Source organism: Emys orbicularis, chromosome 2, assembly GCF_028017835.1.
Source record: "Emys orbicularis isolate rEmyOrb1 chromosome 2, rEmyOrb1.hap1, whole genome shotgun sequence".
NCBI classification, from domain to species: Eukaryota; Metazoa; Chordata; order Testudines; family Emydidae; genus Emys; species Emys orbicularis.
The window spans coordinates 279,083,321-279,216,404 of record NC_088684.1 but is presented as its reverse complement, the minus strand read 5'-3'; the positions used below and the strand labels follow the sequence as shown (position 1 = coordinate 279,216,404).

Sequence of the window (133,084 nt, the reverse complement as noted above, 5' to 3'; positions counted from 1 at the left end):
ATCTCTTATACCCAATAGAGAGAAATCGGTGAACAATGCAATCAACCCCAGGCTGTTCACCATGTGCTACGCATTATTCAACATTAGGCACATGGCACCTTATACTGCCTTTTTGCCTTGCTTGCAAAGAACGACATTAAGTCAGCCTTCTGCCTTTTCCCAGGCCACCCAGATGACTGCGACCTCTTTCATGATCAGCTTTATGTGGACAGAACAATGCCCATGGGCTGTGCTATTTCATGGGCAACCTTTGAAAAAATTCAGCACAAGGCTAGACTGAGCAGTCAGGCGGTGTGCAGGATGCCAACAGGTGACACACTATCTGGACAATTTTCTGTTTTCAGGCAGGATGAGTGTAAGGGGCTCCTTTGGGTTTTTCAGGAGCTGATGGGCAAATTGTGTATTCCCCTAGCTGATGAAAAAACGGAGGGACCTGAAAACACATTTATGTACCTAGGTACGGAGCACAACACAGTCCAGGGGCAATCCCACCTAAGTTGGGACAAATTCATGGCGCTAAAAATACATATGGTTGTTAGAGTCAGCAGGACCAAAAACATTTGTCTAAGGGATCTCCAATCCCTGTTGGACAACTTGAACATTATATGGAAAGTCATAGCCTCCGGGCATGCCTTTTGTGAGCAGTTTGCTACTGCTACTATTGAGATATGGGCCCACACCACTTTATGAAGGTCACTACAGAGATGAAGGAAGACCTGGCACTGATTCCTCACTCACTGTAACAGGGTGTCTGTATGGAGGGATGTTTACATGATCAAGGCTGACCTGCAAGTCCATTCAGGTGCAGCAAGCAGGATAGATTTTGGCTTGTATTTCAGGGAGCACTGGTGTGCCCATGAGTGGCCCCAGGAATGGAGGGAGTCTGGAGTTTTGAAAGACATCACGTTCCTGGATTTCTTCCCCATTCTGGTCACTATTCAGGATGGGGAGTTAAAGGACAAGAGGATGAGGTTTTGGTGCAACAATCAAGCGGTTAGTCACTTGGTGAACTTTCAGTCCGCTAAATCTGCCAGGATAATGAGGTTTGTGAGGACTTTCGTTCTCCATTTTCGCCAATGCAACATTCATTTCACTGACAAGCACGTACCTGGGCTTACCAAAGGCATAACTGATGTTCTCTCTCAACAGCCAGTCGACAGATTCAGAGCACTATCATCAGAGGTCACAGAGGTACCAAACCAGATGCTGGCAGCCCTATGAAATCTTGGTTGCTAGAAGCAATATCCACAGCCAAGGGATCATTGCACCATGCATCTGTTTGGCCTACATGATGGCGTTTGAGGCATTCCAACCATTCAGCGGGCTGAGAGTCTCCCCAGGGCCCGTATCTCCAAAACCTGGCAGTTCATGATCTCACTACATAGGCAATGGCTGGCACCACCGACAACAGCTAACAAGTTAGCTGTGGTGTCCTTTGACTGCGGGTCTGTAGGTCATCTGGACCCCTGTAGGGGATTCATGGCCCATAGGATGCTGGAAGGTGGGCACAGGCTGCTGGGACACGGAGCAATGTCAGGAAACCAGTGACCTTGCAGGTACTAAGGCAATCAGTTGAGGTTCTTCCTCGCATCTGCCATTCAGGGGTGGGCGGGTGTGAAGTTGTACTCTTCAAGGAAGCCTTTCTGTTGGCTTTCTTTGGGGCCTTTCAGGTCAGTTAGCTGGGGCCTTCAGCCAACAGAGACTCTTCAGGGCGGGCTCCCAAACTACATGACGTGCAGTGGGAAGGTGATTCTCTATAGCTCAAAGTCCACAGGTCAAAAACAGATCAAAGGCGGTTCAGCGAGGCTGTTGTTCTGCACCGTTCTGGTAAGATGAACCTGCATCTGTACAGGAACTGCAGACATATGTGGCTCGATGCCAACCCAGCGAGGGGGGGGTCCCCTGTTTCTACACAGTGACCATTTTTTCCTAACCAAATTCCAGTTTGTGGGAGTCTTTCAGAAACAGCTCTTACTCTTGAGCTTGCCACCAGGAGAGCATGCCTCCCACTCTTTCTGTACAGGGGCCTCAACAGTGGCTACCCAGTTGGGCATGGGTGAGTCAGAGGTCCAGGCTATCGGACACTGGCAATCCAGGGTCTGTAATTCCTACGGCAGGTGTCTGAGGGGAAGGTAATGCAGGTGGTGGGCTGTAAGCACCACAGGTTTTAATCATGTCTGCTTCCTCCCCCATGTCGATCATAAAGAATATATTGCAGCACACACAGTCGAGAATAGGGATTTGAGAGCACAGCATTGTGCACTGGGCTTACAAGAGAGCACGTAATTTGGAGAGAGGCTCACAGGTGGACATTGGAAGGGATGCGATTCTGTATTGGCATGGCAGACAGGGCATATCCTGGGACCAGCTCATGCCCTTCTTGCATGGGCTGGCACCCTGGGAGGATACGCCTGACATCATCATTATCCACCTAGGGAAGAACAACCTGGGAATGTGCTCCAACCTCAAACTGATTTTGAAGGTTAAGCAGGATATTGGACTGCTGGTGAACACAGTTCCCAGTGTGGGGATAGTACTGTTGGAGATGTTGGCCCGCAAGGTTTGGCCGACTGCAGTACACCCACAAAAAGATGGCCTACAGGAAGGACCATAGAAAGTAGAAACATGGCTGCAGTCCCAAGGTAGCTCTATTATCAGACATGGTCACGAAGCTCAGAGTATGGCTGAGCTTTATCTAAAGGAAGGAGTGCATCTCTCTGATATAAGTGCAATATGTTCCTAGATGATCTCGGTATTGCGCTGGCCAAACTTCTAGGTAGCCCATGCAGGGTGGGATGGAAGCAGCCCAACTGATGCTGGTGCCTCCTTGTGGCAGGTGCCCCATGCAGGAACGCCACTGATTTAGGCTCCAGATCCAAAAAGGTGACATAGTGGGCATCCCAAGGGCATCTCTTTATGAGATGGGAGTATCATATCTAAGCCCTGCAGCAAACAAACTGGAGCAGGAGCACTACCCTGGGGGACTGCCCCACCAATGTACTTGATGGCAGTGCTCTCTGGGGGTCGAAGTCCCCTGTCACCTCAAGCCCTGGAAGGAGGAGGGATGCTAGCAGACAAACGGAAGTGCCCTTAGACTCTCCTAGTGTGATGATTGGCTCCCCCGATGGTGGGAGCCCACAAGAATTGGCAAATGATCAATGGGGTGCGAGTGACTGCAGTGGACTGTCCCCGGAGGGGTACCTTGGAGGTAATTTGACTAATAAATTTGTGGCATGGTTAAAACCCATACCACATGTCCTTGCCTTCTTCCATGCAGTGAGTACACCAATCCAGGGGAAGAGAGAACTCCTTTACTAACGAAAAATTTGATCATATGTCAGTTTTATTTTACCTGTTTTCAAAAATGAAACATTTAGAACAGGCCAATTATAATACAGAAATTATTAGATTAAGGATTTATTTAGGAGTTTTATCAAACCACAGAACTGTAATCTAGGAATTTCATGCAGCTGTTTTTAAAAAAGAGCATCAGAAATTATTTCATTTCTTTATCTACAGGAATTTTGTTTTTTCCCTTCCTAAAGCATGCTATTGGGAGAAACAAGAACTACGCTTTCCTGACACAAAACAGAGACTATTTTTATTTGTATCACACAATCTTTAAAACTGCTAAAATACTAGCAGATTTGGTAAAGTTCACTCACTTGTATACTGTCACATAATCCATCAGAAATTCACTCCGTTATAACACTATGTAACTAATGCCAAACTCTTCCCTTAGTTATATCACTACCTCCTACCCTGGTTTAAATTGATGTTATATGCACACATCAGAAGGTGGAGCATATTATCTCAGTTGTGGAGATAACTATGCACAACTCACTGTTAAAATACTGGAAAGTGGTGGTATTTAGGTTACAGTACAGTTCCTGATGTGAATGTTGTGTGTATTGCCTTGATTAGCAGGGGACAAGACTCAGGGTAACAGGAGGGTGCACAAGAGTGTTACTGTGTACTTCATTTTGCTTCAGGAAGCATTGGGGAGATAAAAAGCAATTGTGCTGAAATGATACTCACCATATACTTCGTAACTGTTAAGAGGTACAGGAGGCTGCAGGGAAGCTGCATGGGGAATACACTCTCACTTAGCTATAGATAGGGACTACTTTTATTTCTATACTTCTAAAATGCATTTATGAGACACTCTGGCCACACTGTACATGAATTTAACAAAACACACATGAACTACCTCTACATTATCCCTTCTATCAAAACCCTGAGAAAACAGATGGTCTTGCACAACACTAAAGATCAGTAAACTGGCTCAAGAATATGAAAGACAAGGTGGATGAGGTAATGCTTTTTTATTTGACCAACTTCAGTTGGTGGAGACAAGCTTTTGAGCTTTACACAGCTCTTCTTGAGGTATGGAAAAGGTAAACAGCTAAATACAAGGTGGAACAGACTGTTGAGCATATGAAGTTAACAAACATAAAATGAAGTGGGCAATGAACACCTCAAGAATGGCTCAAGAATAGAAATAATAGAATATTCACTGAGAATACTTTGCCTCAGTTATCTAAGGCCTCGGCTACACTTGAGAATTCACAGCGCTGTGAAGCGCGAGTGTAGTCGCGCTGCCAGCGCTGCGAGAGCTCTCTCGCAGCGCTGCGAGAGCTCCACCTCTCCGAGGGGAATAGCTTGCAGCGCTGCAAGCGAGCATGCAACGCTGCAGGCGCTGATTACACTGGCGCTTTACAGCGCTGCACTCGCTGCACTCGGGGGGGGGGGCGTTTTCACACCCCTGAGCGCAGCAAGTTGCAGCGCTGTACAGCGCCAGTGTAGCCAAGGCCTCGATATAGGTACCGCTAGCAAGATCATCAAGTAACCTTAGGCTATGTCTACCCTATGGCTTATGTCAGCAAAATTTATGTCGCTCAGGGGTATGAATAAACCACCCCCCTAAGCAGGGGTGTGCACAAGGGGGGACAAGCAGGGTACGGGGGCCACCAGTCAGCGGGGCACAGAACTCTTCCAGGGTGGGGAAAGTGAGCTCCGCTGACACCAGGCCAAGGCAGGAGATCCAGCTCCTCCGGGCTGGGCGGGAGAGCGAGCTCCACCAGGACGCAGGGGGAAGGGAAGAGAGCCAGCTCCTCCAACCCCGAGGCCGAAGGAGGGAGAGCCAGCTCCTCGGGTGGCACAGAAAGTGCCCCTCCAAAAGTGGCCAGTTTTTTATTTCTGTGCACGCCCCTGCCCCTGAGAGACATAAGTTACACCAAAGTAAGTCCCAGTACAAGATCTAAGCTACTGCTTCAGGGACATTTATGCATATAGGTGAGTTAATCTTTGCTTAGCTTTTGGCAGGTTTTGGGCATCTACAGGCACTGTATACCGTCACACTGGGCTGTACAGGGAAAGGTAACATGGAGTCATGGTTCCAGTCTCAGAATGTGGGCACCTTCACGAGGCACAAGAGGAAGCATCACATGTGGGAGCAAAACACAGGCAGGGCACTGATGGATAAGGAGGTACACAGGAGCCCAAGGACTACATCTACACTACACACCAGTGTCAGTGGCATGTAGTGTACATGTAGCTATATGCTGCAGCGAAAAGCAAGCTGCTTCCACAGTGCAGTGTGTGGCTACACATGTCAATGAAAGACTCCAGCAACAGGGAGGCACCGGGAAAGGTTCTGCTGACAGAGCCTTTCACTGAGGGGAGGAAAGGCTCTGGCAGGGGTGAGGAAGCTGGGAACCTCCCCGTGGCAGGCAAAGGCTCCAGCAGCAGAGAGCTCCCCAAGCTTTTTCCTGCTGCTTCCCCCCAACCACAGCCTTTCCCCACTTCTGGAGTCTTTCCCTCTAGTGGGGAAAGGCACTGGCAGCAAGATAGTACACTGCTAAAAACAGCAGCCTAGATAGGGCAGCACAGCTTGGACGAGTAGAGTCGCCATAAGATATGTACTCACATACTTACCCACACTCTTCATACATGTCTTTACTTGCCTCAGGCCTGGTCTACACTACCCGCCTGAATCGGCGGGTAGAAATCGATCTCTTGGGGATCGACTTATCGCGTCTCGTCAGGACGCGACAATCGATCCCCGAATCGACGCGCTTACTCCACCAGCGGAGGTGGGAGTAAGCGCCGTCGACTGGGAGCCGCGGCAGTCGATTTTGCCACCGTCCTCACAACAGGGTAAGTCGGATCTGATACGTCGAATTCAGCTACGCTATTCGCGTAGCTGAATTTGCTTATCTTAAATCGACCCGCCCCTGTAGTGTAGATGTAGCCGAAGTCATGCCTCTTTGGCTACGCTGCTATTTATACCCATGATAGGGGGACTACATGGGTAGAGGTACACTATATGCCGCCAAAAGAAGAGGGCAGTGTAGACATACCCTAGGAGTGCAGATTAAAGGAAACATAGAGGGGTCATGAATGGAGCAAGGGAGAGAGGGCAAGGAAGGTGGGTGCTCAGGAAACTTCAAGCCTTTCTCTATACTGAAAAAATCCTCCTCCCCTGTATCCTCATTTCCCCGCCACTATTTGCTATTCCTATATCCCACAGTGATGGAAGTCTCACTATCACATACATCTCCTACAGATTCGTTAATATGTCAAATAGAGGAGCCATGTTTTGTGGGCCTCAGGATCTGTTGCAGTAGGGACCCCCTCCAACAGACCTTTTGCACCAAACTTGGTTAAACTTTTAGCGCTCACTTAAGAAAAACAGGAGAAAATATATAACTTGAACCAGCTTCAGTAGAGTCCAAACACTACCCACAATATATTACACTTTAACAAAAAGTTCTACACCTTTTTAGAAACTATGGAAATGAGTACTTAAGGGATCCAGTCAGGTTCCCACTGCCAAATAATCCATTCACTGTCATCCCACCTGATTCACACAGCCCACCCAAACTTAATATCGCTGTCTAATAAAATTGACAAATATGCCACCACAAGTTACTAGATTATGAAATCACATTCTTATTCAAGGGATCAATTTTCAAATATAATCTAGTAATGTATATACCTTTGCATATATGTTTGCAAACTTTATAAGAGTGGTATGGGTCAGTATGAAATGGTACGTTTCCAGTACATAGCATGTAGCTTTGACTGTAACAGTCTGCCCCCACTTTACAGTACTTATGTATGCACCATATACTCCCACACGTGGCTGGGGGAGAATGAGACAGTACAGAGTGAGATCCCTACCAGAACCCTCTATCTATGTGTATTGTGGCATCTGGTTGTTTCCAGAGGTGCTTGGGGCAGTAGACACCACCCATATGCTCAGTGTATTTCTGTGTTTGACTACGGGGGAGAGAGAGGAGCATGGGACAGTACTGGGGATGGCATGAAGGGGGATTTTAGGGAGGTACGAAAGGAATGTATGCCCTCTGTACACACTGTGTACTCCTACACTTGGCTGAGGAGAGAAATGAGGGCAGTTGTAGGACAGCATGGTAGACGGGTGGCAGGACACATATAAATACTGTGTATTCCTATATTTGACTGGTAGGAGGCATGATGCAGCAGCATGAGGGTGCGGGTGGAGTACAGAACCATAGGGATGCAATGTGTCCTCTGTACACTATTACTTATCTGTGGAGGTAAGGTTAAGAGATGCAACAGCAGAGAGGGTGTTATGGGGGCACAGGTAAGCCTCCCCAGGCACACCATGTACTCCTGCACCTGGCTATAATGGATAAGTCATGAAGCAGTATCAGAGGAAATACAGGGTGGCTCATAGGGTAAGTTGGAGTGGCACTATGGGTAAATAAATAGGTAGTATTATAAATGGAGGGCAGTATGAGGTGACAGAGTGTGATATGGGGCAGTATGAGGGGAGGGAGGAATAGTATGAGAGGATGTAGTGTGGTAAAATAGGAGGATACAGAGACGGCAGTGTGAAGATGGGATATATAGGGCAAGCAGGATAGTGAGGGCACTATGAGGGGGTTATAGAGTGGAACAGTGAGGGGCACTATGAGTAGATTAATGGGGAGGTACGATGGTGGTAGGTTACAAGGCAGGCAGGATGGTCTGGGGCAGTGTTAGGGAGTTCACGGGTAGGCAGGATGGGGTTGAGGAAGAATCACAGAGAGGGCTGGATAAGCAGGATAAGGATGGGGATTCCAGAGCAGGTAGGATGGAGAGGAATGGTATGAGGGGTGCTCTAGGGCAGATAGGATGGGGAGCACAGGGGGTTTCCACTGTGGGCAGAGGAGCAGGGGTGGGATGCAAAGGAACAATATAAAAGGGGGTTCTGGAGTGGTGAGGATCGGGGGGTTGGTATGGGGGGAGGTTCTGGGACAGGATAGGGGTAGGTATGGGGGTGATTCGGGGCAGGCAGGGGATTTGACAGCAGGATGGGGGGAGGGTTCCAGGGCAGGCAGGATGAGGGGTGGATGGGATCAAGGAGGGGGGCAGGAAAGGGGTCGGTATGAAGGAGGTTGGGGGGGATGTGGGGGTGGTATGAAGGAGGGTTCCAGAGGAGACAATATGGGGGTCAGAATAAGAGGGTTCCAGGGCAGGTGGGATGGGAGTGGTTCGGGGCAAGCGGGATGAGGGGAAGTGGCATGAGGGGGGCAGGATGGGGGTCGGAACGAGGAGAGTTTCCAGGGCCGGATGGGGGGACGGTGTTACAGGGCGGGCGGCATGAGGGGCAGGATGAAGGGGGGTTACAGGGCGGGCTGCATGGGGGGATGGGGGTTCCGGGGCGGGTCACCCCCGTACGCACCGTGTACTCCCGCACTTGGCTGTGGAAGTTCTGCTCACGAATTGTCACCTCGTCCGCTTCCATCCTTCATACTCCCGCAGCCCCGGCTCGCAATGCCGGCTGCGGCCGCCGCTTCTGCTCCTGCCCCTCCTGCGGCGGGCGGGAGACCATGGCCAGCAGCAACGCCAACTGCTCCCCGGGTCCCTGGCGGCGAGCGAGGCGACAGGAGCCACCGACAACCCCAGCGACGCTCGCTATCTCCCCGGGGCTGTCACCGTCCGGCGGCGGAGGAGGGGAAGGCCCAGCCTCTCTGGCTGCGTCACAGCGCGGCAGAAGCGTCCGCTGCGCCACCACTAGCCCAGCCCCCGGCCAGGGGCGGGAGAAGGGCGGGGCCAGCCGGGGCTCAGGGGGCGTGGTCAGAACAGCCCCGAGGGCGCGAGACAACGGGAGGCGGGACCTGAATGGTCCCCAAGCGCCGATGCCAGGGAGGAAGGCGGAGCTAGTACGAGCGCAGGGGGCGGAGCTAAGAGGAAGGCGTGGCTAGCACTACCCCGAGATGAGGGGGCAGGACAGCGGGCGGGGTCAGCACTGACCCAAAAGTGGAGCGGGGCCAAAATGGCCCCCGGGGCGGGGCTAGGTGAGTAGGCTGCGCCCGTTCGGAAAAGAGGGGTGGGGAAAGGCGGAGCTAAACTATAAAAGCTGGGCGCAGGCGCGAGCGGTGATAGAGGGGAGAGGAAAGGGAGCAGTGGGGAGGCGTGGCCTAGAGACTAGTCTCTGATTGTCACGGTTGTAGCTGATGAAGTGGGTTCTAGCCCACGAAAGCTTATGCCCAAATAAATGTGTTAGTCTCTAAGGTAGTGGTTCCCAAACTGGGGTTTGTGAACCCCTGGGGGTTCGCAGAACATTACAGGGGGTTTGCCAGAAAAATTTCACTAATGGCGGCCAGAGGACCCCGGCATTGGAGGCAGCAGGTGGGACCTGGTTGCAGGGCAGACAACCAGAGCCCCAGGGAGAGCGGGGCTGGGCAGTTGGGGCCAGCAGCCCAAGCCCTGCCCCCATCAGCGGGGGAGCCGGCAGCCCGAGCCCCAGCGCTCCGGCGGGGCTGGCAACCCCGAGCCCAAGGGAGAGCAGGGCTGGGCACTTGTGGCTGGCAGCCCGAGCCCTGCCCCTCTCAGTGGGGGAGCCGGCAGCCCGAGCCCCAGCACTCCGGCGGGGCTGGCAGCCCCGAGCCCGTTGAGAGCAGGGCCGGGCAGTTGGGGCCGGCAGCCCAAGCCCTGCCCCTGTCATCGGGGGAGCCAGCAGCCCGAGCCCCAGCGCTCCGGCGGGGCTGGCAGCCCCGAGCCCCAGGGAGAGTGGGGCTGGGCACTTGGGGCCGGCAGCCTGAGCCCTGCCCCTGTCAGCGGGGGAGCCGGCAGCCCGAACCCCAGCGCTCCACGTGGGGCTGGCAGCCCGAGCCCCATGGAGAGCGGTGCCGGACAGTTTGGGCCGGCAGCCCGAGCCCTGCCCCCGTCAGCGGGGGAGCCAGCAGTCCAAACCCCAGTGCTCCCCATGCAGGGCTGGCAGCCCGAGCCCCAGGGAGAGCGGTGCCGGACAGTTTGGGCCGGCAGCCTGAGCCCTGCCCCCGTCAGCGGGGAGCCGGCAGCACGAACCCCAGCGCTCGGCGCGGGACTGGCAGCCCGAGCCCCAGGAAGAGCGGGGCCAGGCAGTTGGGGCATCCATCACACTGAGGAAATTTAAACTTAAATCCCTGAAAATATTCATTTTTAGGAGGGGGTTCACGAGATTTCACAGTTTAGTGAAAGGGGTTTGCGGGCTGTTAAAGTTTGGGAACCACTACTCTAAGATGACACAAGGCCTCCCCGTTGTTTTTATGTAATGTAAAGGATGTGGCTCAGTGGTTAAGACGCTTGATTACAATCCTGAAGATTGTGACTTTGAGTCTCACTGAAATGCCACCTCCAATTTACCCTGCCATAGGTGCCAACTCCGTGGGTGCTCCGGAGCTGGAGCACCCACGGGGAAAAATTGGTGGGTGTTCTGTACCCACCAGCAGCTCCCTGTGGCCCCGCCCCCCTGCCCTAGCTCACCTCCGCCTCCTCCCCTGAGTGTGCCTTCCCCGCTTCTCCCAGCGCTTGCCACCCACAAACAGCTGTTTTGCGGCGTAACAAGGTGTAGGAGGGAGGGGGAGGAGCGGGAACGCGGCACGCTCAGGGGAGGAGGCGGGGTGGGGATTTGGGGAAGGGGTTGGAATGGGGGCGGAGCAGGGGTGGAGTTGGGGGGGCGCAAGCACCCACTGTGCCAGGAGTAGTTGGCGCCTATGTACCCCGCTGCAAAAAGGTATCTGATTCATCAGGTTAGGGCAGTCAAAAGCAATTGGATGTGATGCTGGCCACATTGCCCCTTCACATGTAGGGTTGCCAGTTTTCTATTTGCTGAAAACCGAACACCCTTGCTTAGCCCCCTTTCAAGGATTGGTAGCAAATTCCAAGGAAAAGAGCTACAAGATAACGTGAAAACAACAGACATGTTAAAAAGAGCAGGCTCTGAAAAATAGGTGAGTCCTGAGTTATTCCCTCACTGCTATTTACATGTAAAAATTCATCCCTAACTACTGTTCACTAGTGAACATAAGCACATAAGAATGGCCATACTGGGTCAGACCAAAGGTCCATCCAGCCCAGTATCCTGTCTACCGACAGTGGCCAATGCCAGGTGTCCCAGAGGGAGTGCACTAACAGGTAATGATCAAGTGATCTCTCTCCTGCCATCCATCTCCACCCTCTTGACAAACAGAAGCTAGGGACATCATTCCTTACCCATCCTGGCTAATAGCCATTAATGGACTTAACCTCCATGAATTTATCCAGTTCTCTTTTAAACGCTGTTATAGTCCTAGCCTTCACAACCTCCTCAGGTAAGGAGTTCCACAGGTTGACTGTGCGCTGTGTGAAGAACTTCCTTTTATTTGTCTAAACCTGCTGCCCATTAATTTCATTTGGTGGCCCCTAAGTGCAAATGTTATAATAAAAACTCACTGTCAGATCCCTACAGATCTGGTAGCTTTCAGGAGAGTAGTACTGGAAAATATATTCTTCACTGGTTGGAGTTTCACCTCATTCTGTATACTGAGGACGTGAATATGCTGCAGACTATAACCTGCAAGATGGATCCACAGAGGATGAAAGTCATCAGAGCTGTTGGGTCTATCAATCATTTAATCTTTGCCACAGCCATCCAGTTCTTCATGTACTTCAGTACCAGATATGAACTAGGTACAGAGCTTGCATATACACACTACATGTGTTCCTCATAAGATCCTTTAATGCTCTGCCAGATATGGCTCAGGTTAGCTTAAAGCAGGGGTCTCAAACTCAAATGACCACGAGGGCCACATGAGGACTAGTACATTGGCCTGAGGGCTGCATTACTGACACCTCCCCCCTGCTGCCCTCGGCCCCGCCCACACTCCACCCCTTCCATGAGGCCCCGCCCCTGCCCTGCCTCTTCCCACCCCTTCCATGCCCCCATTCCAACCCCTTCCCCGAAATCCCCACCCCAACTCCGCCCCCTCCCTGCCCCCAGAGGGGGCAGAAGGAGTGTGGGGTGTGGCAGGGGCTCAGGGCAGGGAGTTGGGGTGTGGGGTGCAGGAGGGGTGAGGGGTGCAGCAGGGGGTCAGGGCAGGGGTGAGGGATGCAGGAGCGGGCTCAGGGCAGTGGATTGGGGTGTGGGGTGCAGGCGGGGTGCAGCAGGGGGCTCAGGGCAGTGGGTTGGGGTGCAGGAGGGGTGCAGGGTGTGGCAGGGGGCTCAGGGCAGTGGCTTGGGGTGCAGGAGGGGTGTGGCAGGGGGTCGGGGTGCAGGGTGCGGCAGGGGGTTCGGCTGCAGGAGGGGATTGGGGGGTGGGCTCTGGCCCGGCGCGCACCGGGGGCAGGGCAGGCTCCCTGCCTGCCTGTCTGCCCTGCCCCGCCCCGGCGCCGGTCCGGGATGTGTGTATTGCTGTTGCTTCAGGCACCGCCCCCAGCATTTCCCATTGGCCGGGAACGGGGAACCGCGGCCAATGGGAGCTGCTGGGGGCAGTGCCTGAAGCAACGTCAACACACACACCAATGTGCCCCCCCTTCCCCACGTTCCGGCCGCTTCCCGACGCGGGGGCAGGGCAGGCAGGCCTGCTCTAGGTAAACACTGGGGGAGGGTGCGGGGGCCACGAGGAGCGCACGGGCTGCGGAAAATAACCTCGCGGGCCACATGCGGCCCATGGGCCGCGTGTTTGAGACCCCTGGCTTAAAGTATTTTACACACAGTGCCACCTAGTGGCTGAACTATATAATACAGTTTAACTTTCTATTACATCTCACCAATGCGTCTGACGAAGTGAGTAGTCGCCCAAGAAAGCTTATGCTCCAATACATCTGTTAGTCTTAAAGGTGCCACAGGACTCTCTGTTGCTTTTTACAGATCCAGACTAACACGGCTACCCCTCTGATACCATCTCCCCAATTGTTCTACATTCCTATCATTTATATTTACACTAGTGGTTCTCAACCAGGGGTTCTCATACCCCTGGGGCTACGCAGAGGTCTTCCAGGGGGTACATCAAGTCTTCTAGATATTTGCCTAGTTTTACAACAGACTACATAAAAAGCACTAGCAAAGTCAGTACAAACTAAAATTTCATACAATGACTTGTTTATACTGCTCTATATACTATACAGTGAAATGTAAGTGAAATATTTATATTCCAATTGATTTATTTTATAATTATATGGTAAAAATGAGAAAGTAAGCAATATTTCAGTAATAATGTGCTGTGACACTTTTGTATTTTTATGTCTGATTTTGTAAGCAAGTAGTTTTTAAGTTAAATGAAACTGGGGGGGGGGCGGGTTACGCAACACAAATCAGATTCCTAAAAGGGGTACAGTAGTCAGGAAAGGTTGAGAGCCACTGATTTACACTATCACACTGTCTTTGCAGTTCAGAATATACTAGTCTGTTAAGTGTTTCTGAATCATGCAGAGTTTCTAATTACACAATCCAAATGCATAACAGCTTGGTCATCTGGCTGTCTATTAGTTGCAACCACTTGGTGTGGTCGGTTTGGAACCTCTGAGTCTTCTGTGTTCTGTATCCACCATCTGTAGTGTTTGCTCTGTCGATTGTTCTTTCTGAGAACAAACTGTAAATGTTGATGGTTTCTGCTGAACTCTCCACTGCTGGTCTTGATCACATATGATCTGGGTGGTGAATTATTTTTCTCTATGACAGCTGGAGTTGTCCATTCTTTTTCTCCATCCAATTTGATATGAACATGATCACCAGTTTCTAGACCCAGCATTTCTCTGAGTGTTGTCTATTGTAAAAGCATTTGGAGGCTCTTTTATCTGATTTGGCTACTCTCTTCATGTCTGGCCACTTTGGAGGTAGAACTATTGTTCCAACTTTGGAAAAGAATCTGTCATCTTCCCATCAGAAGGTGTGATGGACTACATCCCATAGCTGCTATTGGTGTTGATCTATAACTTAAAAGAGCAAGGAATGGATCTTCCTGCTGTAGGATTTTCTTGGCTGTCTGTGCAGCTCTGTCATCCTCTCCATTCACTTGTGGGCAATGTGGGCTGCTAGTAATGACTGAAATTCTGCTGCAGTGAACTGTGGTCCATTGTCCATCACTGTTACCCAGGGTTTTGCTGAACCCAAAGCTCTTGGTAATTTTACTCTTTGGGAGGCAGTGGCAGGAAATAAATCAATGGGGACACGGCAGTCCAGACGATAGATAGCTGATGTTTGTCTGCTTGCAAAAGTGCTTTCACTCAAAGCTTCTACTTTATTTATTCTCCAGCACTTACACACTTCTGCAACAGGTTAGTAGAGCACCTCATATCACCCCCAGATTCACATTTACTCAGTGTCTTGAGAAGGTCTCAATTGGATAACTGTAGATGTCCAGTGGTTGGTTTTCCGTCTGCAGGGGAACTTGAGAGGTGTCCACCTTTTAACCAGCTATTTCATATAGCAATAGCTAACTTTCCATCTTGCAAAACCGCATCCTTCAGAAAAAAGCTCAAGTCAGGAGGGCAGAGGGTCACATTTACTCCTTGTGGTCACTGACTTCCCCCATCCCATCCTGGTCAGTTAGTTGTGCTAAGGTGTCAGAAACCCTTACTTTTAGCTGCTTTCTGCAATAACATTAACAATTGGTATTCCAGGAGTGGTTTAGGCATGTTACTGGATTAACAAAATTTCCTCTTTACATCACTAGTTGTTCTGGAATACCAAAGTGAGCAAAAATGCACTTCAGTTTCTTGATAACACTGTGGCATGTTATGTCTTTCAAGTACATTATTTCTACATACCTGGAAAACAGTCCACTATGACCAGGTAATGATGTCCTCTGAATTCACATAAATCTGCAGCTACTACCTTCCAAGATCTCTCTGGTAGGTGTGTTTGTACACTATATGGTTCAGCATTGTCTCTTAAGTTGATTTGTACTGGATCTCCTTTCAAAAGTCCAATACCATAAAATCCTCCTCCAAGTTCTTCTACCTTCCTCACTAGGACCATCATGGCTGCCACACTGCACCTGAGAAGGTTGTTGATCTTTGATCACATGCACATACATAGCTTTTGTCATTGTAAATTGTTTCTGTGGTGAACTGGTCCATGCTGTTCAGAATACCTCCAGGGCTAGTCAGAGCTGTGTCAGGTGACTTCAGCTCTGGGAGGGATTGAAGCAGTGGCGTAGCCAGGTTCTAAGAGCAGGGGGAGCAAACATTAAAAAGGCGCCCCCCTTTGGCTCCTCCTCTGGCCATGCCCCCCCATGGCTCCTACTCCGGCCGCTCTGCCCCCCCCCCCATGGCTCCTCCAGCCGCGCTGCGGCCATGCTGCGCCCCCCCCCTTCAAGCCTGGGGTGTGGCAGCTCCCCCAGTTCCAGCCCCGTGTGTGTGCAGGGAACAGAGGGGGTTACAGGGCCCAGCTCTGCTCAGGAGTTCTGACCACTCACGGCTGGCCGGGAACGCAGCTCCTGGCGGGTCCGAGCCTCTTGGGCAACGGGACAGTTTGGGGGAGTCTCTGCGCTCCAGGCTGAGCACCGGCCACCCCAAACTCATCCCCCGCTTGCCCGGCTCAGGCTGGGCGGCAAACAGCCAGACGCTCCCGCCTAGACTGACATCCCCGCAGCAACACCTTGCCCCTCGCGCCCCCCTCTAGCCGAGCTCCTCTTCTCCACCCCCTCACCCTGCCGGTCCCTCGCTCTCCCCCCGTGCAGGGAGCCAGGCCGGGGCGGTGGCAGCGGCCACTACCGGGTAGGAGCTGCAGGTGATTCTCCATGTTGTTGTCGGGCTCTCCGCCTCCTTCCTCGGCAGCCATCGCTGTTTACTCAGACAGGAGCCTGGGAAGCCGCCGGGCGGGAGGAGGAGCCGCCAGGGAATCGCTCTGACCCGCAGCCTCGGCACAGCAACTCGTAGCGCCCAGAGGGGCGGGAGCTGCCGGGAGCAGGGCCGGCTTTAGGCCAATTCAGCCGATTCGGCTGAATTGGGCCCCGCGCCAAGAGGACCCCGCGCCACAGCTCTCCACCCCGCCCCCAGCTCACTTCCCCCTCCTCCCCTCCCCTGAACGCTCCGCCCCCTGCTCCTCCCCCGCCCCTGCTTCCCGCGAATCAGAGGTTCGCGGGAAGTCTGAAAAGAAGCAGGGGCGGGCAGGCAGCACCTGGTAAGCTGAGTCAGGGGTGTGGGAGGGGGACATGAGAAGCGCTTCGGGGAGGCGCGGCGCGGCCCAGTCCGGCCCCGGCCGAGCAGCTCCGGCCCCAGCAGCTCCGGCCCCGGTTCTGGCCGAGCGCGCCGGCCCGGCCCCCGCGGCTCAGCTCGGGTCTGGCCCAGGCCCCGCAGCTCGGCTCCGGCCCGGCTCCCTCGGCTCGGGCCAGGCCCGGCCCCCAAGGCTCAGCTCGGGCCCGGCCCCCAAGGCTTGGCGCGGCTCGGGCCCGTCCCGGCCCCCGCGGCTCGGCTCGGCTCCGTCCCAGCCCCCGCGGCTCGGCTCGGCTCCAGCCCAGGCCCCGCAGCTCGGCTCGGGTCCGGCCCAGGCCCCGCAGCTTGGGCCGGGCCGGGCCCGGCCCCCAAGGCTCAGCTAGGGCCCAGCCCCCAAGGCTTGGCACGGCTCGGGCCCGGCCCGGGCCCGGCCTGGCCCCCCGGCTCGGTTCGGGCCCGGCCCAGGCCCCGCAGCTCGGCTCGGCTCCGTCCCGGCCCCCGCGGCTCGGCTCGAGTCCGGCCCAGGCCCCGCAGCTCGGCTCGGCTCCGTCCCGGCCGCCGCGGCTCGGCTCGGGTCTGGCCCAGGCCCCGCAGCTCGGCTTGGGCCCGGCTCAGGCCCGGCCCCTCGGCTCAGGCCCGGCCCGTGTCCGGCCCCCCGGCTCGGCTCGGGTCGGGTCCGGCTCGGGCCCAGTCCCCCGGCTCAGCTCCAGCCCGGCCCCGGCTGAGCGGCTCCGGGCCAGACCCAAGCCCCACGACCCCGGCTGGAGCTCCGGCTGGAGCGCAGCCCGATTCCTGGGGGCGGGGCTTGTGGCAAGCCACGCCCCCAGGAATAGGGCCCCGCTCTTGCTAAAGCCGGCCCTGGCCGGGAGAGCTGCGGGCCGGGCCGGGCGCCCCTCACCATGTCACGTCCCGCCCCCTGACGCTACCGGCAGCGGCGCGGCGGGGTTAACATGGGTCTGGTGCGAGGCCGGCACATAGATCCTGCTCAGAGCGCGGAGCCGCCGGTGCCACTTCCTGACAGCCGGGGCGGGGGACGGGGAGGCTAATGGCGCCCCTCGGCCAGCGCAGCCCGGGGCCAGTAGAGGCCGCCCATGGTGGTGAAGTGGCCTGCCCGGGTGCGCTTCAGGCAGCAGCTGATCGCTCCCCCCAGGGCTGCGGGTTCCCATGGTGGTGAAGTGGCCTGCCCGGGTGCACTTCAGGCAGCAGCTGATCGCTCCCCCCAGGGCTGCGGGTTCCCTGTGACCCCTTCGTCTCCCCGCACCAGCCTGGACTTGGGAAGAGAGACGGACGGAGGCAGCCACAGGCAGCCTGCAGCGAGCACAAGCCATTACTAACTAAGGCGCCCCTTTTAGAAAATGTGCTGAGGGGAAGCGGCTGCTTCCCCTGCACCCCGCTAGCTACGCTACTGGATTGAAGGTGATTGTAAGTCCCTTCTGAGATGACTGTGATGTCAGTACCTGAGTCAATTTTAAAGTCAACAGTCTTACCATGAATATTCAATTTCACTCTCCAAGCAGGTTCTTTGTCATCACAAGTGATAAATCCTAGAGACAATGGCTCTTGATTGTCCATAATAAAAGTCAACTCCCTGACTGCTTTGGTGTGGCAAACAGCTGCAAAATGTCCATATTTTGTGCATTACACCATGCACCTCTGGTTGGACATGCATCATCTCTTAGGATATGATTTTTTCCACATCTTGTGTATGTGGGCTGGAATCTGTCCATTTTAGTCTGGTAGTTCTCTCTCCTTGCCTCAGGGGTTTTATGATGACTTTTAGCACTTGTGCTTCATCTGTTAACAGCTTTTAAGCTAGTATCTTGTTTTTCAAGTTTGGCAAGTTGCTCTTGGTTTTGCTGTCTCACCAGCTCAGACTACTTTGCTATTTCAATAGCTGTGGCTAGGGTTAAATCTCTTTTTCATTGGAGCTGCTGTGAAAGGTTTTTATCTGTTAACCCAATAAACAGCCTGTCTCTGATATTTGCATTCCCCAAATCAGTTTTCAGCCAATGTATTCAGAGCTCTTATAAAACATTCAACATTTTCCCCAGGTTCTTGAATTCTCTGATAAAAACTTGCTCTTTCATAAACCACATTTCTCTAAGATATAAAATATGCATCAGACATAGCCAGAACCCTTTCATAGTCATCTTTGTGATTCTCTTCAGTAAAGTCAAAGTATTTAAATATATGCTCTGCTTGCTTTCCTATAGCATAAATTAAAGAAGATACCTGTATATCACTAGTTTCTTTATGGAGTTTGTTTGCAATTCAAAATCTTGCAAAATACTGCTTCTAGTCTGTGCATTGTGAAAGTTTGTCAAAGCTGAAGTTCTCTGGGGCATTGAAGGGTGGCATGTTGAGATCCTGCAACCTTTGTTCTGTTTTTCCTTCTGTTTCCACTCTTTGTAGCTGTTTTCCTGCTGTTTCTGTTATTAGTTTACTTCTGACATCATGTTATGTACTTCTTTACTAGATATGGACTGGCTACAAAACAGGTTTATACACACCACATGTGTTCATCATAAGATCCTTTAATGCAGGGGTCGGCAACGTTCGGCACGCGGCTCGCCAGGGTAAGCACCCTGGCGGGCCTGGCCAGTTTATTTACCTGTTGACGTGGCAGGTTCGGCCGATCGCGGCCCCCACTGGCCGCGGTTCGCCGTCCCGGGCCAATGGGGGCGGCGAGAAGCCGCGGCCAGCACATCGCTCGCCCGCGCCGCTTCTCGCCGCCCCCATTGGCCTGGGACGGCGAACCGCGGCCAGTGGGGGCCGTGATCGGCCGAACCTGCCGCATCAGCAGGTAAATAAACTGGCCCGGCCCGCCAGGGTGCTTACCCTGGTGAGCCGCGTGCCGAACGTTGCCGACCCCTGTTTTAATGCTTTGCCAGGTATGGTTCAGGTTAGCTTAAATAAGGTATTTTACAAACAGTGCCACCTCTGCCTGAATACTATAACACAGTTTAACATTCCATTACATCTTTGTCCCAACTAGGTTTGATAATTGCAACACATTCTATTTGCAACACAGAAGCTTCAGTTGCTATAAATGCTTCCTTCTGCCTGATTAATGGAGTAGGTTGTTGTGAGCATATTTTGTATCTCTGTTTAACTAAAGACCATCACGGAATTTATGTAATGTTGTAGGGAAATTTGGGGTTACAGATACAACAGAATAGGGAACTCCAAATCAGCCATTCCTAGTTACAATACACCCAGGATTTTTATGTATAGGCTGGCAGCATGCCGAGCAGGGAGAAAAAAAACAAATTTTACTTGTCCGGACCAGTATTTTGGTCATCCAGCTATGCCAGTCAAAAGGACTTTATTTATAAAATGATGTGGTTCCAAGGGAGAAGCCATGATCTATGGGGCCCATCAGTGGAAATGGGGTCACTTGCAATTCCTTGCAACTGTTAGCAAGAGTGCCTCGGTGGAACAAGCAAGGGCTCCTTCCTCAGTTTTTCTTAGGGCATCTCATGTAAGATGAAGTCTGAGATTCTCCTTCCTAACAAGTGAGAGTTTCCAGATTTGATGCTTAGGAGACAGTAGGTAGCATTAAAGCTTAGTAATAAGGGAAGGGTAATAGGGGAGAATAGTGATCAGTCTGGAACAAATAAAAATCGAGAAGGAAAAAGTAAAGGGAGAGTGAACAAATAGTGGTGTACTAGTTTGATCCCCAGTGTTTCTCACAGTAGCTTTACTATGTCTCTTTAACATCTCTCCCCCACATTGGGCTGAGCCCTGTACCACAGCATTACAAGATCCCCATTTTCTCTTGACTGCTCTTTGATAATTGGTAACTCTCACAGATTCACAGATGTGTTGAGGAAATGACGTTTAATAAATTGATGCTTTCTGAAATAAGATTTGCTACTCAAAAGATTTTCAGTCATCCAAGTCCGTCACAGGCGAGTGGACAAACTGCAGGCCTACACAACTTCTAATGTGGCCTTAGCAATGTTGCTTAGAGCTGCAAGAAAAATATTTACACGTATCACTGTCCAGGACTAACAGTGAGCAGGAGCTGAACGTTTGCACTCTAAATTACACACAAATGCCACACCTTGGGCTCCATCTTCCAGTGCCCTCTGGCCGCTTTGCACTACTCCCGTGCTGCAAAGTAGCCATAACACCTGCTTAAATGTCCCTTGGAATATTCCCATCTCCCTAGGAGAATCCTCAAGTAGTACAGTACCATGGTAGCAGCTCGTACTCCACCAAACCACCTTCTGGCACAAGGGGATGTAGCCAGGGGCGACTCCAGGCACCAGCGCACCAAGCGCGTGCCTGGGGCGGGAAGCCACAGGGGGCGGCCTGCCGGTCGCTGTGAGGGCGGCAGGCAGGCGGCTTTCAGTGGCATGCCTGCGGGAGGTCCGCCGGTGACCAGCGGACTGCCCGCAGGCGCGCTGCCGAAAGCCACCTGCCTGCCGTGCTTGGGGCGGCAAAAAACATAGAGCTGCCCCTGGATGTAGCTAGTGAAAAGGGGGCCTCTTGAGGATATGGATAGCTGGTGTAAGTTAGAGGAACCTTCGAGCTGTTCTGTCTTGTAGCAGGGACCACACTGGTTCCCCCAAGCCCCAGATTTTGGGGGCCACAAAGATGGCCTCCTTTGTCCCTACCATCTTGAGTTTGTGCCAGACACAGCCTTGCCAGTCCTGCGAATCTGCACCACTAACTCTGGCCTCTTTTTTAAATTTATTTTTGTAGTAACCATTCAGAAAAATACCTTAATCTTGCTGTGGTCAGAGTTAAGGTTCTGTGTTTGAACACAATTTTGAGTACCTGGGTGAGTGCATTGCTATATGTCAGGCAAGGACTTTGTTGTGGAGGTGAGGAGTCTGAGAGTTCATTTGGGTAGAATGATGTTGAGGTGTTAAGGAAAGTGAATGAAGGTTGGTTTAACTAGTGATTTGTCTCGGTTTTTAATGATTGTGTTGGTAGATTTGCACTTGAGTAACCTTACATCTAAATTTAGGAAGTTTTTGTTTGGGGAAAATTACATAGCATTGCAATGGTCCATTGTACATTACACACTCAACCAATCATGATACATAGGATGACAGTTCAGGCAGGTGAAAGAGCAGCAGTAGCATCAGTGAGTCTAAGAAACTGAATAAAATTAGTGAATTTTAACTAAACTGGGGCAAGTACCACAAATTTCTACAAGCATTTGCTTTAATTGAAAAAAATTGTTTTGATTATGCTTGTGTTCCTTTTGTATTCATGCATAAATTAGGATGTAGGATCAAATTCTTACCTTGTAATGACCATGCTGACCACATGCAAGTTATTTCCCCCATCATGAAGGTATAGTCTAATAATGTGACAATTTTCTCTTTGAAAGCTTTTCTCATTTTCATTTTAACACTGGAAACAGGACCGTGCACAAAGCAGAGTCTTGTTTTCAGCTTAAAATTCGGACCTTGAACTATATATATTGCCTAGGCAAAGAGGATTATGCACCATCCTTTCCAGTTGTTTCCTGCATAGTTTTGTATTCCCCATACAATAATCAGAGTCTCACAAACATCCATGTAACCTAATGAGTTCAGTTTTCTGTGTTTCTCAATTTAGAAGATAGTAACATATATCTACAATTTACAAGACAAAGTATTAATCCAAAAGGCATTATAAATTATAGATGACAAAACTGCCCTTTGGTCATTTCACCCAGCAACACTGATTCACAGCTAGATTTGTAACATCATTACTCTTAAGAGGCTTTAAAGTGTTCGTATCATCATTTTACACCCCATCAACTCTTGCAGATATTGATAGATTAGACATTTATATCCATGGAGGAGTCACCCAGTTTTGTGAGATCCCTTTGTAACTTCTTGTAGTTTGCTTTGGACTTAACTATTGTCAGTAATTGAATATCATCTACAAATTTTCCCACCTCACTGTTTATCCCTTTTTCTGGATCATTTGTGAATATGGTCAACAGCAGTACATATCCCTGAAGGACCCCACTATTTACCTCTCTCCTCTGTGAAAACTGACCATTCATTTCTACCCTTTGTTTCCTATATTTTAACCAGCTACTTATCCACGAGAGGACCTTCCTTCTTATCCCATGACTCCTTACTTTGCTTAAGAGGCTTTGGTGAGGGACCTTGTCAAAGGCTTTCTGAAAGGCCAAGTACACTATAACCACTGGAAAACCCTTGTTTGTTGACCACTCCCAAGAATTCTAATAGATTGGTGAGGCATGATTTCCCTTTACAAAAGCCATGTTGACTCTTCCCCAACATATCATATATGTGTATATATGTGTGTGACAATTCTGTTCTTTACTATAGTTTCAACTACACCTCTACCCCGATATAACGCAACCCGATATAACACGAATTCTGATATAACGCAGTAAAGCAGTGCTCCGGAGGGGTGGGGCTGCGCACTGCGGCAGATCAAAGCAAGTTCGATATAACGTGGTTTCACCTATAACACAGTAAGGTTTTTTGGCTCCCGAAGACAGCGTTATATCGAGGTAGAGGTGTAATTGGTCTGGTACTGACTAGACTTACTAGCCTGTAGTTGCCAGAATTGCCTCTGTAGCCCTTTTAAAACAATAGTGTTACATTAACTTTCTGCTAGTCATCTGGTACAGAGGTTGATTTAAGCAATAGGTTACATACCACAATTAGAAGTTCTGCAATTTCATATTTGAGTTCCTCTTTCCTGGCAGCCTAAATGTAGCCTCTGGGTCCTCTCTCCCACTTTTCCCTATGTCATTGGTACCTACACGTACCATGACCACCTGCTCCTCTCCAGCACTGCGTAAATGTCTCGAGTCCACAACCTTTGCACCTGGTAGGCAATTCACCATGCAGTTCTCCCAGTCATCACAAACTCACCTACCTATATTTCTAATAATAGAATTGCCTATTAATATTACCTATCTCTTCCCAATACTTGGAGTTCCCTAGGCCAGAGGGCATCATCTGGAAAGAGGGTCCCAACTATAGGACCATTTCCCTACACTCCAGCTTGATGTTCTCTTTCCATGAGACTTTCATTCTCCTCACCAGGACAGAGGCTGTCAGTCTGGGGATTGGACTTCTGTACTATGTCCTGGAAAGTATTGTCTATGTACCTCTCTGTCTCCTTTAGCTCCTTCAGTTCAGCCACTCTGATCTCAAGAGTCCATGCTTAGTCTCTAAGGGCCATGAGTTGCTTGCACTGAATGCACACATATGCCACCTGCCCACAAGCCTAGTAAAGAATACATGATGCATTCAGTGCAATAAACTGGATAGTCCCCACTCTGCTGCTGGACTTCTGCCTGCATTAATTTTACTCTTGCAGGGTTTTTGTTTGTTTGTTTTTTGTGTGTATTTTCTCCCCTTTTGGGGGTTCATTGGCCTAAGTTTAGAGAATGTTTAGTAGGTGTATCTGGCTCGTATGCTTCCTCTCTAAAATCTCTTGCGAAACTCCCGTTTCCTGCTTCTGTTCATTAGCTCCTCAAGGGTGCCTCACAGGTTGCAAAATGGAACACAAGCCTACAGTAATAGCCAGCAAGTCCCAGGAAAGCCCATACCCATTTCTTGGTCGTGGGAACTGGGGTCCTCCTCAGGGCCTCTGTCTGATCTTGCAGGGGTTGAATCTGGCCAGACCCTACAGGATGCCTCAGGTACTGGTTTCTGTATCCCAAACTTACATTTTTTTGGATTTGCCTGAAGTACAGCTTCTTTTTAATGACTGCATCACAGAGGCCATGTGAACTGAAGGTGATGGCCAATTTGTGCTAAAAATAACTACATCATCCAGATAGGCTGCCAAAACTGGCTGTGGTGGCGCAGGACTTGATCCACAAGCCTCTGGAAAGTAGCCAAGGCCCCAAGCAACTTGAAGGGCATGGCTATAAACTGAAAAAGCCCTAGAAGTGTGGCAAATGCCATTGTTTCTTCGGAGTCTGGAGCAAGAGGTATTTGTCAGGACCCTTTTGTTAAATCAACTGTCATATTATTTAGCCTTCCCAAGGAATTCAGTGACACACGACATTGGCTCGGCAACAAATTGTTACACTGCATAAAGCATCCTGAAGTCCATGCAAAAAAAACTGTAGTACCATCAGACTTGGGAGTCAGCACCACTGGACTACACTAAGGTCTTCTGGTCTCCTCAGTGACACCAAGTCTAACATGGCCCCTATCTCCTGCTCTATGATGCCGTAAAGTCACTATATATGCAATAAATGCAGTAAATAGCATGTTCTGGTTTTACCTCTGGATTGGTCTGGATTCAGTGTACCATGAGATGTGTTCAGTTTGGCTGGGCTGAGAACACAGTATCATAGTGGGTAAACAAGTTCCTGGCTCAACTACATAAGGGTGAGACTTTTAGCTATCAGCACATTTTCAGGGCCCACTACTTCCTGTATCTGAGGCCCCCGATTCTCAGGGAGGTCCCTAGAATCTCTGAAAAAGTCTTCCTGAGCCCACCAAGGTTTTAATTTATATACATGGTCGATCTTGTGTTTCTTCTTTTTGTCCAAACAGTGAATTTCTTAATCAGCTTCTCCAATTCAGACAGCCTCATACCAGCCCCTACCATTTCACCAGAAGCTTGGAGAGGAGCAGTAGCACATAGGCCCCTGCTGAAAGGCCCTCTTCTGGGCTTGGGTTTGCTGGGTCCACAGGAGATTATCCTTTACAAATTGTCCCACAAGTTTAAGATGCTATCACAGCTGCAGGACATGCTGTAACATGGAGGTCCAGGATTGCTTGAGGCTGTCTGCCATATAAAAGCTCAAAGACCAAGAAGCATATTGAGGCCTGAGACATCTCTCATAAGGCAAAAAGGAAATTGGGATCAGCGGCTTCCAGTTTGGAGCAGTCAAACTTTAAGGAGCTGCCATGCTTCCTGTGGTAGGTAGGAGGTGAAGTTGGACTTCTGATCCATGAGGACTTTGGTAGGTAAGTCCACCTGGGCGAAAAATAGGACTAACTCCCCAACAATGGCTTCAGCAGTTATTGAGTGGAAGGGAACTGCCTCAGGCAGAGGGTTGTGTAATCCACTACAACCAGGATATACTGGTGCCCCCATGCTCTTTTTTCCAGTGGTCCCACTGTGTCCATCCCTACCTGTTCAAATGGTGTATTTACAAGTGGTAAGGTTACCAAGGGAGACTGGAGGTGTCCTTTAGGTGGTACCTGCTGCCACTCAGGGCAGGACACACAAAAGTTCATCACTTCTTTGTGGACTTCTAGCCAAAAAAATCTGGGCCAGCATCCTCTTTAGGGTTTTAGCTTTGCCCAGCAAGGGGGATTGAGCATGGCAGCCCTAGCATTTCTTTCCAAATGTTTTGGGGCACCTAGAGCTGGTGGCATACCTCTTCCGTCTGGATGGTAGTCTCCACCTGATAGAGTAAGTCATTTTGGAACTCAAAGTGGGGAAATTGGGAGGCCTGAGCCTCCAGGCAATGACTCCATTAACCATTGAAAACCAGGTGTACACCTGTGTAAGCATGTAATCTCCTTGTTATTCCTGGACCAAATCAAAGGACCTGGCTAACAGCACTGTGTCAATGTTGGGAAGAGGGTTATCGCAAAGTGGTCCTGTTGAGCAGCCAGCCAGATTGTCAGCTGCCAGGGCTGTTTGCCACCAAGTCTTCCCAGCTAGTCATAGCTCTTTGACTCTTCTTCGGTCATGAGAGGCCATTACAGAGTTTGGAGTCCACAACCAGGAAGATGGCAGACAGGCAGTGTGATGTGATGTCTGGCTCTCTGAGCGGTAAGGTAATAGCAAGGAGAAGTGTTGTCAGTCCACCCCAATTATTACTTCTGATGGCAATGTGGGGTTTACACCGCCAAAGCATTCCAGCTTTGTCCCCTGTGTTCAAATATACTCAGGCCATGAGGGAGGTATGAGTGTCCCTGTGGACAGAGGTCACATGTACCAGACCATTTTCCAATAGCTCTGTAGGATCCAATAGGGTCTCCCAGACTATGTTTGGGAGCACCCTGAGTCTATTAGCCCTAACACTGTTCAGCCCCCTAGGGCTACTGAAGCTACAAATACTCAGCAGAAGTTCTCATCTGTTCTGCCTGAGAGGCCCCAGCACTCCACAAACCACACTTAGTGAAATCACACTCCATGGCAGCTGGCAAAACCTCTAGCTAGTGTTTGAACAACATAGACTCTACAATTTTGGCTGAAGAGAGGAACACCGGCGGCAGCCAGAGGGTAGCCCAGTTCTTAAGTCACTGAGAAACAGCCCAGGGTCATGCCCCAGGTGAAAAAGTTCAGTGCTAGTCACTCAAGGATGGTGGCTTTCAGGTTATCATACTCCTTGGTGGCTTCATCATCTAAGGCCTTGTAAGCTGCCTGAGCTTCCTTAGACATAAAAGGAGCTAGTTGTGCAGCCCAGATACTCTTCTCTCACTAAGCAGCAAGGGCTACTTTCTGAAATGTAATGAGGTTTGCCTTAGGATCATCCCAGCTTAGAAAGGGCTATAGTTGATGCCCGTTGTAGTGGAATATTAAACTGTGTTAGATTGTTTAGCTAGTAGGAGGAATTGTGTGTAACAAACCTTCTTTAAGTTAACCTCAGGCATACCTGGTAATACATTAAAGGACCTTATACACTAGAGATGGGTTCAGTATCTTTCTGAGAAGGAAGCTTTGGGTATGTCTACAGAGCAGTTAAATATCTGTGTCTGGCCTGTGTCAGCTGACTCAGGCTTGCAGGGCTGTGGGCTGTAAAATTGCAATGTAGATATTCTGGGTCCAGTTCAAGCCCAAACATCTACACCACAATTTTACAGCCTCACAGCCCCAGCCATACAGTTTCCTCCATGATTCCCCTTTACAGAATCTATCCTACTCTGGTACCAAGTTGTCACAGGTACAGGTGCTCTGTAGCATCCCACCCTTCGGGGCCAAGCATGGTATTACATGTAAGCACGGGAATGGTCCTGTTATTGTAAAGAACTTTCCTGGCTTCTATAGTATCCCAGTGGAATCGGATGACAAAAGGATCTGGGTCCCCAACCCAACGCCCTTTACCCAGATGACTGCCTAACATCAAGGACTCCTCTTCCACTCCCCTGTGCAGCAGTGTCCTTGTAACCCCAATGAGGCTGGGCCCAGAATCCTTGGTGAGATTAACAATCACTCAGACAGGGGCTAGGGGTCTCTACTCTGGGATACTCTCTCCTCACCAGTCACTTCCCTGACCCAGTGATCGCTACATTGAGTTTAAAACAAATACAATTTATTAAACAGCAACTGTAAACAAATAAGAGAAAATTGAAGAAGTTAAAGGATCCAGGAACCCTGCACTGTGAGCATGGGGAAGGCCATAAACAATGGTCTCTGGGACTCAAGAAAATTTATTTTATCCCTTACACATCCCAGGCCTTCTTCCCAGGACCTGGCTGCGATGCGGTGATAGTGCAGGTGAGACACCTGCTCTGGGGTTGGCTACACACCCTCAGGCTCTAGGTGGCAGGACCCTTTTTCCCACTATGAGGCCTCCCATTGGGGTCACCCCCTCCCTCTCCCCTCCGCCCCACCCCCGCGTCTGGCTTCCAAGGCCCTCTTGTCTGGCAAGGTCTCTCTGTGCTCAGGGTCCCCTCCTCATTCTTCCCAGGGCCCCCTCCTCGCTCTCCACTCTCAGCTCCAGTATTACTTATGGCTTGGCCAGCCTTCCGCTATCCCGGATCTAGCCTCACAGCTACCCACTGCAGCTCAGCCCTTGCTTATCGCCAGCGTGGCTGATCTCCACTGTTCCTGCTCCCGGCTCCTGCTCTGCCCCCAGCTCAGCTCTGCCTTTGGGCTGCTTCTCTGGCCCCTCTGATTCTAGCCTGCTGCTCTCTCCCCAGCTTAGCTCTGGCCTGCTGCACTCCCCTGGACTCTGGTCTGCTCTGCTCCAGGTCACACAGAGGATAGGCTCTTGGGCTCGACTCCCTGATTGGCCTGCCATCCCTGTCAATCCAGCTGACTTGGAGTATTGCCCTCTCCCCATTGGACCTAGGACCTTTCAGTCTCAGAATTGACTCCTCTTTGGCCCTTCCCCCTTCTCCTGGTATTGGGAGAGACAACCAGTAAGGGGCCAACAGCCCTCTTACATATAGCACCCCCTGCCTGTCTCTAAGTTGTGGCTACCTTCTTGGAGCAGGGCAGTCCATGCCATAACCTTCTGTCAGTCTCTAAACAGTTAAATAAAAAACTCAAAAGCTGTTCCAGGAAATGAACAAAACCTCAAAGGCAAGCACTTAGCTACACCACTTGAAAGCAAGTCCCTGGGGTTCTAAACTAGCCATGAAACGCTGCTCCTCCTCTAACCCAGTCTCACCAGCTCTGCAGCAGTGAGGAGCAGGCAAGCCTTCTTAACTGACCTGCTGGCTCCGGATTGGTCAGCTTTTCCTCCTGGCCCTTTTAGGCTGTGGAGGACTAACTCTCTTTGGTAGCTTGGCCTGAGAAGGGGTGAGTCAAGTCACTGATCCCTCCAGCAGGGGGCACAAAAGGCCTGATAGCTTAAGGAACCATTTCAGATAATTTTCTTGGGCTCTGGATCACCTGCCAGCCAGGACCAGATCAATGTGATCTGTGCTCAGTCTGATGGTGCTTGGATGGGTCTTGGAAGGCCTCTGAGTCCTGAGGCATCCTAGGAGATTTCCTTAGAGCCCTGAAGGTCAATCTCAGCCTGAATGTAGTCCCATCTAGTGTGTATTGCAGTAGCCAGCACACTGCACAAAAGAACTGGCAGCGGAAATTATATCCAAGATCTTGAGGGCAAACACCCTGTTCTTAGAAAACAGATAGGATCTCAGCTTTCCTTGGTGAGATTAACAATCACTCAGACAGGGCCTGATGAAATGCATCCTAGAATACTCAAGGAGCTAATAGGGGAGGTATCTGAGCCTCTAGCTATTATCTTTGGAAAATCATGGGAGACGGGAGAGATTCCAGAAGACTGGAAAAGGGCAAATATAGTGCCCATCTATAAAAGGGGAAATAAAAACAACCCAGGAAACTACAGACCAGTTAGTTTAACTTCTGTGCCAGGGAAGATAATGGAACAAGTAATTAAGGAAATCATCTGCAAACACTTGGGAGGTGGTAAGCTAATAGGGAATAGCCAGCATGGATTTGTAAAGAACAAATCGTGTCAAACCAATCTGATAGCTTTCTTTGATAGGATAACGAGTCTTGTGGATAAGGGAGAAGCTGTGGATGTGGTATACCTAGACTTTAGTAAGGCATTTGATACGGTCTCACATGATATTCTTATCGATAAACTAGGCAAATACAATTTAGATGGGGCTACTATAAGGTGGGTGCATAACTGGCTGGATAACCGTACTCAGAGAGTTGTTATTAATGGTTCCCAATCCTGCTGGAAAGGCATAACAAGTGGGGTTCCGCAGGGGTCTGTTTTGGGACCGGTTCTGTTCAATATCTTCATTAACGACTTAGATATTGGCATAGAAAGTACGCTTATTAAGTTTGTGGATGATACCAAACTGGGAGGGATTGCAACTGCTTTGGAGGACAGGGTCATAATTCAAAATGATCTGGACAAATTGGAGAAATGGTCTGAGTTAAACAGGATGAAGTTTAACAAAGACAAATGCAAAGTGCTCCACTTAGGAAGGAAAAATCAGTTTCACACATACAGAATGGGAAGAGACTGTCTAGGAAGGAGTACGGCAGAAAGGGATCTAGGGGTTATAGTGGACCACAAGCTAAATATGAGTCCACAGTGTGATGCTGTTGCAAAAAATAGCAAACATGATTCTGGGATGTATTAACAGGTGTGTTGTGAGCAAGACACGAGAAGTCATTCTTCCGCTCTACTCTGCTCTGGTTAGGCCTCAGCTGGAGTATTGTGTCCAGTTCTGGGCACCGCATTTCAAGAAAGATGTGGAGAAATTGGAGAGGGTCCAGAGAAGAGCAACAAGAATGATTAAAGGTCTTGAGAACATGACCTACGAAGGAAGGCTGAAAGAATTGGGTTTGTTTAGTTTGGAAAAGAGAAGACTGAGAGGGGACTTGATAGCAGTTTTCAGGTATCTAAAAGGGTGTCATAAGGAGGAGGGAGAAAACTTGTTCACCTTAGCCTCTAAGGATAGAACAAGAAGCAATGGGCTTAAGCTGCAGCAAGGGAGGTCTAGGTTGGACATTAGGAAAAAGTTCCTAACTGTCAGGGTGGTTAAACACTGGAATAAATTGCCTAGGGAGGTTGTGGAATCTCCATCTCTGGAGATATTTAAGAATAGGTTAGATAAATGTCTATCAGGGATGGTCTAGACAGTATTTGGTCCTGCCATGCGGGCAGGGGACTGGACTCAATGACCTCTCGAGGTCCCTTCCAGTCCTAGAATCTATGAATCTTTCAGGACCTTATCCAAAATGCAGTAAACTGCATGGAACTCAGTTTATCTACCTTGAAACAGGGAAGGTCTGAGTTGACCTACCTAAAATATGAATTTGAAGCTGTAAAGGTTTCTAAATACTTCAAACGTAATCCTTAGACTGACTGAACAACTTCTTTTAAAAAAAGCTGAGAAGACAAAAGAAAAAGAAGCAGTATGAATGCCATTGTATCTGTTGTGAAAATTAAATGTAATTTAAATGTAACAGACTCTCAATCCCCATCTCCTCTTCCCGGAGGTTTAGATGTCTCCTCTCTAATACATTCTATTTGCCATCACTAAATATATTGTATTAAATGATTTAATCTGATGATTGCTGAAATTTATAGCATGCTTTTTGAAATAGTGTAATGTTTTTCAGGAATGTTCCTGATTTCCAGTGCATGCTATGATTCTTCTCTTTACCATCAATAATGCTATCCGCGGAAATCTATCTTTATATAAATTAAATATGACATCCTCCCTAATTTGCAGTAGAGAGTGATTTTAGGAAGTGATGTTAATGTGAATTATACTGGGGATATGTTTAAAAACATGTATCCAATAATTTACAAGTTTAGAACATTCCTAGATATGGCCTGAGTTGGGTAGTATGAATATTACAGAGTTAGTTGTGGGAAGTCTTCATTTTGTATTACTCTAATTTCTTTAATGTTAAATATGTTGATTATAGCAGTTTGGTATTCATGGAAGATTTAATCTGCATACAGGCTTTATTCCAAGTTTCATCCGTCCAGTTCTTTAACCTGTCTCTAAATTTTCTTTAATTTTTGTTAAGCTTGTTTCTATCTGCATGTTAAGTTCTCAGTCCCCTCCATGTCAGTCTTCAATGTGGGGCATTTCTTGTCGCCATGACAACTAGAGGCAGATTACATTTTCCGTGTGAGCCTTTGGAAGACCTCTCCAGAATTCTCTGCCTCCAAGCAGCACACACGGTAAACTCCAAATATCCCTTTGGATCAGAGCTTTCACAGCATTTTAAAAGATTTTTAAGTAAATGTCTCTCAGTCTCTTCACTGGCTTAAAGGTTTTTCTCCTCAGATTGAAACTATTAAAAAAATCTATTGGCTTTCTGAGGCAGGTTTGAAGGACAACACCTCTCCTTTCCTCTCCCTCCCTTAGACACGGCAGACAAAGACAACTGGCCACAGCAAGCATATGGGCAAGGGCCATGCTGAGACAGTTGAGCAGGCTGCATCGAAGTTCCCTCACTGAGACCAGGCCAGAATGAGTCGTATGGAACCATGGATACATTTTTAAAGCCTTCCCCCTCCCCCACCTCTCTCATAGGCAAAGTCCCCTCAAAGAAACCAAGAGGAAGATTATCCTGCTCCTAGACAGCCTGTAGGCAAGAAAGCCGCAAAGCATCCCCACTTCTCACAAGCTGTTTTACCTGGAAGACCTCAGCTGCCAATGAAAAGTGCCAGCTCATGCGACCTTTCTGATACCTTTCTGATACTCATGCTGCACCAGAAGTCAGTCTGGACACAGGAAAAGGGAACTTGCTGTGAAGTGATTGATATCCCCTTCTCTGGGAGATGGGCCTACCTCCTCTCCTCTTCCAGCCTCCAGGGGTCCCACAAGAGGTCACAGAGAGACCACTCTTTTCCTTAGGGAGACATGTAAACTGTCTTTTCAATCTCCCCCCACCCCCAAGAGCCCTTTCCCCTTTCTCTCAGGGATTTGGCCCAGGGAGTGGTGAAGGATCTTGCTCACAATCAATTCTAAAAGGAGCAGTACAAAGTCTTAAAACCTCTTATGAGAATCTCCTCTCTAAATCCTCTAAAGAGAAGGAGAAATCTTTAAAGCTGGAGCTTTGACCAAGATACCTCAGACTCTCAATTAAGCTTCCAAGAATGAAACATGAATGGGGGGGGATCCTAAATTCATAGGTGCTTGTGTTTTTAGAAAATGAAAGACACCATGAAACCTTGCAAAGTAGAAGTGCTCTGTAATTCTTCTTCACCTGGTTTGAGGATATGATTAAGGTGGAGTGGGAATTTCCTATCAAGACCTACTTGTACCTAAGAACTAAAAAGGTCTTCATTATTCTGGCTAAGGTTGAGCCTGCTGCAACCTCCTCAGTAAAGGGCATAGTCATACCAGCTGGGAGAGTAATTTCTTTCAGACCCATAGACAGGAGTATAAGATCATCACTCAGACTAAACTTGGACACAGAAGCCTCAGTCCTGAGTATTTATTTATTTGGCGTATGCAATCTGGTCAAGCCAAGCCACAGCATTCTTATCAACGAAGTTCAAGGCACGAAGGCCTTCAAGAAGTTGAGTCATTTTGCCATCCTCAAGAATGTGCGTCATGGATTGTGGCTGCCCACATTGACATAGTGGACCTCTCTAAAACGCCACCGAAATTCTGCTGCAGCACAAATTCCATGTCTGGTGCGAAACCAGTTGAGAAGGCCTTCACAGTAAATCAAACCTTGGTTGATATTGAGTGGGGTCTGAGACAAGATAATTATTTTTCACTTTCTCTGCGGACCATGAAGCTCACCACGTGTCCTCTAGTATAAATCCCTCACCTGGTAAACTTATCCACAACGGGCGCCGTGAGGGCAGACGACCATGTGGTGGATTAAACAAGTCTTTAATTAATGGTAGATGTGACATAGCACGCAATTTCATCATGAGCTTTGCTATATAAATAAATAGAGATATCCCATCTCCTAGAACTGGAAGGGACCTTGAAAGGTCATTGAGTCCAGCCCCCTGCCTTCACTAGCAGGACCAAGTACTGATTTTGCCCCAGATCCCTATGTGGCCCCCTCAAGGATTGAACTCACAACCCTGGGTTTAGCAGGCTTTCCTCTCCGCGAACACTAGGTGGAGCAATATTGCAGAGAACCAGTAACCATGGTAGAGGAGTAGATTTAAGTGTGCCTGAAATAATATGCTTGGTGGAAGTAAGTTGTACATCAATCATCCTTCTGTGAGATGAGTGAGCCCATACTGAAGCGCAGTACTCCGCTGCTGAATAACAGTGCCAAGGCTGAAGTGCATAATGTTTGGGCATTGGTGCCCCATGTTGTTCTGGCCTGTTTTCCTAACAGGTTTTTGTGTGTTTTGACCTTAGTCGCTGTCTTTGTAAGATAGTGGGAGTTCTATCCAACATGATGCATAGATAGACTGGGTATGACTCATGCTTTATTTGCTGACCATTGAGAACTATATTCAGCTCTCTGTCCGCTTGTGCATGATGTAAGTGGAAGACACTCGACACAGTCTTACTTCCACTTGGTATCAGGCACCACAGATGACAATAATTGGCCATAGCAGCCATATCTGCATTCAAAACACTCTCAAATATATCAAAGGAGTGTGACTGAGTGCCGAGGAATATGCCATCTGCATAAACAAACTTGTGAGACCTGGTATATGGTAGGTCATTCGAATATAAGTTGAATGACATTGGAGATAGTACTGATCCTTTCAGGTGGCCATTTTTCTGGTGCCTCCAAGCACTTGTTCTATCACCAATATGCACATGGAAATGGCAATTTCTCAAAAACAGAGCCATTGCACAAACAAACAAACCTGGCATAGTTCTAGACAATTTCACCAAAAGGTCCATGTGCCAAATCATATTATATATCACGGTCAGGTCAAGAAAAACTGAACCAGTCTTCAGCTTATCTTGGAATCCATTTTCGATGAAAGTTGTAAGTGCCAGTACTTGATCACATGTACTACAACCATGACGAAAACCAACTTGCTCTGGTGCCAGCATGCCTTCCACAGATGGTTAAATTCTTTGCAAAATCAGATGCTCAAGCACCTTAAAGCAAACACTTAGAAGTGAAATTGGTCTGTAGCTCAAAGGCAAATGTGGATATTTCCCAGATTTCAGCAAGGTAATGACCTTTGCTTGGTGCCAGATTCTAGGCAGTTTGGATTCCAGCAGAACTCTCGAAAAACTGAACAAACCATTCCTGAGCAGGAAGACCCAGATGTTTAATAAATCCAGGTGCAATTCTATCATATCCAGCAGCTGTACACATTTTTAAATCATTTTAAATCCACTTGAAGAAATTGGAATTGCATGCTAACACGATATCCTTCCAAGTATTTTGTTGGTAAGCAATTTGGGGAGCCCAGAGACAAAGCAGTCACTGAGACTTTAGTCAAAAGAATAAGACCCTCCCTCCTTCCAGTGAAAGGAATCTTCCGACTACCTTATCTCAGCCAGGTGTTCCCTTTGAGGATGATGCTCCCCCGGTTCCGGCACACAGATTACATATTAGGAGAAGGCCACTGCTGTGTTTCCTGAGAGTTAGAAGATGAAGGCAGGGACTCTCCGGAAAACCAATCAATCTCAAAAACTTCTCTTGTATTTTGAGTTTCCTCAAGTCTGGGCAAATCCCCACCCCAGCCTTGCAAGGGGTGCTTCAAAGTTGGCCCTCATCTGAGAGTGAACCATCTCTGAAAATAGGTGTTTGAGATAATCAGAGAAGGTTGTTCAATAAAACTCGCTCGTTGTTCCTAGGACAAATTTATCTGTTCCCCAAAGTAAATTAAAATAAACCAATACTGTCAAGAAGACCCTGCAAAGCATCAGAAGACACACTTAGAATTATCAATTAGCCTTTCAGTGCATCGCAAGTCAGGGTGGAAGCCTGTTGAAGAATCAGTTTGCATCCAAGTCCCACTGGAGAACCAAAAAAGAGGTACTATGTGAGAAAGAGACACTCAAAATTAGAGGCTGTGGTTCCCTTCTCTCAGAAGGGGCCATAAAGGAGGCCTTCTTCTCCTCAGCCACTGAGAGTAAAGATGGTAAAGAAGACTGTGAAGGAATAGATCACAATTATTATAATCACCTTCATGTTAACCCTCAGGTCTTACTTCTCAGACCTGACTTAGATGTAACTTGGACCTCCTCTGAAATTCCCAGCACATATACACACACAATATAGTGCAATATGAACTTATGCTGAACCAATATCCAGTCCAGCCTAATCCTTCAAGTGGGAAGCTCAGGAAAAGGAACTACAGTCTCTCCTTCTAAGAAGGTGATAAACACTTTCCAACAGCTCAGAGGAAATTCTCAAATGATGTCTATGTGTCACTTGAGGTTTAGATGTTGATGGTACAAGGAACACACCTCAGGGCAAAGCCAGCTGAAGCAAAGGACATGCTAGTGTTTTTACAAGATGGCTTAACCATAGGGCTCAAGGCCAACACTTTTTTTGGAAAAACAAGTCAGTGACTGCATGCATATTGTACTGTAGGAAAACTCATGAGAATCTCTCATTGCTGTCATACAACACATTCCTGAAGACCACCACTCTACTCAATCCTGTGGGAATATGCAGATTCTTGTCAGGATTTTGATCTGTGGGCTACATGTCCTAATAAAACCACCTTTCAGTTTCACAGTAGGTAGGGCCCTTCCTTTTCTCACTGAAAGTGTCTTGTCTTCTCATCACCATCTTCTTGTCCAAGGGTGATACAGAGGATTTTTCAGCTGCTCTCTGTGTGCTGAAAACGCTGTTCAACACTAGGCACTGTCCAGCATCAATGGTGCTGATCTGTCACCATTAGCTGAAGCAGGGGAAAATAAAGATTTGGGCTATGTAAATTAGCAAAATTGGAGTGGTGATAGTGAAACACAATGATAAGGTGTATATAAATAAGTAATTTGTTTGGTAATTATAGAAATTTAAATAATTAATAAAGATAGTTTTAAGCAATCACAGTGAAGGAAAAGAAAATGGCGGCCGCAAGGAATCAGAGCTGTGAAAACCAAAATACTGGCCTTAGAATGTTCAGCCAATGGCAGGCAGACAGACTGGAGTGAAAGAAAGGTCACTCCAACACCTGAAGGGAGGGGTCAGTCAGGTAGAACACAGATCTTCAAACAAGTCCAACTCTAAAGGCATAGGTTTTTCATCAGTCCACATTCTAAAGGGCTCAAAGCTGATTGGTGAGTCAACAGCATATAAGGCAGAGCACTGACAGGCTTTAGTCAGTCCATGTCAGTTCGTTGGAGACAGAGGAAGGCGTGCCAGAGCGAAATAAAGAAGCAGATCAGAAGAAGAAAAGCAACTAAAAGAGGTAAAAATCATAGAAGAAAGAAGGCAGAAGGAGCAGTAGCAGCAACAACACCAAGTGTTGACAGATCAGAAGGACCTTTTCAGAGAGAGTGAAGACATTAGAAGAAGTAAGCCTAATGATTTTTAGACTCTAATTGAAGCATGTATGTGTATGCCTGAGTTAATAAAGCTGAGTGTGTGTGTGCTCGCGCGCACGCGTGCCTTACTGTCAACATTCTGCATGTGACTGGCCATTGCATACAGAATGTAACCAATTAAAACTGTGTTAATTGTATAGTGTCATAATATTGGGTATTTGAATATTATAATATTGAATATTCGAATATGCATATGTGTTGATGGAGTTTGTGTTCTGATATATGCCAGTTATGTTAAGAAGATTTATGGTTTATTCTTCTTGATATATGTATTAGATTTATTGTATTAGGAAATACTATGTGTTAAATAAAAGTTATTTTGTTTTTGAAGAAATTACTGCCTGAGTGTTAATCCTTAGAGTGGAAGGCTGTATCCATGTCCTCCTAAGGGTTAACAGCGCTAGTCTGTTCTGGGGAGTCCTTTGTTGGTCAGAGACAAACTTCCTGGTAAAACCTGGGCAATTCCTCTAGGGTGGGCCATCTCCTGTTGCCCACCAAAGCAGACCAAGCTGATAATGGAGTTGCTAGGGTACGAAGGCCATTGTGGGGTGCCTTATGTCTGAATTTTGGGGTAACGGGGGTTTCAGAGAATAGAGTGCTCCATAACCCGTAAGTGCCTTTTCAGTTCTACATAGGTAAATTGAATTGTCCTGCCTCCCTAGAAATGGTTTACTGCTTTGTATATCCCACTGTGGAAATTCTTTGACATGAAAGGGACTGAGAAGGAAAATTCTGTCTTACCTGTGAATTTTCATTCTAGGACTCTCCACGTCAGGCAGCTTGACGCTGAATTTGATGTCAAGGCTCTGCTGTAAATGGTTTGAGTTGAATAACACTTTTAAATCTTGTATTTAGTTAGTGTTATTAAGCTTGGAAGCTATCGTCCTGGAGATAACTTCCTTAGGGGTGGTCTTAAATGCATGCTCACAGCAAAGATCTGGTCTGCCTCCAGTTGTCATGAGGATAGGGAATGCGCCAACGTGAAAACTGTCTGAGCTGGAAGGTCATAGAAAGAAATTTCATGGGTAAAACCAAATTTTCTCTTTCTGTGCCCTCAATTCTTGCTTCATGGAACGGTACCTGATAGCCACCCATAGGGCTGTAGGGTGCTCCTACTGGGGCCTGCTTGTGCTTCCATCTCCTTTCATTTGTGCCTATGCCAGGCCCCCAAACACAAAACTCTCTTCAGATTCCAAGAATACAGGAGACCATCTCCCAAGTCTAAACTCTCTGCAGGCCTCAAGAGGCAGAAACTCTCTCCTTGCCCTCTCTTGGGTCCATTTTTGTTTTAAAAAATCAACAATTAAAATTAAATTCCCAGCTAGTTTTCAAGCCCACATAGCAGGCACTCCAATATCTAGTGCAACTAGTATTAGGTAGGAGTCATGCATCTTTTTATATGGAGGTACATGGATTTGTACTGGTGTGACACTTTGGGGTTCAACCCAAACCAGTAAGGGGATGCATCACTGCCTGCCCTGCAATTCTGGGTGCCTTAAATGCTATGCTTCTGTGGGTCACAACTGGACACCAACACCAGCCTACAAGCATCCAGGTCACACTTTAGCTTCCACTGCCCAGTTATTTTGCAGAGTGACCCCAACATCCTTCCAGTCCTGAACTTCCCCAAAATTGTCAGCCCTGAAGTGTCCAATCTTCTCTTGGCATACTCAGAGTTCACTGTTCCTTTAAAGAGTCAGTAAACTGCAACTCATTAATTTCACTGGGGTTTGACAAACACTCGTATTTCAGTCACAGCACTGAATTGTAATTTATAGCAAAAGTAAAACAAGTCTATTCCACAAAAGGACATAGGATTAGAAGATACCAAATATAGGGAATAAAGACAGATATGGTTACATGCAAACAACATTAAAAATACTCTTCTAAGATTAAAACTTCATTTAACAAATTAGATTCTCTTGCTCAAAGAAGTGTTTCTCACTAAGTCGCTTTTCCAGCAGAGCTCAAAGTGCTCAGTCCCTTTGTCTCTTCAGGTGAAGGATACAAAAACGGCTTTTACTCTCTTCTTATATTTTCCCAAGATTCATGGACCTTGCTTCAAGAGGCAGGAAGCCCTCCTGGAGGCTCAGCTTGCTGTGTCCACCAGGGAGCTGATGTCATGTTAATTTTTGCAATCTCCTCTCCCCATCGTGATAGCTAAGAGGCTGTCTCCCCTGGAACAGGGTGTGCTACTCATCGCTCCATGGTGCCTCCTCATGCTTCTCTGGGGAATTAGCTCTTCTCTGTCTGCACCCTGTCCTGAGGTCGCTCAGCCCATTGCCTCAGTCACTCATTCTACGGCCCCTCTCTCACTAGTCAGGAGCTGTAGCGCCTCTCCTTTGTGGCTTAGCCCTCCAGCCATGTCACAATTGTCCTCCCCTGTCGGGGTATCATCAGAGTCTCTTTCCACACAGTCTCAGGCAGTCTCCATATGCACTGCACTGACTGTGCCACTCCCATAGTGGCTGGTAGGGGAACCCAGGCCTGCCCTCTTCTCCGGGTTCCAATCCAGAGACCCTCAAATCAGCAATTCAGGTCTATACTCTGTCAGACTTTACTGCTCCTTCCTTGGGCTGTTTCCTACACTGCCTTGTCAGGCTCCTACTCTCCCCCTTGTATCAGGGAGTGCGACCACAGGCTCACCTGACTGCAGCCCCTTTTTATCCTCAACTTGTAGGTTTCATAGAAGTTCCAGCTGTTTCTCCCAAGCTGAGCTTCATTGTCAATTAGTATCATTGTCCCATAGCTCCCCAGGAGGTGCAGCCTATGGCTAAATAGCCACTCTTGCCACCCTAACCCCTTCAGTGCCAGTGTGGAGTGAACACCCCATTATACTCCCCCACCCTCTAGATCAGTGGTGGGCAACCTGCAGCCCATGGGCTGCATGCGGCCCCTAAGGGTAACCCACTGTTGGGCCGCGAGACAGTTTGTTTACATTGACCGTCCGCAGGCACGGCCACCCGCAGCTCCCAGTGGCCGCAGTTCGCCATTCCCGGCCAATGGGAGCTGCGGGAAGTGGTGGACAGCATGTCCCTGTGGCCCGCTCTGCTTCCCGCAGCTCCCATTGGCTGGGAACGGCAAACTGCGGCCACTGGGAGCTGTGGGCGGTCATGCCTGCGGATGGTCAATGTAAACAAACTATCTCGTGGCCCAACAGTGGATTACCCTGACGGGCTGCGTGCGGCCCGCGGGATGCAGGTTGCCCACCACTGCTGTAGATTGATGGCTTTGCTTACCTTTTATGTAAATGTACTTTAATTGTCTCTGCCTGACGACCAGACTGGTCAGACAAGCAAACACACATTCCTTTATCTGGGGCAGACTGGGCTTATGCACTGCTTGTCAAACACACTTTAAGAACATAATTCTAGCACATATTTATAACTCTTTGTACACACCCCATACATAAACCACACAATGATTTTTGGGACCATCACATTACCAATTTGTATATGATACCTTACATGACATCTTTGAGATACAGATTATTACAACAGTGTGTTAGGTGCAGGCCTGACATGAGTTGCTGACATACATTAGTGAATTACCAAGGAGCCTCTGTGTCACAGCTGGTCATGCACATGCATGGGAAGTGAAAGATTGGGAAAGTCACCCAGCCGTGGTGATGGCTGCCATACTATTTTTATGGGCAGCAACCTGCTCATGGGCAGAAGTCTGTGCTGCTAGCATAGTTGTTAAAATGGAACAGAATTTTAAAATTTTGTTCATTTCCATTTTATTGGGGAAAGAATAGCCTGGAGTGTTAAAACAACTTTTCAGCACCAAGATACCCCTTCAAATGTGTCCAGCATACATCCCATGGAAGATTTAATTGCATACATGCAAGGGTTAAAGCCCCAGAAAACTCTGAGACAAATCCTTAACTGATGTAGTTGGGTCTGCACATGCTTAAAGTTGATACTACTAAAAAAAGCTGAGACTACTAACGTTGGAAAGTGCTCCCACTGATTTCAGTCAGATCCACCTCTTTAACTGCAAACCCCTCAGAGTAGGAACCATTCTTATAATTATAGATGTGACTAGTGTCTGTTTGTGGATCATGTCTTCCTTTCTGTGCTGTACTATACCAAACTGTTGGTGCTTAACAACAAATGTGGGACTGCTCACATGGCTAATGTGACTTTTGACATGCTTAAATCCAGCACATGCTTAAGTGTTCACAAGAGTGGGGCCTAAGAGCCCAGTCCTGTGAGGTGCTAAGTGCTCCCATTGACGTTAATGGGAATTTGGCTACTCAGCAGCTCACAGGTGATTCCCAGCATCTTAGAGAACCAAACCCTAATTATGGGAGATGAAAAACAAATGGCAAAGTTTAAATTTATATCAAATCATAATCCAGTTATTCTACACTATTACACACATTAACATTATTTATAGGGTGATCATTTCAAAGTCTCATTTTGTGGGCTGAAGCCATAACAGTAATTGCATTTTAACTTGAGAAAGACAGATCAATCAATCTCTGGTCTAGATTCAACAAGAATATTTGTAAATGGCATTTCATTCATATCAGTGCCCATCATGCTTTCAGTTTTTTGACATGTGTGAGTCATGTAATCCTAAAGTTAATGTTTTCAGCCTGGGTTGCTCTGTTGTGGTAATCTGCTAGCTACAACTGTGCAGTAAAATGCTACATTAAGCCATAAACTGTATACCTTTCTGGAAAAGGTAAGGCAGCACACGTTGTTTCTTTGGTTCTTCATTAGAGCCAGAAGACTCTAAATACATGGCTTCACTTGTTCCCTCAGAGGCAACCTCACAGACCAAGGGAGATCATAATGCAGCAGCAGGGACTTCAAGCTATCTGGCAGGGTTGCCAGCCACCACAGGACAACTGACTGCTATGCATCTACAGTCATCCTGTTCTCATAAACACTCTTAAATTAATGTCTCAAAGGCCTGGTAGCGTATCATCAGATTAATTTATCATGTAACAATGGTGAAGATTCATAGAAAGAGACATTTTCATCTAAAACCCAACAAACAGCTTTATTTGAAAAAGAAAACTTTGATCCCTAAATTTACTGTGTCTCTCTTCTTCACTGGAGAGTTTTTGCCTAGAACCTTCCCAGTCTCATTCCGCCTTAGCTTTCTGCTATGATTTTAAAGAAACAGTGTGCATATTCTCTCACCTGTGCTATGCCATTATGTGGGCATGCAACTTGCCACATAATTCTCTTTTCAAAGTTGCTGCACAAATCAATGATGTAACCAGTAAAACACCAACTATGCTCCCTTCTGTTTTTTATCTTCTTTGCCAGAATGGGAATGGATTCCATGCAGCTAGGAGCCACTGGAGTCTAGAGAGGCATCCAGGAGAAGGTGCCTGGCCTGAGTTTAGTGAGCATCACAGGACCAGCACCTACCTTAGCTTCACATCATCCACAGATCTTAGGTAAGTGGGGAACCAGGCAGTCCTGAATTGGAAGTGGAAGCCAGGCAATTGGGAGCAAGGGAGAGGCTACTGAGGTCTGCAGCAATAAGGGTGGCTTGCACAAGAAGGAATAAGTTTATATCTGCAAAATTGCAAGGGGCCAGTTCTGCTCCCCACTCTGGCCCCTACACATTATTGTGGCAATGCATAGAGGTCATACAGAAGCTGCAAGGGGCCAGAGAAGAATTCCCCTTGCACAGAATCAGCATAGAACTGACAAGCACTATACTGTCTACCCTCAATAGCCCTGGTGTAGGGCAAGAAGGGGGTATACCCATAGTGCTGAGCGCTACAGGAAATCTGGGTTGCTGAACAGCCCATAAGCAGCCCAGGTAAGGCAGCTGTAAGTTAGAACAGCTACAGTCCAAAACCAGAGGGCACAAACATGATGTAAAGACACCTTTGCGCCACCCCACACACTAGGCTGTGCCTTCTTTGCTGCACCTCTCAAGAGGCAGAACACAGAATATCCCCATAGTGTTTAAAGAGCAGAAATTACCCTGTAGAGTTCAGAGTTCATCTATCTTACATATGCATCAGCCACAGGTCTTGAGGGGGTGGGTGGCCAGGCAACTCTGAACTGGGGGAGTAAAAGCTAACAAGTAGAGGCCAGGAGCCAGAGGAGAATGCACTACAGGAACAAGGTGCACATTTACCTAGTGTTTAAAGATTTGTATTAGTAAAATTTTAAGCCTTTTTGTCAACATAGAACAGGGCAAATCATGTTCAGCATCATGTCAGCTAATAAAGGTTTAATTCCTTAGGAATCTGCAGGCCAAGTGCCTACTATACTTTGAAGGCTTAATCATGATTAGCTGACACTATTTGCCCCCGTCTACACTCATTGACTAGTCAGTTGTGGTCAGCGTCGTGTCAGCTAACTTGACTCCTAAGTCTCATTTGAACACAATAAAATTTTGTAATGTACACAAATTCCTGCTTGCTGATCTCTATCAGTGGCTTATTGGCTCTATCAATGGCTCTATCAATGGCTCTACCAATGGCCACTAAGGTAAAGTAGATGCTTTACCTGCAGAGCTCATTTAGTTGTGCCAATACAGACTTCATAGAGTTTAAGGCCAGAAAGGACAACTGGATCATCTAGTCTGACTTCCTGTATACCAAAGGCCATTACATTTCACCCAGTTACCCCTATATTGAACCCCAATAACTTGCACTTGTCTAAAGCATAACTTGTTTGGCTAAAGCATATCTTCCAGAAAGACATCCAGTTTTGATTTAAAGTGGAGACTATGACACTTCCCTTGGTAGTTTGTTCCAGTGGTTAATTACCCTCACTATTAAAAATTTGTGCCTAATTTCTAATTTAAATTGGTCTGGCTTCAACGTACAGCCATTGGTTCTTTCATGTTATACCTTTCCCCACTACATTAAAGAGCCCTTTGGTGCCCAGTATTTCTCCCCATAATAGCACTTATACACTATAATCAAGTCACCTCTCTCCCTCTCTTTTTTTTACTAAGCTAAACAGACTGAACTCTTTAAGTCTCTCATGGTAAGACATTTTCTCCAACCCCCGTATCATTTTGTGGCTCTTTTCTGCACCCTCTCCAATTTTTCAACATATGTTTTAAAGTGTGGGAAATTAGCCCTTTTGAAGCACCAAGTATATATACTATTGGTTGGGAGTGCCATTTTTGCTTATATTGAATATAATGAGGTCATGATTACTAGTCCTTAGGCAGCCACTAACTTCTAGTCCAGCGATCAATTTATCTTTATTCATCACAATGAAGTCCAAAACAGAATTGCCTTTTCTTTTGTACAATATTTTTTGTTAGAAAATTATCATCTGTAATTTTTATAAACTTCAGTGATGTTGTAGTACTGGCTGCATGAGACCACCAGCGTGTCTCCCATATTGAAGGCCTCCCTGGTTTTTCTTTCCACACATTACTGACAGGTAAACCATCCTGTCCTGGGGTTTGATTCAGTGGTCTGTAAGTACCCCCTCCTTGGCTTTGTTAGTTAGTACACCGATCCATATACATTCAAGATCCTGCACTTCTGAGCTATTAATAACTCTAAAACAGGTACTGAGGTATTTAATGTAGAGTGCCACCCCCATCTCTTTTAATCACTGTATACTTCCAGAACAGGTTATAGGCAGTGATTTTAACATTCCAATCATGTGAATCATCCCACCAGGTTGCAGTAATGCCACTTATTCAAATTTATTCACAATAAGATTTTCCAGTTCCTTTTGCTTCTTACCCAGACTCCTAGCATCAAAAAATGTCTTCACGATCTGTCACATTGGTTCAATTTGTTTTCAATATGTTGAATTTGAACCACATTTGCTTTCTTAGCACCCTCCCCTTACATTGTTTAATGCCCTCCTGGCTGCTCCAGCTAGTCTCCAACCAAAAAGATTAGCCCTTCTACCCTTGTGCACATTGTCCATTTGTACAGCCCTCTCTCATATTGGAATGTGGCTCAGTGCTGCACAGTCAATCCTGGTGGACATGCCTCTCTCCTAGCTCCCATATACCTGGCCCCCACTCCGCTCATTGAAGCACCTAAAACTGTACATTTATAAAATACCCAGGGGCCCCCAGTATATAATTTAGGTGTAATGTGCTGTAAAAGATACATAGCCTCACCTGTCGTCATGTTTGTGCTTTCTCTGAAACAGTGATCTTGATTATTTCTGTCTTGACTGGGTATTCTTCTCCTCTAACTTGTAAGCCATCCAGTATCTTCCATGAGAGTATTAGAAGACCCCTTTTCTTGCAAAAAGTCTCCAACTCTGCTACTCCACTGCTGATTCTGGAGCTGTATGCTTGTTCACTCCATTAGCTGGATCATGAATGATGAGAGTGCAAACATCCAGTCCATATTACCAAAGCCTGACTTCCCTAGCATTACTAACCTCATTGTCCAATAAAGAAATAGAGGGAGATAATTTGTTGAATCATATGTGATCATCCTGAACTGCTCCAAGATTTTTCTCATCAGTTTCACATCTTTCAGGAGTTAATCTGACAGTAAAAACAAAAATTTGAGAACATAAAAATATATATATTGCACTGCCAAACAGTAGAAAACCCTTTTAGCTATTATTAACTAATTTTATTTTTCTCCCTTTAAATTTAGTATCTGAATCATTGTGACTAAGGCAATTACACTGTTAAATATATCAGGGAAGGCATTTCACAAATCCATCTAGCAATAACCTAAAACTTTTTTTAAGCTGGGTTTATATAATCACATTGTGTAATTTTGTCTTTGACAATAAGTAGTGCACTTTTTATGAAGGACTTTTATCCAAAATGCTAGAAATATTAAAGGAAATAAATCATCTTAATTATTACAATTAATAGAGGCAAGATTTATTCTTAAATCATGGATGTTCCTTTCTAATTAAATTCAAATGTGTTTAATACCTCTCAAGAGTGTTAAGATAATAAGTAGTCATTTTTGGACCTTAACATCCTTGATCCCTGTCAATAATTATATTGGGTGACTAATAAAACATGATGCCCAGCATTTTTTAAATCTTTATCTTCCTTTTCTGTCTCATTAACAAAAATGAATAGGTTTGCTCATGGACAGTGCCTAATCTTGAGTATTCAATGTTGCTCAAGGACACTTCAAATAAATTCTATGGATTTTTGGTTACTCCTGTTCTCCTTGGAATATTCATATACACACTACACTTTTAATATATTTGTTAACTGCCATGATAGGTTTCTCTTTACCCCTCACCTCTAATATGTATGCTTATTCATCGATTATAAGGCCAGAAGGGACTATTGTGATCATCTAGTCCATGATAACCTTATTTTGTGATCCCACCAAATTTCACAAGCTAAACAATGCCTGATTGGATCAGTATTTGAATGGGAAACGCCCCAGAACACCTTCAGTTATGCCAAGTAGTTTATCTGGAAAATGCAAACATTATAAAAAAGGGAGTATTTCTATTGTAACAGGGGACAATGATTATAGCCAGATTTTTAAAACTGGCCTCAGTTTTTGCAGGTGCAGTTTTGCACACACGATGGTTGTTCTGTCTTACTCAGAAGGCATGCCACTGCTCATTGAAGGTTGACCCTTCCTTGAGGCCTTAACTTCCTTACCGAGGTACATTGTATTGTGCTAGTCGAGCCTGTAGGTGATGATTGCATGGCTGGGTCCACATCCCACAGGAAGAAGCACAGCCTGGAAACCTGCCAAAGATGATAAAGACCTGACCTGAAGAAGAGCTCTCTGGAGCTCAGAAGCTTCACTCTTTCACCAACAGAAGTTGGTCCTATAAATGATATTACCTCACCCACCATGTCTCTCATATCCTGGGACCAACACAGCTACAACAATACTGCAACGAAAGATGGAAAAAGGAATCTCTGGCTACTGAGACTATTTGGATAACCTAGAACTGGACACCACCATTATGATTAGAGGGCAGATTCTTTTGATGGAGGATTAGGTTGTGGCTTCACACACTTCTTTAAATGCTTCCATCTTCCCATAGGTATGTTATTCTTCTAATACTTATTCTACTTAATTTTAGGACCTTAAAACCATAGGTCATATTAGGAATTATTCTTAATATATGTACATTTAAGCCATATTGATATTAAAAAACTCCATTCATATCGGCCACAGTGAATCTTCTCTGCTCCTACATTAAAAAAATAATAGAGTAATCCTTTGTTTGTGTTCCTATTAGGCCTCCTCCCCACAATATGTTTACTAATAAACATATAGTGGCTTCCTTTTTCATTATTGGTACCTTGAAGGATATAGTGACAAACAGATGGTCTCTTGTTTCTAGATCATACCATTCTGTGAGTAATCATCCATTTAAACTGAAAGCTTTGATAGAAAATGTTTTTAAAGCTGACAAGGTTTGTTGACACAGTCATATCCTCCTACTTGTGTATTAATGCAACAAATTTTGTATTATGGCCCATTATAGAAGCTTAGCCTTTGTCAACATTCCTGGTAAATTTGCCAAAGGCAAGGACGTGCTTCTTAGCATCTTATCAAAATCTAAAACCAGATCCAAGATAGATTCTAACTCATTGTAAAACATTTTGGAATACCTTGAGCACAAAAATATCTGTATAAAATATATTCAATAACATCAAATACATTAAATAAATTCAAACAAAATGTAGTATATAGTATATCTTCTCCATTAGCACAGTTGGCAGAACTTCTTTAATTCAACTGATTAGCAATACAGACAGTTTCTTATTCGAATTACAGAATAAAAATTAGTGTCTGCAATAGCAGGAATGCTGCTGACGTCAATTTAACAAAAATTCTGTGCCAATATTTTGTATATACAGTATTTATATTTGACACTGGAGTCAGGACTAAACCAACATATATTTCTATTGTTGTGTGTTTGTAGTAATAATTAATGAAGAGTCCAAAAGTGAATTAAAAAGGTAATTACTATTAAGAGAAAGATTAATTATGCTAAGTTTAACTGAAGTGGCAGAAACAAGCTGGGAGAACCCCCACATTCCTCAGCTGAACAAACTCCTATTGGCTGATCACATTTTGAATCATGATACTCTTTTTAACTGCTTGTGGGAGCAACAACTAGTAACAAATGAACTCTTTTAAGCAGCAACAGAGGGTCCTGTGGCACCTTTAAGACTAACAGAAGTATTGGAGCATAAGCTTTCGTGGGTAAAAACCTCACTTCTTCAGATGCAAGTAATGGAAATTTCTGGAAATTTCCATTACTTGCATCTGAAGAAGTGAGGTTTTTACCCACGAAAGCTTATGCTCCAATACTTCTGTTAGTCTTAAAGGTGCCACAGGACCCTCTGTTGCTTTTTACAGATTCAGACTAACACGACTACCCCTCTGATCTTTTAAGCAGGTCACTGTAGCAGAGCAGCTGCCTCCTGAGGGCCCCCTCATGGCCAGGGGTGGCTCTGCAACACCCTGCCTTTGTTACCCGCTCAGTGAGGTAACAATATGTTCACTTTAACAGCCTACAAAGAGAACCCAAACACTCTGCATCAGTGTCTCTTTAATGGTGCCTTCTGGAAAAGTACTTAAACAATTTACAGGCTCTTACCTCAGAGCCCAGGCTAAATTTAGAAGCCCCTAAACAAAAACCTCTCTGAGTTCCAGCAGCAGCTCCTTCTTCTGTAAGGACTCAGGCTTGGTCAGGGTCTCTCGGATACATCTACAGAGCAAGCAGAAACCAGACACAGTGAGTCTCTGAGCCCAGGTCTACACACTCAGGCTCACGGTGCTCACCCTACAGCGCTAAAACCAGTTGTGCAGATGCTGTGGCTTGGGCTGGAGCACAGAGGAGCCCACCCCCTCCCTGGCTTTCATAGTCCAAGCCTGAATGTCTACATGGCTATTTTTAGGCTATTTCTAGTGAGACACTGGAAGCCTGAGTCTGTAATCTGGCCTCTGAGACTTGCTTCTGCAGTTTTCTGCTTGCCGTGTAGACCCACCCTCACAGGCCTCCCTGTCTGGAGACCTTTGTAATCCCTGCCTTCTGTTTGTTCGGGGGTATTTCTGTCAGGCCTCCCTGCCTACAGAACTCCATATCCCTTCTCTCTCCCTTTGGAGCTCCTTAAATATTCACCTGTCCCACAACTATGAAGGAGGCCTCAGAAAACTCCTTCAAGATACCCACCTAGTTTACTGAATAATTAAATCAGGAAATATTTTGAAAAATATCTGGAAAAATTGAGATTATTTTTATTGCAATGTAATTTGGATGTTGTAAAGTAATCCTATGGAAAACACCATGCAATTAAGCCCTCAGCATCCACCTTATTTTTGCATAACGGCAGTATAACAGTCTCTTTCAAGATAGTTTCAGAAAACTGGAGTGCTAATTCATTCTACCATTTTTGTAACAGAAGCACTGATTTGGTACTTGAATACATGCCACTTGCCTAGAAGGATTTAAGCTGTGTAACCTCAAAAGCAGCAAAACATATATTTTCCCAGTGTCTGGTGTATGCAATTTAAAATAGAATAGTGTAATACTCTAGAACAGGGGTCGGCAACCTACGGTACGCGAGCCGATTCTGAGTGGCACGCAGCTCCCTGCCGCGGTCCCAGCCCCCAGCCCCACTGCCCACCGCTCTCCCCCAGCGGTGCTTTCCTGCCCCGCCTCCTCTCCGTCCCTGGCCAATCAGCTGATGGCTCTAGCGAGGGGGAGGGGGAAGAGTGGCAGCGTGCACACAGCTCCGTAGAGGACGCAGAGAGAGGTAGGAACGGAGCCTGGGGGAAGGGGATGGAACAGGGCATATCCCTCCCAGCCCCCTGTCATGAGGCGCTCAGGGCTGGGAGCACCCCCACGAGCCGAGCACCCCAGCCTTCTGCCCTGCCCCCCCCACCCCAACACACACCCATCCCTCTGCCCTGAACCCCCCCACACACTCAGCCTTCTGCCCTGCACCCCCCATACCCCCAGCCTTCTGCCCTGAACCCCCCACACCCCAACACACACCCAGCCTTCTGCCCTGCACCCCCCACGCCCCCCAGCCCTCTGCCCTGAACCCCCCACCCCAACACACACCCAGCCTTCTGCCCTGCACCCCCACAGCCCCATCCCTCTGCCCTGAACCCCCCCACACAAACTCAGCCTTCTGCCCTGCATCCCCACACCCCTCTGCCCTGAACCCCCCCACCCCAACACACCCCCAGCCTTCTGCCCTGCACCCCCACACACACCCAGCCTTCTGCCCTGAACCCCCCCACACTCAGCCTTCTGCCCTGCACCCCCCATACCCCCAGCCTTCTGCCCTGAACCCCCCACACCCCAACACACACCCAGCCTTCTGCCCTGCACTCCCCACAGCCCCCAGCCCTCTGCCTTGATCTCTGAACCCCCGCCACACACACCCCAGCCCTCTGCCCTGACCCCTGAAACACCCCCCCCCCCCAGGTCTGGGGTCCCGGCCGAAGGCCCTGATCAGCCCTCTGCCAGCCTAGGTGAACAGAACCCCAGGCTGGCAGCAAGCTGAGCAGGCTGGTGGCGTAAGATCAGCATTTTAATTTAATTTTAAATGACACTTCTTAAACATTTTGAAAACCTTGTTTACTTTACATACAATAGTTTAGTTATAGTTTAGTTATATTAATATAGACTTATAGAAAGAGACCTTCTAAAAACGTTAAAATGTATTACCGGCACGCGAAACCTTAAATTAGAGTGAATAAATGAAGACTCGGCACACCACTTCTGAAAGGTTGCCGACCCCTGCTCTAAAAGATGCACTCTCCTTTCGAACTGTGTGCACACAACCCTGATGAAAGTTGTGTTCGTGCATCAGGAGCAAATATAATCCACAATTTCAAAGCAATTTCTCCTTCCCTATTTTATGGAATAAAATATACTTACAGTTCAGTGGACAGATATTGTGTATATTTGGCACACATTTTTATATTTTAAAAACATATTTTTTTCATAATGTATTATTGCTCTTTTTCTTCATATTTAGACTCAATTCTGCTACCATTGAACTCTATGGCAAAACTTCAATCGACTTCAATGGGATCAAGATTGGGGCTTTATAAAGAAGAAAGAGTTGAAGTTTATTATTAGGCTGTCCCCACAGCCTACTGTGTTATAGCTTGATATATATATACAAGACATAACACAGTAGGCTATGGGAGCTCTTTGATCTTTGTACGGCTGACATGTAAAGAAGCAGTCCTTATTTTATTTATTATTGTAATTATTTATTATTTATTCAGTTCTTAGCATTGTGAGGGTGCCTAAGGATCCCAGTCATGGATTTGGGCCAGGCATTATATAAACTCATAACAAAAAGATGGATCCAAAACAAAAAATATATATCTATATCTATATATAAAAAAGGGTTTTTGGAGGGATTTAGGCATCTCCTCCAAAAAGAAACCACTTCTCTCAGTCTAGGTGAGACATTTAGACTGGTGGTTGAATTAATCATGAGAATTGGTTATCTAAAGTAAGTCATTACAATTGAAAAATTATGTTTATATGTACATCTGGGATATAGACTAATTGAGGCATCATCTTTATATTTTTGTCACCATATAAAGATACTTGGTGGAAAATATACATATGTATTGGAGAGTTATCTACCATACTAATACAAGTATAGAGCCAAATGCTGAAGTTTTTACTCCATCATTACTGAGTCCTTACTCTGGCAAAACTGGAGTTTTGACTAAGTAAAAATGTAGTAAGGGCTTCAGGATTTGGGTCTCATAGCTTTTATTAAAATGAAGTAATAGATGGCACAAAGATGCCAGGATTTAACCAGGTTAGTGACAAAACACCAGTTTACATTTTCACTGTAATTAAGATGATGATGTATTACAATTTTTTATCCCCCAATTATTTTTCAAGGTGCTATGTAGTAATATTGAAATGGATACTGATTCACCCAGGTTGCCGAAGAATAAAATCCTGTAATGTGTTTGAGTTCTATTTTCAGAATAATAATATATTATCAATCTCAGGGTCCAACATCGGAAATAAGGGCAAGATTACTCTCATCCCATAATTGTTCACAGACATTACTTAATATAAGAAGAACAATCATGGCCCTCATTAATATATTAACCTATGGTCAGTCTAGCATCTAAGCAGGCATTGCAATGTACTGTATGAGGCATTTAGGTTTAGAAGTGACCTTGAATCTCTCAGTTTCCTCATTACTGTTGGTTGGGATCGTTCCATGGCTACATTCCCAGTCTGCATCAGAAGGGTGCTGGTCACATCAATCTTAAACACTGGTCCATAGAATAATGTTTGATGTTGGCTTTGAAGAAGTCTAATCATTCTGCTTAATCACTTCTATTTCTTCCTGAAGTCTGGAGCTAGTAGGCTGAGTCCTAGTTTTACATTCTTTTGAAATTTAGCCACAGTCTTTTTGTCTGGCATCAGATATCTAGAATCCCACACAAATATAGGGTGTGAGATACTCATGACATGTTGTATCAAAATTCACTTTTAGCATGAAGTAGGATAATTTCCATTTGCACTCAGGCCAACACTTCTAAAGAAAAATTAGAGGCAAGTTTATTTACATATTTAAATATGCAAATCAAACCTGATGAATATGTTGTTATTTGTCTCTTCAAGAGAGTGACTTACTCCCTGAAATTCTTGCTGAAGGGAGCGAGAAATTGAGCTCAGGTATGCAACATTAGGGTTGGAGTAGGGAAATTTTGCATCCTGAAGCAGTTATACTTTCTCCTTCTCCGAACTGACAGTAATAGAGATGAGCTTGTACTAAACTCTTAGAGTCTAACACCACTTCACCACTACCAACTCTGAAGAAGTTCCGGTCAGGTTCAGTATCTGAACCTTCCAGCTCAGTCCTGTCTCTAATAATAATAACTCTTGCACAGCACTTTTCATCTTCGCAGTGCTTTGCAAAGATTGTCTAATCAATCCTTGCAATATTGCTATAAGGTAGGTAAATGCTATTATAACTATTTTACACAGGAGGAAATTGAACCAAGGAGGTTAAGTGACTTGCACAGAGCAGGCCAGTAATAGAGTCAGAATTAGAATTCAAGTGCTCCTGGTCCTGTGCTCAGGCTACTAGACTAAGTTTCTCTCAATATTGCAGTGGAAATGAGAGGAAACCATGATGAATTAACACAGCAGTTTTAACTAACACTGAACCAAATTCTGGATTTTGTTCTGTTTGTGTGGATGCCTAAGAAAGGAAATGAGTTCTGTATCTACATATCAGAGGGGTAGCCGTGTTAATCTGAATCTGTAAAAAGTAACAGAGGGTCCTGTGGCACCTTTGAGACTAACAGAAGTATTGGGAGCATAAGCTTTCGTGGGTAAGAACCTCACTTCTTCAGATGCAATGTCTTGCATCTGAAGAAGTGAGGTTCTTACCCACGAAAGCTTATGCTCCCAATACTTCTGTTAGTCTCAAAGGTGCCACAGGACCCTCTGTTACTTTTTACTGTATCTACATAGTTCACCTCTGGACAGATAACCTTCATCACTTGTGGCCACCTTCTATTATACAAACAAATGTATGGACATGTATTTCTGTATACTTTATAGACATTTATGCTTAGTCTCAGGGAGATGCATGTACAGGGCTCCCAGTGGCATGTCATTCGCAAACTTCACTTTCTTCATATGCAGACCTCTCAAGTATACAGGAATATTACACCTGAGTGATGAATGTTACTCCACCTGAGAGTTGGAATAACTCACATGCAGAACTCAGCATTAATTACGGGCATGGGAATGCTAAAATACCTCTTTGATCTTTGTAACAACAAAAAGATTAACCCAATTTTAGTGATTTAAATTATTTATTTTCTTTATGTCTTTTCTTCCATTTCTTTTCTCAAGGGAAATATTCCTGTTGACTTCAGTGGGCTTTGCATCAGACCGATGTACTGTATGGTTTAATAAAGATTCTGGAGTCAACTTGATTGGAGAAAGGGCACAGCATTTTTATTAATGGCATGAAGACTCCACTTAGTCTGAGTCTGCTCAGGCTTTCTGGGAACACTTAGTTTACACTGGGCATAAGAAACATAGGCTTAAACATAAGCATTAACAGCCAGCCCCATACTAATATTGCATATTCCTATTTTCATAGTCACTCCCATGCTGGTAGCATGATACTTTTCCTTATACGTGCTTTTCTTATTTTCATTTTAAAAACAATTTAAAGGGTTATATTAATTAAATAACAGTGACTGTGACTGGTTTTCATTTATTTAATTAATGTATTCATTTCTGTTTATTCTTGAGTTTTGCTTCCCCACCCCTAAAAACTGCCATGTCAAAATTACAGCCATAGTTATAGTTTATAGAAAATAAGGACTGACATTGAGGGTAAAATTGGGGCAGAGAATGATATATCCTATGTTAAAATAAGTTTTACAAATATGGAGAGAGGATAGAGGGAAAAGGAAATGTCCCTTGTTAAATATTTACCACTTGAGCTCTGATGAAAACCACACTATAAGTGACAAAATAATACGATAAGTGTTCCCAAGGGTAGGTCAACTTTCAGCTTAGAGTTAAGTCTCCCACAGAGGGAGGAATTATATTTCTTGGCACGTACACATTAATTATATAAATTTCATAAAGGAAATGCAAAGTCCCATAATGTGAGATTCTGATTAATGAGGCTCTCCTGATTTACTGTTGTGTGTTTTTGAACTGTGATATTTAAAAATCAGCTAATTTAAAAGCTAGTTTTTAGGTACAACCTTACTATTCCTACAGAATTTCTCTTAATAAAAGGAAAGTCATTCTGATTACACTTTTCCAGTTGCCCCTATGTCACATATTAGATAATCTATTTGTAGTTTGGGGCATAATAAAATAGAAATGGTAGTGGATTGGGGAAGTGGGTTCCTACTTTCCTCTAACGTACCTACGATTTTTGTCTTCTAACTATTCATAATAATACTCTGCATTTCTTTAGCTCCTTCCTTCCAATGAAATAAAACAGTTTTATAAAGATTAATGAATTTAGATTCATAATATACCTCTTGCAGTAGGTAAAATTCATTATCCTTTTTTTTACATGAGGAAACTGCAGCACAGAAAAGTTAGATGACTTCTCCAAGGCTGCATAGGCAGCATGTGGCAGAGCTGGGAATAAGACCCAGGGCTGAGATTTTCAAGAGTGACAATCAGTTTGGTGTACCTCAGTTTTTGCATATCTGACTTGAGACACCTTAGAGAGGCCTGTTTTTCAGGAAGTGCTGAGCACCCAGCCTCTGAAAATCCAAAGTTCCAGGCAACCTTGACATACATTTAAAATATTACTGTAGCACCTAGGCACCCTAGTCGTGGACCAGAACCTCGTTGTGCTAGGCATTGTACAAACAGAATGAAAAGACGGTTCCCACCCCAAGGATCTTACAAGCTAAGTATAAGACAAGAGACCACAGATGGATGGACCCAGATGGGGGAGTGCAAGGAGTCAGCATGATAGGCAGTGGTCTCAACACACCGGCAGCCTAACTATTGGCAGGAATAACAGTTACAAAACAGAACCATTCAAAGCAGCCACACTTCTCTTTCCTTCTACCCTATCACAAATCATTTAATCCCCAGTCATGTGACCCAGTTTAAAACCACCACCACACTTTCCCATCAATGCCCACTGAAACAGACGGCGACATAGCACGTATAGGGCAACAAATTGAGCCTGTTTTGACACTTTATTTGGGGAGAGCATTCCAAAAGAAAGGGGCTCTTGCACAGAATGCTCTGAGAGCATGGCACAGGGACAGAGGCAGTCTCTCACGAACCGTGGATCCCATTGATGACGTATGCTGCTATGAGAAGCTCTGGCTATTTAGATAATTTCATTCTGGCACAAATCCTTCTGTGACGTTGCAGTCTATATGGTTTTATAAAAATATGCTAATGAGTGAATATAATGTAACTTGAATATGCTTCATGCAAAAGGTCTCTTGTAAGGTATCATTACAAATCTTATAATCTACTGAGTGTGATTATTCTATTTGTATAAATGTACCACTCTTGTAACTAGAAATATGAAATATAACTCTGAGGGCCTATTGTAATTATGCAAAGTGTGGGCCATTAATGGTGGTTTGGAATCTTAATGACGTCCATTAACCAGGACCATTGTCTGCAAATGGCTGTGTTTACCTGTAAGTCTTCCTGTATATGTGTGTGCTGGCAAGTGGGCAATGAAGTCTTGCAGTGACATGTGACCATGTCACCTGAACTGAAATCCATCTTTAACCTGGTGTCTTTACATTGAGAAGGAGGGGGTGGGAACCCAGAGAGGGACAAAGGATTCCCGCCTTATGCAAAAGATATATAAAGGGGTGGAATAGAACAAAGGGGGAGAAGCCATCATGAAGAATCCCCTAGCTACCACCTAAGCTGGAACAAGAGCTGTACCAGGGGAAAGAATTGTGCCCAGGCCTGGAAGGTGTCCAGTCTGAGGAAAAAACTTACTGAAGCATTTCTGAGGGTGAGATTATCTGTATTCAGTTTGATTAGACATAGATTTGTGCGTTTTAGTTTATTTTGCTTGGTGACTTACTTTGTTCTGTCTGTTACTACTTGGAACCACTTAAATCCTACTTTCTGTATTTAATAAAATCACTTTTTACTTATTAATTAACTCAGAGTATGTATTAATACCTAAGGGAGCAAACAAATGTGCATATCTCTCTATCACTGGGAGCCGTGATCGGCCGAACCAGCAGATGCGGCAGGTAAACAAACCGGCCCAGCCCGCCAGGATGCTTACCCTGGTGGGCTGCGTGCCAAAGGTTGCCAGTCCTTGATCTAATATATTGTAGTTTTGTTTACCTGGAGCATCTGCAGGTATGGAGCCCCTCAGCTCCCTGTGGCCATGGTTCACCATTCCCAGCCAATGGCACGCCACTTCCCGCAGTTCCCATTAAACAAAGTAAACAAAACATAAACAAAACGTCCCGACCCGCCAGCGGCTCACCCTGACGGGCTGGGAGCCAAAGTTTTCCAACCCCTGAAATATAGGGTCGGCTTATGAAAGGATCATACACTTTTTGCTATTTTTACCTATCCATTTTAGGGGATCAGCTTATAAACGAACGGGCTAATGAACGAGTATATACGGTATATTGCCAAAGCTAAATGCCCATTTTCATTCAAATTTCTGAATCTAACATATCATTCAGTCAAAATATGCCTTCCAGACTTTGTACTGAAATATGAAATGAGGAAAAAAACTCAGATATTGAGTAGTTTTGCTTTCTCAGAGACTGTTTTGAGACACTGCATACTTTGTGAGAGTAAATATTCACTGGAAAAATTTACCAAGGGTCGTGGAGAATTCTCCATCACTGACAATTTTTAAATCGAGATTAGATTTTTTTCTAAAAGATATACCCTAGGAATTATCTTGGGAAAGTTCTATGGTCTCTGTTATACAGAAGGATAGACTATATGATCACAATTCTGAGTCATTACTAGTCCCCAGAATGCCAAAGCACATGACAAAACAGAAGGAGGGTACAAATTTTAAAGAGATGGCTGGAAAAGGCATCAAATGTTTACTCATTCCTTAATCAGCTATATTAGTCTAGCATCCCAGGCTTCTGGAATACAGATTATTGCCAGCAAAACTATTAATAGGATGCAAATTGCACAGGAGTTTTGCATGCATGCGCAGAATAACAATTAATTTGCGCATATATAGTTTAAAATATAACAAAGGAAATGCTTTGACAAATTAACAGAACATCTTGTGCCACTGAAGGAGAAATGTATTATGCATAAAGGCCTTTCAATCTTGGAACAAGAGAGCTGCATTCTGAAGCAAGTGGCATGTAGGACGTATGATGTAATGACTAAAAATGGGAAAATGCACAGAAGGGACAAAAATCATCTTCTGGAAATTAATGAGACATTAAAGTTTCAGCCAGAACTGGATACAAATATTCATTCAGCACTCGCTTGGACAAGACCTTATAGAGATGGGCCAGGAGCCCGGGTACAAAGAGTCCACTTGCAGGATACTTGCAAGGGATAAAAATAATACAAAGCTGGCAACTGGTCTTGTTGGCAGTATCAGCAGTGACACCAAGGGCATGGATAGTGAACTCCCTTTATCCTTCAGGCTCTCTCAAATTAGAGGAACAGGCCCCACATGTGGGGTTAGATAATGTCTAGATGGAGCCTGAAACTCCTCTCCCACTTTTTTTATTTATAACCTTGAAAACAGAAAATGCAAGATTTCTGTAAAAGATTTCTTGCATGCCTGAATCAGTTCCAACTTAATAAGGTAACTAACAAAAAGCAGCAGGGACTCCACCCAACTACTGGGGCTGCTGTGTGCTGGCACCAAATGCAAAGATATTGTCTCTCTTCCTCCACGCTCAGTTCTCCCATTCCCTTTGCTGGAGCCCAGTAAGCCTGGAGAAAGCAGCCAGAGGGCTCGGGGACAGAGTGAGAGGACAGAGGCTCAGGAAGGAACAGGTAGGTAAAACAGTAGGCAGGGTCTGCGGAAGTGAGTCCTCCCCCTCCCCCAAATAATCCTCTAGGCTCCAACCTCAAGTTTGCACTACTTCTTCTGTTATTAGAGACCTTCATTTTACTGGTCTGTCCAAGTTGTACCTTTCACTACTATTCAACCCACTTAAAAGGGGGGTTTATAATGTTACAAAGCTATTGTGGTGAAGGGATGCTATAAATTGCTTTGTTTTCTCTTGTGAGTAAAGCTCAATCTCAGATTTTTCCTGAAAAGGCTCTTCTAAGTAAGTCTAAGGCTCATCTTTTACTGGTATTGATATGTCATAAGTTACATGCTCTGCACAATATAGTCTTATCTGCAGTAGGAAAAGTATCCCTTGCTCACAGTGGGCATCAGCAATGAGGGCAGTTGAACTGGTTCTCAAAACAGTTTGTTTGCACATGTAGACAAGGGCAAGCTGGGTTCAGCAGTGTTTCAGAAAAGAAACAATGTTTAAACTGCTTTGGAGCTAGCAATGGTTAGCTCCAAACTACTCCACTGCTTGGAGAAAATGGGTGACTAGGTGGCCGAGTGGTTAAGGCAATGAACTGCTAAAACATTGTTCTCTACAGGTGTGGTTTTAAAACCCAGGGATATAAATTGGCAGCTCCCTCATCAAGCCATAACCACAGGTGTGTATCTGGCATTCACAAACTCCCCTAACACCTGTCCCTTTTGCAGTGAGAGGGAGACCCTGTCACACATCTACGTAGAGTGTATCAGGTTACAGACCCTCTTCTGGTTCCTCCGCAATCTCTTACTGAGTTTCTGGCTGCACTTCTCCCCACACTGCTTGATCCTGGCACACCCCATCAGTGGCCCCACAAAGTTGCAGGATCTTCTGATCGGTCTCCTAGTGCTGTCCAAGACGGCCATCCACCATCCCAGGAGGAGGAATTTGGATTAGGGGAGGGAGATGTGCTCTGCAACTCTGGGGCCTATTTCTAATCCCTTGTGAAATCACACCTCCTCCGAACAGCATTTCTCTAGGTGGTGTCCACTGACTCCACAAATGCCTTTGAGGAAAAGTGGGCACTGTCATAGAATCATAGAATATCAGGGTTGGAAGGGACCTCAGGAGATCATCTAGTCCAACCCCCTGCTCAAAGCAAGACCAATCCCCAGTTAAATCATCCAACAGATTTTTGCTCCATATCCCTAAATGGCCCCCTCAAGGATTGAACTCACAACCCTGGGTTTATCAGGCCAATGCTCAAACCACTGAGTGTCTCCTTCTGGTCCCCTGCTTTTCACCCTATGACCTCCACTCCCATCCCTGTTTTTTTCCATTTGTTGCCCCCACTATTCAGTTGTGACCTGGGTTCATTGGTCCTTACTGCCCAGTTGAGGGAGGGCCTTTAGCTAGGGGCAGGCCTATACCCCCGTCTCCCTCCCGGTACCCACAACAGGTACTTGGAGAAAGGAAGTACCACCCCGTTGGTGTCCCAGACTCCCGGTGCCATAGGGAGATGCTGCGCTGTAGGCAGGACCCAAGAGGCAGGTCAGTGGAAGATACAGGGCCTGTGTGGAGCGCGGCTGAAGAGATGGGGGGCGCGGAGGGATTCACGTGGGCTGCTACAGGCGGGCTGGATCCCTAGTACCAGGCCAGAGGCCTCCGGCTTCTTCAGCCCTGGGTGTAAACTGGGAAGCGCTGCTGGAGCAGGGAGCTCCCAAGGCCGGGATGTGGCGGCCCTCGGCCTAGAGACGGTCCCGGGCAGCAGCGCGTGGCGGCCTGGAGACCGATGCGGGACAGGGACACGGAGGGCACCGGGCCTCCTCCGCTAGATGCTCGCTGCGCGGGCTGCAGCCGCCGCGCTAAGGGGTCCGAGCCCCGCGCTCCAGTCCCGCCCCGCTGCCCCCCCGAGCCGCCCCCAGCAGGTGGCGCTGCTGCCCCAGGCCGCGGCCCAACGGGCCGGAAGGGGCTGGCGGCTGCCTCGGCGAGATGGCGGCGCCCAGGCGGTGCGGAGCGTGACTGTGGGCCCGGCCGCGGGGAGCATGACGCGGGCGGCAGGGGCCCGGGGTGGCAGCCGGCAGCCGGGCAGGCTGCAGAAGCTGCGGCTGGCGGTGCAGGAGTTCGTGCAGGCGGCCGGGGACCTCCCCCCTCCGCAGCCCGGGCTGCAGCCCGCGGGAGGCCGGGGCAGGAGGAACCGCCGCGAGCTGAGGAAGGAGAAGCGCAGGCTCAAGCGGAGCCGCCGCCGCCGCCTGCACCACCAGGAGCCGGACGCCGGCGAGGAGCCGGGCGCGCCAGGGACTGGCCGGGGCGAGCAGACGCAGGGCGTGGGGCGATGCCCCCTCCCCGCCGCGGTCCCGGCCTCGCCGCCCCCGGGACACCAGCGCCCCCGCGAGGAAGCGAAGCGGCTCCCACAGAAGGGCCCCAGCGCCGCTGCAGCGGCCTCTGCGCGGAAACGGGCCTTGCTGGCGGCCAACGAGGAGGAGGAGAAGGAGATCCGGCGGCTGGAGCGGCGCCTGGGGCTCAGCAAGCGCAGGAAGCGGGGAGCCTCCTCCGTGCCGCAGAGCTTCGCCCGGGATGGGCTGGGCTACGTGCTGGGGGCCCTGGAGCCCGAGGCCACCCTCTCCGGCTTGTATGAGGAGAGCAGCGAGGAGGAGGCGGCTGATGAGGGGCGCCTAGATCAGGATGAGGGGAAGGATGAAGTTGATAAGGAGGATCTAGATCTGGAGTCCCTAGATTATGATCAGGAGGGGGAGCTAGATGGGCAGGAGGAGGGGGAGGAGGAAGAAGAGGAGGGGAGGATGGAGGACACTTCAGAAATTTCAGAGGAGGCAGAAATGGAAGGAAACTGGGAGAATGAGCGGAAAGTAAGCGGAAAGTTGCCCATGTCCCCAGAGGATGGTGGCGACTATAAACCCTGTAAAGCCAAGACCTCCAGAGAAGAGAAGGTATGTTGGGGGCAGGTTTTGCATCAAATAGCTTCATGCTTTTCAAATACAATTTTGCACCCTTCACATGAAGTTTCACTTCAGATCTGAGTTTTGTAAGGGATTGGAATTGCCCTGGCCAAGACATGCTATCTTCAGTCTTGTCACAGAGCCAAAAAGCCAAGTTAGACTGGCGAATTGGGGACAATTTTATGCAATTTATTACAGGGTGAAATTTCCTGACGCTATGGGGATAGTGCAATGCCCTGAAGCATGAGCATTGGTAAATCTTGAAATGTACATGGAAGTTCTTGTTCTGATTTTGCTGTCATTGTTTCAGCATGCCAGTAAGACTACAGTAGGCAGTGATGGAAAAGACCTATCAGACCATTTATCCCATCCCTGATAGAGGATGTATCAGATACAGATGCACAATTGAATACTGTGAACACAGATGGTATATTTGGGGCCCAAGCACACTTTTTGGAAGGCTTGCATAATTCCTGTTGAGTTCTATGGGAGTTGTGCACTTGAATAACTTGGAGAATTGGGACCTTGATTTGAGTTGATCCTAAGTGATAAGCTGTTGCATGTTTCTTTTTTGGATGCTGTTCAAGTTAGCTCCTTTAGCATAATTTTGTACTATTGGTGTTGCATTACAATAAAAAAAGCTTCATAGTGATTAGAAATAAACCTATGGTATACTTAATAAGCCCATTTCTTATACTTAATAAAAAGATACTTTCAAATTAATATGAATTTATTTTTAAATAAGATTTTTTTTTATAACGTACTGCCCTATTTTCTTGTTTTTCTCTTTTGATAAGAGTCTTTGCAATAGAGCTACGAAGTATGTTCCCCCTCCAGTGAGAAGAGTTGACGATACAATGGATGACAAAAAGAGGGAAGAACTTGGAAGACTGAAGAAAACAGTGAAAGGACTAATTAACAGGTAATATAACATGTTTGATGTTGTTTGATTATTAGGCTGTGTTTACAGCAGCCACCGTTCAAGCCAGAGAGGGGAGTGAGTATGACTTCTTTCTTGCAAACCGATTTTTTTAAATAAAAGTCAAATTTTGTGCATGCCATCTTTGACAGTATCTTTTTTATTCTCAATTATTTTGGAGAAAGTACATTTATAGAAGTTGAAAAATCTATTAAAGAAGTATGTTTTAATTGATAAGTAAATTTAAAACTTTGAGTTGAATTCCACAAACACTATTAGGTGTTGTCGGCCAAACATAATTCCATGGGCATCAGTGGGGCTATGCGTGGTTTAAAAAAAAAAAAAAAAATTGTAGAATCAGGCCCTTAATTTGTACAATCTGCACATGAAAGAAGAGCATTAAAAAAAAACCTATTAAAATTGCTGAGCCCTGAATCTCAGGAGACGTGTGTATCTTATACTACTTCATAATAGGTTTACAGTAATAATTGCGCATTACAATATGTTTATTTATGGCTTTTATGTAAAAACATTCAGTTGACATTAATTTTAGTCTGTGCCAGTGGGTCTCAGACTGGTCTGCATACCAATGGACCATAGCCTGCGTAATAAGGATTCATTATAACTACACTGAATAAATTACAAACATGAGGCTGAGTGCTCTTGGATTTTAGATACGGTATGTTACAGTCTGTTGCACATCACTGCTCAGCAGGCACTGAGTACATCATCAACTCTTTGGGAATACTACTACTTCATTTTTATTGACAATATCTCCTAAGATGTGAACTAAATATTTGTGTATCTGAATTATTTTGATGAACAGGAAAGATCCAAAATCTGTTTCAAATATTTGTCCCTTTTTCTTTTTGAGCTACTAGTTGAATAAAAGATTAAAAATAGAACATTTGTTGTTTTGGATTAAAAGCAATATTACATTGAAAAAAAAGTGAGGATATGTACTGAGTAAGAAGAAATGGAAAGCTAAAGCAAACACTGAATTTTATTTCCTGATAGGTTGAGTGAACCAAATTTGGCCTCCATAAGTGGACAGTTGGAAGAGCTATATATGACTAACAGTAGAAAGGACATGAATGAAACTCTAACAGATGTTCTTATGAATGCTTGTGTTACTGCAGCCGTGATGCCAGTTAGATTGATGATGGAGCATGTCCTTTTGGTCAGCATTCTTCATCATACAGTGGGAATTGAGGTAACTTTTTGCCTGGGCTTGTTTTATTTTCTAATCATGTTGCACAACACTTTCTATGGTGCTTTATTCAGGTTCTTTTTTGAATGTGTGGTTTCTGAAATTGTTAGAAAGTAAGTATATGGTATCCCTGAAATTACACCTCACTATATGGCAACCTGGGCTGACTTGTGGTTGCAGTTATGGTTTAGTAGGCAGGCTCTCACAAGTGACAAGCACTTACACTTGTTACTGCATCTGAATGAGTATTTTCTTCTATAAATTGTTGGTCACCTTTATAAAGTGTAACTTATCTCATTGAGACTATTAGTGCCTTATATTCCTTCCTACATCTATCTGTGGTGTTGAAAAATTTCTTAAAGCTACTATTTTTTCCATCTTTAATTACAATTATCCAGTCCTGTTCTATGACTACTTTAGAACATCATTCTTGAGTCCTGTATATCCAACTACAGAATTCATTAAAACCACTAAAACCAAAAATCCACCTGCATCTGAGGAGCCCCACTAAAGCCCGATCCTACATACACTAACACATGCATGTGAGTAGTCCCATTGAAGTCAGTGGGTTGGCTTGCAGCTATAAGTGTTTGCAGGATCAGGGCATTTGACACACATCAAGCAACTTTTTGAGGGTTGGTTGTATTTTCAGGCTTGACCATATCAGGTCAAAATAAACGTAAGCTTTGTCTACTAATATGAAGGACATGTTGGAACAGGTAATGTCAAAGGGAAGTTATTACAGGAGTTTAGATAATTTCACTGAAACTTCTGCCAAGAGACAATGAGCTGTTTCAGGATGCTGTTCCCATAAAGCTTTATTCTGATTCTGTAATGCAGAAATATAATTGAAAGAACCCATATAAAAGATATATTCAAGTAGTTCTTGCATCTGTAATGTGTTGACCTCGATGAGGTGGAAATATTTCTGTATTAGCTGTTTTTAAACCAAACTAAATATCAGAGGGGCACAACCATGTTAACTTTTCTATGTGCAACCTTTGCATTATAGTAAATTTATTTTTACTCCTTTTCTTGCTTTAAAGGGTGGTTCTTACCCCACATTTGACTTGAAAATTTTGGCGCTGTTTTAATAGTAACCCTCATCTTTTTATAAGTTTAAAACTATAAAATGTAGTCAACCAGTTTCTAGACTCTCGCATATACCATTGATTTAGTTGTGATGTAGACTTCAGAATCTAATTGGGACTACTTAAATGCATTATTAAGCAGTTAAGTTTGTTCTTTGAAAAAGATACAGGATATTAAATGCACAAAACTGTGATAAGGTAACATTAAGGTTGCAGTTAAAATTGATTCAGAAAATGCAAAAGTTAAGGTCCTGTAGCAATGTTATATGGCTATGTAGCAAATACATAATACTCCTGTTCATTCTTGTTGAACATGCAGCTTGACATATTAGTGTGCCATAAAATGTACGCCTTAAACCATTCTGGAAGTGTAATGCAACCAAGTCAGCATTGCTGTTGGAACCTTAACTTATACACATTTCCTGACTGATTTTAACTGCAACATTAACATTATAACAACACAGTTTTTTAAATTGCGTAACTCATTTTTAAAAAAATTAATATTTGACAGGTGATCAGTCCACAATTTAAACATATATATTTTGGCACACCTTTTTGTAGGCTCAGTTTTCTGTAAATAAATATAAAGAAGTCTGTCATTTTCTGGGTAGTTTTTCCCATATTGTATCTATTTAGCAAGTCGGCTCTGAGTCTTATCTCCAGTAGGAAGTCGACAAGCAATAGTGCTAAGTGCACAACCAGGAGCTGGAGAAAAGTGCTTTTCTTTTTATCAGGCTTTTCCTGGCCAATAATGTTTTTAATCTAAAATGTCAAGTTTTACCTATATATGGTTTATTTTTGTATGGCACATAAGTTGTTTTTTTTGTATGGCACTTAAGTTGTTTCCGCGCAGAGCTGCCTGGCCATGCCTCCGCCTAGCAGCTGGGCGAGGGGGATGTCGCCTTTTTCCGGGGAGCCCCCCAGGTAAGCGCCGGACAGAGCCCGCCTCACCTCGTCCTGTGCCCCAACCCCGTGCCCCCTCCCACACCCAGACTCTGCTGCTGGGGGGGGGAGGAGGCACGGAGCCAGGTAGGGAACCTGCCAGCCCCGCCAACCCCCCCAGCACCAGTGGGGGTCCTGGGCCACGCGCTGCTGCCCCCCAGCACCAGCGGGTTTCCCAGGCTGCATGGCACCACCCTCCTACCCTCAGAACACGCAGTGCCCCTGGGCAGCGTGCTCCTTTCCCCCCCCCCCCCCCCCCCCAAGTTTTAGTCAGGGGTATATAGTAAAAGTCATGGACAGGTCACGGGCCATGAATTTTTGTTTACAGCCCATGACCTGTCAATGATTTTCAATAAAATTTCCCGTGACTAAAACATAACCTTAACTATGAGTAATAATGAGTACCATTAGTCTGGCAGCTGGGAGCATAGCTATCTATGTTGCAGTGAGAAATGTTTCCAGTTTTCTTTGTTTAAACAAATCTTTTCTAGTAAGTCCTTAGCTTGATTTCATCAAACCTGCTTTTACTACCAAATAAAGGTATAAAAAGGTAACTGGATTACATGTGTAAATATATAATATCAAATAAAGTGAAATGGACACCAGGCAAATAATATGCTTCTTAAAAAATATGTATGGAACTGATAGCTTGGAGTCCTTTGGAATATTTAAATACAGAAAATCAATGTTGGCTGATGGGAACAACAGTTTTCCTATAAGCTAATTTTTTTGTTTGTTTGTTTCTCATTGCTTATGCTTTTTGCAGGTAAAATCGAGGGGGGGAAATCCACATATGCAAAATGCTTAATTGCTTTCTAATATTCTTTTTCTTTTCATACACTGTTGCCAGGTTGGTGCTCACTTTTTGGAAGCTGTGGTGAGGAAATTTGATGAATTCTATAAAAGTGACGCTGAAGGAAAAGAATGCGATAACCTGTTTGCCTTGATTGGCCATCTGTATAACTTTCACGTAGTGCATTCGCTGCTGATCTTTGATATTCTCAAGACGCTTGTTAGCACTTTTGCAGAAAAGGACATTGAACTGATTCTGCTCCTCTTGAAAAATGTGGGATTTTCCTTGAGAAAAGATGATGCTTTGGCCCTGAAGGATCTGATTAGTGAGGCCCAGAACAAAGCAAATGCTGTGGGGAAGAAATTTGAGGACCAGTCTAGGGTATGTATGCATTTTGGATATGTTTGGGCACAAACTTCCCAGCATGAACAGAATTAATCAGGGACTTGGTTAAATCTGTTAATTTGCCAAATTGTTTAATTTTTGTATTAAGTTTATCTACTAAAATTGTTTCATGCGATAGTCTGATTAGACCTTAAGATAGTGTTAGCATCCAATGAGATTATTGTTGCATTAGCTTACTTAACATATAGAAAATAATGTGCACTTAGAAGTTTGTTCTCAGACCATAGACACCAGCATGCCCTGAAATAGCTGTCTGCTTTGTGTGTTATGCAAATGATGATGTATCTACTTCATGGAATAATACAGTTTGTACACTTAAAAGTCCAAAATAATTCAATAGCTGTGGTATTGTTTAGCAAAATTAAATTTGAATCTAAACCTAGTACAAATACATGTAGTGGGAGTTAAAATGAATATTGTTTTTTAGCTAGTATTCTTTATTTGTGATGTCATAATCTAGATTCCAGAATGTATTGCTAGGTGAGATGCTTATGCATGCGCAGTAATACATTCAAGATAAATTTTCCACTTGTTAAATAACAGTATGGCAGACACGCTGGAAAAATGTTGTTTCTTTTACCCATAGATTCGCTTTATGCTAGAGACTATGCTGGCACTAAAAAACAATGACATGCGGAAAATCCCAGGGTATGATCCTGAGCCAGTTGAGAAACTGCGCAAGCTGCAGAGAACACTGGTAAAAACGTTTTTTAGTATGTTATTGGGCACTGTTACTTCCCCTAAATCATACTTTTGGAAGTAATTGCAAGATCCTTTTTTAAGCTACTAGTAATATAGTGTAGACCAGATGACCTGCTAATATTATTTTGGAATTTGTGTAACAGTGCAGGTTGAACGATACATTGTAAAAAGTGCCTTTTGTCCCCATGAATTCCAAATGACTTTACAGACTGTATACAGAGAACACCACTGAAATGCAGCCATCTCTGGATGTTAATCAGCGCCCAACACACTGCAAAACATTTAGAGAAAGAAGACGTTTTTTATCCAAGGACACTGAGACAAATCCCCGTGCTTGTAGGATCTTTTGATGTTTGTGCAGAGCAGACCAAGATATCATCCCTGGTGTTGAGTTCCTGCAACTCCCATTGACTTCAGCAGGATTTGTGAATGCTCAGCATTTATGAGAATCAGGCCATTAATTTTTAAGATCTTACCTGAAAAACCCCACACAGTAAAATATGTACCTCTGCAGGTGGAGAAGCTGCCACCCTCCTCAGGATTTTAGTTTGGCTCTAGAGAGTCCATGTATCTCAGACCTGAGGCTTACACCATTAAGCCACTCTTCTGGTTCACCGTTGGGCTTTTTTTTCTGAAATTTGTGTAAATACATTACACACATGTCAGGAATTCAATACAGTAGGCTAGAGACAGACATGTTGCAAGCAGGTGCTGTAGAACCTTTTTACACAGCTCTGCTAGTGCACTTGTAACATCTCTTCCCTTCCACTCGTTTCTTGATCAAGTATTAACTGTTCCAAAACTTTTGGTGATTTTATGTGAACAAAAATGTCCATTAGAAAATAGGACAGTACAGTTTATTTTTAACTTGCAACTCCAAATTAGAATTTGAACGAAGGTGTTAGGTTATCTCCATCCACCAACTCATCGGATTTGTCTTTTTGGTTGGAATTCATTTTTTTTAAAATGCCAAGAGCTCCTGGATTTAGGCACTCTCTTGTGTTGTAAATCAAAATAAACGAGAAGTATGTTGATTTTGGCAGATCTTGTTTGGAGAGAGAGGTTGTGGGGAGAAACGTCTGAGAGCATAGTCGGGAAACTTGTTAAAGGTTTTAGATCACGGCATAATTTGTTAGGGAAAAAAAGTCTCTTTGGAACTGAAAACATTTTATTGTTATAAAAGGTTCATAACAGCGGCTCTGGAAGAGAGACTCAACTTCGTGTGTCATTGGAATCTCTCCTCAGTGCTGACCAGATTGGCCGTTGGTGGATAGTAGGGTCATCTTGGAGCGGAGCACCAATGATTGATAGTACTAGCAGCAAGACTCAGCACAAATTGCCTGTAGGAAAGGTAAATATGACGACTGCTATTAATCATTGAAAGTGCCAAGGCAATTTTGTCTTTGAGAAACATGAACAAATATCCTTGTGATACTGTGGTTAGTATTTGGACTTACGCTTGCCCTGGCCCTGAAATTCTCTCTTCGACCTTGTGGATTTGTAAAAGATTTTGTGGTGCACTGTAAGGTGAAATGGAAAAGGCGGACTCAAATTGGAAATGGATTCCACAGTCTGTAGCCTTATAGGTAGGGCCAGCTGTCCCCCTAGAAATCATATGGTTGAACTGTTTTTAAAAGTGCATAGAAATATGGTGAGAAGGGCATGGCCTCTTAGAGAAGGACTACTCATTTCATCACTTTCAGTCCAGTTTCGCTGGTCAGTTATCTGATCTCACTGCTTGGAGGCCAAGTCCTGATACTCCTTATATTCATCTCCAGTGGTAAGGGCACTAGGTCTTTGGATTGTTGCTTCACAACTCATTCAAGGTATGTATATATAATCATATCAGAAAAGTTTCACTGAAATAGGTTTCCTATAGCAAGTGCAAAATGAAATGCATAGTTAGTAAATGTTTCTTTAAAAATGTGTTTCTTTTCAGATGAGTTCAAAGATACTGGAGCTTGCTCGTAAGCAGAGAATGAACACGGACATCAGGAGAAATATATTTTGTGTCTTGATGAGTAGTGAAGACTTTTTGGATGCATTTGAAAAACTTTTGAAGTAAGTACACACCAGGATCCTGTTGAAACCCAGGGACAAATAGAAGTGCTATCTGGGCTGGAAACTTTTCTTGTTGCCTCCTTGCCAGTCAGGGAGAGCAGGGGAAGTTGTGCGCAGGGTAAGTGACATCAGGGAGAGCAGCATAGAACTGCTAGTCTCGTCAGATGGGAGGGTGCCCAGAGGGACTAACTGAGAATGGAGCAAAGAAAACTGATCTGACTCAGGAGTAAGGAGGGTTTGTTTGTTTGTTGCAGAGGTATATGTTAATACCAACTGAAGGCTCTGGGCCAAGTAATCAGAAAGAATGTGGCATAGAAGAATATGCTAAAATAAGGATTATAATAAACATAAACATGTTTTCCAGAATTATAGAAATCTAAATTTCCTTGTCAGAAAGTCCCTTAGGGAAGTGTCTGAGAAATCCATACAGAAAGCTGTGTTTATTATTGTACTTGCTGATAGAGCCACTGACAGATCCATCAACTAGACTACAATGGGTGTACAACAGATTCGTGAAGGATGGAAAAGTTCTAGCTCTCTTTGACATAGACTTGCTGATGCTGTCACATAGAGAATTAAAACATTTTTAGGAATTGTGATACTCAAGGTACAGTAAAAACTGTGTTTTCCAGCACTTTATAAACCGGAAAACTCTAGAAACCGGCATTTCAGGGTCCGGATCTGGGCAGCACTCACCTTGGCGGCTCCCCACAAGCAGCGACCTGTCACTAGTGCTTCTAGGTGGAGGCGTCGCCAGGCGGCTATGCGCGCTGCCTCCACCTGCAGGCGCTGCCCCCACAGCTCCCATTGGCCACAGTCCCTGGCCAATGGGAGATGCAGAGCCAGCGCTTGGAGCGGGGTGGGGACAATCCGTGGAGCCACCTGGCCGCGCCTCTGCCTAGGAGCAGCAGGAACATGTCGCCGCTTGCGGGGAGCCGCATGCGGTGAGCGCTGCCCGGATCCGGTACCCCAAAACCTCTCCCATGCCCCTGCCCCAAACCCCGTTCTTCACCCAAACTCCCTCCCAGAGCCTGCGCCCCGCACCCCCTCCCATGCCCCAGCCCTGAGCCCCCTTAGTTATCCGGAATTTGTGCCTAACCGGCACCAGATAACATGGCTCTTACTGTAATATGACTCAGAAACTTTCTGGCCAGAATTTAGGTGAAGCAGCAGTGAATATAGGCTGTTTAAACTTGGCCTGCACACCAGTTAGATTAAGTATCATGTTGTTGTGCACTGCATTAATCACAACTTTAGTCTTGTCGTTCTGAATATCCTTGTCTTTTAAAAGTTTGAATTTATTCTATTATGTTTACCAATGCCTTTTGGGAGTTAATCTCAAGCTTTTGCTGCTGCTAACTGTGAGCTACTTCAGCAGTATCTTCCTGGCACTCTAGGTTTCTATGGTGGAATCATAGAAATGTAGGGGTGAAAGGGACTTTGAGAGTTTTTCTAGTTCAGCCCCCTGCGCTGAGGCAAATCCAAGCATACCTAGACCATCCCTGACTGGCATTTGTTTGACCTCTTCTTAAAAACTTTCAATGATGGGGATTCCATAGTCTTTCTTGGAAGCCCATTCCAGTGCTTAACTACCTTATCATTAGAAAGTTTTTCCTACTATCTAACCTAAATCTTCCTTGCTGCAGATTAAGCCCATTACTTATTTTCCTAAGTGAACATGGAGAGCTATTGATCAGTGTCCTCTTTATAACAGCCTTTAACACACTTGAAGACTGTTGTCAGGTCCCCTTTCAGTCTTCTTTTCTCAAGACTTAACATGCCCAGTTTTTTTAACCTTTCCTCATAGGTCATGTTTTTATCATTTTGGTTGCTCTCCAATTTGTCCAGTTTCTTAAAGTGTGGCCCCAAAACTGGATACTGTACTCCAGCTGAGGCCTCACCAGTACTGAGAAGAGCAGGACAATTACCTCTCCTGTCTTACATACTGCAGTTGTGTTAATACACCCCAGAATGATATTAGCCTTTTTTGCAGCTGCATCACATTGTTGACTCTCATTCATTTTGTGATCTGCTATAACTCCTAGATCCTTTTCACTAGTACTACTGCTCAGCCAGTTATTCCCCATTTTGTAGTTGTGCAATTGATTTTCTTCCTTAGTGAAGTACTTTGAACTGGTCTTTATTGAATTTCATCTTGTTGATTTCAGACCAGTTCTCCATTTTGTCAAGTTCATTTTGATTTCTCATCCTGTCCTCCACAGTGCTAGCATACTATCCACCACATTATCCAAGACATAAATGAAAATATTGAATAGTACTGGAGCCAGGACAGAGCCCTGCAGGACCACACTAGATACGTCCTCACGGTTTGACAGCGAACCATCGATAACTACTTTTTGTGTATGTTTTTTTAATCAGTTGTGCATCCATCTTATAGTAATTTCATATGGACCTCATCTCCCTATGAGAATGTGATGTGGGACTGTGTCAAAAGCCTTACTAAAACAACTTCCCACCTATCCACTGAGCCAGTAATGCTGTTACAGAAAGACATTAGATTGGTTTAGCATGATTTGTTATTGTCAAATCCATGTGGTCTCTGTGACATTACCCAGGGTATAATCTGGACTATTGAACAGCTGTGTCACCTCAATTCTCCAACCTGGGATGCCTTTTACACTGCTTCACTGTGAGAGCTACTACTGCTGGTCTGCTCACACCCAGCCTCAAAGATGTAAATCACTCTCAGTTAGATTGTCTGAATTTATAGCCAGGCACCCATGAATTACACTACAGAGCAACACCCATCAAATTCCGAGTCCCAGACTTTCCGCCAGTAATGTGCGTCTTGTATTGCCCAGCTCTCTACTGGATAATACAAGCTCATATAAAGGCTGTCATTTTATTATTAGAAAATGATATGCACAAATCCTGTTATCCCAAAATGGCATTTCCTAAACTCTTGAATCCAAACATACTGGTTTAGATCAAACAATAAAACAAATTTATCAACTACAAAAGATAGATTTTAAGTGACTAAAAGTAATGAGGCAAAAAAGTCAGAACTGGTTATAAGAAAATAAAAGTAAAATACAACTATTGCCTAACTTAACAAACTAAGTGAATTCAAAGCAAAGGTCTCTCTCACCACATGCTTCAGTAATCTTACTGGCTGAATTACTTTCAGTCATGGGTCTGCCCCCAGTCCAAAAGTTGTTTCTTTTGTTCTTCAGGTGTTCTTGATGCCTTAGGTAGAGAGAAAGAGAGGAGTAATTTGGGGCGTTTGGCTCTCCCTTCTTATAGTTCTTTCTCTTCTTCGAGAATCATCTCTAGCTGAGGTTCAGGAGACAGAATGTCTGTGTAGACAGGAATCCCAAGCTGTTTCTTTGTCAAGATGTAGAATTTTTTTTTTTTTTTTGTCCACATCCTCTTTCCTGGATTGATTTTGTTAACACCTGGCTGAGGTGTCGGCTAGCCTTTTGTTTCTGGGGAACTGCTTTGTCACTGCTCTCCAGACTTGGAACGTGTCTTAGTAATATCCAACAATAGAATTTTATATCTTTACATACAATGTAGGCCCACCTATTTTACCAGGATAATAATGATCAGCAAATGATGAGTTTTCAAATGATACCTCACAAAGCATATTTTGTTACAAGCTTTATCATAATCCTATAAAAGGGGTGAACACGGGGTACAGACTGTTACTTATAACCCTGTTATTCTTTAGGTGCTTACAAACTGATTTTTCAGTAGTTTGTTCCAGTATCTTTCTAGGTATCGAAGTCAGTCTGACTAGTCTATAATTTCATGGGTCCTCTTTGTTCCCCTTTTTAAAGGTAGGTACAATGTTTGCCCTTCTTCAGGTCTCTGGGACTTCACCTGTTCTTCATGAGTTCTCAAAGATAATTGGTAACAGTTCCGATATTACTACAGCTAGTTCCTTAAGTACTCTAGGGTGAAATTCATCAGGCCCTGCTGACTTGAATGTATCTAACTTATCCAAATATTCTTTAGCCTGTTCTTTCACTATTTTGGCTTCCGCTCCCACCCCCACCACCACCACCCCTTGTTGTTAATATTAATTGTGTTAAGTATCTGGTCACAAATAACCTTTTTAAGGAAGACTGAAGCAAAATAGGTATTAAATACCTCAGCCTTCTTGATGTTGTCCATTATTAGCTCTCTTTTCCTGCTAAGGAGAGGACCTACCCTTTTCTTCACCTTTCTCTTGCTCTTAATGTATTTAAAGACCCCTATCTTATTTATCCTTTTTACATCTTTGCTAGATGTAACTCATTTTGTGTTTTAGGCTTTCTGATTTGTCCCTAAGGGTTTGTGCTATTCTTTTGTACTCATCCTTAGCAATTTAGCCGTGTTTCCACATTTTGTAGGATTTCTATGTCATTAAAGAGCTCCTGATGGAGCTGTATTGGCCTCTTACTATTGTGCCTATCTGTAAGGAGATCAAGACATGCATATTTGTGGGCATTATGTATTTCATGGTGGACTTAATCAGCATTTTGACTCAAACCTCTTTTTTATGGTGAGAATCTTTTGTTGTTTGTGGCTTTACAAAAGCTAAAATGTTTTATGCTGGAACTCACAGCAGTGAACGATCATCCTGGCTTTTATATTTGAAAGGGGACAAATGTCTAGGTCTTCAAAGGCAAAACAGCAGAAAAATCAGATCTGTATGCTTCAAGCTGCCATTGAACATCGGAATGCAGATTCACAAGGCTACAGCTGGCACCATTCACTATTAGCACACCATGACCATGTACAAATGGTAATGGTAACAGAGCTAAAGAGTGAGGAAAAGAAGAGTGCTCTGAATCAGTGGTTGCTTCTAAAATTACACTTAAATCCGTGAAATCCATATCAAATGGCTGTGCACACACACATTTTTAACAAACTACTGAACAGCAAAATCTGGTAGGATTAGGTGAGGACTAGAGTAGTGTTCTATATGATCAAGTCTACGTATCAAACCAGAGAATCAAAATCCATTGTATTATCTGTGTGTCAGACTTTTTACTTCAATTGAAAACCTAGTCTCAGTTCTGATTTTCTCAAACTGGTACTGGTAATGGCATTTTAAAATGTTTTAAAATGAGCACAGTACTAAACATATAAGACTAACCAAGAGCCAGACACATTAACAAGAGAATAAAAATGAGAAACCCTGTCACAATAGCTCAAAACAGAACAAACAGAATGCAGAAAAGTTTTTTCAGACAATCAGAGCAGTAACAAAATTTCATTTTCATTTACTTGAGAGAATGAGACCACAGCCTGAAAATTGATACAATCATGCTTTCTCATTGGACAACCAAACTTGAAGTCTTAGCTTCCTACAAACAGGTGATTTTAAAAAAAATTAACCCAGATGTGTACATTATATAATCCTAAATTCTAACCTTGGTTGTGTGATGGTATTTTCATTGTAAACCTAGTATGCTTGTATGCACAAATGGAGTGGCAGATATCTTGAGAAGTACACAACCATCTAAGATTTCTTAGATCTTTATTAACTAAAATTTGGTTGCACTGTGTTGTATAAAACAGGGGAGACCCAGCAGACCTTACATTCTAAAATTAGGCAGACAGGACATTTCAGTCACATGAATGCCAGATGAAAGTCCAATCTCAAAGCGATACAAATAATTTTTGTGACTGACACTCTTTATATTATAACACTAAGCATTTTTCTTTTAAATTGGTTTTAGTGCTGCCAAACGTTTGACAGCACTCAGGACTAAATCATATTTAATTGCAGAACAGGTGCAGCCCAAGGTACTGTTCCTTGCCAGTGTGTCTGAATCCTCTTTTAGTTGGGCCAGCTGTACGAGTGAGAAGGCCATTCAGTCATTGATCTTTCTGCTGAGGCAGCCAACGAGTGTGCCAATAAGTACAGATTGTGTTTTTGTAATTATTGTTGGTGTTCTTAAAGTAGACATTTTCTATTAGGAACTGGACTGAACTGGACTGAAACCACCAAACTCACTTCACTTAGATAACCCAGCCACCATCTAATCACTATTTTCAGTCACTGTCTGGAGTAGATTTGACTTGTTGACCAAGAGATAAAAAGGTTCATATCATCAACCAAAAAAGGTTTTAAAGATGTTTTCTTTCTTATTCATAGCTTTTTCATAGAACTTAAGGGCTCCAGGTACCTGTCTGTCCCCATTAACCCTGCCAAGGATGTATGTGAAAGCAGCCATTTCCTCCCAAAATCATAGTAAAGAATATTAGCCAGTTTGAATGGGGATCCCACGGCTTTTAGCTCATTCCTTATCTTCTTCCCTGTACAGTTCATCTCAGTTCTCCAGGCCTCAGCTCTTGCCACAGTAATGAGACTCCTCCTGAAGGTGGGAGGACAGATTGGCTATCCATGATTGCAGTGCCAGTCCTTATCACTTTCTGAGAGGAAGTGCAAATATGGACTATCACCTGCATTTTCCTGCACAGAAACTGATAGCATGTCTGTCATTCTCCTCTTGCCCAGGATTGTTTGGGTCACTCTGTCATGCCACATACATAGTGTTACTCTCCATGACGAAACTGGGTTGGCTTATACTGCTGACAGCTTATTTCAATTTAAACCTTTAAGGATTCCATTTCAGTTGCAATAGAATGGTCTTAGTTTAGAGAAATTGCCAGTGGCTCTTACTTTAAGGCAGTTAGATTTCATTTAAACTCAATTCATTATTTTTTACTGTTGTTGATATTGCAGGCTTGGACTTAAAGATCACCAAGAGAGAGAGATAGTTCATGTTCTCATTGACTGTTGCCTACAGGAGAAGACATATAACCCCTTCTATGCATATTTGGCTAACAAGTTTTGTGAATACGATAGAAGATTTCAGGTAAACTAAGATCTGTTCCTACCTTGTTGTGGTACTGTTTAAGTTGAGATTCTTTTGGGATTTCTATTATTAGAGGTTTGTCACTCTGGCTGTACAGATTTTATTGCATCATATAATACCACAGAAAAAGTCTCTCGGCCTACACAACTATTATAAATAAATAAAATCTGGTGATTAGCTCATCACTTAAGGAAGCTTATTGAGCTACTTCTGTCCAGAAGGTAGTGGTATAGCTAGGAGTGGAAATTTGGGTGGGACCCAACTTGTGGTGGTGGGCAGTGAACAAAGGTCTGACATCACAGCAAATCATTTATATTGTATATTATTATGTCGCATATTTGATTGAGGCCACCCATCCCCCCCATGTCTGGGGGCAAGGCAGGCTGCACTTCTGCCAATGCAGAGGCAGTAACTAGAGTCGTTTGGAAGCCCCTCCCCTGTAACCCAAGCACATCCCCTGTGTGAGTGACCAACAGGTGGTTGGGCCAATAAGTGGCATTGCGACCTGACACGTGGCCTTCTGCTCCCAGTCCTGGGCTTTGCTCCGTTCCCCATCAACACAAGCTCTGTCTCCATCCCACACCACTCAGCTCTGGTTACTTCCTTCCCATTGCCAGAGGTATGCCTTCCACATTGGGGGTGAGTGGCTGGCCAGAACCTGATTGGCTGATAGTTTTGGAACTGAGAGCCGATGGGGACCAGTGACTAGATAGTGGGGCAGAATTTGAGCTTGTGTTGATGGGGAAGCAGAGTCGAGCAGAGCAATATGTAAAGCTGCTGCTGCCTCTAAAAGACTGCACCTCTTAGCAATCTGGTTCAATCTTTTTTAATCAGATTTGGGTGGTTCTGGGTGCTAATCGGGTGGGCTGTGGTCCACCTGTGTCTATGCACCTGCCAGAGGAATAGGTCAGTATGTTGCAATGGGCTTTTGGGAAGGATCTAAATTAAGGAAACTGTGTGATGGAAAAGGAAGGTGTAAATATCCTGAAAGAGAATCCCTTGCATCCAGAATAGACCCCTTGCTGCTTTTCAGTGGTAGGATTGTAAAAATTGAACCATTCAGAGGTGCTTCTCTCTTTCTACTGCAGTTACAAGATTGCTATTATTCTTAAGGAAAAAAACATGAATTGTAACTGTCACTATAAAGGTCTGTGGGGCCTTTCGGTGTTTTGACAAAGAACATATGAAGAAAATAACACTGTGGTGAATATTTTTGTGCAGGTTTGCTTTTTCACCAAAAATATCCTGTTTTATATGTATAAAGTTCCAAAATGTTTGTTTAACCAATAAAATGTAATAGTATTGCAAGAGTTTAGTCCTAGAGATATACTTTAATGCATCAAATGTGAGTAGATGAACAAAATATGTAACTGCTGCAGTTTGTATTGCCTTTGTGGACATGGTAGTCAGAAAAAATGGGCCTTAAAATCTTCTACCTAATCCCTAATATATATAAATCAAAGTGAAGGCTCCTATCCTGAGGGACTGGGAGTAGACCCCTGCATCCACACATAGCCCCATTTAAGACAGGGCTTAAGCAGGTATTTGTCCATGGAATTTGTGTAAGTAGGATAAATTATGTATTGCAGCTAGCATGTCTATTTTGGTGTCTTCCAAAACATGTTGCTTGTGGGGTGGAGGAGTTATATATGAGAGGTTTGATAGTGTTTTTACAAAAACGAAAAAAATAATAAAATGTATATGTTAAGTGTGCTTCATTTTCAGTAGGCTTTTATGTAAACTGATTAGATCACTTGCAGGTTTTTCTTTTGGATTTACATATAGATGTATATTTTAATTCTGTGATTGCTAAACACTACCTGTATCATCTCCAAGCTACAAAGCAACTTCTACCATAAGTTTGCTGCTGCTTTGAGTAGTGTCCCTACTTGCACTTGAGGTGTGCATATGCCTTCAATCCAAGATTTTTCAGTAGCAGTGCCCATTCAGCTTACATATTCCACCCTATGGATCTTTATGCCCCATACTTGAAGACCTATAGGGCTGTGCGAGTGAACTGCCTTCAATTCTTTTTCAACTGCCTCAGCCTGAGATGGAGCAATTTGTTGTGCCTACCTAAGTGCAGCTTCTACTTTTCTGGTCAATTTTAGATCTCTGGTTACTTTATTTTATTATTCTTTAGTTATTTTACTTTATTTTGTTCCTGTTTTTTGGGGGGGCGGGGGGGTATGCCTCCCCCTCGTCCTCAGCAAGGTCCTTCCTTAGGAATCCTCTCTTTCCTTTGTGGGATATGTCTAGATCCCCAGGCTTCAAAACATTGCCCAACTTGCTGGGAACCCTCCCGAGTGATGGCCATTTGTGCTGTATCCTCTGCCTCAGGGATACACATGTACCATCTAAGTGCAAAATTTGCACTAGCTTCAAGAGCTGCTCGAAGAAACACAGAAGAAAAAGCTCCAGCTCCTTATGATAGAGTGCTCTGTTTGTCCTGCAGCAGATCTGGGCTCAGAACACCTCACTACACACACATGCGCCGTCAGCTTCCGTGGCTTGCTCATTCTCAGGACCGTAAGGGACAGATCTGCAAGTGAATCTGAAAAACCTTCCTCCAAGATGAGTGCCAGGTCTCCTCAGAAAGATCACTCAAAAAGGTTTACCATGCCGGAGACCCTCCACTCTGCAAAAGTGTCTGCATAGGTCTCAATACTGAGGTATTCTCTATGCCTAAGTCTTTGTCTGCTTCCATTGTCCATGGTACCGAAGCCTTGGTACCACTGAAACTTGGGTGAGAGACTACCAAATCTATGCACTCTACTAAGAAGGCAGTGCACTCTTCATCTTTCACTGCCTCACTGGTACCTAGATCATCAGCTGAGCAAGTACCAGAACAGTAAGTACAACCCTCAGAACCTTACACCTCTATGACTGGGTCTCACCAGGTCTCCATGTAACCTCACTTGGTACTGCAAGAGTTCAGGTTCACAAAGAATCTGCTCATTTCCAAGGAGCATGAGTCTCCTCTGTTGAGTTTGGGACTCTCAGTACCACAACCAGTATTATCTGTGGTACCCCACCTTTTGCCGGTACCAACGTGTTCTGAAAGATGGCCAGTTACTCCTTTGTAGATTCCAAGGCCAGAAGGGACCATTCTGATCATCTAGTCTGACCTTTGTATAACACAGGCCAGAGAATATCTCCAAAATAATTTCTAGAGCATTTCTTTTAGAAAAAACATCCTATCTTGATTTTAAAAATGGTCAGTGATGGAGAATCCACCACAACCTTTGGTAAGTTGTTCCAATCATTAATTACTCTCACTGTTAAAAAGTTACACCTTATGTGCAGTCTGAATTTGTCTAGTTTCAGCTTCCAGCAATTAGATCATGTTATACCTTTCTCAGTTTGATTGAAGAGCCCATTTTATTTGTTCCCCATGTAGACACTTATAGACTGTAATCAAGTCATCCCTTAACCTTCTCTTTGTTAAGCTTAAACTTCTGAAACTCAATCACCATCTGCCCCTCCACCAGGCAATGAAGAGGAGAGTTCTTCAGGCTCCCAGATTTATGTGCAGGGCTCTGCTGACCATCTGCCTATGTTGACTATCTGGAACCTGCACCATTGAGGGACATTTCCAGACTTCTACCATCAAAGCCTGCCAAACATCCCACTCGTTATAATCAACCCTGCATGCCCCCTCCATTCCTGTATGATCCTCCCAGTGGACATACTGGGATCCTTGGCGGCTTACCAGCAAGAGTTTTCTGAAGTGCTCGGTGCTCATGTAGATCATTCTTTGACAACATTCTCCAACTCCTATTCCTCCACAGCAATCTTTAAGGCAGGAGGATACATTCAAGGACCAGGAAAGGATAGCAGATGAGGAGGCTAAGCCACAGTCTAATATTTCTTCTTCCTCTCCAGATGAAGCTGTCATCCCCCCCACCATCTCACATTGATGATTTCAAAGTTTCAAGATCTGATGAAGAGGGTGACAGACACCCTTCAGACCCAATTAGAAGAAGTGCAGGAGACACAGCACCAATTGCTTGACATCGTGCACACACCATCATCAGCATGGGCTGCCCTTCCTATAAATGAAGGACTATTAGAGTCTGCCAAGTCCTTTTGGCAGACTCCTACTACTGCCCTCCTCCCCACCCCCCAGCAAAAAGACCAGATAAAAAGTATTATGTCCCAACTAGGGGCTCTGAGGTTTTTATTTTCCCACCCCACACCAAATTCTGCGTCCATGACTAGAGTAAATGAGCATCATAGGCAACATCATTCGAAGCCTACATCCCTTGACAAGGACCACAAGCACTTGGATCTTTTGGGGATGAAGAGTTACTCTTCTGTTACCCTACAATTCCCAACTGCTAACTGTCAGGAGAGTCTGAAAAAATACAGTCACATTAATTATATGAAGTTTAGCTCTTTTATTGAACATCTACTGCAAAAGCACAAAGAACCATTTCAAGCCATCATTGCAGAAGGGCAGTTCTTGGCTAGAACAACCCTGCAAACTTCTCAGGATTCAGCTGATACGGCAGCTCATTCCATTGCTACAACTGTAGTCATGTACAGGATGTGACAAAGTGATGCATTTTTGTAATACTATTAAGATTATGATTTGCTGTGCCTCAGTTTCCCGCTATACTTTGCATTGTTACCTAGTGGTTGCAGAAGAGTTAAATCTACTCTTGGGGCAGAGCAAGAGACATGAGGTGTTGTGTTCTGTAACTGTCTGGGGTGGCATGCATGGGTTGTTAAAAGGACTGGCTGAAACTGACCCATATCAATGGAGAATTCTGAAAGACAGTGGGAACCCCAGGGGCCAGGACATTCACACCTAGCAACCAATAATCAAGAGGAAGGAGATTTCCCCCCACCTCTCAGCAGGGAAGCAGAGCAAAGGCCCCAGCTCAAGATCAATGGACCGAAAGGTGTCAGGATACTAGAATAAAAGTTGGCTTATGGTAGTGAATCAGCAGCTCTCACCTGGGACTGACGACAGAAATGGAGAGCCAGAGGCAGAAAATGATTCCATGGCAGCTTGGCTGGGTGGAACACTGGCTTGGCCAGAATGAAGTATGTATTAATCTTTGTTTCTCTATGCCAGTGGTTCTCAACCTATTTATGTGGCCACAATGTGTTATGTGGACCACAGGTTGAGAACTACAGCACCCCCCCCCCAAAAAAAACCCCTCCCACAGTCCTCTATGCCCAGACCCCTCCACAGAGGAGGGCCAGGAGCGGAGCCGTGGGTGCAGGGCCAGGCAGCTGGGACCCCAGGCATGGGGCCAGGAGCAGAGCCCCACATAAAATATGGGGGTGCTGCAGCACCCACGCAAACCCCTAATCCTGTGCCTATGCTGCCCAGTGCTCCTCACTCCATAGAGCCCCCCCAAACCTCCCCAGAGACCCTCTCTCCCGCACCTTGCCCCCCTGCGGCACTCACCAGCCCCTTGCTGGCAGAAGCACTCCAGCAGGGCTGTCACACGCTGTCTCTCCCTTAGCCAGCCCCACCCTCTGCCAGACCAGAGCTGCACATTTTGAATTTTTTTTTTTAAAGCACACAACTAGGCTGCAGCTGTGTGCTAATTGGGCCGCTAATTGAGAACCACTGCTCTATGCTAATATAAGATCTTCTCTATAGTCTCTGTTCAATTGACTAATAAATCCCTCTCTGTTTTGAAAAGGCTCCCTGGTGTCACTGCAAATACTTGCTGAGGTGCATAGGTCCCTGAAGAGTGTAAAAGTCTTAGACCTAGGAATTTATCTCAGGTGGACTTGGTGGGCAGAGCTTACAGTGTGAAGCAGGTGTGCTGGATCCCAGAGGCTAAGTCTTGGATGCATTGAGGCTGGGTGGTCTACCTGTAAGGAAGAATGGGACCTCTTGGGCATCTGGCACAGTGAAGGAGTTCCTCTACAGGACTATTTAAAAGCTTGGACATAGCACAGATCCTGTGGATCTGTGACACGGCATCATGGCTTCACAGGGAAATCCTGAGGACTGAAGTCCAGAACACAGTAGAGGACCTCGCTTTTGGTGGTCTAAAGTTATTCAGTGACGCTACGGATGATTTGCTGCATGCTTTGAAGGACTCCAGAGTGATCCTTCATTTGCGGGGCATATATACGCCTGCGAATAAAAAGAGGTTTAGTCAATCTCAGATGGCACAGAGATCATGCCCTTCCCAATTCTCCATTTTCCACAGACCACCAGAGCCACCTAAAAAAAACCCCACATTTCAAAAAGGAAAATTTTCAACTACTACAGCAACTTTGATCAGCAGCTGACGATGGCCAAACGTTCCTTTGGACTGCTCAGTTGAGAGCCATGAACATTCCTCTGATCCAGACCTGCTGCTGCACCATCTTACTTCACTCAGTTTTCATCTTGATTGCACTAACCTGGCAAATCTTTCCTTTTGACTGGCCATTAATCTTCCACTGACACCCAGTCTTCTCACACAGGACTCTGGGAATGTCCTTAGCCCAATCTGAATACATTGCAGCTCAAGGCCTAGCACCTGATGGTTCTCATGCTAGAACAATCTTGCTCCACAGCCGTTCAGGAGGTTCTGCTGAACAGTAGAAAAGATTCTACCAGAAAGACTTATCTTCAGAAATGGAAAAGGTTTTACCACTAGCATACTCACCATAGTTTGTCTCCTATTGACTCTCCCATCTCCCAGGTGTTAGAATACTTACTTACTTTGAAGAAAGCACAGTTCCGTTAAAGTTCACCAAGCTGCCATCACAGCATTCCATTCTCCAGTAAAAGGTTTATAAGTATTTGCTCCCCTTGTAACGTTGAGATATATAAAGGGTCTGTAAAACCTCTTCCCTAATGTTAGACACCCTATTCCCACTTGGGACTTTTAATTTAGTTCTCAGAGCTTTGAAGAAGCCACCCTTTTAACAGTTAACTTGCTCACTTATGAGCCTCTCCATGAAAACTGCATTCCTAGTGACTATTACCTCTGCCTAAAGGGTTGCAGAACTGGGAGCTTTAATGGCTGATTCTCCTTATGCTGTCTTTTTCAAAGATAAAGTTTTTCTCTTCAACCACCTCCACCTTTTTTATCCAAGGTTACTTCAGATTTTCATATCAATCTATTATTTATCTCCTGGTATTCTACACCAAGCCTCATCAGTCAAAACAGGAAGCTGTCCTTCATAACTTATCTATCAGGAGAGCGTTGGATTATTATCAGGACAGGACTAGACCTTTGTGACCTCCCTGAGATTGGTTGTTTTCATGGTGGACAGAGCTAAAGAGGTTCCAGTGACTATCCAAAGGCTTTCTAAGTGGGTTTCTGGTTGCATACTCTCCTGTTATGTGACTAATGTACCCTGCCCCTTCCATGAGATCGTACTGTGTCTGGCCCTGCTAAAGGATGTCTGTTAATGGAAAAAAGCAAGGCTAATACATGGGCTTTGATTCACACTTTCTCCAGACACTAAGCCTTCCTGGGCAGGTGCTCCCTTTGGCTCTGCAGTCCTACACACAGCCTTAGACTGAGTTTTGAAGCCCCCACCTCCTTTAGGGGTACTGCTAATGAGTCACCTCACAAAGAGCACCCATAGGGACACTATTCAAAGAAGAATGAGAGGTTACTTCCTTGTACAATAACTGGAGTTCTTCAAGATGTTTGCCCTTGTCAGTGCTCCACAACCCACCCTCCATCTGATCTTCTTGGGGCTTTGAGGTGCAGAAGGAATTGAGGGCAGTTTGCCCATGCAGCCCTATATATCCTTGGTGTGAAGCATGAGAATGCATAAGGTGCGTGTGCAAACTGAGAGGGCGCTGCTGCCGAAAATCTCCAATGGAAGGCAAGTGCGCACCCCCAGTAGAGGACCCAGAAGGATACACATCTCAAAGTACTCCAGTTACTATACAAGGTAAGTAACATCTCTTTCATTTTGGCTTCCAATGCTTTGCAAATGATCAAACAACCTTATTAAATAAGCGTAATAATGTGTTTTGTACTTAGTAGCTGAATGGAAAAGGTGCCAATGTGGCTTTGAGAGCCTGTTGTGATATTACACATTAATTATTTGACTTGGACTTCAATTTTTATTTTGTATTTGTTTTTGTTCTGACACCTAGATGACATTCCAGTTCAGTATATGGGACAAAATCCGAGATTTGGGAAACCTGTCAACCACTACTTTCTCCAACCTGGTTTCTCTGTTGGCCCACTTGCTAAAGACAAAATCACTCTCCCTATCAGTCTTCAAGGTCAGCATAGTCTCTATTAAAATATTTGTGCACTTCCACCTCATTTGTTAGTTTTATGGTAAGTGTGTGTGTGTGTGTTCCTTGTTATCTAATCTGTATTACAGCTGGTTATTTAGTTTTGAAACAAATTATTCCGAACTTCCTAGTTAAAGTGAACTTTACTTGCCTATTTTCTAAAACTGCCCCAAATGTAGGGATCTGATTTAGTTTCATACAAGTGGTTCTAATGGCCAAACAGATTAGATTAATTTACTTTTTATTTATTTATTTTTAAAAGAACTGTGGCCCAGTGGTTAGGGTGCTGGTCTGGGACTTGCAACACCCAGGTTAAATTCCCTGACCTGCCACAGATTTCCTGTGTAACCCTGGATAAGTCACTTAATCTCTCTATCCTATAGTTCCCATCTGTACAATGTGGATAGTATCACTTCCCTGCCTCAGCGAGGTGTTGTAAGGTTAAGTTCATTAAAAAAGACTGTGAGGCGCTCAGATACCCTGGTAATGGAAGTCACAGAAGTACTTAAGATGGCTATCCAGAAGATAAACAGAATTTGGGCTCAAGTATCAGAGGGCTAGCCGTGTTAGTCTGGATCTGTAAAAAGCGACAAAGAGTCCTGTGGCACCTTATAGACTAACAGACGTACTGGACCATAAGCTTTCGTGGGTGAATTCACCACCGAAGTGGGTATTCACCCACGAAAGCTTATGCTCCAGTACGTCTGTTAGTCTATAAGGTGCCACAGGACTCTTTGTCAGAATTTGGGCTATTGCAGACAACAATAAATTATTAATTGTTCCTTTTTTAAAAGAGAATTTGAGTTTAAGGAAATACACTTTTCCCCCCCAACCTCATCCTGTCTTTACTGGTGGAATTTCACCCTTTTTCATGTATTGAATGTCCTGGTGGAGTTGCTGGTTAATCCCTACCAGACACACACATGCTCTTTATAGCTGCTGAAAGCCAGCAGTGAAGTTTGGGGCCATTACTGATAAGGATTGTTATTGCTTTCCTTTTGGGAGGGCAAGATGCCAAACCATTTAAACAGTGGTTAAGACCTTGCCCAAAAAACCATCACCTGATACTAATGACCTTGATTATTACTTCCTTATCTCAAACCTTTGTGTTTTGAGGAAGGCTGTGGGTGAAACCTGGGTTCCACTGATTTCATCAGCCTGGCCTACACACAGCTTTTGTAGTGGTGTGACTGTCAGCTGGGGGCAGGGGAGTGATAATTTTTCTGAAAGCTATACCAGTACAACCCCTAGCATGGTTGCAGTTTTACTGGTATAAAGATGCCTTAAACTGATAACATAGTGCACGTCTTCACTAGCAATGTTAGTAGTCGCGGCATACCGCTGGGAGAGAGTTCTCCCAGTGCTTAAAAAAAAAAACCCACCTCCACGAGGGGAATAACTATCAGCACTGGTGCACTGTCTATACTGGCACATTGCAGCACTCACGAGTGCTTTTTCACACCCCTGAGAGAGAAAGTTGCAGCGCTGTAAAGTGCCAGTGTAGACAAGCACTTATTCCACTTCCCTTACGGGAACAAGCTCTATTGAAAAAAGCAGCTTTTATACTGGTATAACAGCATCCACACTAAGGGAGTTGTACCACTTTAACTGTACCAATATAGATAAAGAAGTCCAACTTTTGTGTAGATGAGCCCTAAGATCCTAATTCATTCAGTCTGAAGTCTGGGTATGGTATAGCCACTGCATTAATGTTCTTCATATGGACAGAAGTCTGGTGCTGTGATGGGTTGGGTCACAGAGACCCCCTTGGGACTGCCACTGATGTGCTGAGACTACCTCTGAGTCCGTTTTCCCTGCCAGCTTGGGACTTCAGAACTCTGCCTTGTCGAGCGCAGACACGCTAGCCTGCTGCAAACACAGACCCAGGTCTGAACCACATCCCCCAAAAGCTACAGACTTAACTGAAGACAGCTTAAGAAGTGCTCCTGTCTCCAGCATCCAGATACCCAGTTCCCAATGGGATCCAAACCCCAAATAAATCCGTTTTGCTCTGTATAAAGCTTATACAGGGTAAACTCATAAATTGTCCACTCTCTATAACTCTGATAGAGAGATATGCACAGCTGTTTGCTCCCCCAGGTATTAATTACTTACTCTGGGTCAATTAATAAACAAAAGTGATTTTATTAAATATAAAAAGTAGGATTTAAGTGATTCCAAATAATAACAGAACAAAGTAAGTTACCGAGCAAAATAAAACTAAACACGCAAGTCTAAGCCTAATACATTAAGAAACTGATTACAGATAAAATCTCACCCTCAGAGATGTTCCAATAAGCTTCTTTCACAGACTAGACTCCTTTCTAGTCTGGGCCCAATCCCTTCCCCTGGTACAGTTCTTGTTAGCTCCAGCTCAGGTGTAGCTAGAGGATTTCTCATGACTGCAGCCCCCTTTGTTCTATTCCACCCCTATATACTTTTGGCACAAGGCAGGAATCTTTTGTCTCTCTGGGTCCCCACCCCTCCTTCTAAATGGAAAAGCACCAGGTTTAAGATGGATTCCAGTACCAGGTGACATGGTCACATGTCCTATGAGCCCCCAAGCCTTCATTCTTCCCGGCCTGACTCACAGGAAGGCTTGCAAGTAAACAGAGCCATCTACAGTCAATTGTCCTGGTTAATGGGAGCCATCAAGATTCTAAACTGCCATTAATGGCCCACACTTTGCATAATAACAATCGGACCTCAGAGTTATATTTCATATTTCTAGTTTCAGATACAAGAATGATACATTCATACAAATAGGATGAACACACTCAGTAGATTATAAGCTTTGTAATGATACCTTACAAGAGACCTTTTGCATCAAGCCTATTCCAGTTACATTATATTCACGCTCATTAGCATATTTTCATAAAATCACATGTAGTGTAACATCACAGGTGCCTATGCTGATTTTTAGTGCATCTGCCAGCAGCCTTTGGGGGCACTCAGATATTGCAGTGATAGGTATTGTAATGTCTGTAAATAAATATATTGTTTAAAAATATTGTTGTGCATTACGTGTGTTTTGGATTCACCTTTGGGTCCACTCTGTCTTAGGTACCTTCAAAGTATTTATCTCCTGGGTATCTGGTTGCCTTAGTATATCAGGTAGAGGTGACCAGGTTGTTCTTCAGTGGCTTCATTCCTTCCTGCAAGGTTTTAGAAGGCAGTGTTGGACAATTGCTCATGCAATCAGCATGCGCACTCACGCCAGATTCGACAAGATTCTGTTCTGTTGCCACTCTTGTTCAATATCTATGTGAGGTCAGTAGGTGTTTTGGATTGAACTACCATGATTATTCTTAGTTTTTCATCTCTAAACTCTCAAATTATGCAAGGCATATTTCTTTAATTTATGATTGGTTTATTTTTTCATCTCTGGTCCTGGATGGCATCGCAACAAGCATAATAATAAGTTACTGAATAAATGAGACCTATTAAAGCATCCTAAGTATGTTAATTAGTTTAAAATATTTTTAAGAGGTCTTCAGTGTTAAGTCTAACATTTGCTGTCTTGTTAACTAGGTAGTTGAATTCAGTGAACTGGATAAACCCAAAGTCCACTTCTTGCGGCAAGTGTTATATATACTATTAATAAAAACAGACTTGGAAGAACTTACCAGCATTTTTGGAAGGTAGGTGATCATTGATCTTCCCAGAGAACATTTGGTGAGCAGTAATTGGACACACAAAAGGGATTTGCTTATTGTATTTATTTTAATTATCCATTGCTTACCCCAAACCCTTGACGCCTCACTTCTTACAATGCAAGCTTTTTTGCGAAAAGTCCATCTCTTCTTATATGTTCGTACAGCACCTGGCACAATGCTGCCCTGGTTTTAATTGTGGTCTGTAGGTGCTACTGCAGTATAAATATATTATGGAATTTTTACACACAACATTAATACAAATTTTGAAATACTCAATACATCAACTATCGCTATCAAGCAAGAACAATAAAACTGTTAATGCACAAAGCTGACATACCAGCCACCCCAAAAATCTTTACTCTATGTATGGAACTAGAATTCAGTCACATGGCAGAGTTATTCTTGCTACAACATTTCCCTGTTGCAGAAAGGAAATAATGGAATTAATCAGGGGGAAGTTAACTCTCTTTAGTATTGCAGCATCTTATATAGAAATCTCTATTCTTCATATTAAAGGGGCAAGGGTTATTAACTGAACGCCTTTTAGAGGTAATCAGACGAAATGTCTTAATCGCACTGAAGTGGCTAAAATTTAGACCTGATTCTATACCCACAATGGACGGCTGTGTATAAGTGACTATGACATTAGTTTTGTTACAGTCGGAATGCTTTTAAGATCTCATCCACTCTACATATTGGAACAGTGCTGAATAAGGGTCACAGGTAATCTGGTCTCCTGACATGTTGTGTATTTGTACTGCAGTCAGGGCCTTAGTTTGTAAGCTATTCCAGGAAGGAACTTTGCTTTTTTAGTTTGTTTCTAAAGAGCCATGGAAATGGTGCCATATAAATATTTAATAATGGAAGAGATAATAGTGTATATTCTGTGGAATTAGATCTGCCAAAAATACTAAAGTAGTAAAAGATAATGTTTACATTTGTAGAACTACACATAAAGTGGAAAGTCTGTATTGCCATGTACTGTCTTTCAAATTTTATTCCATCCATTAAAAGATGCAGGAGGTTTGCCACACGTTGCTTACATTTTTGACTATGCCCTAACTAATATTTTAAGTCAAGTCTCTTAAAAAATACTTTAAAATTACAAACTACCTTTTGAGAAATAGATTGCATGTGAAGTATGTTCAACTGTTTGCCAAACCAGTGTAGGCCTGCACTTGTTAATATTAAATTTAAAAAAAAAAAGTTGGGCTTTTCTTGATAAATTTTCAGTTTGATTTTTCTCAAAACCTGACAGCATAGCAAAAGAGAATTTATAACATTGTTCAGTTGGAAAGTAGGAAACCGGAATTATTTCTGATTTGTGTGTCGGTCTTTTTCAGGTTAACTGACAACCCAAAATTAGGAATGTTGCGTGAAGGTTTGAAGCTTTTCCTTTCCCACTTTTTCCTGAAGAACGTACAAGCACACAAAAGCGCTGAAGAAGCCAGCTTACTAAAAGAAAGAGTTGAACTAGTAAGCAGGTCTTTGCAAGCCAGAGAATCCAGATTAAAACTATAGTTTTATTTTCAAATAAGCCTGCGTGGAAAATAAGGACTTCATGAAACCACAAAGCTGATCTTGACAATGTTTTTCACAGGCCAAAGACTTGAGATGCTGAGCAGGATTGTAATGCTGCAAAAGACCCCCTATTTTGAGGTGATGTAGGATTGCACACTCCTAAAAAATGGTTTCAAGTTTGGGGGGAAATAGAAACATAAAATACTGAAGAAGGAAAAAAGTATATATCTTTATACATTGTTCATTGCTTTAAAAACTATTGTCTTCCCCATACACCTCCACTCTGTATACCTCATTTGCCAGTTATCAGGCAAGACAGCTGAGTTTCCTTTAAAGTTTAGTTAATACCACTTATCAGTCAGCAAGAGGTAGTGTTCAGCAACCCCGAGCTTCTAGCCTTCCTAATTCCTGGAAGATCATGGAGTAAGATTGGGTTTGATATTCAGACCTGTTCATTTTTTTACAGAATAAATAAAACCGAATTTTGTTTCTGTGCTACATTATGGTCTATGATTTTAATGTGAAAGCTTTTTAATAACATAATTGTATTGTTATCTGTTGTAAAACAGGCCACTAGAGGGTGCAGTCTTTGGGGAGTAAGTCTTGTAACTACTCCCCAGTTTTAAATAAAATTGAATCATAGAAGACTAGGGTTGAAAGAGATGTATTGATTAACTCTATGATTTGTTTACCTGCATCTCTGTCAGGAAAAGATCTTTTGATGTTTCCATTATAAACCTTGGTGGACTGACTGAAGACCTAACTTGCTCAGTTATATTGGGTTTAAATATCACAGCATAATTTATGCTAATACTTTAACCTAATTGCCTAGTGCAATTTTATTGTGCTTCATGGTGCTTGTTTTGCTGCCTTCTAGTTTAAAATTTTGCCAGCTGTTTACTATTTGAGATATTATTAAACTTTTTAATTCAGATTTTACTATTAATAGAGAGCAAGCGATAGCCATCAGTTCAGTATCAGGCTTTCAAACTATCTTCCAAAAGAGAATACTTCAGTTAATACCTACTCTACTATCCATCCAGCTGTTTGAAGGTCCCTCTAATTTTCTTTGCATAACAGCTCATCTTTTGTGGACTGGGTGAAGTCTGGTATTTATATTATATGTTGTTTGTTTGCAATGTTGTTGTAGCCATGTTTGTCCCAGGATATTAGAGAGACAAGGTGGTGAGGTAATATATTTTAATGGACCAACTTATGTTCCACTAAAGCTTTCAAGCTGCACAGAGCCCTTCTTCAGGTCTGAGAAAGGTACTCACAGCTAAATACAAAGTAGAACAGGCCAGGACCCACCAACTCAGTGTCATCAGACCCTGCCATAACAGATGCAAAACCAACAGACATATCTCCACTACTGCAATGATCAATACCACCCCCCCCCCAATACACCTTTCAATATCCATGGGTCCTACACATGCCTATCATAACGTGTAGTGTACCTTATCCAGTGCATCAAATGCTCCAATGACAAGTATGTGGGCGAAACCAGACAATCACTATGCTCTCAAATGAACTCACAGAAAAATATGACTATAACTTCCTACCACTTGTTGGTGAACACTTTTCATAAAACGATCACTCTGTATCTGACCTCTCAGTCCTTCTTGTCAAAGGAAACCTGCACAAACCCTTCAAAAGATGAGCCTGGGAGCTTGAATTCATAAATTTACTAGACACTAAAAATCATGATCTTAATAAAGACACTGGATTTATGGTTTATTACAACAATCTGTAACCCACTAACTCCCCTTTTTTGTCCTATCACTGCAAAAGTGTTAACTGGCCACTTCACATTGAATGATCTCTCACAATATGTATTAATTATTGATGATAAACAATCTGTTCCATCTTGTGGTTAGCTATGACACTGAAAAGAGATCTGTGTAGCTCGAAAGCTTGTCTCTTTCACCAACAGAAGTTGGTCCAATAAAGATATTACCTGACCCACCTTGTCTCACTTATATTAGATAAAACCATAGTTTCATGATTGTTTTTGCCACCTGTAGTAAATTTCTTCATTGTTGTGCCAAAAAACAAAGATTATTCTGATACCATTAGGCTGCATCGATGGCTTAGTGATCTAAACATATGTTTGAAATACTCTCCTTGGAACCATAGGCTCATGCTCCCAGATGCTATAGCAATGCATATGCAATAAATCCCAGCGGGGTGGACCTAACCCATCTTCCTACAGGTGTAAACAAAGAATGCGTTATGACATTTATATTGTTGATTAATTATTCTGAATACCAATAGTGCCTGGTGCTATAAAGACAGTCCCTGCCCCCAAGGAGCCTACTGTCTAAATACACCAACGTACCATTTCAAGTACGAAGGTGTTTGAAGGTTCACTCTCTGCTCTATGGATGTTAAAGATCCCATAGCTCTTTTTTGGAAGGACTGGGCCTACTCATAAAAAATGCACTTTTCTCCAGCTCTCCTGGAAATACTGACTTAGTTGTCTCTTTGGTGCTTGATAAAGTGCTTTGGGATCCATGACACAATATTTTAGTTACTACTTAGTCACTCTGATTTCTGTGTTTTGATATCAGTGTGTAAGGCTCCCTCAGATTTGCCTCTGTCCAAAGAATTTGTTTCTATCTAAGAGCCCAGCATAAATGTGTTTCATTGCAATTGGTTCCCAGTAAAGTCTCAATTCACTGGACAGTAGAAATGGTTGAAAACAAGAAAATGGTGAATTTCTTTTTTTCATTGTTTGTCAGTCTTGTTGAAAAATAAAATTAAAAAAATAAAATTTTGGAAGAAATTCTCCCCAGCTCAACTGAACAGTAGCATTCAGGCCCAGCAAAAGGGATGCCATCCAGAACAGCCATTGGGGCCATTACTGAGGTTGTTATTGCCTTCGTTTGGGAAGGGCAAGATGCATGGAGCAGTGGACAAAGAAAATCAAAGACACAATCAACTTAAAATTCTCAGCTCTGACTGAAAATGTTGTAGCTAGTATTGTGACAGGTAACACCCACAATCACTCAGAGAGAGAGAGAGAGAAATGTTTTTGCTTTCTTCAGTTTACTTTAGGCTATTGGCAGTACTTTATTTAGTAATTTCTCTGTATAATCAGTCCATTTCCTCTTTTGTTTGTGTGGGTCTTTCATGCGACAACAGGTGAGGGGGGGGAAATGTGACTGAAGCCACAAAATTGGCAGGGAAACTTTGAGCCACTGAAGTACCTCAACCTACTTTTTTACAAAGCGACAAAGAGTCCTGTGGCACCTTATAGACTAACAGACGTATTGGAGCATAAGCTTTCGTGGGTGAATACCCACTTCGTCAGATGCACGACGAAGTGGGTATTCACCCACGAAAGCTTATGCTCCAATACATCTGTTAGTCTATAAGGTGCCACAGGACTCTGTCGCTTTTTACAGATCCAGACGAACAGGGCTACCCCTCTGATACTTGACTACTTTTTTACTTGATTTCAAGCTCCGGGCATCCCTTTAACACAGCCACACTGTCAAATGCTAGGATGCAGATAGTTCCCTTGGGAGTGACAGTGCCAAGCCTCAAATCCCCATTCCTGCAGCTGGAGTTACACTGACATAAAACTGGTGTAACTGTATAGAGATTCAGGCTGCTGTGAAATGCATGGAATCGAGCTAAGTACAAAAGCACTCAATTTAGGCCACAGCAATTGCCTATTAATTTATTTGCTTTTGGGGTGGGCGGAGAGGAAAATGTTAACATATTTGGTTTAATATGTAATGAATCTATACATGTAAACACACATTATTCCAGCTGGTGTTTGCCTTGTTCTTAAAGAAAATTTAAATGTTCCCCTTTAAAATAATCAAAATGTGACAGGCTGTTACTTCCTTGTCCAATTGCTTCATTTGTAGTCAAAAGTGAATATCCTCTATTACCAATGGAAATGCTGCCTAGCGTTTTATGGTTCTGAATACATTAATTTGCTGCAGCTGCCAGAGACACAATTGCTACTGCAATTAAGGGTGCTGGCTTTAACCTTGCAGTTTAAAGTTACAATCAGTTTTTATTTTTTTTATAACTGAGATTTGTCTTTCCTGAACTATCATTTATCATACAGAACTGCTGTTTGCGCCTCTGACATACAGCATAGCTACTGCTTCTGTTTCCAGCAAGAATCAGTTTTGCCTACAACTTTTGTCAAAAAACATGTTGATGTGGCATATTCTAAGAATCTTTTGAAAATATGAATTTGCAGGGGAAGTTGCTGAAATATGGTGCTGTTCCACATTGCAATGCTCAGAGAGCAACAAAAGTTGCCTTCAGAGAATTTGACCAAACACACTGAACTGGTGAAAGAAATCAACTGAGATTTGAAAGTTCTAGGATATAGGTATGGTATCTTAAATTCTGTGTGGTGTGTGCAGTCTAAACGATGGTTTTGCATGGTCCCAAAGGCAAGACTGCTATGACCTGCTGGGGGTGAGTAACTTTGGGGATGCCTCATTTGCATCTCCGGGCATGTACACACGAATTTACCTGCTGCATGCTGCCAAGCCTGTGTTGTGGTATTGTCCCAAGTATAGAATGAAATTTTGAAAAGGAAAACACTGGGCGACAATAAATTGAACACCTTTTTCTTCCCAGTAAAGCTTACTATGCCAAGGCACCTCCTCTTCTTAACAGGGTTGTCTATGGTATTACTGCAGAAAGAAAGTGGCTTTCTCCAAAACTGGACACCAGCAGGAGTCTGCCATGGAAGTTATACCTCCTTCAGCACTTTCCTTCCACTTTGTGCATCGCAGAATACAGCTTCACTCATTTTTAAATATTACAATATTTAACACCTGCTGGCTTTTCTTCATCTCTAGTTAAAGTAAAAACTGAAACATGTTTCCTGTTCATTTGAATGAAACAAAATTGCTTTTTTATAAAATGGCCAAGATCCTTTCTGAGGGGCTAGGGTTTTATTATTCCATGAATATAATATGATTTTCAGAGTAATGGAAAATACAGTATATTAGAAAACCATACAGCTATTGTAATTCTGGCTCTTACACCTGAAAAACTAATCGAAAATACTGTGAGATTTGCTTTAGATTGAGTCAAACCATACGTGTGATGTTTCATTGTTAGATATATTGCAGAATATTTCAGTCTTCAACCTAGGTAGTATAATCCACACAGATCTATTATCACCATTTCAGCCCCTCCGCGCCCCCGCCCCCTCCCCCCGGCCTTTTTTTTTAGTAGACAATGAGGTTTTAAACCCTTTCCTGGTTTTTGTATCAAAATTAACAGGGCAATAAAGTCTGTTTTCCAGCTTTGGCTGGAGTGTTGCACTGATAAATCATCCGCAAATCCCTTTGGCAGGTTTTAACGCTATACCTGAATGGCCCAAGTTTCTGCAGGCTTTTCAACTTTCTGTTTTTCCATTGTCCTGTGCAAGGGGGATGATAGCTGATATCAATTCTGTTCTGAAATCACAATCACAAGCCTGGCTGTCGTATCTGCCTTTGGCAAAGGTGTGCAACTCAATACTGCACTTAAAACACATCTGGCATGGTTTGATTTGTATTGTTCTTCATAACTTCATATGTTAAAGGTTACTGCCTGGGAGGAGAAGTAGGCCAAATACTTTTCTTTTGTGACAGGGCTTTCAAGCTAAATAAATATACAATTGACAACTGTTGTTCTAACATTTTATTGCACACAATCCAGTATAGCTTAGTATGGCTGACTACATCCCTTGTGTATATGAAACAATATGGGATCTTTTGATGTTGGGGATGACCAGAGTCTAGTCTCTGTTTTAATGAGATAATCTGACCTTTATGGTAGGTTTGCCAAAGGTTGGGTCTAGATTGATCTATATCTATTTTTGTGTTTATTTTTTTTGCATTGGCCTGATATCAGGAAATTGTAGATGGAAGTATCTGACTTCTACCATATGTCACTTTTTGTGATTTCATCTCCTGAAGGAACTTTCTCTCTCCCTCCAATAAAGCTTAGCTTACCTCAAGGCCTAGAGGCATACAAATCACAGCTGCCCCTATAAAACAGCTGTTCTGTACCAAAACCTGTTGCAGTCTGCATTCTTACTTTAAAAAGAAGTGAATTACAGTAGCCTTCCACTGATGGATTCATGCACAAGTCAGGGTCTGGTATCACTTGGCTTCCTTAAGCTCCTTTAAGTTATAGAAAGAAATGTAACAACCACCCAAGGGCAAGGAGTTTAAGAATGGGTAGTTGACAGCAAATCCTATTATGCACTTTAAATATATTTATTAGGACTTTTGTCCTTGGATTGTCAAACTTCTAAATTTATTTAAATCTGTTTCAAGGGCTTCAAATTAGGTAAACTGAAACCTGTAAAGTACGGTAAGTAAATAAATAGTAAATACTAAAAACGTGTATAAGATCCTAAATCATGCTTGAAACAAAAGGGTAGGTGTTAAAAATCACAAATAAATGCCTTTGATGAACAGGTTCTTTAAAATTATTTCCTCTTTTACCTAAATACCAGAACCTGGGTTCAGGCTTCTTTGCTGCTTCTACAAGAGATTGAGATCCCTGAAGTTTAGCCAGGGCCTGGCCATTGTTGTCAATGGCAAGGTTCCACCTGGCCTTGTCTCCAAAGGGAATTCTATCTATCCAGCCATGTGTGAAATACACAGTGAAGGAAGCTGTCAGTCCATTTAGAAAAATGAGTAATATTAAAAAGGTCAAATATTTAATCAAATTACACACACACACACAAAGTTAAGAGCAGCCTCCCCCTGCAGCTGTGGCAGTGCCTATCATAATGAGAGTCTGGGCACAATGCTCAAGGACAGCAGGCTGGAGGAAGCCTCTTGTCCCCCCCTTCACCATTGTGCCATCCTGAAGTTGTGAAGTGAGAGTATCAGAGGGGTAGCCGTGTTAGTCTGAATCTGTAAAAAGCAACAGAGGGTCCTGTGGCACCTTTAAGACTAACAGAAGTATTGGGAGCATAAGCTTTCGTGGGTAAGAACCTCACTTCTTCAGATGCAAATGAGAGTGGAGCTTTTCAGGATGCACGTGTGGATCGTTAACCAAGCTGGAACCAATCACTGGCTCAGCCCATTGTGACAAGGCAAATGTAGATATTGCTAATTTGAATGTCCTGCAAAAAGGGGGAGGGGAGCACAACATTGTCCATGACAATTTTAATGAAAATTTCATCCCATTTTGTACCCAAGAAAAATTTCAAAATATGAAATGAGAATTTTAATGTTTGATTTTTTCCCAAAAAAGTTACGTACAGCTTTTTGACAGGCTATCATTACCAAAAGGTTCTGAAAATGACTGTCTGCATCCCTCACCCACCTCTGGATACTCCATCACTGACATTTTTAGAGATTAAAAAAATAGATGTTATAAACTCATAATAAAATCAACATTTTGCTGCTGGGTTATCTTCACCTATTGCTATGCCATATTTTAATGCACCTGTTCTGGAGGACAGGGCTGTATAAGAAACTGGGGTCTAGGTACTTTGTTGTTCTGCTGCATCAAGAATTAGAACAAGCGCTGTGCGTGAAAATACATCGCAGCCATTCTACAAAAAAATACAGAGCTGTGACGTGAACATATTGAACTGTTGCAGAGACAATGGTGGTAGGAAGGCTTAGCTGGATGGAACAGTGCATTTGGCTAATGTAGATGGAGCCAGAGAAGTTAAGACATTTGCCCAAAGTCATACAGCGCAAGGAAGAGCGCACAGATCTCCCACATCCCCGTCTGGTGCCTAAATCACAAGATCACATTTCCTCCTGCTTCAGAATTTTACACCGTTTTTGGATTAATTTTTTTATGTGTAGTTCAGTTCACCTAGTTTAGTTTAGTTTAGGTTCTCTCTTTCCCAAGTTGAATGGTTTGTTTTTATGAAGCTGCGTGGGCAGCTGTGATGGGTCATTTGGTTTTGGTTTTAGGTGCGGCCTGGGGTAGTTTGAGTGCAGCGGCCAGGTAGCAAAGATTAGGAAGCAGGAGACTGAGTAAAAAGCAATCATGAATTCCAAGCATTGCCTACAATGATAAAAGCTTTTGAGTGGAGCTCCAGGGAGCTGTTCACCAAAGGTTCAGACTGGTGACCTACTCCCCCTAGGCCTGCTCGGAAAAGCTTGCAAATTCATTGCCACTCACTCGGTAAGCTGAACGTGACAAGCAGGCTTGAAAGCTGCCGCTATTTATGTATTTGGTTCAATTGTTTCATCTGAGGTTTGAAACCAGCAAGAAAGAAGGAACTACAGCAACACTGGGTGAAATCCTGACCCCACTGGAGTCAATGGGAGTTGTGTCGCTAACTTGAGTGGGGCCAGGATTTCACCTCCTGTGAGCCAACAACAAAAATGGTACATTTACCTGCTTATATATTTCTTTTGAAAATTATCCCCAGGCCTGCAAGTTAAAAGGCTCTTTTTAAGAACACAAAGGCCTGATTTGCAAACCCTTATTTACACCCAGTGATACTTTGGGCCCAGATCCACAACGATACTTAGGTGCTTAACCCCTAGAGTTAGCCACCCCCAAAACCCCACTTGGCTGCCCTCTAACCCTGGAGGTGTCTAACCTCACTTAGGCTATGTCTACAATACTCCACAGCTTGGTCTATAGGGGTGTTAAGACCAGCCTACTCCATAGTGCTGCACTATAGCCCACCCCCACGTGGATACTGCATACGCAAACTAAAAAGGTTCCTAGTTCACATTAGTGTAGTCCTGTTGAAGAGAACTACATTAATGTGAACTAGGAACCTTTAAGTTTGTGCCTGCAGTGTCCACAGGGGGGAGTTACAGCGCAACACTTTGGGGCACGCTGTAATTTACACCCCTGTAGTCCAAACTGCGGTGCAGTGTAGACAAGTCCTTAGTGTCTACGTTTTTGTAATAAAAGTTCCCCAGGCTTCCATGTTTCTGCCTCAGAGCATGTGCACTACTGCCTCACTCTAGGCATCCAGGTGCCTATCTCCCCCTAAGCCCCAGAGCAATCCACAAATTGGGGAAAGGTAGGTTTTCCTCTGCCTATCTCACCCCTGGATCCCAATTGGGTAGGGGTACTCAGAGACCACCAGATGGGATCCTAGTCAAAATCTGGCTGGAAGAGAGAAAGATGGTGGTGCCACAGCTCACCTTATAATTTTTAGCCTAGTGGTTAGCACTCCCCAGAGATGTGGGAAACCCAGGTTCAATTCCCCTCTCTGTCTGAGGGGGTGAGAAAGGATTTGAACAAGGGTCTCCCACTACTCAGGAGAATGCTCTAACCATTGAGCTATGAGATAGTGTGACATGGGTCTCCCTCAGTGTCTCCTGTTGATCCAGAGAAAGAGAGCAAGGGAGAGAATGATTCTACAGTCCAGGGGTTAGGGCACTGTAGTGAGGTGAGTGGTCTCCCATTAGCCAGAGGGGGAAGAATCATTCCCTGAACCCAGGTGAGTGGAGTCAGGCCATGCTCATCCCTCCCATCAGAAGTTAAGAGGCAGGACAGGGAGTATAAAGGGTGGGTCGTGGAGCTCAGTTGCACTGCAGTCACCTGAGAAGATAGATTCCTTCTGCTCACTCCTGAGGCTGGAGACTGAAGGGGAGCCCTGCCAAGCTGAGGCAAATACAGTACAGTACTGTGTTAAGTGTAAACTATAAAAAATATAAAGGGAAAGTTTAAAAAAAGATTTGACAAGCTAAGGAAACTGTTTCTGTGCTTGTTTGATTTAAATTAAGATGGTTAAAAGCAGCATTTTTCTTCTGTATAGTAAAGTGTCAAAGCTGTATTAAGTCAATGTTCAGTTGTAAACTTTTGAAAGAACCATACGTTTTGTTCAGTTACGAACAACCTCCATTCCTGAGATGTTTGTGACTGAGGTTCTGTAATTATTCATACACAATATCATGTATAGGAGTTAGTCCTGGAAGAAATTTAGACTTTTCCTACTTAATTTATTATTATATGTAAATATTTATATTCTGACTGGGTTCCTGCTATGCGAGGTGCTGAACAAACACACACAAGAGAAAATTACTCCCCCAAAGGATTTACAGGAATTTTTCTTTCCCTATATTTACTCATTTCACTGTATAAATCTCTATCCCTTCATACTAAGTCTTTCTAAATTCATTTTATTTCCCCCACCAAAGATGGAGCCGATCGCAACGGATCAAGTTGGCAAGAGCAAATGGGACAAATGCCCACTTTTGTCAAAAAAGTGGGGTGTGGAGCAACGCACAGGGGGCGAGCGGAGATGCCAGCCCCATGCAGAGGGGAGACGGGGCTGAAGGGCGGGGAGGAAGAGTTCCAGGGCGTGGGGGTCCAGCATGGTTCAAGCGACCAGCGACAACCCCGAGTGGGGGGCCAGCAGGGTTTCAGCAACCAATAAGTAGTGACAGCCTCAAGCTGTGGGGGGAGCCGTGGCAGGGTTCACGTGACCAGTGACAGCCTCGAGCAGAGGCCCAGTAGGGTTCAAGTGACCAGTGACAATCTGGGGGGAGGGGCACCTCAGGCAAGCAGGGGGCCTTGGGCAAGTGGCTGGGGCCAGCCCCAGAGGGTGGCCCGTTTTTCCCTTTGGGAAATACAGTCACCCTACTCAGACTTGATAGAAAAGACAGATCAGGAGTTACAATAAAGGTAAGTTGAAAATGGACCTAAGTCCAAGATTTCATTGCTGGATGCCTCATTAGCTGGGTTTTGGGGGTGGGGAATTAAATTGATATTTTCACAACAAAATCAACACTCCCTTCCACAAATGCTCTAGCATTTCTCGGTTTATGCCAAAGCGGTTGGAGGATTACAAGAGACTTCTAATATCGGTGATGCCACAGAAAGATGCATTCTGGGCAGTGGTTAAAGAAATTACATTGAAACAGGAAAGGTAGGTCTCCCTCCATTAGCCAAAGAGGAGGGGGCGCTCTGAAGGAAGGCTGCTTACCCCAAGCCAGGCAGGGAAAGGGGAGATTTCCCTCTGCTTTTAGCAGAGAAGGGGGAGCTGCTGCACTCCACTCTACTCCCCTGCACTATAACCCCTGAATCTGGGACACCTTTACCAAAACAGAGAAATTCATGGAGAAAAAGGGATTTTAATATTGAAAAGATTTGTTATGTCTTTGCTGAGTTCCCCCCACAGCCCTGTTAGTAAAGGATGTTCGGTCACAGCACACGTTCCTTGGGTTTACATTTAGCTTTACAGCTCACCTATAATAATTAGATAGGACCCTTTTCACTCCTTTCATACTATGGGGGTCTATTATTGCTGTGCTAGAGAAGAGTCCATCAGCTTTTCCAAGACAATTTCCCATCACTCTGCTGTAAAAATTCACTCCAATCCAAAGCTTGATTTAAACATTCTTAGCCCACAAGTTAATTGCAGCATTTTAAGTCTGTTCAGCAATTCTAAAGTTAGGAGACTGGGGAAATAACTTTTAGGTGCTTTTTCAATTATTCAATTGCTAACCAGCTTTGTTTTCTAAAGCAGATGATATAAACTGCTGGTCTATAATATAGAAATGGCCTTGTCACAATCTGTACTCCCCCCTTCCAGCTTTCTCTAGCTGATCCTCTTCTAAGTAAACCTCTCATCCCCCCCCCAAAAAAAATCATTGAACTAACATGCCATTTGCTGCCATCACATGGTTTACCCTGCTTGTGTGTTCTACCCCTTTTCCCACCATGTGTGTCTGTCTTGACTATTTAGATTGTAAGCTCTTTGGAGCAGGGACAGTCTGCCATGCTGTTTGTACAGCACCTGGCACAATGGGGCCCTGTTCTTGGCTGGGCCTTAGGCACTACTGTAATAATGATAATAATAGTAAGAGACAGTCCTTGCCCGAAAGAACTTACAGGCTAAATAGATAAAACAGACAAAGGGAGTATTATTATCACCATTTTATAGATGGGGGAACGGAGAGTTTAAGTAACTTTCCCAAGATCACATAGGAAGTGTGTGGGAAATCCAGCACCTTAAGCACAAAAATCCTCCTTCCTCTCTAATCATGAGTGTGTGAATGATCTGTTATGGACCTTCATTTCAAACTTCCACCACATTAAGCTGTGTCTGAATATGGACTTTAATGATGGATACAGGTGAAAATACGCATTTTTCAATTGCCAAAATATGTATCTACATTGTTACACTACACATTTATCAATTCTAGCTATTTTCAACTCTATATACTGAATATTAACACCACTTTGTACTTATGTTGCCTTCATCTGAGGCTCTCAAAGCACTAGACATCAGACATGCCAAACCTGTGGAAAAAAACACAAACGCAGACATTTGGCTTGTTTTTGGCCTAAATGGCTTGTGAGTTGCTTGTTGGCTAGTTTTTTGGCTTGTAGCTTTTTTTTTTTTTATTATTATTGGCTCCCAGAAAGCAGGGGCAAGGGGAAGAGAGAGTCGGGGTGCACAGCGGGCCCACCACAGTCCCAAACTGCACACCAGGGGGATCTAGTCACTAAGTGTTGGGGTTCTTAGGGATTGGCTTGTTTTGGCCTTGTTTTGAAATTGGATTAGCTTGATTTTTGACTTATTGTGAAAGTCGAGGTGCTTATTTACCACCTGAAAGTTGGCAACTGTGCTAGACATAGGTGAACAAGTATTATCTCCACTGTGCAGAAGTGGAAACCAAGACAGGGACAGGTTAAATTACTTGCTCAAACTCTCATAGTAACCGTGTAGAAGAAGCAGGATTAAAAGCAATCATGTGCTAGTGGGGATTCTTGTCCCCGGAATGTCAGGTTGAAATTCTGCCACCAAACTGAAGAGATGGTTGGACTGAGCTGATAGCCCTCTTAGGCCAGGGGTGCCTAAATCATCCCTGCCAGAGATGACTTATCCCTGGGACTCATACACACACTTATGAAGAGCAATATTTTTTGCCTTTGAAATGGGCCAGATTGCACCAAATGGCAGCTGTTTTTAAAATAGTTTTGTGCAGGATGATACCCCCGCACAACTTACAATACCTTCCCCCACCCTTTTAAATGACACAAGTGGAATGCTGGGCTCCACCATCGGTATATTTATCTATGTGATCATCTATAAAACCCTGACTGGTTTGGAACACTGAGCTTCAGGGGTTAAAGGAGATTGAAACAGGATGGGAAGCTCTCCCTACACCAGCCAAGGAACAGGAGGATGGTGGGGAAAAGACTGCTACAGCCAAGCCAAGGAGAGAAGGGAGCTTTCTCTGATTTCAGAAGAGGCAGGAGAGTAGTGATATCAGGCCCATCATGGACACAATTCCCACTGAAGTCAATGGACTTTGGATCAGTCCCTGTCTGAGAGCAACACCTGTGCCCCATTACAGTTTCCATACTTGGGTAGAAAGATTAGATTAGAGCAGAGGTTTTCAAACTGTGGTCTGTGGACCCCTAGTGGTCCGCAAGCTCCATTCAGGTGGTCCGCAGATAGTTCCCTCTAAGGTGCGCACCTGGGCGGCCGCACACAAGACAATGAAGGGCCACCGGCTCCACTAATTAGGTGCCTGGACCCTGGAGAAGACACATATGTAAGGTGAGGTGGTGGCCTTGGGAGGAATAGGGGGTAGGTGGGAGGGGGCAGTGGGGTAAGAAGAGGGGGGAAATTTGGGATGCGCAGGGCTGCGGCAGCCAGAGAAAGAGATGACTTTCCCCAGCTCCAGGACTGCAGCTGCCGGGTAGAGACGGCCCTCCTTCCCAGCCTCAGCTCTGTGGCTGCTGCGGTGGGGGGGAGAGGGAGAGACCCCCCCCCTCCTTCCCAGCCCCAGCTTGGTCAAGTGGTCCGCAGAAAAAAAACGTTTGAGAATCACTGGATTAGAGGGTCTTACCCTCAACTCCTATTTTGAATCACACCACAAGCAGCAGTAGAGTATTCTTATCAGAGGGTCCTGCATCTGGAACTCGCTCCCCTTGATAGTCTTCCAGATCCAATCCATCCAGATTCATATGAACGTCAGAGAAAGACATACTCTGAGATGCTCTCATATGGTTTAACCTATTTGATTCCTGTTTTGACTATTCCTGGCAAAAGCTTAGTGACTGTGGACAACCTTATGTAATTACTCATTAACAGTTATAAAATAGCACCTACCTGCTATATCGCTACTTGCTTTAAAAATAAACAAACAAGACTAAAACCACAACACTCATTTCACATAAGCCTTTGAATAACTATCATATGGCTACATTCCTGTACTGTCACAATTCTGGCTGGAACTAAGGCAATGACCTAGAGGAGAAGGGCTCCATATCCCCTTGCCAAGCACCTGAACAATCCAGCCACCCTAAAAGAGACAATATTGTGACTGAAGGCTGAAACTTTATCCTTTGCATTAGTTCTTGTGCCTGTGACACAATACTGTTGGAATTCAAAAAGTGGTCCAAAGAGATACCATATGTGCAGCAACAGCTATGCACAACTGAGGAATTAAAAATGGATTTGTTTCCATTTTTACTTTGGTTTTCCTTTGAGTTTTAATAAAACATTAAACATCTTTAATTTCATAATAGCTACTGTGAATGTTGGGTGATGAGACTGCAAGCATCATCTTTGCAGAGTTGGCTCATCATGCAGTCATAGAAATCAGAGTTGGGAAAGACCTATTACGTCATCCAGTCAAGTGTCTTAACTTTTAACATACCAGGACTCCCTGGTAGCCCATTCCCATCTAGGAGGCATCTACTTCACCTCCCCCATTTAGCAATATGGAAAGGGCAGTGTGACTGTGACCCACTGAGTGTCACACCAACCCCTACATTGAGAACCTATGATCTAATCCATATCCCCTCCACATAGTAAGGCCCCGATCCTGCAACTGAATTAAAGGAAGTGGTCCTTCAATGGAAACCACTTGGGTGCAAGAGCCTGCACAAATCCAAATGCAGGAATGGAGCCTATGTTGTGATCCCTTAAGCTTAAAGGGAAAGGGTTATAAGAGAAAAAGATTAAATATATTCAAGTGCCTTTTTGAGAACTAGGTGAAAACAAGAGATAGATAATAAACTGTTACAGTCTTGGCTGAGTATAAAAATTGAAACTTCAGAAATAATCCATATTCCTTTAATTGATAAAGTACTTTGTTCATGTAGGTTTCATGGTAGGATGGTATAGATTATATATATGATTTCCCACTGGAAGACTTTTAGCAGGGTTACCTAGAACATATGGATCCTATTTTCACTTTTTTGTTATAGCACTTAATTTGTATGAAATTGCTGGTTAATGACATCCATGCCTAAACAGTGTTGTTTCAAATAAAATTTCCATGAAAGGTCTTTGTTCATACTCACCGCCTCTCGAGTACAGCAATGAACATTTTAAGAGTCCTGTTGCCTATCCTGTCTTAGATGGTGACTGATCGAATAATGAAATTAAAACCAAAGAGGGGTACGACTAGAGGCCACGTGTGTCTGTACCTCACCAGCCCTGCGTGCACGGCGGGATTGTAGCTCTAGCAAGAGGTGGGCCTGAATCACAAGCCCAGTGGGAAAACCGCAGGCTTTGGGGAAGTGTGAATTTCCCAGCTGGCCCTGCACCGCCAAACCGAGACCCTGGAGCCAAACTTCCCCGCACTCTGCAGCGACTCAGGGCTGGAGCCCGCCCAGGCCTGGGACTTTAGACTCCAGCTAAGTTGCAATGTCAAAATAACACCAGGAGGAGGGCCAGGCCAGGAAGCAAAGGAAGCGCAGCAGCGGATGTGCCCTATGCCCTGGCTTCTGGGGGGAGGGATAGCTCAGTGGTTTGAGCATTGGCCTGCTAAACCCAGGGTTGTGAGTTCAATCCTTGAGGGGGCCACTTAGGGATCTGGGGTAAAAATCTGCCTGGGGATTGGTCCTGCTTTGAGCAGGGATTGGACTAGATGACCTCCTAAAGTCTATTCCAGCCCCGATATTCTATGATTCTCCCCCCCCCGCCGCCCCGGGCCCTGCCCCTGGAGGTCACGCAGGCCGGCTGCCACCAGTGTCGACCCTCGGGCTGATCCCGCGACTCGCAGCGGGGAGTTGGGAACCCTTCTCTGGGCCCACGTTGACCCAGCAAGGGGGGAGCTGCGGCGATAAGGCGCCTCAGGCAGGGCCTTTGTTCCTGCCCAGCTGGGTAAACCAGCCGCGGCCTGCAGCCCCCCAACCACTAACTCACGCCGCTCCTCGGGGCAAGCGCCGGGGCTCCACCTACCGGGGCAAGCAGCGCTGCACAGTCCCCGCCTGCGAGAGCCGTTCGGAGCCAGCGCTCCCCCGTGTGCACCCGGCGGGGGTCGGGGATTCACTGCCAAGGCCTCGGGCGCTGGCCTGGGCCTGGGCCTTACACAGATCTGGAGCGCGTGCAGCGCAGGGGGCAGCGGCCCGCGCCATGCCGGGCGGACACCTCGGGCTGGCGGAGATGAGCATCGGGCCAGGCTGCCGATCGCTTTCCTGATATCGGGCCACCGCTGCTTTGCTAGGCACCGATGGCTCCTGTTGTGCGGCTGCTTGGTCCAGCGGGACCGTTTCGGGCGAGGATAGAGGAGCGTGGTGCATTTGTTAATGGATTCATTGTTAATCGCTCTGAGGCTTTTATCACACCGCACATGGGGATAAGGATTGTTACTCTGAAGCCAGGCCGGGGAAATCTTTAATAAAAGCCATTTCTCGCCTGTTGGGAGCAACACGTTCACTGAACCACTTCCAAATGATAATGCAAATTCACACACCCCTAAAACCTTCAGATACATATTTTACGTAGATTTAAACCCCCCCCCCTCCACTTTTGGAAACACCTGGAAAGCTGTAAAATGATTTACGAAGTGAAAGTGTTAAATGAGGCCACCAGCTGTAAGTCTGACAGAGCTTTATGGGTTTTATTAGGTGCCCTATTATGGAAAATAAACTTTAATCCGTCCATAAAAACAGAATCTGAAAAACATATTTGCCCTTGTAGTCTGGAACACTGAAGGTATTCTTGTGAGATGCTGGAGCTTTAAAGAGATTAGTTTTATTGAGAAAGACACAATACACCGGTAGGACTTTGATACATAGTCCATGAATAGCTGCCTGTAGCCTGCTAGGCTATTTTTTATACTCTTGAAACACATTTGGACACACACCTCTTAGGCAAACAGTAAATTTCTGCCTCAATCAGGTTTATTTTCCTGTTTAATTATCATGTATTTAACTATAAATTAATGTCATGCGGATGAAAACTTTCATATGCTAAACTCACATCTCATCGGTTGTTCATTCTTTGGAATTATTCGGTTATGTATCTTTTGGAAAAGTTTGTATTTGTTTGGGTTTTTAATATAAACATAAAGACAAATTCTACTGCTAATTTATGTCTTGGACAACCCTCATAGGCTCACTCACTCATAGACTTTAAGGTCAGAAGGGACCAATATGGTCATCTAGTCTGACCTCCCGCATGATGCAGGCCACAAAAGCTGACCCACCCACTTTCCCTTAATTTAAAGACTTCAAGTCGCAGAGAATCCTCCAGCTTGCGACCCCTGCCCTATGCTGCGGAGGAAGGCGAAAAACCTCCAGGGCCTCTGCCAATCTACCCTGGAGGAAAATTCCTTCCCGACCCCAAATATGGCGATCAGTAGAACCCCGAGCATACAGGCAAGATTCTCCAGCCGGACCCTCATTTTACCAGCGATGGCACGTTAATGCCTAATTGACTAAAATCACGTTATCCCATCAAACCATTCCCTCCATAAACTTATCTAGCCTAATCTTGAAGCCAGAGAGGTCTTTAGCCCCCACCGTTTCCCTCAGAAGGCTGTTCCAAAATTTCACCCCTCTGACGGTTAGAAACCTTCGTCTAATTTCAAGCCTAAACTTCCCCACGGCCAGTTTATATCCATAGTCTTCCTGGGGTGTAAAATCAGAATTGGCCATATACCGGATTTATGGACTGGGTGTGTGCCTGTGTTTATATATACACGCACACACAAATATTGATATAGTGAGTATATAAAATTAAGAAATGTATTCCTAAATCCAGTGTGTCTATAAATTCTGTAAATCCCACTGCCTGGAGCATAGAGAATGCTATAAAATACATGTGGAAACTGAAGTCATATTCTATATTGCTGGAACCCATTAAAATACTTCCATATTTGTATGTAAGGAGGTTGTGCATTGAACAGATTTCTACTTTATTAAGCTATATATATGGCAGAGTGTAATACTTATTTAATATCCCTCCAATGCAGCGAGGGTGCTGGAGTGCCACGCTAATACATAAACGATATGCTTTATAGATTACATTTCGACTTAGCAACACCTGAAGAGCTCAGTGACCTAAAACTGTTTTTCTTATTATCATTAGTAACCACTTCATCCATGCATCAGACTGTATTTCACACGCCTTGTATGGCCAAATCTTTATAGAAGTAATTTATATGGGCCATACTGTTTTCATTTGAAAGGTTAACACAGGTTTGTAAAAAATCACTTTTAAAAAGGTGTGCGGGAGTGGGGACACTCCATATTTTATAGGCTATTATTCTTCCGTGCAACCTGGGATATACTTGAGAGCAATAATTTTGTGACCGAATTTACATATTCAGATACAGTTGAAAACTCTGTAAGGGTGAGAGTCTCTGGGTAAGAAGCAAAAAAATAGCAAGATCGCCAAGATGTCTTGTTTGCTGAGCAGTTCTGCAACCTCGGAATGGAGGGACTGTGCACTTTAGCAGCACCAGCTGATAGGATGAATGCTGCTCGGGATTCCCAGACGACCTGTTTTGTCTTTCCCATTCTGGGGGGAGGGAGGGCTGAGGGACACAAAGAACAAAGACCTGTTGAGCCAATCCTCCTTGCCTTACTGAAATCACGGGGCTTGATTCCGAGCTGTGTAACCCGGGAGTAACTACGTTAAAATCAATGGAGTTACACCAGTGGAAACGAGACCACAATCGGAGTGCTATGGGGAGAAAAGCTAGCAGGATTCATAAAACTACTTTTACTCTACTCTGATCCTGGGTAAGCAAAACTCCCCCAGACATATTTTCTTCTTCGGTACCCTAATGTAAAAATTCGGAGTTGCTCTACTGAATTCGGCGGAGTTACTCCGGATGTAAAGCAGGGTGACGGAGAGCAGGATTTGGCCTAATGGGAAATGTAGAATCTAGTCTAGGGTAGTTAGTCACCTTCCTGGAATCCTCTGGTCTCTACCCCTGGTGCTCGGGTGCTAGTATTCTTTTTGCATCTCTAAGCGGCCCGGGGAGGATGGTATTAGACTAAAAAGAGAGCAGAGACGCATAGTAATTCATTAGTGGGAATGAATTGTTAGATGTGGCCCCGAGTTAGTTAGGATGAGCCAGTGATTATATTTAAATTTGCTATAATTGATTTGGGGAAGAGCTGCGGTGACAAGAACGAATTGATCATTAAATTTATTAGAGAGATAAATTTCGCCGCTATTAAGGAGTTTGAATGACGACAGTTATGCTGACTCCACCAGAAATCTGCCTGGAGGCTCCCAAATGCAGCAATATTATAACAGCAGGGCTATAAGTGGGAAGCTTAACTAGCAAATAACGTTATACCTTTTTCATTATTCAATAGTTAAAGACAATGGAGTGGGAATGGGTTTCATGATGAAATCTCTTGAAAGGGCTGTTTCGGTAGGTCATTTGATTCCTTTCCACTTTGCTTGCCGGGGCTAACAACAACTTTCCATGGTGGTAGCCCTTGAATTAGTACAATGCCTGTAAATTAGCACTGCTTTCTAATTTCCTTCCTGCGCCAGGGCTTTCCGACGGTTGGTTTTTAATTTTTCCCACTTGAACACTAATAACCCAATTGCTTCCTTTTAACTGGGGGCAGTTCACAATGGAAGTGGTACTTCAATCCTGCTAGGATTTTTAGCTAGCATTCCCACGCGTTGGGGTTGTACAGTACGTGGCAATATACCAGGAAAGGAGAGTCATTCAGGCAAGGAAGTAGCGCTGATTTATATGTGCTGGGTATGGGATGGAGCAAATAAGATATGAGCCAGGATTTGGGTTCGATGTTTGCATTTAAAATAGTGAAGGGAGGGAAGGGTAAGATAAAGCAAAATGGCTTCATAGCAAAATTATAGACAGATGTTGATCAAAGGACGGTTGTTTTCCATCTCACCCTATATTCAATATTGATCATTTTAAAGTCTATTTAAACATCCTTATTTCCGCAATAGAAACAGTGCTTACAATGCAGGGGTGTGTTAACTATCCAGTATAAATAGTGTTTCCATTGAAGGAATGAAGAGCTCGCCTCTTTAGTCCATTCGCATAAATGATGCATGTCCCAGAGGGAATAAGTTTTAAACGCGACCATGAAAACAGCGTGTTTCGTTCACCGCGTTTGACTGCCCTGCCTGTGTGCCCGTTTTTAAAATATGCAATAGCTGCGTTGAGCAATAGGTGCATAAATTCCCCAGTTTAGGGTAGCGAGGATCCTGCGCAGCAGATTTGCTCCGGAGGGTGCATGTCTCCTGCTAAGCACGCTTGAGTGAAAAGCTACCCCGCATATGCAGATCGTTGCTCGGTCCTCTCTGTCCCCAGCTAGGATCCCTTCCTCCATGTGTAGGGCACATGTTCGCAGCTTCTGCAGCTCGCTGATTGATGAGCCACATTGCAGAGGTTTATTAATCCACAGCCACTGCAGCTCTCCTGTGAAATGTTTCCGCAGTTTGACTCTCTTCTAATGTTTGCTCGGCTGTACATTTGCACAGATCCGAGAGAGCTATTACCAGCTGGCCTTAGGGCCAGGCCAAGTCGGCTGAATCGCATGGCAGGGAGGAATCAAAATCAAAAGGGAAGAGTATTTAGCAACAAGCAATCAGAAACAGAGTTGGATTCACAATGCAGCTAGGGGAAGATCAGAAAGCCACTCCATTTGAAACACAGCAGCAGTCGCCTCGCATGAATCCGTCTCCTCTTATTTTCTGCTTCATAAAAAACAAATTGGAGCAGTTTCTGATTGCAGGTAAATCCAGTATCCCGCTCCAGATTTTAATGGAGTTATTCCAGATTTACACCGAGATCTGAATCTGGCCCAACAGGCAAAAACGAGGAAGAAAATAGAGGGTTTTTTTTTTCAATATAAATTGTCCTCATAAATGTATTGTTAGGTGTAAGTATGAGGAAACCACTGGATGTTCTGGGGACTGCTGACGTAGTAGAACAATAATACAGAAATAAACTTTAGAGTATTTAGATCGAATTAAATTAAGTTTGGAAAACAATCTGGCAAAAACCTCTTTCACAGGAAATTATACAACGTCTAGTCGATTTATTTAACTATACATCTAGGGTCCTTCCTCCAGCCCCTATCAGGTAGTGTATGGATTCAGAGACATCATTTCGTTCCATTTTCCCCCATGAAATATACATATTTACGTGTATAATAAAGTGACAAATGATATGTTTCCGGGCGCGGTATAAACTCCAGACCCTGGTAGCCAATCCTATTCCTTTACAAAAAATTGTACATAAGGCTCAAGTACAAAATGTTTATTTTACATACCATCATGGACGATGGAGAAGCTGGATAATAATTTAGCATGCATAAGTCGAGGTACCCCTTTTTATAAATACAATATACAAAAATAAAGACAGTACAGTCTTGAGATTTCCAGCAGTTTTAACGTTCATGACAGTTTTCCAGATATATAATAAGCACAAAACATTTCCAATACTCAGCAAAAGAATAGGGTTTCCGTGGGTAGGGTTCAAGTTTTTAAAATGTCTCTTAACACTGTGGTGAACTGTAAATCTTCTCTAGCATGTGTAGGAAGAAGAATCCTCAAAACAAAAAAAAAATCCAAACCTTACCAAAGCTGCTCACCTCTAATATTACCTGCTTGGTCTCTCTGTTTGTTTGTTACATGACCGCTGAAATGCTGACACCAAAGAGCAATGATGGATCTGGGCTTGTGCGCAGCTGAAGACCGAATATTTCCCATGTAGAAATAAAAGATACTGGTATAAGATTAGCTGTTCTTCCTCCTGTGCAGGAAGATGGCTGCATTTGGGACTCATTTCACTGAAGCCAAAGGCTGCAGAGATGGAGCAAAAGCAGATGTGTAGGGATGGGGCAGAGGAGTATGTGCTGATGGTGGCATGGGGCAGTGGGCAGATGTGTGTAACTAGGGCCCGAGTAGGGGATGGTGGAGGAAAGGGGGGGTCGAGGAGAAAGGTGGGTGGTCTGGCGAAGGGGCTCAAGGATGGGGTGGGCAGAGGAGTGTGTGTCTGTCTGGAGGTGGCTGAGGCAGGGGTGGGCAGAGGGGTCTGTCCGTCTGGAGGTGGTTGGGGTAGGGGTGGGTAGAGGGGTCTATTTGGAGGTGGCTGGGGTAGGAGTGGGCAGAGAGGTCTGTCTGTCTGGAGGTTGCTGGGGTAGGGGTTGGCAGAGGGGTCTGTATGGTGGCTGGGGTGGGGTTGGGCAGGCTGGAGTAGGGCTAAAAGGTCTGGGATCGGATAGCAGCAGCAGGGAGAAGGGGAGCCCCCTGCCGGCTCACTGGGGCTGGCCGGGGGGCGGCTGCAGCGGGGCGGCGTGCCTGCTGCGGGGCTGTGTCTCCTCCTCGTCACCCTCGGAGCAGTCGGAGGAGTTGTAGGGGCAGCAGTGTCCTGCTTCCTCCTCCTCGGGGTCGCTGTCCCTGAGCTCCCGCAGCCGGCGGCCGCTGCTCTTCTCCGGGGCCGGCAGCAGCAGCTCCTCGTCCGCCTTGTCCTCGCCGCCCAGCCCGCTCTTCTGCTTCTCGGCCTCCTGCGCCGCCTGCTCCTTGGCCTTTTTACTCCGCTTCCACTTCATGCGCCGGTTCTGGAACCAGATCTTCACCTGCGGGGCGAGAGAGGGGCTGAGGGGGGATCGCAGCCCCCGGGGGGACCCCACACACCTCCGCCCTCCCCCCCCCCCAGGACCCGGTGACCTGCAGCCCTCCCCCGAACACCTCTCCCGTACCCAGGCCACTCTCCGGCCTGCTGCCCCCGACCAGCCTCCACCCCCCACTGGGCGCCTCCCCCGGGCCGGGGGGCTGGTTAGAAGGGACCCCGCCGCTCCGGGGTAAGACGGGGCTGCGAACCCCCGGTGAAGCTGGCCCTGTCTGGAAACACCCCCGCGCGGCCCACAGCCTCCTCGGCGCCGAGGGTCGCCAGGCAAAGCCTGGGGGAGCGGTGGCAGGGGAGCCCGGGACGAAGCAGGCAGAGCCCAGCGGCCATGGGGGGAGCGGTGGCAGGGGAGCCCGGGACGAGGCAGAGCCCAGCGGCCATGGGGGGGAGCGGTGGCAGGGGAGCCCGGGAGGAGGCAGGCAGAGCCCAGCGGCCATGGGGGGAGCGGTGGCAGGGGAGCCCGGGAGGAGGCAGGCAGAGCCCAGCGGCCATGGGGGGAGCGGTGGCAGGGGAGCCCGGGACGAGGCAGAGCCCAGAGGCCATGGGGGGAGCGGTGGCAGGGGAGCCCGGGAGGAGGTTAGGCTTTGCGGCCATTCTGCCCAGGGGGCCGCCTCGGGGCTGAGCACCTGGGCCGCGGGCTGGCCCCGGAGCTGCCCAGCCTGAATCCAGGTGCTCGAGCCCCCTCTTCTGCCGCCGGGAGGGAGCTGGGAAGCCCCCCACGCCCCGGTGGTCCGGGGCGGGCTGGGGCTGAGCGGAGCGATCCTGCGTCCCTGAGCCCCGGGCCGCTGGTTCTAAGCGCCGGGCCCCTTCCCCTGAGCCCGGAGGGGCCGCTGCAGCCGCCGCCACCCACCTGGGTCTCCGTGAGCATGAGAGACGTGGCCACCTCGAAGCGCTTGGGCCTGGAGAGGTATTTGTTCAGTTTGAACTGATGCTCCAGCTCCAGCAGCTGCTGGCTGGTGAAGGCGGTGCGGGGCCGCCGGCACTTCCCCAGCAGGTTGGACTGCGCCTGGGCTGGAGACAAAACGGTGCATCAGCACAACGCGGGCAGCCGGGGGGGAGCAGCCCGACCCCCGCCACCCTCCCAGGGCAGCCGGCTCTCACGGGCCGGAGCTGGGACTGCCGGGGCCCAGCTACCTTCAGCATTAAAGGGGGTCGTTCTAGTGTCCCTGGCTGCGTCCACCTGCCTCCATGGGGGGCAAGCTAGATCCAATGGGAAAGGATTGGGAAAGGAAGAGAACTGCTGGTCCCCTGCGAGGGAGAGAAGAGGGGAGGCAGCAGGAGAGAGAGAGAAGGGGGGGGGGGTTAGAAAAAATACATCCGTGCGAAATTCTTTTTAAAAATGGAGGAAAAGGAAGAGGAACAAGTGATTAAAATCTCCCCGCCGCATGCCCTCTTCCCATAGTTAACCCCAGCGGTGACCTTTCTACATGCCACGATGAAAAACTACCCAAACGGTGACCACTTCCAATTAGTACCTCATCTCCGCAGTCCTGGCTTCAGACCGGTATCTATCACACACACAGCCCTGAGCGGGCAAGTCTCCTTCGGGCCCGCCCTCACAACAAAGGCAAATGTACTGGCACCGCGGAGTAAAAGCCCGGGGAATTTTTTTGCAGTGCAGTAGAGTGATCTGATAATAGTGCAGTCCTTGGGGGAGGGGGGAGCAGGAAAGCCTCCCGTCCTCAAATTGTTACTATAGAAGCATTAAAAGCACTTTAAAGTAAACATTCTCCTTCCCTAAATTAGACACCTCAAGCCACGCCTGATGGCAATAGGAGATGGACTTCTCTATTTACATAATTTCACATAGATTCACCGCAGGGAAATTTATGACCAAAGAGGGACTTCTTGATTTCCCAAGAGCCTAACAAGTGCTAGACAATAAAAGGAACCCGGGATCACGGTGAAATGATATCAGTCTCTCAAGGGAACAGCAATTTGCTTCATTTAACTTTAACGCCCCCTGCTTTAGTTAAACAAGTCTCCCGAATTCCCAGCTTGACAATACATTAGAACTTTAATTAAAACGGACTCCAAAGTGACTTTGGGAAAATGTTCAGTGGAAACTTGGCCAAAGCAGTGATCCCCTCTCTCTCCCAGCAGATTAGAGAAAAAGGTTTCTCTCCAATCAGTTCCATTTGTTTTTATTTATTTTATTTCATTATCTCAGTTGGCAAGTCTATTATATTTGCAGACAACGGGAGACAAATGTGACATGAAACATGACGTGAAATATTGTTCAGTATTCGAGTGAGGTAACTATATATAGGAAATATCTATTTTCAACAATATTTTCGAACTATACAATTAAATGTTATAATCTCAGCACGTTTTCTGGATTCAAAATCGGGACTGCGTCAAAATTTACTCGGTTGAAAGTTGGAAGTAAAGAGAACTGATGGCGAGATTATTCTCCTAAAATATTGCGGTCACATTTAATGGACACATAAATGAGAACATCAATTAGGAAACATGCGAGCTGAAATCCTTCTTAAACAACCAATCCAGTCTCCGTAGTTGCGGATGATATTTATGCTCCTTCTAAGAGGCAACACAATCATTTTGAATGTGTTGCGACTATAACATGTGCTTTGTGATTTCTTGGACATCCTCTCCTCTTTTGTTGTTGTTTGCTTTAGAAACTTAAAAGCCTTTAAAAGGAGAGGGGAGGAGGAGCCTGCCTTTACTACCTCATTTGGAGCAAACCTGCTAAAATGACCAGAATAAAAAAGCAGTGTCCGGCATACAAACAGTAACACAGATGAGATTTTCTCACTGCTGTGTGATTTTCCAGGCCTCCATTATCTTTTCTCTTGGCTATTTATTCACTAGTGCATTTTGTTTGAAAGGGCAAGAATTCGGACAGCTTTTCTAATTATTTTTCTTCTTGAATGTCCTAGTCTAAACAAACCTATTTAAGAGAAAACAATGGACTTTTTTGTCTGTATGTGTGTGGAGTGTATAAAAAAAAACACCAAACCCGTAATTCTTTCCTGGCATGATTTAAGTAAAACTACACCTAAGGTATTGTTAAGCCAGTAATTCCCACAGAGAGCTAACACCTAAGAAAATGGTCTTTGCCTAACACAGAGATGCAAGAAATGTCCCCATCTCCATTGAGGCCTAGCTGCCCAGCTGCTGTTAAGACAGGTCAGTGTTTCTGTTTTTTAACGCGTTTTTTTTTTAACAAGCTCAAATATAAGTGATTGCATTTATTTAGCTTTCTTATTTCAATTACACCAAATAAACATTTAATTATAGCCTAGAATGTCCACTGAAACCATCTAAGAGAGGAGTGTGCTGTTATTACTATCAACTCTTTCCTGAAGAAGTGATCTGTGAAATTTGCCTGGATGACAGGATCTGACCAAACAGCATTCTGGGTGAAATGGACAGAGCCCTGCAAAGTTGTACCTCATACTCCTTATACCGTAATATTAACAAATATGAGCAGGATCGCGCTGCCATCCAGAAGAAAAAAAATACCGTCAGTTTTCATAGATTTTCATATACACCGGTATTCGGTTCTCATTCATTATTTAGCACAATTCCCCCCAGGGTACAGTTTGAATTAGAACTCAGAATGTAAGGAATGATTTGTCACCTTTTTCACTTCCCAAGAAAGATCAGTCTATTATTTACTGCTAAGGTGCCGGCCATAATGAGCTGCAACGCATTCCAGCTTCCCATTGTTAATCGTTATTTCCTCCCTCCTGCTAATAATTACCAAATACAATATATATATCATTACACACGCCGCCGGTTGAAGTCTTGACCGAATCCTTTCCGGCGCTAGCTGAATGGCGTGGGACATTAACTACGAGGAAAGGCCAGTGGGAGAATCAATGTATCCTTGCCGTAGGCCCCTGGAACGCTACAGCCTGGCTCGGGCAATGCAGAAGGGCAGGCGAGGAAGTGGTGAGGATAGGCGCAAAGGAAAATGACAGATCATAACAAACCCAGCGCCCCCAATGCCAGCGCTTGGCCAGGAGATACTCACAGTTAAAGTCCGGCATTTTGGGGAGGATCATGCCCGCTGTGGATGCTCGTAACCACTGATCCAGCTGAAAAGTCCCGGCACTGAGTTTGATGGGGTCTGCGGCAGGGTGAGAAGGGTGAGCCCCTTGCACCTGGGAGTAGGAGTAAGACAAAGCGGGGTGCTGCCCGGCCAGAGCGGCTGCCGAATAGCTGTACATGGGGTGCCCGTAGAGGGCGGCCTGGGTGGGGATGCCCGCTCCCCCCTGGTGCAGTCCCAGGGCCATGCCCCCGGCGGAGTGATGGTGGTGGTGATGGCTGCTGGTGCTGCTGGTGCTGGTCAGGAAGCCGGGCTTGGGCACCAGCCCGCAATGCGCGGCGAGGATCCGCGGCGGAGAAGGGCTCTCAGTCCGCAGGCAGTCCGAGGAGCCGCCGCTGTGGCGCTCGGAGGAGGACGGGGGGCTGCAGCTGCTGCTGTTACTGCTGCTGCTGTGGCCAGATGTGTTGGCGAGGGAGGTGACCAAGGCCAGCGGTGAGGTCTGTGCGGAGGCGGCGGCGGCTGCTTTGGGAGGGTCGACTGCTAGGAGAGCATCGATCCGGAAATTTTTGGATTTTTCCATCGGATTGTTTCTAAAAAAACACCCTCCCTTAGCCTGTAAAATAATAGTAAGAGCCCCCGCCCGACCCCACAGCGCCCCGTGGAGAGTCTGTATCCCCTCCCACTCCCAGCGCTGGGGCTCTGCCTAGACCAGAGGACCAGCCCCCCAGGCCAAGCGCAGCAAAATGTCTCTCGGCAGATAGTAAGCACCTCAGCTCCAAACTCTACTCACTTGAAGGCTCAGATCCGGCTCCCATTGGCCCCGAGGCTGGAGGAAACACTATTGGTGGCCGGTACTAGGGTTTGGCAGCCGCGATTGGCCCTGCAGCACACCTGTCAACGCTTCGGGAATGGGCCTGCCCACTTCATTTCTTTGCCCTCTAGAGCAGGTTGAAGGGAAAGGCTTGCTTGGTCTCCCGGGGCGGGGGGAGCGGGGGGGGGGGGGGGTGACCAACACAGAGAAAGGAAAGTGACTTGAGAAGCTTCTGTATTTACCTCCCCCCGACCCACAAAAAAACAAAAACAAAAATAAATTCCTCGGTTGGGCCAGGTTTTTTAAGACTGAAGATAATTCAGCCAGGAAGAATGTGCAATAATCGCAACGCAAACATATTCTGCTTGAACATCATCAGCAATGATGCGTTAATCGTTCCACATTCAGACCCTGCTATAAAGAGTCTTGTGCCACAACAAATATGTGTGTGTTTGTTTGTGTGTGCGAGCGAGCACCTGGATCGCGGCACAATGTACAGCTCGAAGGATTCTCTCCACTTGTGTCTATTTAGCCAGTGCTGCAGTTAACGTGATGTTACCTTAATCTGTGTAAGATTTAAGTGTAAAATGTGTAAGATTTAAGTGAGATGTTCGTACAGTTCGTTTGGGTGGTTTAAGGAATCTATCCCCTCTTAAGCGGCCTGTAGTTATTTTGTTGTGATGAAAGGCCCGGGCATGGAAAAATAAGATGAAATATGTTCTCAGACTCTTACATACTATGTATCCATAGTCAACATAACACATCTGGGATGACATACTGGATAATATCCATCTCTAGCTGGATATGGATTTATTTGATACGTCTTTCCAGATGTGATAGTATCCACACCTATATTCAGTTTCTAATCTAATGTGTCAATTTGGTGACCACAAAACAGGACCTGGATGAAATTTATGTCAAGTCTTTAAATAACAACAAACATAATAAACCGGCATTTGCTCCTGATCCCAGGCTTTTCATGCAGATGTCTGACCTGTATCACCAGCTCACCGATGAACAGTGCATTTTTATTTTCACAGTTATGCAACAAAAATTCAGCTACGCCAAGAGCCTGAAAGCACTGCATTCTCAGTATGCTTACAACACTGTATATATATATAATTACAACACGACTAGCCAGTGATAATATAACAGACAAGGATTTTTCTTAGCCTTGTTAAATGGCATAGCTTTGGCGATCACATTTGCAAAATGAATAGCAATTGCTACGTGCTTTCAGAGAACGAGAAGGCACCAGCTGCTGATTAAATAAAAGCAGGATATTTTACAGTGATTTTCTATTATTAAGTGACAAATCAGCGGTCACACAATGTGCCAATGAGAAGGCAACAATGTTTTATACACCCTCTATGCCTACACAGACCACAGCTTTTGCCTTCCACACTATTCATTTGGCAACTTGCCTTACAATAAAAGACCACGTAAAATCTCGAAAAAAAAGAGGGGGGGAATCGAATTCTCTATGCCTGGGTGAGAACGTCAGCACTGGGTTTTTTTTAATCGGAATGAAAAATATTGTTTCACATAGACCAAAAAAATCACAGTGTTAATTACTGCAGTTCTACTAATACTCAGCAATGGGGACTGAGTTCTCCACCTTAAAGCCCTATATATGTTTGCCTATATCGAAAGCCCAAGCTGGGGTATGCAGTGTATTAAACTCCAGTTTTCTATCATTCCTGGACACTTCAAATATTTACAGTATATGCGCTGCCAACAGATTTTTAACGAGTTGGAAAGAATAAACATCTGTAAGTCAGGAAGTCAAACCTGCCACCAAAATTTAGTTTTGTCAATAGTGTTATTAGACCTACTTATCTTACACAAACACATCGAAATATAAAAGGAAAAGCGAGAGGGAGGCAGATTTCCAGTCTTTTGCAAAGTAAGAATTTCCTGAAGCTCTAGAAGGGGGTTAAGAGAGAAAAGAGGCATAATGCAAATGGGAATGTGAACAGAAGGTCAGGCTGTTACAAGAAAGAGTCACAAAGTAAACACATTCTCCCTTCAAAAGCTTTTGCAAGAGCTGGTGATAATGTGTCTGACTTTGTACCTGACTTAATTTCCATATAATTGCAGCTCGGGATTGTGAAATTACTCTGTTTCCAAGGGACAGGTATTTATTAAATATTTGCTTCACCTGTTAGGGTTTTTTTTAAGGTCCGAAAGCGCCTGATACCAGAGATCGTAGAAAGGCCAGGATAGTCCCAAAGCCATGTAATGTCAACCCACGCAGGTATGAAGCATTTTAAAAATACATCACGTTGTATTCATGTTATCATATATCAAACTCTCCCCCATAGGCTGTTCAGAATGACCTCTCCAGGGAAGTGTCATCGCTTATTTAAATCAAAACACTAACAAGTGTCCAACAGGAAACAGTTTTGCATTGGCAGGGAGATGGTCTACATGACCGAATAGATCTTGCCCGTGTCTCTAGCTTTCGCTCCTCCTCCGTTTAATACTCCTAACAAGGGCAACGTCCTTTACCAGGAAATTCAGATATTTTTTTTCCGGAGAGAGATGCTTTTCCCATTCCCGTGCACTTCCCAGGCAGCAGGGTACCGGGCAAATAAAATTGTATAAGCAATTGTTATAGAGCTGACTTCTCTCTCTCTTTTCCCTGGGTGTGATGCAGTCTGAACACGATCTAGTAACCAGACGTGCAGATCTCTGTGTGTGCAGAGAACTGGGAACAGTGTGTTTTGGTCGGAGAGAGACAGATGGAAAAGGTCAGTATAACCACCCCAATCCCGAAGTTCCCCTCCCCGCCCCCGCCAAGCTAATTAATTGTATCCATCCCAGTAATGGTGGTGTATGTAACTATTGGAAATCAACAGCCACTGAGATTCGGTGTGTGTAGATCCTCCTGTGTTCAAGGATTTGCGATGTACGTGGAGCTTTCCTATGCACTGGGTTTATTTCTGCGGCGCTGTGTGTGGAAACACGTCACGTCGATTTAAGAAATGGCACTTCGATAACTCAGTTACACCTGTACGGTACAAGGCAGCGCCCTATTGGGCTATCCCTTCCCTTCACACCCCCTAGTAACTATGGAGGACTATGCTGCGCACCACTTAAGCAACTGAGCTTTGTGGCTCCTGGGAGCGGTATTTTGAGACAGGTTTCACTCTGCCGTCTTGTGATTTCCACTTGTCCCAGATGGCCCATTGCCCTGACTACTCCTCTGGATCACTCCGTTTTGATCATCACACACATTTGGGCCTGTCATTCTTTTTCACGCATTAATTGTACTACAATAATAAAAAAAAATCTGGAAAATGTTCCTACCATTCTGCCCTCCCCCGCCCCCCCAGTCATAGCGTGTTGGTTTAATTGAGATGCAGAGCCACCTATAAGGCCCATTTACGGGACTCACCCCCTCTTCCAGACAATGATTAAACAATAATCAGTCGCTCTATTTGTAGTAATGATGCTTTCATCCCTTTCCTCTCCCACTTGCCATTCGGGTCCGTCATTTTCTTCCTGGTAATCCCATTCCTTCGATCCACGGGACACCCCCCCACACACACACACACACGCACACCCCAAACACACACACACACACACAGAGAGAGAGAGAAAATTAAACCCCTTTAAATCACTCCTGCATCCACTAACTCTGTGTGAGCCAAAGACCTCTTAAACGAGAAAATCCACTGAATTAATCTATTTCCAAATCCAGCCTGTTGTGGTCCATGTACCTATTATCTGGCCATGCCCTGTGTGAAATGGACAGCTGGGTACAGGAAGCGTGTTGGTTCGGTGTCTGGATTGCAAGGTTTGTGAATAACACCTTAATGCTCAGGAGTACCACGGCATCAGAATTCTTCTCATGCCTCCCAGGCCGGGCTGCATGTGAAGGATTGGATTATGGGCATCTTTGACACAGGCATGTAAATTATTGGTCTGTAAAACATACTGGTTCATTTGTATAATGTACTCCCTTTCTTACGGGCCATATTTTATTTGGGGGATATGTTGCTTGTGTATGTGCACCTCAGAGCATTTTGAATATGGAAATAACATGGATTGGATGAAGCCAGAGACGCATGCAAACTTCTACAAATCACGAACTATTACTGTCCATATGGGGATCTGTCAAGTATTAAAGGGCACTTTGATGACCAGGCAGGCTAAATACATGTAAGGGAAGCCCACATGCCAGATAGCCCCGGCAGGGAAGGAATTACCGGGAGGGAATTACCGATCCTTTAGTGGGCCTCCTCTCTTGCGTAAAAGCTGCATCTCGCCCCCCAGATTTATCAAGTTGTTGTATTTGCATTAATGTGGAGGATACACGCTTTTGGGGGGAATGTTTCCAAGCTAAACACCAGAATCTCCTCCCTATTCCCAAACTCAGGGGCCGGGCAGCTCTGAGAGTCAATTTCCCCTTTCCCAGGAAGGAGCAGTTTGTTTGGGAGTTTTCCCCCGTGTCTTTACAGCCTGCTTCCGACCTGCTACTTTCTGGTGCTTCATTTTTGTTTGTGAAGCAAAGGCCACTGAAGCCAGTGGGGGTCTTGCCATTGGCTTCAAAAGGCTTTGGATCCGGGCCTCCCCTGCAGCAAACGCACCACCAAATAACCCTGAGGCCTGATTCTGAGGGGCGCTGAGCCCCCAGCGGATTGTAGCCCCATTCGAGATCAGCAGCGTGAACGCCCCAGTTGCCCTGGGTCCTCCTGACAGAGTTGGGGCCAGTCCCTTGCCTGGTGGGCTATCTGTGCTGGGTCCTCCATGGCGGTTGCTTTGGCCCATCTGTGCCTGACGCAGGGAGGGTTTGTAACGGTTGCTTAGAAACATAAACCGAGATTGTTGCCTAAATCTGAGCCCAATAGGAGTGGGCGAACAGCTAAAAGCCACAGTTTGCAAAACAGCACACGGGCCCCCTCCCTCCTCCAATGAAGCCTCTTTTGCCGCTGACCTCAGTGGGAGCAAGATTGGGCCCATAGTGGGGAATCAAGGGCTAGGTCATTAAGGACAGGGAGACCCTTCGTAAGGTTTTGCCTGAACCATGGGGAACGCCTCGTTCAAGCCTCTGCATGCAGTGAGTCTTGTGGCTCAGGGGGCTGCAGAGACAGGCTTGTCAACTGTCATTTAAGGAACCTTATCGCTCCCTCTTTAGGACGGGTCTCACGCAGTCCGGGTGGTTCTGCCTGGCCAGCCTAAGTCACTAACACAGAATCGGGCCGGACCCTGACCGTCTGAGTGGGAAATTCTTTATCACAAGAAGGGTCAGGATTCCCAGAGCCGAGCCATGCCCCAAATGTTCCAGCCCCCTCTCCCACTAGAATCTGGGTGTGCCCCTGCCCATCTAGCGATGTGAGCTCAGACACAAACCTGACACAAGTCACGGAAATCCGCAAAGTCTCACCAGCGCACGAGCTCTGCAGACCAGACTCTTAGAACGTCTATGTAGCCCTGACTCGGGTCAATCTACCGTTGACTTCTACTAGAGCGTTTCTTCACGAAGGACTGCACAACATCGAGATGGCTGAATTTGCCCGTTCACTGGTGCACTGGGTTTTTTAAATGTTCAGTGTCAGCCTGGTCTAGTTGGTGGAACTATTCAAATCGAAATAAATGACAGTTGCGCTTTAATTTATACCCTACCCGGTATCCCTACAAGGCACAGAACGGCATAGCAAGCGCACGGCTTAGTTAGTTTTAGTCTGCCTCGGGAAGATGTGCAAGCTCAGAAGAAAACAGCACAAGGACGGGAGAGAACCAGGGGTACCCAATGCTAACATTCAGACTGGGGTATTAGATTCCACTGAGGCAATAAAAACTGCATTGTTTCCTTCTTTTCACGTCATTAGCAATCACTTTTAATGTGAAACGTTGTCGATTGGGGAAAATAACAAGACATCCGTTGCCCTACATATTGACAGACTGTTTCCATTGTCAGGCATTGTTCCATTGAATACTAAAGGGGCTATATAACCAGATCCTTCTAACGGAGCATTGAAAGAGTCGCTTTAAGATGAGTTGTAGACCCAGTCGATTTTCCACTGGAAATTAACACATTATGAAAAAGTATAAACGCAGGCCAGAAATATTTCAGCCTTTTGGGGTACGATGTATTCATATTTACCACCACTTTCCCACCTCATTGTTCAGTTTTGCATTTATTTTTGGCCAGATCTAGTTGCAAACTAAAGCTACTCTGCTCCGTTACAATGTGAAACTGACATGTTCGCTTGTTTCCAATTTCTGCAGGGCTATCACGGTTCTAATTTAACTCGCTAAGCAATCCTTAATGCTATTACGGAGGCTGTTGAAGGATAGAGTATTGCTCTGGCACCTAATATTTGAAATGAGGAATCTGGAGATTTCGCAATGTGAAATCACCTGCAGTGAAATCTTTTCTCAGCGCAGAGTTAGTGCTTGCATGAGGCATGTTAGTCTCCAGCTCAGTGTTGTAAAATGAAAATTAATTCACAACATGATTTGTTTTGCAGATATGGACATCATGTTGCGGTGACACTTTATGGCCTTTTTCCTGATTTGAAAAAGGCAGAAAGCTGCGGGCGAGTTCACTTAGCGGAAAAATAGAAAATATGATTTTACAGCCACACTCAGGTTATTGTCAAAACGAATGTCACTAATGTCTAACCCAGATCGGTTAGACAGAACAGGTTTTACAGAAACCGCAGTAAATAACAACATCTCTGTAAAACACCATCAATAAGAGGCGACAGAAAAGCATCGAACATTTTGATGGCTTTAATTTATGTGACCGAATGCCAAGCAATTAAAACAGTTGAAACCCTCCCAGCGATTAGCCTCGTTTCTGTTCGTGGGTATCCTTTGGAGATGTATCTAATATGTATGTCCAGCATATGTCCCTTTGGCTATATATAAAGTAGGTATCTCCAACTCTATAGACGAGGAAGGATCGCCCAGTAGTCCGAGTGCTAGGTGAGACTAGGAGAGACTTGGGTTCCTTTCAGTCCCTGCTCTGCCCATGTACTTACTGCGCGACTTTGGGTCAAGACACTTAGCCGTTTTGCGCCGCAGTTCCCTCAGCTAGAAAACTGGCCTAGAGTGGAGATGGTTGGCAACCTAGGTACTAAGAAAAAAAATGCCAAGAGAAGTCGGCCCTACCCGGCCACGTAAAAAGAAAAAAAATACTCAGATACTTTCATACCACGTATCCGTAGTCTACATAACACATCAGAAAAGATGTATTGGATAATGTTCCTCTCTAGCTGGATATCTGATAGGCCTTTCCAGATGTGATAGTGTCCATATTCAGTTTCCAATCTAATGTGTCCATACATAGTCGGCTCCAGGAATTGAACTTCGGGCCTATTCTGATACACGAATAGTAGCACTAAAATGTTTCAATCAAGGCAGATAATGACAGGAAGTTTCAGTTAATTGGTATATTTAGCTGTGCTGATGTGGCAGAAACGGCAGCTGCCTAGCTGGGAAAAGGGAATCCAGACACAATCTCATTCGAGGCATCTTGCAATACCATCTCCTGAGCAAGAACCACAAACACCTTGCCATTTACAGGACCCGAACTCGGAATGAACGTCTCCCCTTTGGGGTTTGTTTTCCATTCATTGTAGTGCACCTCCCTCTATGGACATTATCCAGTCCGGGGCCGGTTTATATCTGGGGGTAGCTAAATTGTCCTGTCGAGCTTTCTAGAGGGATTTTTTTTTTACTACCTTTCCCTTCTAACTGTGCCCTCCTGTTTGCTTCGAGTTCCTAGAACCAGCGTAGAAAGTTCAGCGGCCTTCCCCTCTCCGAGCTGCAGGCAGAGATAATCTGGCTAATGAACTCGTTAAAGGGTCCCCTGTGACCCCTGGCAGCTCTTCAGCTCAGCTGGGAAATCAGCTGGGAAAGGGCCTTGGCGTTCAGCTGCCTTCTGTCAGGTTCCTGTGGGGCAGCTCCCCCATCTAAACAATGAGCCCTTTAGAAATGCAAGGCTGGTGTAGCCCTACGAACTGAAAACACCAAACCGGCCTCCAGAGACCAGGGCCTATCCCCATTGACCCTCACAGCCAGAAACAAAGCGCTTCTTTCTGGCCACGTCACTTTCCAGACCACCGTTTCCGCCCTCGTGTTTAATATTTCATGCTTCGGGAAAGATTTAGATTTTTCAGAACATCGTTTATTGAATACCGGCTGTCATTAGTATATATTTGGGGGGAGGAGGGAGACTCGTATATCAAAGCAGAATCAATGGGGTAGGGCTTCCTGTCCGGACAGCTCCCCACCCACAGCTGAGCATTGTGCAAAGTGTCCTTTAGAGCAGGTTGTGGCGAGCAATAGGAATTCCTGCACCTGTGTTGATCCAGTATATTGCCCAGGTGAAAACAATAAGGGGAACATGGCTTTATCTCGGCGGAGATAGCACAATGCCCAGCCTCAGTGACACCTCTCAGGGTGGGCTCCTTTAATGAAGGGTCTCCTCTGTTTACCCCAGTAACAGTGTCGCGGTACAAGCAGCTGAGTATCAATTCATTTTAAAAGCAAGGGCAAGGCGTGCAGTCTGACATGTCTGCACATGTCTGACATGGCGACCGAGTGGGTCCTACAGAGGGAATCTTGCTCAAAGACCATTTTATGTTCTGCTCCCGATGAGTTCAGAGGCGATCCAGTCAGCTCTCAGCACTTACATACATGGATTAAGAGGAGCGAGATAATCAGGCTCAGTTTCACCATTGTCGCTTCTTTAATAAAGGTGCCTGTTGCCTCTTTTAATAAAAGACAATGAAATAGTAGCTGGAGTAATTAAAATTTCAAAGGTTCCTATTGAGAGCCTTGTCTGACTGTCTACCCAGCCCGGTGTGGGGTTAATTTAGTTTGTTTTAAAGGGACTGGATTGTATTCTTTTATATTAAATTAAATCCACAAAGCGGAATTCAAAACGCCCAGATGTTCTCTACAAGAAATAACCAATGTAGGCACTGGGCCAGCAATATTGCCAAAAACACATATTACACTGCGACATTCTGTAAATGAGATAATGATACATAAACCTCCATGATAAATGTGACATCCCAGAGATGTCTCCTCTAAATTAGCTGCTTGCATTGACTGCTAATAATGGTGAGTTTATGAAAGCAATTTCAGTGCAAAAAGCAAAGGGTCTCCTTGGTCTAATCAGCCTGCCTCTCTTAATGGATGAGGGGGTCAGGCTGAGAATTATTGACACTCCGCTGCCCTTAACCTGTTTCCCAATAAAGCTGATTAGTTTTTGTCAATTCATCAGCTAACCACTCTCGCTGGGACTGCATCAAAGCCTTATTTGCTCAGGGGAAATCAACAAGTCACAGATCAGATCCATTAAGGAGCGGCTCCGGCTGAAGATGGTTCGAGTGTCAAACCAGACTCCTTGATTGACTTAACCAGTCAGACGGTGCTGACCCACAAAAAAACCCAACTGCTCTCAGCTTTAAACACTTGTATTCGCTAGTCCCTCTGAAATGGGGGGAGGCGGGGCAGCTATTTTGCATACAGCGATTACAGATCTGTGTCGGGCATCTGCAGAGACTTTAAAGGTGCTCGATGTTAAGGTGTTCTTTGTTGGGGGTGGAAGGTACCGATTTATCTAACGTGGGGTGGTTTGGGGGGAGAGAAGACCGTTCCGGTTTGGTGAATATCTTCCAACTGAGAATGTAAATAGACACAGATCCCCTCTGAATCCCCCGTGATATCTACCACGGGGTCAGCGAGAGGGTGTGAATTCAAATAAACTCTTCTCACCCCCCATCACTTGCAGCTCCTGTCCGAGCTGCTACAGCAGCATTTCCTGGGACTCCTGGGTTTGGACTGCAGCGCGGGAGGGAGGCCGGTTCAAAGCCCCCTTTGTCGGGGAGAGTTATGTGTCCACCGTGTTCCTGTTTATGGAACCCAACCGGAGGCTGAGCCGCTAGATTACAAGCAGGTTTTATTAAATGGTTACCTATAGCTCGGGCCCCACACCGCCACGCACTCGATCTTTAACATTTAAGGGAGCGAGGATGTTGTTTGTGTACAGCTGCCCTTTCAAATGTAAATGGCGTTGGATGGGAAGGGGTTTGATCATATCCTTTTGCGGAGCAGCTTCCGAGTTTTACTGACCCTTGATTCCCCATGGGCATGTACCAGGTTTTCTCTGCCAGGGACATCTATCCAGGCTTCTTCAAAGCCGCCTCGCCCAAGCTGCTTTCAAACAAACAAAAAACGCCTTCGTTTCATTCAAATAACTACAACCGGCTACAGCCTAGTAACTTCAGAAAACAAAACTCTGTGCTGTCCCTTTAAAGCCCAACCGCTAGCCTTCCAACCCATCCCCCTTCAATTTAATTTCATTAAAACGGAGCATGAATATTTCTATTAAACCTAAAATGAAATATGAAGCCATTTAGACTCTGCCTGCACCAATCACCCAGATTTATGACTTTTATTCATCACATCAAGAGCTGGGAAAAATGAATTTTCTTCACCCAGGAAGGAAATAAAACCCCAGCCTTGGTCATTTCCAGAAAGCTGTTAATTTGCCCATGTGGTAATTACTTTCACAATTAACTAAAATACAAATCAACTTGACAAATTGGGTTAGTTTATATATTAATTAGCCAGTTTAAATTTATTCATTATGAAAAGACAATTTAAGAGGACCTTGGGTGTCTGTTTTATTGCAATAAATTATTGTTAGGAAATGGGGCTAATAAAGTATCCTAATATTTAAGGATATTGTATATGCGCTAGGGATGCTTTATTGACAATTTCACTTTGCAAATAGCAATGCCTTCTAATGTAGCTGCAGCAATGCCCCAAATATCAACAAGGTGCTTAGCTAGCAGCACTGCTGGCCCTGGACGAGGAAATCAATGGGCTTTATAGGAAGGAATTGGGTATATCAGATTGTAACATTTTCATTGCAAATGTGAAAATAATACCTCGCAGGAGGAGGAAAGCAGGCCCGGAGCAGCGCTGGTGAATTGGTAGTAGAACGCTTTGCAGGCACCCTGAAGTTGGGACTCTGATTTAACACAATGTCGATAGAATCATTCGATGCCTTTTAGCTTGTGATCTTTATAAATGTCCCTCTATTAAATTAGAAAATGATTCTCTTCTCGTTTAATTGTATTCTTTCGTTTCTTATTTCCAATTAATTAGTCCTATCGACGTTGCAATATTTTAAATGACTGGAGTCCGTTTACAGTTTAAAATATATGGGTCAGCACATGCAATTTTATACTAGACAGAACTATATAATGTGGGTTTTAACTACTCTTCTCTCATATGTCTTAAACATCTGGCTAAATGCATCATTTGGAAACACTACAAGTACTTTGCATCCTTGTTAACAGTACATACTTTACTGTTCAATCTGTACTCTATTATAGCACGCGCAGACGCACGGGGAAGTGGACTCAAAAGAAACTATAGAAAACCCAAAGCCTTTTCTATCACCTATTAAAGCCATTATTTTGATATTTTCTCTAATTTCCTCAATAAACGCCTTTTCAAAGAGCATAAGGTTAAACAAAATAGCACTAATTTTGGAAATACTTTGTTCCTTTGTTTTTTAAAAAAAGATACCCCATGAAATACTAAATGAAGTGATGTGTATTCTGCGACAATGTAGGATAAATATATGGAAATGAGTAGTATTGCTCCGAAAACAACACCAGGGAAACAAAAGCTGACTATGTAGAACTAAACATTAGTTACTTGAAAACGGAACCTAAGGATAGTTATGGGAAAATTATCTTTCCACTCTGGGGAGTTTCTTTCACAATTTTAAAATTGCTATAGATCCTGTGCAAGTGGGTTAATGTGACAGCAGCCCTGACTGATATTTCAGTCAGAGCTGAGAGAGTCTGACAAGTTTTCTTTATTAGATTAATTCACATTTTTCACACTAGCTTAATTTGAACAGGAACTCGAATCGTGCCCATTATCTATGGATTCTGATCCTTCATCCTTTGCTCAGGCGAAGTGCCTTTGAGCGATTTGCCAAGAATCAGGACTGCAGGATCGGATCTATAAAGGGTAAGGCAACTATGTATATTTTTATAGTTAATTACCGCAATGTCCCCTTATTTTATTTTTTATTATCCCCCAAACATCCTTTTCCTGACCTTTCTTTAGAAGAGGCGTTGTTTGGACGTCAAGTACCAGGAGGTAGCCGTGTTAGTCTGTAGCCACAAAAACAACAAGGAGTCCGGTGGCACCTTAAAGACTAACAGATTTATTTGGGCATAAACTTTCAAGGGTTTTTTACCCACGAAAGCTTATGTCCAAATAAATCTGTTAGTCTTTAAGGTGCCACAGGACTCCTTGTTGTTTGGATGTGGCACAGAGACTCTGTGTTCTCTGGACAGATATGTCGCCTCTTTCTTGTGAACTGGAGGGAACCTTTTCTATTCTAAAAACGACACCTGCCAGAAATTCGCTTCATCTCCATCCCTACACGTGTGTCTAGAACTATGGCATATGCCAGATTCCAGGCATGGAATCTTGACAGACCGCAGGCAGACTGTTCATTTCTAGGATGAATCCAAAGAGAGAACGGTTAAAATCACCTCCCATTTTAAAACCTATTTGAAACCACGTTTCCATATAACTTGGTGAAGCCCTAACCCAAACCACTTCTAACCCAGAAGTCAGAATAGACCCTTAGGCGATTGCCCCTTTGAGTCTCCCAACTCTCCGTTCCTTTTGTTCTGTTGGGTGATATGTACTGTATAAGAAAAGAAAAACCCATCTTTTGGGGGCGAAAAGGCACCCTCTTAATTGTTTAATGGCGCAGCAAAGAGCTATGAGGAAAATATATGATAATAGGGCTAGACTCATAAAAAGACTGGCACACAAATGTTAACCCCAGCTCTACAATGCAATCCCTTTACATTTCGATTCAATACTGTTATGGAACAGGAGAGATTTTTCTCCCCAATCTGCAGAGCTCTTCTCTCTGTCTCTCTAGTTCTGTTGGGTTTTCTTTCTTTGATTATTTTCCTTCCTCCTTTCAACAACCTTTCACGTGCCCGAACCCCACCGATAACTTTCCAAGGGGGCGTAGGAAGGCGAGGGGGGGGGGACGGACGACGACAAGGTGCAGGACCTGTTTATTTCCATTAGAATAAGGATGCGTAAAAAGGGGTAGGGATTGTTGAAATAGTAAATGACGGGGTTTGATTAATTGTTTTCGAAATCAGCTCAACAGGGTAGCAACCTTCAGGTCGCATCCGGTACTATCTGCGGAGCTGATCTCAAGATGCAGAAAAGAGGAGATTTGTTGGAAAAGATTAACCTTCCTCCTCCCATCCCATTTCAGTTCAGTGCAGGGTGAACTCCCAGAGAACTCGTGGGAAAAGCTCAGTGGCAGGCTTGCGAAAGGGAAAACAAAAACCAAACCAAACACAGCTTCCGCGCTTCTTTTGCAGCAGACAGTTCTTTAATAATACAGTGGAGGCCTGTCAGCTGGGTACTTGTTAAAGCAATAAACCCACTAACCTAATGGATCGGTCCCGGCACCCCACACAGAAAGCACTTTCACCACACTTGTACTGAATCCCTTGGAAAGAATCATGGGCGAATCCTGGATCTGCCCCCAAAGGACAGAGAGGTGGAAGATGGAAAGGATCTGTTGGGACCACCTGGCTCCCCTCCCCACCCTGCAAGGTTGTCCTCTGCAGTATTTAACGTGCCAAACGTCCATCCATCATCATCACCACCACACTGCCCCTTTGAAGAGCAAAGTGACAGCGCTCCCCCAGCGGCCTATGCTGCTCTCCGCTGCAGCTCTTTCCACCTTCCGCCTGCCTCAATATGGCGCGGAGATGTAGCTAATCCGGACCAGGGGACTGTAGACAAGAGCGTCCGAATGGGGGAGGAGGACAGCGAGGGCAAAAGTTGTATCGTGCTCTAGAAAGGCGCGCTCTCTCTCTCTCCTCCCCCTGCTGTGTGCACCAGGGCAGCCTGGCCTGGCTGAGGGGAAAGGGGACGTTTGCTCAGGGGGCAGATCCTCAGCTGGGCTTCTCCTCACAGCTCTGTGGGCGTCAGTGGAGCTATGGCAATTTCCTCCAGCTGGAAATCTGCCCGCCCCCAACTCAGGCATCAGAACAGGCCTGTATCTGCCACTGACTCGGATGGGAGCATGATGGGGCTCAGGGAGAGGATGGGCCCAAGGACTGCCACCAGGGCTCTGCTCTCTCCACGCCTGCAAGGCCTTCTGGATCTCACAGGAGGAGCCACAGGGCTGCAGCCTCGCTGACTGGGGGAAGGCACCAGAGAAGAGGAGCCAGCTGTTGCATTGCCAGGGAACCCTAGGCTATCTCCCACTCAAGTCTATCCATCACAACAACCAGAGCGGGTCCGTGCTCCACCGGATGTTTGCCGGGAGAGTGGGAAAGGAGAGCTCAGAGCATGCACTGTATTCAGCCCAAGCCATAAACCAGCCCAGGTGGGTGCCCTGCTGGGCCATGGCCGGGGAGGCCTGCAGTCACCTGAGAAGGAACAACCTCCCACCCATACACACGCCCGCTGGGGTCTCTTGTTGCCATTGTAAATGGCCTTGTGCAAATAGCCTCGCCAGGAAAGGAGACAATCAAAGCACAAGAGTGAGGTGCGGAGGCTTGCTCCTGGTTACTCTCTCTTAGGGCGGTGCAGGTAGCTGGTTTGCATCAGGCAATGGGGTCCCACTCCTGCCCTCTTCTTTACTCAGGCCCAGGGACATTTAGACTGAGTCGGGTGTGAAGGATCAATTCCCTCCAGAGCAAAACATGAGTTTAAGGGGTTTTCTATGGACACTTCCTATTAAACAGAGCCCCAAATACAGAAGGGGCGTTAGAGAACCTGCGCAGTGATCACAGTTAGTGTCGCTGAGCTAATACTTGTTCAGCGATGCCTTTCAGTGGAGGAGAATAAGTCCTGCATGCGGGGCCTGATCCAATGTCCGTTGAAATCAACGGAAGTTCTCCCATTAACTTCGAAGGGCTTTGGATCAGGCCCTTTCTGCTAAGGCTGGAGGAGCAGAACGCAGCAGTTCCCACTTCCCCCTCATAATGAAGCATCTGCCACGCTACTGGGGCGTGGTCCTACTTCACACAGTCCTGGCTGGCCCTCCTAAGAGCACGGAGTCTTCTGAAACTCCAACTCCCTGCAGAGGTAGGACTTTTAAAAGAGAAACTCAGACAATTAGTTTTTTCAAACACTGACTGCTAAGAACATTTTTATTTCTCTTGTAAAAAAAAAAAAAAAAGAGAGAGAGAGGAGGAAAATTGAAGCAACTAGGGGGAGGTCCCCGTCTGAAAACAAAATACTTAGCCCTGTACTGTACCACTTTTAATCTTCAAAGTGTTGTACAGACAATTCATTAGTTGTTACACACCACCCTTGCGAGGTGGGTAAATCTCATCCCCATGGGGGAGAGAGATTTAAAATTACTTACTCGAGATCACAGGAGGCTGGGAGTCGAACACACATTTCCAGCTCCCAGCCTTGTGCTCAGACCTTTTGGAAATCTTTACACGGAGAGGGGAGGAAGGATATTCCTGGTGATCAGAAGTGGGGCCGATAAACAAGATGCTTGAAAGGCGAGCCCAAGGCAAACCCACGCTTCCCGGAGAAAATGGTTTAGTGATATTTACTATCCTAAGGACAAACCAATTAGGAATGCTGCCCTGAGCCTGCAGTTCCATTCTTTTGGGTCCTTCTTAAATCGTAGCTGGATTTATCTCGAGCCGATTAAACCAG

The 133,084-nt window shown here is 45.1% G+C and overlaps 3 protein-coding genes across 3 annotated transcripts in view; 1 reads left to right on the top strand and 2 right to left on the bottom strand.

Annotated features, from left to right (window-relative positions):
• Window positions 1–8,776, bottom strand: part of LMBR1 (limb development membrane protein 1) — a 135,644-nt gene extending 126,868 nt beyond the window's left edge. The window contains exon 1 of the mRNA XM_065400140.1: window positions 8,714–8,776. Coding sequence (XP_065256212.1) covers window positions 8,714–8,776 — 63 coding nt within the window. The remainder of the gene's footprint in view (window positions 1–8,713) is intronic.
• A 51,688-nt stretch (window positions 8,777–60,464) lies between these two features.
• On the top strand, window positions 60,465–90,232 carry NOM1 (nucleolar protein with MIF4G domain 1). The gene is made up of 11 exons (XM_065399250.1): window positions 60,465–61,367; window positions 62,174–62,298; window positions 63,313–63,508; window positions 66,389–66,712; window positions 67,323–67,433; window positions 68,622–68,789; window positions 69,378–69,499; window positions 76,200–76,332; window positions 84,413–84,544; window positions 88,091–88,200; window positions 89,559–90,232. The coding sequence occupies exons 1-11, from the start codon at window positions 60,465–60,467 to the stop codon at window positions 89,734–89,736; spliced, it is 2,502 nt and encodes an 833-aa protein (XP_065255322.1). The 3' UTR covers window positions 89,737–90,232.
• A 21,932-nt stretch (window positions 90,233–112,164) lies between these two features.
• Window positions 112,165–117,130, bottom strand: MNX1 (motor neuron and pancreas homeobox 1). Its single transcript, XM_065399974.1, has 3 exons — window positions 116,536–117,130; window positions 113,386–113,546; window positions 112,165–112,485 (listed from the first exon to the last, which is right to left on the bottom strand). Exons 1-3 carry the CDS (start codon window positions 117,128–117,130, stop codon window positions 112,165–112,167), a joined length of 1,077 nt encoding a protein of 358 aa, XP_065256046.1.
• Window positions 117,131–133,084: the final 15,954 nt, after the last annotated feature.

What these genes read in the sequence shown, in the direction of transcription:
- NOM1 (XM_065399250.1), top strand. Translation starts at nt 60,465, where the DNA reads ATGACGCGGGCGGCAGGGGCCCGGGGTGGCAGCCGGCAGCCGGGCAGG. An exon ending in ACAAATTGCCTGTAGGAAAG is followed by an intron (nt 68,790 to 69,377) that starts GTAAATATGACG and finishes GTTTCTTTTCAG; the next exon opens with ATGAGTTCAAAGATACTGGA. An exon ending in CTTACCAGCATTTTTGGAAG is followed by an intron (nt 88,201 to 89,558) that starts GTAGGTGATCAT and finishes GGTCTTTTTCAG; the next exon opens with GTTAACTGACAACCCAAAAT.
- MNX1 (XM_065399974.1), bottom strand. Translation starts at nt 117,130, where the DNA reads ATGGAAAAATCCAAAAATTTCCGGATCGATGCTCTCCTAGCAGTCGAC. An exon ending in CAAAATGCCGGACTTTAACT is followed by an intron (nt 113,547 to 116,535) that starts GTGAGTATCTCC and finishes TTTTGTCTCCAG; the next exon opens with CCCAGGCGCAGTCCAACCTG. An exon ending in TCATGCTCACGGAGACCCAG is followed by an intron (nt 112,486 to 113,385) that starts GTGGGTGGCGGC and finishes CTCGCCCCGCAG; the next exon opens with GTGAAGATCTGGTTCCAGAA.